Source organism: Semicossyphus pulcher, unplaced genomic scaffold (assembly GCF_022749685.1).
Source record: "Semicossyphus pulcher isolate SPU_LCO1_2020_fin unplaced genomic scaffold, fSemPul1.0.p SCAF_6, whole genome shotgun sequence".
Lineage (NCBI taxonomy): Eukaryota > Metazoa > Chordata > Actinopteri > Labriformes > Labridae > Semicossyphus > Semicossyphus pulcher.
Window position 1 is genome coordinate 24,191,055 of NW_027211737.1, and position 121,896 is coordinate 24,312,950.

A 121,896-nucleotide genomic window follows, 5' to 3' on the forward strand; every position below is an offset into this window, starting at 1 on the left:
CTACATCAGGTTACTTCAACAAACTTCCGACATCCATCTGAAAGCTGAAAACAGTGTGTTGTTCTAAAAGTTATTCAGCGTGCATCTCCTTTAGTCCAGCACTGTGCCACTCAGTGTGGCCTTTTTTTAAATCTGTGATCTCATACAGGACAGTTACTAAATTATAGATGTCCTTTCCACAAACAGTCTTTTGTTTTATTTTGTTCTGTATTGAAAAATGTCACTCTGAATTAGATGTTTTTTTCTGTGAAGAATCTACGGGTCAAATAGTCTCTGCCTTAGTCAGACAAAGTGTATCCTGTGATTAAAAATTTACTAGTTACACGTAAAACTTTGCTGGAAGAAAATATTCAAATATAAAATACAAAGTATTATCATGGTATTGAGTGTGTTATCATAGTTTATTATTTATAGGATAATATATCTAAAGTTGTTCCGATGACAGTATCAGGAATGCCTCCGATACAGATGCGCTGAGTATTGGCAAGTTCGCCAGTCAATGCACTTATCTTGTATGATTTATTAGCTTTCCCAAAAGTGTACTTGTTTCTGCTACTCCAAAACTGTAGCCTACACATGAATGATACATATTATAGCTGCCAAAAGCAACAACTGTTCGAGTGCGGGTGTAAGGCAAATTATCATGTGACGAGAGCAAACAACAACAGTGCGATGCTAGCTGAGAGTGTAGCGTTTGTCAAAGCTGTGGTGTTCTTTAATAGATAAGAGAAAATAGCAGTAACAAGACTGGGACATATTGACCAATATCTGTGCATACAAAGTGAGGCGTTATGGGTCAGAGTCAAGGCTAATAAACAAGCTCATGAACATCGTATGTTGATCCCCTGTTTTATGAGTTCACATTGTTTAAAAACACGACGCGCTGAAGTAGGTGTGCCGAGGTCTGACAGTAAAGGTCTACCTTAAAAAGAAGCAGAGGGTGAGAAACGGTGAAAATGAGTGAAAACGGAGACGAGCAGAGCGGAGAAGGAGCTAGCTAGCAGGATGGCTAACGCACCCGGCGCTACGTTTAGCATTCAGCCACCGGCGCTTTAGCTAGCTGAAGTGTTTATAAGTGTTTTCCTATCAAATATTTTAAGGCTGTGTTTTGAAAGAAATTAAGGTGAAGATCATTAAATCAGGTAAAAACACAAAATAAAGCAGTTTCATTTTAAAACTGTTACTTTGATGTCAGAGAGCGCCGCAAGCCAGGCTGCAGCTAATGTTAGCTTAGCTAGTTTCTAGGTGCATAGCTTGCTTTAGTTAGGATTTGTTCAGTCTTCTGGCCAGGCCATACAACAATGACAGCTCTCATACCACGTCCATACTGGCTTAGTAGTATACAGCTGTTGAAAATTAATAATAATTTACATTTTTATCCCACCCTGGTTTTGAAAGGGTCGTCAGTGTAAACCAATACTCGAGTCAGAGTCGAATCATACGTGGAATTGGTTCATAGCGTCTCTAAATACATCTACCTGTTTGCTTTCTGCTGTGTAGTGGAGAAAAATCATGTCAGTTTTTACGGTGAAGGCTGACACATGACTTATTCAGCCGCATCAAAATCCTTATTCTGTGTTTGAGCACCTGCATAAAGTTATTAGCAATAATCAGTCTTTGTCTTGAGAATATGAGCTGCACAATCATTAAAAACCACAAATAAATAAAACATTTATTTATAGAGGATTGTGTTTCTGGGCCAGAGAACCACAATTAGCTTTCCATGGTGCCTCTGAATGCACTCATCTTGATGACATGGACAAGAAGAGCACCGGACAGCTCATATTTACTGCCTCCTCCTCCTGCACATTTCATTTTGGGCATGTTTAAAGATAGGACATAATTTATGATGCATTTAAAAAGAGGGAATGTGGAGCACAGTTGTACGCTCTGTTAAATAAAACCACAGCAGCTCCGGGATATAGAAAAAGAATCCGTCAATGCCATTAGTTCATTTATATCACAGAGATTAATAATCTGAGGCCTGACTGTGATTCCTGAAACAGACAACACACACATGTGAGATAACCTCATTCTGACGTGCAAAGGCTTTCACGTTGACAGCACTCACCGCCCTGCACACGCTGGAGCTGGTTGGATCACTTACTGGGACTCTTGGTATTCATAGTGATGGGGACAGTATTCATGGGATATGGTCTCTACCTAGACCTGCACATCATCTGCTCCTCAGGGGATTGAGCGAGGGTCCTGCCTGTAAATAAGAATCCATGATAGAGGGGCAGCGGGCGTGAAGCATGAGATTGGAAACCAAAGGCATCACACTGGGCTGTTGGATCTTAGTGATGTTTAGCAACACATAACTCTGCACATAGACCCTGAATTTGGCGTGAGGCAGCACACGCCCGTGCACACAGGGAGCGGCCATGCATGTGAGCACTCTCTCACACACTACATTCTCCCTTTAACAAATATATAAAGCCTTTGAATTAGTTTGCAAAGCCTGTTGGTTCAGGCAGGATGAAAAGTGCACAAACACCGCAGCATACATCCACCCTCATTATTCCAACTGGGTACCATTTTAATTCCTCTCTAACATCCACGTTTGGTCCTCCCATGCCCGACGCTGCATCGCTGGCCAAGATGCCAGCTGTGTTTCAGGGCTAAAATGTGTTTTAAGAGCTGCTGCAGGATGGTAATGTGTTGTGCAACCTGCCAGCCCATGAGCATCCCGAGGCAAATGGGAGAAGCAGTGGTTAAAAAGCAGGCTTTTTTGGGCTGAAGCCAGGGAGTAATCTACCACATAAAGGCATGGCATAACCGCGGGCTATCATACGGGATATGCCTCCCACAAGACGCCATTTTTTAGTAGGAGACCTCCCATTATTTGGTGCCAGTGGAATCTGGCACTGAAAGCCTCTTTTAGTCAATTAACATTTAAAATTAAAAAGCACTTTACACGGCCGTGTTAAGTAAATTAGCAAACAATGGGTTCATTTGTCAGTGATGCAACCATCACATAAGCAGAGAAGACGCTCAGAGCGAGCAGGAAACGCAGACTGACCTCAAAGGCTTTAATCTTTACTACACATTTACCTATTGCTGTGAAAAATATACCAATTCCCCGCCTGAGAATCCTTCCATTTCACCAATTTGTTATGTCGAATAAGTTTGCTGGGCAAACTGGACTTGGGTTACAGAAGCCTGTGATAAATAGTGTCCATTAAGCAGGAATCTTGCAAACCTTAAAGTGAAAACATTCCTAAAACAAGAGCATCATTAGGAAAATGAGCAAAGACCTGAACCTGGAGTGTTTCTGAGCAGAGATGAATGATGGCATCACACCTCAGTCCATTATAGACTCTATTTATACACAGGGACACAGAGGAGCAACACTAGTTAGAGGCTTCTCTCCAATTAGGTTATTACTGGTCTGGGAGCCTTTTTACTCAAGGAAATTTCACAATAGAAATTGTGTCTTTAATCAAACAAGGAAATCTGTCACGGTGCGCTTTTCCTCCTGCTTCTTTCACTCTGAAATCAAAGTATGCACTTCCTTATGCTGCGTTTAAGTCACTATAATCAAATCAAAGTCAATATTAAACTGATAAATGTCACTATGATGCATTAAAAGCTCCCAGATATGTCACAACATGAGGAAAATGTACAGCAGCGATGTTCTTGGAGGAAACTCTGCTGTGGTCATTTCTCAGGTTGTGTCTGACGGTTATCTCCAGAGGTCAACTGTCAATAATGCTTCCAGTGGTGTCGTGACTTTTTCCAAAGCTCAGTGTCACAATAAGTTTAAAAATGGACAATTATGCCCTCACTATTTAAGTCGAGTGGAAACATTCAGTGCAAATACAGGAAGTAGTGTGATCTTTGTACAGCACAGCACAGATATAGTCCTGTTACTTTATGTAGTGTCGCTGTTTAACTCTTTAGCTGCCTAACTATAACCACCCCTATCACCCCAACCCCTCTCTAACTTTAACCACACCATATTACTGTGCAAATGTGTAATTTACAGAATAATATTTTTGAGCAGAACGAATGAACAGCTCCGGAAAAAATTAAGAGATGACTGCAAAAATGTGTTTTTCTTTTTATAGGTTTGTGTTAAATTAACTTTTGTTTTATTGTAAACAACATTTCTCCCAACTTCCAAATAAAATATTCTCTGTTCGGTCTTCAATTGGCAGAAAATGATGACTGGTTAAGATAATGCAAAGAAACAAGTTAATGTTTAAACAACAGAAAGTTTTAACTGAGGAAGAGTTCACAGATCAGTATTTGGTGGAATAACCTGGTTTTTAATCACAGCTTTCATGCATCTTGGCATGCTCTCCACCAGTCTGTCACATTGCTGTTGGGTGACGTTTGCTACCCTTAGTGCAAACATTCAAGCAGCTCAGCTTAGTTCGACGGCTTGTGACCACCCGTCTTCCTCTTGATCACATTTACCCCTCTTCGACCAATGCGAACCTGCTTCTAGTTCAGGGCTGTCGCTTGTGCTGGTTCGGAGATGGTTCAATTTGCGAACCAAGAGAGAGATGCTGATTTAGGGAACATTTGGAGTGGTGTCTTTATTTTTTCCAGAGCTGTATGCTGGAAATTATAGAAAAAGCCCAGTGATTTCCTAAAACCACTGGACAGCATGTTGTTTTTCAGAAATGGTACTCAAACAGAATAAAAAGTGCACTTGTAGGGACTATTTTCAGCTGCGGATTCATACACAAAAGGTTTTTTTTGTTATAGTTTGATGATTTATTTTTATCAGAGGAATATGAAATATGTGTTTTTAAATACAGACAATGCTTGTAAGCATCAGCTCATTATTGATTGTGATCTTTTTATGGTGTTTGATGACAATAAGCAGAATATAGACGATGCTTTTCCTCTAACACCTTAGGCTATACATGTCCTTGTACCTGGGGGTTAGGATAAGGGTTAAGAGCACCAATAAAAAAACAGGGGGGTTCACAGCCTGAGTGACAGGTCAGCGTGCTGCCCTGGAATTCCCCCGCTCTCCTCCTCCAGCAGGACACGGTGGCCTCACTTGAAGTGGAGCGAGGAATAAAGGATTGCCCTCTGTATTTTTTCATTAGACTTTTCTTTTGTTACTGAATACATAAATCCATTGTGGCAAGATGCAATATGTATCATGGCGCTCCACCTGCGGACGTCTCATAATGGCTGCCATGTCCCTCCAGTCAGGGATGATAAGTGAACCCCCCGTGAATGTTAATGATAGTGATCATTCTGAAGCAGCCCGCCTCTCCGTCTTCGCTCACGGCCCGGGTGTCACACGCAGGGTGGCAAGGTTCAAGGGACTAAAATGAAAACAAACACTCAGGGAGATATATAAAGAAATAAAGATGGAAATGAATGAATGAGGGGCTGAATGAATGAATGCATAAAGAAGCACCTGGAAGAAAATATAGACTTGAAAAAGTGGCCATATAGTTCTGCTGTACAGACTTTTTGGATTATTTTACTTAACAAATGTTGTGCTTCATAATGCTGATTAATTATCGTGCCGTATAATGTAAAGTCCATGCTGCTGTAATACGTCTCCTGCAGTAATAGCAACACGACAGACTTATTTCATTATTTACAGGGCCAGTAAACACCGGGGAGCAGGTGGGTTCAAACAGATGTGGCTGTTTACATGGGCGCAATAGTCTGGCCTTCATATCTGGTCATTGCTCGTAAACAGCTTTGACAACATGCACACTTGCAGGGCCAGACAAAGGCTCCAGTCAGCTAATCAAAACTGACAATACTGAAATCACAATGAGCCTTTTTCTATCAAGCACTATGAGGCAAATGGGAGATGAGTTTAAGTATCCCAATAATCCTGAACAGCACCCGAACAGCACAGATAACGTGTGTGAGTGGGAAGACTCTGCAGCTTGTTACCAAATTTAACAGCTCCGCAGTCTAACGTGCAGGGCTGTGTCGGGTCTTATATGACTGGGGTGGCCCAGCTCTGAAACAGCAGGGGGGGGGAGAAGTATGTGCACACATGAAGAGCTTTTATTAACCATTTCTGTCTGCACTAATCTTATCTTAACTACTAACATTAAAGTATCATACAGACGTTACATTCCTGTGTGTAGTTATTCTTTTTTAAAGACTTTTTGAAGATCAAACTGGTTTTTATAGAAAAAACAATTATATGTTACCTTTGAAATAAAATCACGCTTTCAATATCTTTAAGATTAAATTGTCACATTTAAATGAAATAAAATGCCTTTCAAAATTTTAATAAATCATTAACCATCAAAGTGAGGTCTATTTATAGAGCTGTCTTTAACAGCTGAATGACAGCTCTGGAAACGGGCAGACCTGCGTTCTGTTTTTTCAGTAACACACTCACACACTCTCCTGTCAGTCTCTTGAAAGCGACGCTTTGAGGACCACGGTATGATTTTCTCTGTTACAATCTGTTAGGTATGACTGTTTGCATTTTCAAGATTTGACATGACTAGCATAAGCGTGCTGAGAGCACAGGAGGACGGGGGATGGAGCTCAGTGGCTAGCCGCGGGGTTACATGATGCGACAGTGGCCCGTGATCTTTTTGGGCTCGCCATTTGCAGAAATTACACTCTGTGATAACATTTATCTTAAAACTGACATCATTACTCCACCTCAGTTGTTGCGTTAAGTTGGTTGGTTAACATTTGTTCTGGACGATCACCGTGTTTCTCCATCTTACACTCGCTTTACAAATAAGTGGTGCCGTCTATTGTTGCGAGCATATATTGGCATTAAAAACTTAAGACCGTGAATATAAGACGATCCCACTTTTTCAGATGTATGTCAAGGGAAAATAAATTTTGTATGTTCAGTGTTAGGTGTGGTGTCTTGACTGTGATTGTAGCTGCTTTAACAAGGTCATTTCCTATAAAGGATTTATAAACTACCAACCAGTGTAAAAACTACTAATACAATGTGCTATTTAAAGCAGGTTGCAGCCTCTTGCAACCATTGGATATAAAGATGGACGATATGATTGTACCTCCACCAAAATACTCCCCAGAGTGGGCTCTGCCATCTTGCGCATTCGGAGCCATAGGCTGCGCAGTAGGCATCGCTGTTCCTCCTCTGCTCTGCTGCGGGGGAACAGAAAGCTTAAGGAGCCATACTTTTCAAACGGAGCTGTCAATCATGGTGTTAGAGCCCTTTCTATAGCATGAAATTAAAACAAAAAACTGCTGCCAGTCAGCAGGGGGCGCTAGAGATGTTTTGGCTCCGCTTTTGGGAAGCTGTCATGTCGTTCATCTTTTTATACAGTCTATGCAACCCAGCCCAATAATCTGTTTAACTTAATCCTGCCTCGGACTGGGCAGATAGCTGATAATAGTTTATGAAGTGGTACTTCGGGTGGCCAATCAGATTTTAGGCAAAGGCCATGCCACCCCAGACACCCCCCCCCCCTGTAAACGCCCCTGCTGATGTGTAACAGGAATCTAATTTAATAACGTCTCTTTCTCCATATTCGTCTCCTTCAGAGGTTGTGGATTGTTGTGACCAACACTGCAGCCCCTCCAAGCAACACCCAGCTCAAGTAACCGGCCGGGGAGAAAGCAAACACTAAGTCCATGCCAGCTCATCCCCCTCTCTACATCTCACCGCTTCCTCCTTCACTAACTTTGCCAAAGTCCTTGGAACTTGCCAAATCCGGTCATGCCTGCTTAGCTTGCTGGACTGATTGTGCCAGAAAAGAAAATAAGACACAGATGTATACAAACTCTTGGTGGTGCCAGTGGAGAGACAGCTAATGGCTTCATCTCGACCCTCCCATTGTAGCCGGGCACAGGTGGGGATAATTAGAGATCTCTCTCTCTCCGCTCGAAGTCGATTCTTTTCCAGTTGTGACAACAGAAAGGAGGCTACGATTCTAGGCTACTCTGCTCCCATCATCAACCTCTTTACCCCGGTCACAGCCGGGGTAAGAACAACAAAACATCACCCATAATGCCTCTCCTTTATAGTCAGTGACACCACTGGGCCGGGCCTGCCCATGGTTTGTGTTGGCACCAAAGGAGGAAACTCTGAGTAGACACCAAGAAACATCCCATTGGAAAAAGCGGCTCCATCGCAGACCCCCTCCTGTCAGGCTGGGATGTGTCTCTGCAGTGGAGGACGCACACAAAACCACAAGCGAAGGGACTCAGGGAGGGTTTCATAGCCAAGACTAATCTACTGCTCAACACAGCTCAAGCTTTGTTCACACAGAAACTAAAGAAATGTCAGGAAACGTAATGTTTTTCAGCCTTTGGAAATCCAATACGGTAAAGTGCACCATGAAAAACAGTTAGGTGTCTCAATCCAGATTGCTGCCTCATTTGATAATTTATGTTCCTGAACTCCAGATGTTTGAATGAGCTCCACAGTGTGACCTCTGTCCTCTCTCCGGGAGACTCGTAATGAAATAATCCCGCATGAGCAATTCCTGATGCAAAGCGGAGCCGCTATCATATAGCCCGTGTGCTTCAAAAGGCTCGAAAAGCCCTTTTTCCCCCGTTAGCCTGAGTGACAGCAGAGAGACATGTGTCTCCAGATGAGAGGAGGCGAGTCTCATTACGCCGTATTTGGTTGACACTGAGTGATTCAAGTGTTCCTGGACAATTCAGACACACTGATATAAAACACATTAAATGTCTTTCACAGCACTTTACCTGACACTGTTCATCTGCGCTCATCTGTTATCCCTGACGAGCCGCCGTTTGTCGCTGCTTCAAGTCTGGGATCAGGACGCTGCCGAGCGCTGAGTGAGAAGGAGCTGCGAGGAAACACACACAGGCGAGAATATGTGAGTTTAAGATCTTAAGATGTGAAGTATCATAGCTGCCTTTGTGTTTGGGTTTCAAAGACAATTTGCAACTTTAATGTTCCTCAAAAGAAGGAGCTCGTGGGCACAATTGGTTGGTGCTGCTATGCCAAAATGGAAACATAGAATACACCAGCAGATTTTGTCAATCTGAGAGACCACATGCAGACAAAATCAAACACATACTGTAATCTTAGCTGAAACATACGGGCGTCTGCCAAGGTAAACCTTCCTAAAACTGATATTTCTTGTTGCGCAGTAATCAAACATGACAAACACTAATGTTTTTTTGACATCCTGCATTGCAAAGAAGAGAACAGCAGCAGTGCAGTGATGTCAAGTTCCTCTAGGAGTGACAGGCTAAGAGAGAAGATGACACCGAGTTACCTGAAAGACAATCGTTGTGATGAGGATGATTTGCAGCTCAGTCAGGATGAAGAGGAAGCTCCATCGTATTCAACAAAACTTCATGAATGAAAGTTTCCAAGTTTTACACAATTCCACGGCTATGTAATGCATGCAGTTATAAAGAAAGAACAAAGTTTTACTTCCACAGACTCTGCGTTCAGCTACAGGAAATAACCGGGTTGGTTACTTACGTTAAAAGTGAAGGTTTGTCACTTTGTCAGAGTTTTATCAAAAAACCAACAAAGCGAAGTCAGCACCCGGAGGAGATACTCGCAAGTCCGCAGTCAGAAATTGTTAGCCCACATCTCTCCTCTTTGACACCGAGACGTTGATCCTCGTTCTCGCTGCAGAGACTTTGAGGTGAGAGCGAGGCGAGGACGGAGATACTGTGGAGGCGGTGATAGGGCAGGTGAGCGGAGAGGATGCCAAGCCCAGTGGTCAGCGGGTAACAGAGAGAGGGCGGCTGTCACATCCTGCTGACTGAGCCAAGACAGATGAGACAATCAGCGAGCCGAGGCCCCGGACAGTTCTTCAACCCCTACCGCATCCTGTGTTTGAGGGCAGCTTTCCACAACATCTCAAACCTCGACTCACCTTTTCCCCTCCGCTGCCACGTGCAGGCCGGGCCGCAGCTCGAGGAGAGCTCTTGAAATGGTAAAAAACATGTCGGCAATGATAATTATGAAAGCTGAGTATCTTTTTTTAAAATGATGACACCTGTGTAATTTGAGGGTCCACAGAAAATCACCAACAGACTCTGAGTGCCTCTCAGCTCTGTGTAGTGTTAAAACATGTTCCTGTTTGGGCTGACTCTTACTGCTCTCATTCACGTTGTTTCTGTCAACATCATGCAGCTGTTTTAAGCAAAAAAATTATATGACTTGCACGTTGAACCAGCTGTTGTAATTGTAACTGATGTGCAAATCCATCCCTGGAAATGCTCTCAGAGAAATAACTTTATGGTAGAAGAAAAACCATGAAAGTAGTAGAGGGGGCAGGTGAGGGCCATGAACAGGCCATTTGTTTGTTTTTTGCCTCACTGGAATCAAACAGACCATTTCATGTTAACTATGTGTTGGACAGGAATAAAAGAGCTTTACCTTGTGCATTAGTGTGAGATGCATGAGGACACTTTGTGTGCGTCCGTATGAGACGCGAAAGGGTTGAAACGAAGTGTCAGTATTTGACGACCTTGGAATAAAAGCTGCTAAAGTGCCGAATATTTATATTATTATATAATATTTTTTCTGAGGGGTTGGTGGAGACCAAAACAAAGCTAAAAGTAGCAATAAAAAGACTCAAAGAAATCTGCTTGATGCTGTGTCGCTTGATGCTGTGTCGCGAAAGACTTCCTTGAAATTATCGATCCGACCTCATCAAAAAAGCATTTTAAAAGAAGTGAACTTTTTACGAATCCGCATCATGATGTTGTAACTTCAGCAAACTTGAGACCCTTTTATTGCAAGTAAAATCATAAGAAAAACTGCTTAGTTTTGGGTTCATACCATTGAAGTAAGCCAAAGTGCTTCTGTGTAACTCACTATTTACAGAGAAACTGAGACTCACCAGAAACAGATGATTTTGCGGGCACACATAGTCGCTTCTCAAGTTTCTAGTCGGACTGTAAACAATGCAGCACACGGAATAGGAAGTCTTGGCTGGAAGTCCTTTATCACTAAACACTGGCTAAACTGGAATGCTTGAAAACTTTGCTGTCCTTCCCCAGAGGCTGTATCGTCGTCGGATGATAGCTGATGGGTTCCGAGACTGTTGCTGATTTAAAAGCGAAGAAACATAAAATATAAATGAAAAATTAAGTTTCATTTGTCCTGTTCACAAATCTTACACCATCTGTCACTTACTTAAGTCTTTGTGTACTAAACACAAAACAATCTCAGAAATCTCTTCCTTTCAGTGCCCTCTGCAGCTGTAAACAGGAGGAGTTTGCTTTTCTTTCACAGAAAAAGCTGAACCGTCCACAACACGTGAACCTTGGACTAGAGAAGAAGTGTCATGAGCACAGGGGATTATGGGGAATGTGGTCTTAATTTGGCTAAACACTAACATCAATAAAGGCTGTGTGAGACAGGGGCAACCAATCAACTCGCCTGTTGTCTCATTTGTTTGTGGTAATTACACCGAGGTGTCACAATTAATTTGACAATGACATATTGATGTTTAGAGAGACAACACATTGCACCTTCGAACAATGCTCCAGTGTTTCCCTCGCTGGACATTCGGCCTCACTGCTGCTGCTAATGATGACCTCAGTGTGTCCCAAATAAATTGTACAAAGTTTTGGTGTGTGTGTGTGTGTGTGTGTGCTTGTGTGCGTCTGTGTCAAAAATTTGCTAAAGACCCCGCTGGACCCCAGGCCAGCTTCCAGCCTCTCTCCTAATTGCATTGATTTTTAGCACAGTAAATCTCGCTGTGTCACAATCTGCACTCCCCGGGCATGATGTAGAGCTGCGACGGCAGCCTGCACGTCTGCTCCCAAATCTGCCGCCTCAAAGTTTGAACAGTAATGGCGTGATTAATGGTTAAATTAATTAATTGCTAAATGTATGCTAATTGTTTAATTGGTTGCCTGATCTATATAAGATCATTTATAAATGAAATGAGTTGATTTACAAACTTTATTGATTGAATGTGACAATGAGTTATACGGCTGACTACCTGATTTGCAATTTTACCAATTAAATTCACAAAGTGTGCTTTTGCAAAGTGAGCCCCATCCCAGTGATCTACGGCAGGCCTGACACTGCTCGACTTATTTATGAAATCAGACAGCTGATAATGATGCATTAATATTAATGCCAACTGTAAATTTTCATATTGCACTGCAGAAGCCAATCCGAGAACATTTGTCACTGTAAATCCGTCCATATTTCACATTTTTTATGCAGATTAAAGTGGAAGTCCTCAGAAGGTCAAGTATCAGGGAGGAGTTCTGGCTTCTCTGAGCTACAGGTGAATTATTCCACAGAGACGTGTGAAGGACGACTTTCAGGAAACATTCAGAAATAAGCTGCAAATTTCTGTTTTGTTGTAAAGAGGGGCGAGAGGAGGGGGTACACTCACAAGTCTGACACATAGAGACAGACAACCTTTAACATTCACGCTCACATTCACACCTACTGCCAATTTCAGAGTCACCAGTGAACCTAACCAGCATGTCTTTGGACTGTGGGAGGAAGCCGGAGTACCCAGCGGGAACCCACGCATGCACGGGGAGAACATGCACACAGAAAGGCCTACTACATCCGAAGTGGGATTCGAACCAGGAACCTTCTAGCTGTGAGGCGACAGCGCTAACCACCACGCAGCCTCAAACTTCACCAACAAGCTTTAATATTTTTCTATTATTACACATTTTTTGTTGCACCGTCTTAAAGACCTAAATGCTTCCACATTTCCAGCACTTAAAGAGCGTTTGCTTGTCAGGCTCTACTTTATCAATGTTTGTTACAATGGTGGATATAAACTCACGTGGACGTCTCCTCAGCTCTGATTGATAAGAGCTGCTTTAAGATACAAAATCACCAAGCTCTCAAAGAGTTTTAAAGTTATAATCTTGAAGATTTTGATTTAAATAAATGTCTGTTAAGTCACTATCTATCGCCGAAAAAGGTAACACAATGGTGATTGAGCCGATGGCCCACTGATGAAAGCCTTTGCATTTGCAGTATATAGTGTTGTTATGGACTAGGTGTCTGTTTTCTTGGAGAAAATCCCAAGCGGCGCCCAGTTAGTGACGTGTTTTCCATCAGCCAGCAGTGGTTGGTCTGCGAGAGAGGGTAGGCGGAGCTAAGGTCTGTGTTCTGAGTTAACATTAATCTACTATGGCTGAACAAACAAAGAAAAGATCGATGACTACAGATACAACTTCAAAAATAAGTGAAAATCCAAAGAACAAGAAACAAATTCGACGCTCAGATGAAAGCAAACAGTCTAAGAAGGAAAGCGACCGTCAGGAAAATCAAGAGTTACAACCGGAGCCAACCGTGGACGTCACACATGCAACACTGTCTGGATATCTGAGATCTTCGAGATTACAACTTTAATCTCTCCAGTAGAAAAAGAGACATCATAAATATCACCTGATTTACAACACTATGGCACTGTGATACACACCACTTCCTGTCTGTGAATGACCATTTTAGTAGTTTCTCCCCGGGGGGCTGGAGGACATGCGGGGATGTTGGGAAACAAAGCATCATGACATCAAATGCACCTGCCCCTTTAGGCGTGATGGTGGGGGATTGTGTGTGCCTGTCTGTTCTGAACCAACACACTCCCGGTATTACAGGTCATATATATTTATTTTATTATTACAAAAATAATATAATAATAATAATATACAGCTCTGGAAAAAAATAAGAGACCACTGCAAGAAACCTGTTTTTCTTTGGTTCTTCTATTTATAGGTTTGTGTTTGTGTAAAATGAACTTTTGTTTTATTGTAAACAGCATTTCTTACTACTTCCAAATAAATTATTCTCATCTATTTCTAAGTTCATGTACTCATGGTTTAACGCTGATGAAATAACCTGGTTATTAAGCTTTGTTGCGTCCTGACATGCTCACCTTCTTTCACAAGTTGGGTGACGTCATGCCACAGTTCGTCTTTGTTCGACAGCTTGTGACCATCCATCTCCCTCTTGATCACGTTCAGGAGGTTTTCAGTGGGGTTCAGATCTCTGACATGCAGAGAGAGATGCTGATTTAAGGAACATTTGGAGCGGTCTCTTTTACTTTCCCGGAGCCGTATATGATGATATTTGACGGCACATAGATTAAAGTAGCTGATATAATTCATTGATTTAAATGTGTTTATCAGCAATCGGTAAAGTAGAAATAAGGTCGGTCAACATGAATTATCGTTAACTAACACATTTAATAATAAATGCATCAGTTGTGTTTTTTTATTTGAATAAAAATTTAAGTTTTTAAAGATTTTTATTTATTTATTTATTCTTCTGGAATAGGAATAATTAACCCTTGTGAAAATGACAATAACTGAGTTAAGTTTGTGTGTGTGTGCGTGTGTGTGTATTTGTACTTGAACCTCAGTGATTTGTACATGCATTTCATTTTGATCATGTAAATGTAATTATAGATCTATCATAATGTTATAAATCAATAATTGAGTCGTTATGAAAAAGGTATGGATGTTTTATCTTCAGACTTTTTTCACTGACAAATCAATACTAACACTAGCAGATGCTTTATGTATGCTAACAGTTGCATTATCTTTATTAGCGTTAATATCACTTTACTGCATGTTTATATACTGCAGCACAATGCTAAATAACACTGTGATTGATGTGCAGCAGTCAGTGCATTAATAAAAGAATGTTTGCACTCAGAAGCAACAGGACTCACTTATTGAAACTTTGTCCACGGTGCTGAAAATAAAAACCGTGTGATAAGATGAACAGCAGCTGTCACTCTTTCGGTCACGGCCGTCCTCGCTTGAAGTTTAGCTTAGCCATCACCACATGACTGACAGATGATACTTTCTGCTGATGTGCACTGATGTAAATATTTTACATAAATACTGCAGGTAATAAATAAATCTGAGGGCCAGCAGAGCCTGCTAAGCTCAGCAGTAGATTGACAGCGAGGGAGATTTACAGTATTGAGCTACAAGAAAACACTTTCAGATAAATACGTGGACGGTGTGTGTCTGCTGCGGCGCACGGGGCATTCACTGTCTGCCGCAGAGGGTCGGGATACGGAGGGGCTGCGTACGGCAATGAGATGCAGAGATGGAGGAAGTAGGAGCAGTGCGGAGGCCTCAAACATTTCATAGATTTTGGTACATTTGTGTGCTTTTCTTTTTATCTTCTTGTGCAGTTTGACCCTAAACACTGTTACTCCAACTTCACAATCAGCAGACTTCTTAGCACACAGAATGAAATAGTAATATTCATTAACATATTTGGACCGATGGGTGTTTTTTTTTTTAGCTCTATCCTTTATCTGTTTTATCTTCATGCTGACTCTGGCAGGAGAATCAAAGCGGATAAACTAAAACTCATGCTCAAAGAGAGAGAGAAAGACTCGGCCGGTCCACGACCAATTTGGCGAAGCCTGTTGTCGTCCACGGCCAAAAGTTGTTCGTACAAAGCGCATAAAAGTGCAAGTTTGTCTGGACGAACCGTGCAAGTCTTTTCATGCAGACAGATGAATTCCAAAAAAAAATGAAATCCAGGTTTTTCCCGCAGAATTTCGAACTGCCAAGAATCCTACCTTTCAGACACATTCATCTTCTTCTTTGTCTTGTCTCCCACCGTCTGTTTATTCTGGCATTCATCAGCGCCATTACTGCCATGCTCGTCACTTCTGTGCGAGGGAAATGAAAAACAGCAGTCATTTTAAAGCGCGGGCTAAAGGTTAGTTCATGTAGAGGGAGTCTGGCACATTATTCCTCGTGTGCGTCTCTCTGCCATGCTGCTATATTGTGTATTGCACTGTGCATACCAGAGCGATGAAAGTTCATAAAAAGCAGCTGAATTTAGTATCTGGGTGTTAAAAAAAGGGAGAGAAAAGTGCAGCAACAGCTCTGAAACTAACAGACGCACTGGGATCTGGTTTTACAGGCTGTCAGGATTAGTTCATAAAAGTTAAAAAGACCGAGAAGGTGAAAATAAAAACACATTTTCTTCCACAGAAAAACGCCCTCAACCTTGCTCTCAACACTCAAGGAAATGTTCTTTTTTCCATTTAGGAAAGTCGTATTTTCCATCTACAATGCCTCATTATATTTAATCCAGCCCTGCCAGTAAATGAAGAGTAATTAGCTTACAGTTAAATTGTCCAAAAGGCCACGTTGGCAGTAAAAAGGAATAACTGTACAGGTACAAACATTGCCTTTGAAGGAAAAATTCTCCCCTGGAAAAAGTCACTGTCAGTCAAAGCTGGTGTCCTCTGTAATCGATAGAAGCAGTAATATTTGAAAGTGGCGCCATAGCTGTGGAGAAAGTTGTACAAATAGCTCGTGGTTTTGCCCATTCTACATTCCTACAACACCCAGCGTGCATTGCGCCCCTCCCTCTGAAAGGAACGGCCCAGCTAGAGACACTGGAGTGAAATACTCCCGTTTTCTCTGCCGGCAACAGTCCGAAATACAACAAGAATATACCAGTGGATTGTCTAAAAAATCTTGTCTGCAGTCTACATTTCAAACCTGACGATTTTGAGCGAGACATGACATCGGAGGCGGGCGTCCTAGATTGAGGAAGTGTAGTTTAGCGAGCTCCCTGGCCTCCGCCAGATGACGTGTTTTACGTAGTCTGGTGGAGGTTTTCCAGGGCCCATTGGAGAAGCGGATAGCGTCCTCCAAAGGCACAGAGCGAAACTGCATTTCTTCTATCATAATGGCATTAGCTCCCCATAATAGCATGATAGGACTGAGGTTGAAAATCGGCGAACTGGCCCTTTAAGAAAGAAACGCACTGTGCTAATGTTGGGGCTGCAGGTCCGGAGGTTACACGGGAAGCTTGTGGTGAATTTCTTTTTATTCTAGCTCTTTGTACTTCCTCCGAGGTGATGAATGGCAATGGGTAGAGTGCCAGTAGCGATGTCTCTAGAAGTAGCTTATTCTGTGCTGCCAAGCATGATTTATGACGAGAAAGGGAGGGGGGACTCTCTGACTTCACCGTTTGCCCTCCTGCACTTTTCCATATCGTCCGAGAGGAGTTTTTTGGGGGGGGATCGGATTGACACACAAACTGCTCACATCTGGTTTGAAGATACAGCCGAGGCCCGTTTCAAGCCAACATCCATCCAAGGAAGTAGGTGGGAATGTGAAAATGGAAATATGATGTGGCGAAAGAGGGAAAAGTATCCACGACACAGATTGTAACGGCTTCTTTAAAGGTCCCACGTGGTCGTGTTTCAGCAATTTGTTGTCAAGTCTTCTCCGAGTCCGAACGAGAGTAATGTTGTGGTTACGTGGAGGATTTATCTTCTAAACATGTTCACACAGAAATATTAGATGCTGACTGGTGGTCGGAGTAACTCTGCTGAGTGCAGGTTTTCTGTAGAGTGTGTCATCTGAAATATTACAGCCACCTGACTGACTGAGAGATTTAAGTCTGTTTCTTTATTCCTCAGATGGAAATCACGTCAAAATGTGATGCATTTATGGGAGCTGGGGCTTTCCTAAATCAAACGGATTTTCACGCTGTTCTTTTTAATAGAAAAGCAGGAGTAGCGAGTCAGACCACCCCTGGCTTTTATCACCATATATTCTACTGAAAAGAGTTAAATACACTTTTCAATGATCTTCTTCATCATCGTCCTCGTGTGGTTTCCCTCTCGTCAATAACGGGAAAAAGGGAGAGCACTTTTTTAGACACATGACTTATTATCATTTTGTTAGTATAAAGTTTATAAGTACAATTTAAGCCAAACAACTTTATTGATCCATCTAAGTGCAATTAGTTTGGAGCAGCTTAAAAGGACAAAAAGAACACACAGCGACTTACAGACAACAATAAATTATACAGAAGAGCACAAATGAATACAGATATTGAGACTGATTAGACAAACTGGATGAAACAATAAAAAAGGATAAACAGTAAGAAATATGAAAACCTGAGGAGCATTCAGCAATTTAATTGCAGAGCAGACGAACGATGTTGAATAGCGACAGTGTAGTTTTCATTGTAACGTTGGTGAGATCGACAAATACACTCTCCCTGCCTTTTGAAGGAATTATGAATCCACAAAGAAATAAATACAATTAGGTGATAATTGTTTCAGCACTGCTTGAGACTGAAAAGAAGAAAATACTTTAGTGTTTCTTTCCCTCCACCTCAGTGACTGCTGTCTATGATGGGGCCTACCAAGTGACGCTTCTCACTGCAGGTTGTAACTTGTCTTACTGCTTTAATGATGAGGTGTTTCCATTTCAGAAGTCCCGCTGTAACCAAAGACGTTAGAGCAGCGATATTAATTAATATCATTATTTATAATATTTAAACAAACTGCGCTCACCCAGGGAGAGAGAGACACGGAGAAAGAGCAAGGGACAGCACAGATAATCATTTGATTGTGAGACATGTTGTTGAGCTGTTTCATTTGCAGTTTAGTGAAGTGTATGAACTGTAGACGGGAGTCTTTGTTTACAGTGACAGATAAAGTGACGACTGTGACTCCTCTGCAGGTTGAAACTGCAACAGTTTCGTGTATCATAGATTTATTTTTGGACCAAATGATTGGTAGGGACGATTCAGTAATGTCAGGATATTGGTAGGGACATGTCCCAACAGTCCCTTGCAAGCAGGTAAAACATAACGACCTCCTGATGGCAACAGGGAAAATTCACTTAAAAGAACACGCTAAAAAGAAGACCTGCAGCCTTTTGGAGGATCTGCTGATCACAAAAGGAATTTAGATCTCCTTGTTTCCCACTGATTATCTTACAACAGATTTTGACAACACTGGTCAGACTGTTCCTGGCCGTACGTTTGACTTCACAGGTATTTGAAGCAGTGGACAGCAAGAACATCTACTTACATATAAAGTTGCTACTTCATTCACACAACATTTAATTGCTGAATACGACAGTATTTAAAGCAGTTAAAGTAGGTCAAATATAAACCCTGCTTACAGCTAAAGTATCAATAATGATTTAGTAAAATTATGTTCAATAAAAAAACACCTTTTGATCTTTACTGTTTACTGATAATACATCCATACTTCTGTGTAAGTAAGGTTTTGAATGCAGGACATTTCCTTATAATAAAGTATGTTCACAGGCTATTTTTACATACTTGGTTATTAAACATTTTTTTAAAAAGAAGACAAAAAAACGTATTTCTGTTTTATTTGATGTTTCTCTATACACACAATATGGGACAGATGATAGAGATGTGTACCTTGGGTTAAGTGCTGTATTTAAACTCTATAAACACTATAACCTGTGATGCTAAAGAGCTCCTTATCTGCACCTTAAACTTTGCCCTGTAACAGATTTGTAGTATTAAAGGAGAAAACTGCGTCCTTGTGACGTCAGGACACGAGTCGGATCAAACTGATGTCAGAATGTTCTTTGTTTGTTTTTCTGCTCGACCCTAAAGCTCAGACATCAGCTGACAAACATCCTCTGTAACACACAGCAGTTATGATTAATTTAATGCAGATGATGCATCCTCAGTCTGGAGTAGTTCTGTTGCAGCATTTTATTGTTCAGAGCAGCTTTTAAGCACCTCTGTCCTCCTAAATAATATTCCTATAAAATCAATGCGGTTAAAATGTTCAAGGAGGACTTCAGCAGCATAAGGATGAATTAGACATTCAGAAAGTCGATTAATTCCCGCCGTACGTGGCGTCATATTTAGATTTAATAGAAAGTTTTTAATGAAGCAGATTGGAAAAGGGATCCTCGCCTCCATTACGGCGTGATGGATAACTGAGAAAGGTTAGCACCAACTCATTAACACTCTCTTAAATTACCAAAGTACTCGCCGCTTTTTTTCCCCCTCCACCTTTCATTTTTTCTCCCTTAAATGAGATAAAATAATATTGAGAGGATGAGCGTTGAATCAAGTCCAACCATAATTAAACACAGTGATGGGGTTAAAGTGCCTCTGGAGCCGCGGCTGTTTGAAAATGTTGCTGTGAGTTAAGATCACGAGAGGCTCTCATGTTTCAATCAGGCCGGCTGTCTGTGCCAGCGTGATGGAGAAGTGCACAGTATAGATGTATGATATATATATATAAGAGTGTGCACATGCATGTATAATTAACCCTTTATGATCCCAACCACAATAAAAAAACAGGGAGAACTTTTAATTTCTTAGATTCTTTGAGCAAAAACAACCTCCATTGTTATTTTTACATCAACCTACACGTGCAAATAAGTTGCATATTGTGCAACTTTCATCTTTCATTCTTTATCAACATCTGTCATGAGGTTAAATGTGGACGTTGTGCACACTCATTCTCACAATAAACTGGTTGATTGAGATCTGAAGGGCTTTTGGTTAAACTGGCAGGTCGTCTGCACTTACACCAGCCTCCTAATAAAAACAATAGAAGGTGAAAATTGATTTGCTTTTACAATGCTACAATTTTATTTTTGTCCAAGGAGACACACTGTACATCTGAGAGTTAGGACAACACAAGCAACGATCAAGACAGGAGGAGAACATTGTCAGTAAGAGCCAACCAACAGCTTCAAGCTTGACCGCACGTAGGTGAAGACAGGCAGAGCACAGGATGTAAAGAAGCAGATCATCATCATCATCAATATCATCATCAGGTTTTATCACATTGTGTCACTAACAATTTAGTTTTCATGGTGACTATTAGTGACAGAAACATCCTAACTGACTTAATGAAAGGTAACTTTGCAGTGAGATCTTCAGTTTCTTCTGGAATCAAGTAAAAAAGGACTCAACCAACTTACATGATGATTTCGACCACAACACACAAGGAGGCGTGACAAACAGGAAGTAACTTATTAGTGCTTATTCGGCTTATCATGTGCTTACTGGGTCCAGAGCTGTCGTTATATCAATTGACTGTTAAAACAAAATAAACCAAGTTATGCTCAAGCGTCAACAGAGGGCTTCTGGGTAGTGTAGTGTTTGAAGAGTTTACACTTTGGGAAGGAGTTGCATCACACTCGGTGATTACAGTGAGGTTTGTCCATATGCACAATAATTACACTAATTATTTATCACTTGAAAGTGACTGTAAATACATTAAAAAATATTAAAAGATATAATGTGCGACAGTTTAGCTCAGCAGGTAAATCAACTCCCAGCCTCGGCCCTTTGAGGCATCTAACATCTACACCAAATAGTTTACAGTTTACAATCTGAAAACTTTTTCTGCCATGGAAATATTCACTTGTATAAATGGTTGAAGCGACTAAAAAAGTCTTCCATGTTTTGCTATTTGTAGACTTTCTAAATATATACATTGCATCTTTTTGACCTGTCAGATTTTTTCTCTCTGTCTGTTAAGATCTCCAGTTGGTCCAGAAAAGAGGAACAGGGGTAACAGAGCATCTGATAAAAATAGAGGTCATAAGGAATTCTTCATTTCGCTGAGTGCTACACAATCGGAGCCACTTGGGATGTTGGTATATAGGACACCCGCTGCTAAAACAGCGCCATGCAGCACCATGATTACGACTTGATCCTTCCTCCTCTGAAAGCTCACGCTGGCGGAAATCAAGTACCCCGAGGCTTACAGCGCGCAGCCCAAGGCCTAAAAGGTAAGAGCATGAAATATAGATACGGAGGTGACAGATGTTTACAGTGAGATGGCATTGAGACACAACACGGTGGCTCCCTCCATTGGAGAGGAACCTGATGATGGCGAGGAGATGGAGTGATATAGGAGGTGCTGCGGCAGTGTTTGCAGGCGGATCATTAGGGCCCCTCTTTAACTCAACCCCCAGTGACAATCTATTGCTCTCCTCCCCTGTCAGCGAATCATTATGGGCTGATCATTAGTGACATCGCCACATGCCCATCATTCAGCCCGGTGCCATATTGGCAGATGAACAGCCTCTGCCCCGGGCCCACTAATCTGCAGCCTTCAGACAGCGAGGATGAAGGAATGTTCGCCCCGCGTCAAAAAGACCGGACTCAGTGCCATCAGTCAGATCAGAGCTGGACCTCTCTGCATGGACGTACTCAGAGGATGTAACAGTCACACATTAAACAAAGAGTGCATATTAAACTATTCTCTTAATTATTGTGACTGCTTCGATGATAGTCTGGCACCTTTTGCACCTTTGCAAAGACGAAATCTAACAGTAGTAGGTGAGGAATGGGAAAAAAATATCTATATCTATATATTTTTTGTGGCCTTTTATCCCTTTATTTAGAGAAAGAGGACAGTGGATAGTGTCGGAAAAACGGGAAGAGGGAGTGGGGACGACACGCGGCAAAGGGCCGAGGACTGGAGTCTAAACCGGTGTCGTCGCATCGATGACTGTCGCCTCTGTATGTGGACGTGTGAGCTAAACCAGCGCTCTGAAAAACATTATTTGATCAAAACAGAGTTTGTGATGTTTGCTAAAACCCTCAAACTAAACTTATCCCTCAGAACTTTAATTTTAAATTCTAGTGTCGATCCAAAGACACAAAGTTTGTCGGGTCTTAAATCTTTCAAATTGATGCACCAGACCTCTCCGAATGTTTCCATCTGACGGCACGCTGCGGCCATAAAACTTGTCGTGTTTCACTATATTTCACTCCGTGTAAACATCACTTGGCTTCAGTGAAGAGTTGATACATGCGATACTGTCGGACATTTTGGAAAAGGATGATCTTGTTCAACTTTACAACTACTTAAAGGGAACAGGTGTAAATGGAATCAGTTGTTTATCACTTTGGTTCGCAGCAGTTTGACTGTTTATCATTTTTAAATCATATGCAAGGCTGGAAATCATAAGAAGCAACGATGAACACCTGTCAGAAATGATTTTTAGTTTCACTAACTTTGGTTAGTCCCTAAACAGTTAGAGAGAGCGAGACAGGCAGACAGGAGAATGTGTTACTGCATGTCACAGAGCAGCACGTTTCTAAAATATGTTTTATTATTCTTATTTTTGTTGATTTCTTCTTCATTTTTAATTTATTTGTATTATTTACTGTTTATTCAATTGATTATATTTTGTACATGTGACTTTTTGCTTTGGCAACAAGTTGATCCAGAACGTCATGGCAATAAAGTGAATTAAATTAGATAGATAGATAGATAGATAGATAGATAGATAGATAGATGATCCCTTTACTGCACAAGAGTTGCTTTTAATGGCGCTTCATTAGTTTGACTTTTGCTGACTAATACATAAATGATCTTCATATAATCAGACACACTGACCGGTGCACCTACACAATGAACTGTACTAAAGACAACTTATCCATGTGTTTATCATCAGCTTCTTACATGAGCTTTTATAAACAATGTCATTATGAAAGCAAAAAAATAATTTAGCCCCAGTTAACAGTACTTTTACACTTTATCTTCATTTTAAATTGTATACCAGACAAATATCATCAACCTTACAAACTGAACTCACTGCATTGCAAAGCTTCATGAATCCCTCTGCTCGTTTCCAACTGAACACAGGCTCAAATTAAACAGCAACATGAGTAAAAACCAAACCATGCATCCAGTTCAACATGTACATCTCTCGCAGCACAAAAAGTAATTAGTTTTGAACATAATCTGCGTGTTATGATTGATTTCACAGGAGGATCTCAGAGACGCTCGCGCTGGCTGCTGTGTGTGTTTCCAGACGATGATGCAATGAGAACAGAAACGCACGGCCTCTGCTCTGTGACCTGTAAATAATTGATAAATCAATTTTCTCGACTAGAACACCAAATAATGAAGCAATGCAATTCTTATCAATTACATTTTCGTCTTAATTGTTGACTTCACTTAGCACAAAAGCAGCGCCGCGAAACACCACGCTATTTTTCAATTAAAAGCTCCAGATGTTTTCGGAGGCTTCAGCAGACACAGGCAGTTGTGAGGAATGCTTTATCTGCATTGTAATAATCACTAGAACATCAGCTCCAGGCTGCATTTACATACTCATGTTTTATTCCAGCCCTCTTTCTAATGCACCGCTTAATTATACCGAGCGCAGACAATGTCAGACCCCCATAGCCCCAAATTTATTATTGCACTGTGTGAAGCTGCAGCCATCAAACCCAGAGCCCCTCACCACAACACACCGCACTCATCACCGCTCCACACCAGGAAATACTTGTGATCTCAAACCTCCTCCTTATATGGACGTGGAATATACACAATGTTTATTAAATCAGCATTTAAGAGTAAAAATAATGTACATGTCGAGTCTCAATGTCTCATTTAGCTGAGATTTGGCTCATTAATGTCGACAGGACGTCTTTATGTTTCCAGCTATTGAGTGTTTGCGGAACGAAGAAAGATTTCATTGTTATTAGATTCAGAATATAAATTGCATTCAAGATGTATAATCATGAGATCTAATTACTTTCAAAAGCTAATTAGCGTTCGATCATAAGACACATTTCTGCCTCAAAACTGTTGTTTCATTTGTTTCACTCATTTCCTGCGTGATGGCGTTTCTGTCGTCACGTACGGCAACATGTGAAGCAGTCGCTCTCAGCTGGTCTAACCTCAGGACCCACCACCACCCAGGTAATGACAATCTGTGACCTTAATTTCTGAAATATTTTAACCACTCACAATTAATTTAATGTAAAATTGTGCAGTTGGAACCTGAGATGGAGCAAAACATCACAGTGTGTCAACATCACAAAACACAGTATAACGGTGACCAAAAAGACCAGTAAGGGCGCATAACAGGAAAATACATCCTCTTAAATGTATTAAATTAAAAGCATTTTTTCAACAGATATTAAACTAAAAAAATGCCACATAAATGCAGCTACTGTAGGGCTCATTAAGTTTCAATAATGTAAATGTAACTGTAGCAGGGATTACCCAATCAGTGGATACATGGAGCGTGAATAAACCACACTACTACTGCACGCACGTAAGAGGAAACCCATGTCCTTCAAAATAAAAGCGCAGCACACATCCGCGACCCACTGAAATCAGCTCCGCGACCCACTTTTGGGTCCCGACCCATCAGTTGAGAACCACAGATGTAAAGGTCATGTGTCATGAGCAGTGGACGTAGGAAAGATTCAGATCCTTTGCTAAAGTACAAGTAGCACTACCACACTGCGAAATGACTGCATTACTCGTGAAAGTGCTGCGTTGAAAAAATTATAAGTAAAATGTATTTTAAACATCGAAAGAAAAATCATCCATTATGCTAAGTAATTGTCTAACATGGAGCGCCGCCTGCGAGCTAGTTGAGGCAGGCGACTCGAGCTGATTCCACACTCGACATGCGTCACTCTGCCTCTTACTTTCAGCCCCGCCACCGCCCCAGCATCCACCTGCAGGCTCCGACTAGGGGGGTTTAAGATATTATCTCATCACTTATATATTCGTCATATTTTTGCATGTAAAATAAATCTGCGAGGAGTGATGAGGTCAGAGCCTAGACGCCAAACACAAGCTATGTTCTGCTGCTGCTGCGGTAAACATGTCAAACTGTCACAAACATCGTCTGACTGAAATATATTATTATCATTATTACTAATTAATTAAAATCTTTTAAAGTAGTAGGTGTTCAATGTAGCATAATTTTACTACTTAAAGTACTGTTGGCTAGTTTAACTTATAACATGGGTTCATAATTTATTATCTTGTGTCTTTCTAATATAGATTTTTCATGTGCAATGTGACTCTCAGGTCAATGTGGCCATCACACAGCAGTGGTTGGTCTGCCAGAGAGGGTAGGCGGAGCTAAGCGGCTGCTTCTCTGGTCTTTGCAAGTATTGCAAGTAAACAGTAATCTACTATGGCTGAACAAACAAAGAAAAGATCCATGACTACAGATACAACTTTGACGCTCAGATGAAGGCAAACAGTCTAAAAAGTGTGCTCCTGCAATTATCGTTTATCGCTAAAGGTGCCACAGACAACGAAACTGAGATCTTCGAGATTACAACTTTTAGTTATGTTGGCTAATTTAACCTATAACATTAGTTCATGATTTATTATCTTGTATCTTTCAAATATAGATTTTTCATGTGCAATGTGACAGGTACAAAAGTACAATATTTCCCTCTGTTGTTTAAGAATTATGTTGCATGTTATGGAAATACTCTCGCAAAGTTTATTTTCTCATTAACATCCTTTTATTTGTGGTTGCTAAAGGGGACATATTTTAGCTATGCAATCAATTTTCTATTACCCTACCATGTTTTTGAATCATGTTGGTAAAGTTTGTTTCATTTTAAAATGTGTTTACATAATTTAATGTAATTATTTTTCAGAGCCTCTCCTTCCTCTTGAAACCAACAAGCCGTTTTGCCATTCAAAGGTTAGACCTTAGCCATGAATGGCTGACAGTATTTGGAGAGACCGCGCAGCCACTACCCCACGTGTCGGCCACACTGCACTGTCACTCTAAAGTTGTAGAAAACATGGCTGCTCTAGGAATGGTTATTTGGCCTTATACGTACGAGCCAGAATCACCAGGAGGTATCGAAATGGTGAGTTGAAATCTTGACTACAAGCTCGTGCAAGAAGGCAGCCTGAGGGGAATGACGGTGAATGACGATTGGTCGATTTCAGCCAAAGCAAGGTTCTACGTAGAAACCTGCAGCTGTTCTGAACGATCCATTTCAGAGGCGACCTTTTTAGAGATGTAATTCTGGAAAAACACAGAATTACGCAGTTTCCACTTTTTCACTGTGCACAATAAACACCCAGAAATGTGAAACCCAAAATATGAGAATATCCATTTAAAAGATACGGCTTCTTTAAGGAGACACAAATCAAAAAGACCTAAGACACAAATAAGAAACTTAAAGTAAACCTCTGTAGGTGCTCAGTGCAGTCTGTGTATATATAAGGTTGATGTGTGGTTTGGTTCTATACGTGGATAAAACAGACATCCTAAGTGCACAGTTCATAAAAAAAACAGCTCTTATAGCAATACAAGCCGACATCTCCAGTTTGGTAAGGTCACATGTTCCAATACACTGAGCAGAGAGCGGACCCCCCCTCCCTTCTCTCTCTCCCTCCCTCATACGTCCAACAACTGAGCCCTGCTGCACACCAATCCCTCTGAGCACAGCCAAGCATGGAAGAAATATTCTTATTTAGATGAGGGCTCTGCGAGGGGCATCGTACGGGATAACAGAAGAAGAATACAATGTACTGTGGCAAGCATCGAGAGCGACTCCAACACGGCCCCGTTGTACAGAAGGCAATCAAATCTGGCAGTCATGTGTAAAGATACTTATCTGCCTGGAGAGGGTTTCAACAGCATCTTTCTGGGAGGAATGGAAATCAATGCTGACAGCGGCTTGTCAGTGTTATATATTCAGAACATCTGATCTCAATAGAGAAACTTCCTGGTGAAAAGAGGAATAATGAAAAGATGTTTGGTGGTGAAAGGTCACTCCTACAATGTGGATAAAGTTGAAAAAGAGCAGGATTTGCTCGTGCTGTATTTATCCATTTTGTTTGTGTTGGAAATTTGTCACTTTTTATTGAGATCTAACATTGAGATCTAAATCCATACACAAATACCTGCCTTCAAATAAGTTGTAGCGCAGAACCCCCTTGACAAAACTGTTAATTTAAGGGTCGAGACAAACCACAGTGTCCTGAAATACGACGATACTCCTGTAAAAAGCGACTCTGGCACGGACAAAGACACTTTACGAGCTTGTATTCCTGCAAATGTGGAATTATCGCCCAACCAGCCAAACGACTTCTCAATTCCAGCACGCCGGCGTTAATCAGATTTCCCCCACCAGAGCTGTAGTTCATTGTCATTGCTAATGGAGCCTCCTCTGCAGGTTGTTGCTCTTCACTAAATTAGTGTGAAGCCTTATCCCAAAAACATTGACTAATACCGCAGTTAATCTTAGAAACTCTCAACTCGCGTGAAAAATCTCATCTGGAGTGACACTGATGCATCGGAGCGTCGGGCCGCGTTGCATTCATCATGCTCCTGACTAAATTAATCTTGATAGACTGAAACCAAATTACACCTGAGTTTGCACCCATTGCTCACCACAAACACTGAATAAATATTTATTGATGATATGTGTAATTTCCTCCGCATGTGGTGAAGTTGTTAAGGAAAGTAAAGAGGAAATAAGAAACTTTCAAAATAAAATACTGGATATTTTTTGGCTGGGAGCAAAAGGATGCGTCTGGGTGAAGTGTAAAGAGCCGAGGGCATTTCCTCAGGGTGGAAAACTCCAAAGACTTTCCTGAAGGAAGGTTGAAAGAGAAAGCGTGCGTCGACCCTGGATGTTGGAGTTATGAATTATTTCAACATCCTCTTAAGACAGTATTTTCTCGCTCATGATGCAGCTCATTCTGGTGGCAGAAAACGCCAAAAACTGTGCATGTAGTTGCATCTTAAACACGTTAGCAAGTTTGCATTTTGTCACTGCAGAGAGACATCATTGGAAAACATCACGGCGCACATATGGCAATATTGTGAGCATGTTTCCAGTTAATCCCTTCTGCAAACTTAAGTGCTGTGTTTGCAGGCTTCTCTATGGTTTCACGTCTTTTATTTAAAGGATTCAAAGACCATCAGTGCTTCTCCTTAAGTATGCTAATTGTGTCTCTCTCCCTCTCTGTGCGAAAGGGGCTGAAAAACAGCCATCTTTAGCCCTGCCAGCCTAAAACAGACATGCACAGCTCACGTTATTTATCTTCCAAATGAACTCATTTTTCACCGCTAATTAAAACATGTTGAGATGAGGAGGAACATGGAGGAAGGGAGGCATTTGTTTGAGAACTGCACAGTCATTCATTCCGACACGTATGTTTGGCTTCTGTTTAAAGAAAGCAAAGTGATGTACGAACACAGAGCAAGTTGTTGTCACTAATAGCGAGCGCGGGTCGTTTGTATCGTAGCACTGATGCTAACGGATTGACAGGCCTTAAAAATATTCAGGGGTCTGCTAACCTTTTTCAGGCGCCATGTTTTAAAATAGATCACCCCGTCGCTTCTTTAATGTACCTTAATCTGTTAGCTACACAGCAAACCAACAAGAATATTTTTAGATGATGGCTTTTATGGCTTTGTGTTGGTGATTAATTGAATACAAAGATGGCGTTGCACAAATCATCCCTTTAATTAGCCTGGGAGCGTCAGAGTGACACCGCCGCCTCCATCTGAGAACACGGAGAGACGGGGCCGGAGGTACCAGGCAGGGCTCCTGCAGGGGCCGGGGGCCGTCACGGGGGCTTTGAAGGGGGGGATGTTTGGAAGTGGTGGTTGTTGGGGGGTTAGCGCAGCCCCCAGGCAGCCTGTGCCGCACACCCAGGTGCTGTTGTCAGCTGGAGTCCTGCTCCAGCTGCTCGCCAAAGATTGATTTAATTATTTCCATTCCCTCTGTCCCTGTGTTTCTTAAATTCTTTGTCTTCTCTGCCTTGTTGCCGTTTGGCTTTTCTCTCACTCGCCTCTCCACGCTGAAATGGAAACCTAGGAGTCTATTGTTGTGAAGTAATACATGATATATATTCAAATCTACACGTTTAATTTGTGAGGCTCTGTTCTCCTTATATTTCAAAGCAGAACTGAGAACGTTAAATTGAAAAACACGCCAAATTTTGACTCCGGTATCACTTAATCTACTTCCTTTCATTCGCTTCATTTTCACACATAATGAGACAGATCCATTCTATAATTACAGATGTACTGTATTGTTACAGTCCATAAGTGCTGAAGGAGATTGGGGCTCCGCTGGCTGACTTTGAGGTCGTAGGACTCGTGTTATCAATTCTCAGTGATTTAAATGACTAAAGTTCTTTTTCTCTTATCTGATCTTTTAAAGGGCAATGAAAAGGCCCATCTTTTCACTGGAACCCGTCCTCAATCACTGTTAATGTTAACTCCATGTACACATAAGAGGCCTGATAAAGAATCATTAGTCTCGTTAATGGAATCACAGGTCCAATCCCTCCATCCTTTTCTATTGAAGAGCGCTCTTCATTTCAAAGTTGTTCTGCTTTATTAAAGCTCATTACCATTTCTCTTTTAATAAGCACTCTTTAAAGTCATTACCTGCAGTGGAGTTAAAGGCTCCGCTATTAAAAGGTTACTTTAATGTGAATAATGGCCTCCCGATATACTCAAGTTAATTACTATTGGATACTGGATCTAGTTTAATCTAACACTTAAACCTTAATGAAAGATATGTCACAGCACAATGAAACGGCTAAAAATTGTTCCCGATCAACAGAACTATTTGTGCTATCTCTGCTCTCACACACGACCGTCCTCCATCTCCAGCTTCCAATACATTGAATCGCAGCGTGCACTATTTTCTCAGGATATCAATAGACACATGGTTAGCATGCTTAATTGCAATTGAAGTCAATCTTATTAACGTTGTCTTCATCAATCACTATTTTCCAGCTTTATGTTGCAGTCGGTTAACGCTCTTTCTGTTTTACTCCTCAGACAGAGATGTTATCACTTTACATTTTAATAGCAAACAAGCTAACAAATGCTAAACTGTAATGACGCGGCAGGTGTGGCTGAGGCTGCGTTCAAAGGCACAGTATGAGTACGTTTTTGTTTTTGACATTGAGCTACATTTGACATTTGCCACAGCAACGCAAAATATAATAATAAGCGTAGCGACAGCCCATCACTCCTCGTTTCCCATCATGCCTTGTGCTGGACGGAATGTCTAGCTGGTTGAGTTGTTTTATGTGGTTTGAACATGTTAATGTTACTTATTGTTATTGTTGGTAATGTGTGTATTCAGAGGATTTAGTTTTATGTAATTTGATATCATTTTCTGTAAGTAGTTTTGACCATAACTGGGGGCCATTTACATTTCATGACACCAGGTGGACTTCACAAATATGCTGTTGAGTCAGTGTCTCCTTCACTTAATGAAAATTGTTAAACTATTTACCCACATATTTAATTACCTTCTTCTAAGTTCTCAGTAATCATTATCGGCATTATCAAACATTAAAAGTCCGTACAGGCATAAACAGCACTCAGTTTAAGCAGCTGTAATCAATGTTGTAATATTTACAATAACTTACATGTCTACTTTAACTTGAAAGAGGTCGCTCATACAGATGGAACCTTTAGCCTTTATCTTTCAGCTCATTGTTTTGATATTCAGTTTGCAAATGGGCTCTGGTTCACTGCTTTAATAGTGTTATTTTTGGCCTCACCAGGAAGCTATTTTCAGCTAAATGGCCCCACTGTGCACTACTCAAGCACCAAACTGCACACAGACAATGTTAGCAACTAGCTAATGACCATGGCTAAAGGGCCAGATTCTTGTAACAGTTAGAGGAGAGCAAAACAGAGCTAAAAGTAAAGTTAATTTTATATTATGTTCACTGGAAAAACAACAAGGCCCAACTAAACATAATCTAGGGGCAATTACATTTTCCCTCCAAATGTTATGAAGAGCATAAATTTAGTGACAGGTGTAAGAACTGATATTTAGTATCAAAAGTACAGATGCTCCTATTGGTATTAAATGTGAACATTCTGTCTCATTTAATGTCATTTTAATTCAATAGTTTCCTTCTAACGTAGCTGGCATCTGTCCTCTAGTGATGACGAAGCCTCCATCGTCAGGCAACAACATTGCATTGTTGTGGTCCTCTGGAGAACGTCCAGTAGGTCTATATGGGGGACAGAGCAAAGCTTTCGATAGTTTCGATCTTTGTGTAAATTCATGTAAAAAGATAGCTGTGTCTAAAGTGGGTAGCAGTGCAGCGTGCTTGATTTGCTGTAGCAAAGCTGCTAATGCTAATGCCGTTGCTAGCATTACGGCGAATACGTCCTTGGTGCAGCCTCCTAGGCCCGGTGGTTCTGATAGCAATGCTGCAGATGAGATTAGCCAAACTCAAAATGCAGCTAAAACGCATCGTTCTTATAAATAAGCCTGTAGTTACTCAGTCACTGTTGTTAGCTAGCTTCAGTTATTAGCAATGCTAAGTTATGTTCCAGTTTAATCCATAGACAGCCTCAGTCAAGCAGCAGCCCCAGCTTCATCTGTGGGTAACGTTAGCGGAAGTCGGACACCCAACTTAAGCCCATCCTCCATCACTAAATGAGGGAAAATGCTGGTTAAGATATGCTAGTAACTGATAGCTCACTTAAGTGTGAATTTGAAGTTGCAATGACAGCCAGAAAACTATTTTTGTATTGCTTATGATTGTTTCTGTTACTACATTTACTGTTCATGTTAACTGTTGTTACTGTAGGGAGATGATCACAACCCCTAACCACAGTTACAATCCCCCTTTAGACATGTCTTGGCACCAAATAATGGAGTAGTATTGATAAGAGTATTGATAAGTATTGGTATCAATACCGATATCAATAAAATCCTAATGATACCCATCCTTACATATATAATTGTGTTATTTACTGAATTTCCAAAGGACAAGGCATCATGTTAGTGTATAATGAAAAGGTCCATTGAGCACACTCACTATGTGCACACATTTGCAAGAAAAACATTCAAAATCCAGAGTATGAGCATCAAATTATTCAGTGCTCAGACTTCAGTATAATCGCAGCCCTGTAATATGAAACCTTTGAACTGTGTGTTATGTTCCTCTCTGAGGGCACACGGTCAGATGATGAAAGCTGACCTCTTCCTTTCATACACTTTTAATTCACCAGTGAAAAGCCTAATTGCGGCGATCTGCACAGAAGGCCAGAGGTAAAGGCTCCTGAGAAGCATTAACCTTGAGATCTTAGTACAGAACACTTTCAGGAGAAATTGGTGCTGAAAGTCGGGGAGAAAATTCAGATAAAATGTGGAACAAATTCTACCAAAGTCATCAAGTCAAGTGGTGCTGATTTAAATCCACAACAGTGCTGCGAAAACAGCTTTCGAACTAACTTCCTGCTGCCCCTCGTGAGGACTCACATACACAGGATAATTACTGCATTTCAAGATGCTCTCATGACACACTGAAAACCTTTCAAATCAGCATTTCTCCCTAATTCACACACTATCACAAGAAAAATAATTACAGCCTAGATGATATCACCAGTTTACAAATTACATGTAGTCCTAATTGCTGAAGAGCAGAATCCCTTAATGTTTAAAATCGAGGAAAGAATGCATCACTCGAAAGCTCCACTTTTATTTTTCCTGGAGTGAAATATGTGTCGTATTCACGCCCAGAATTAATGTGCACCAAATGCACCACATTAGCATTTTCCAGTGATACGTTTCCCTCTTTCTTAAGGTCATGTGGCTTTAACGGGAGGCTTAAGTAAGACTCATGTGCATGTGTATGACCCATTTCATAAATCCCATCGCCTCCTCACTGAGATATCGGATACTAAATGTCACAAACCAGTGGGTCATCTAATCCCTGTTCCTCGACAAACCCGTATTAAAACAATGATAAGGAATACGCAGCCGTTGAGTTGGAGGGCTTCAATGTGCGAAAATACTCTGATGTCAACAAACATTTTCCATCATGTCGACAACAAACGCTGCCTTCATGAATAGGTTCGTTGAGATGTGCTGGACAGATGTTGTTGTAGTCATTGGTCTCATTGCTTGACAGATTATTTGCACAACTTCAATGTATCTTTGAAGCCCAGGGGTCGCCCACTGCCAGCCAAACAGAAATGGCACTGTCAGAGAACGGATGGACAAGCGACTTCCAGCAAAGAACGGCATGATGAAAAGACACAACATTGTTTCTTGATCAAGAGCACGAGGCTTCTGTTGAGCATTGGCTTTTAAGATCAAATATTTCAACTGAAAATGGGCTGTAGCAGAGGCTGCGTGGTGGTGTACTTCATAAATATTGTAGTGTATGTTTTCACATGAATGCCTTGCTAACAAGATGAGCGGGACACAGACAGACATACTCACCTGGAGATGTTTGAAGCATGCTGACAATAAAAAGTGTAATCTTGTGACTTCATAGAAGCTAAAAATAAAGAATTTTGCTTTTAGCATTTATTAAAATGCTCCTGATTACACAAACCGGGCTGACTGCTGAGAGACACATGATCTTTCTCTTGCTTTCTTTTTGTTTTCATTTTTCTCGTCTTTGAGCTCTCCATACAGGACACTTAAGAGGGAAAAAAAGACAGCTGTTGGTGAGTACGGTCACATTCGCACCACGGCTTGTCACAGTCCATCGTTAATGAACTCATTGTTGAGTTGTTAGGTAGCCTACAATAGGATTATGTTTTTATGAGAAATACAGGATGACAAATGTTTGGAAAGGGGAAAAACAACTGTCTTAACTACAGCTTGACATGCGTGTCAGCATGTCAGAATAAAACATTAAAGGGTAAATCTTGTTATTACTTTAGAAGAAAGAGTTTCTACTAAAGCAAAAGTTATTAAAGGGATGTTTTTTTAAGCTAGCTCACCTTGGATCATTAGATTGTTCTGCAGACTGTGTGCAAAATCTCTTAAAGTAAAAAACTGTTTGACATTTAGGTAAAATACACTCATCCATTTCATGCAGAGAGTTAATGAGACAAATATTCAGACAAATATCTTTAATATCATATTTACTTATAATGAAGCCTAGCTAAGTTTTGCACAATGCCTGCTTTGTCAAAATGTAACAAAATATGCCTACTAGTACTTCTTAACATGTTGTATCTTGTTTCTTAAACAAGATACATACTTTGGGCTTTTTTTCATACTTTGGGCTAAGCTAATTTGATATTACCAGCTGCTAGCAGTATCTTCATGTTCAACTAGCAATCTTCCAACTCGATAACTCTTACTCAGGCCATGAAAGCTTTCTTGAGTGACAAAATTCAGACAACTAGACGAGTTGTCAGTACCTCAATACCAGGTATTGTATTGTATTATACTTACTTAAAACCAACTCAGTTAGCATGAGACAATCTGATCCTGTTAACTATAAAAAGTGATGTCCTCCCACTACTGCCTTAATAGTCAACCTAAAGGCCTTTTCAAGTGTTTACAACTAGAAGGCATCAGACATTCAGTAAATTGTTACCTCTCTACACTCTCTAGATACCTTACTATAATGCAATAATAGGCCCATATCAAACCTCCATTTTTTAAGTTAAAAAATGAATAGCTCACTGATGTTTTCCATGAACTAGTGGCAGATTTTACACAAATAGATTCAGAACAGATGAGGCCCGAGAATGGAGCCAAGGGGAACTCCACATGAGATGATTGTGGGATCAGAAGTGCAGTTATTTGACAGAGTAGTCAGTGACCTTTCAGATGGTCTGGGACAGGTCCCTCAAAGTGCCCAGAGTCAAAACTAAACATGGAGAAGCATCATTCAGTTTTCTTGAACCACATATCTGAAACAAAATCCCCAAACCCTTAAGTCTTTATGCCTTGTTCTGTAATGATATTTGTATTGTCCTGTTTTATCATATTTTAGCTTCTTTTATCTGATTGTTATCCACTATTTTATTTTACATTTTTAATACCTATTGGAATCTATGAAGTCTTTCTTTATATTGCCTTGTGTTTGCTTCTTTAATGTATTTTATGTCTCACGTATAGGCCTTTGAATTACCTAGTTGTTGAATTATTTGTTGTACTTTGGCCTTACTCTTGGCAAGAAAAATGTCAAAACTTAAACTTGGTCAATGTTGAAAACATTGTAAAGTACATACAAATTGTCCATTATGCCTCCTTTTGCTATTGTTTTATTATTTTTCTTACTGCACTGCACTATTCTTCAGGCACCACGGATATTCAGTATAATGACATTGTTAGGTAAGACCGGCTATTTCTGAACAATGCACAATATACTGCTCATGCTACACGCTTTCTCTCAATTGAGAAAAAAGATAGCAACATTGCAGCTCCATAAGAGCCTCATAAAAATAATGAAACTGTGTTGCTAGCTGCTCGCTCTGCTTCCAACAACACTACATTTGAACTGCATGTCGACAAAGCAACAAAGTCATCACTATCTACAGCGAGCGCTTGCTTTTTGCTGATGAATGGAGAGCCCTGCCAGATTACTTGATTTGATAAGCAGTACAACCCATCGGTAACATAATACATCACAAATTGTTTTGTCAACAATTTATGATACCATTTATCAAATGACCATCGCAGTGGGCTGAGTTATGGTGTCATAGCTGGCATAATGTCAATACTCAAGCTGAGTTGAGGGCAGTCTGGCCGCAGTGATTTAGACACACTACAGCCTGACCTCTTCTGAGATTTTCTCTTCATTACCAGACAAATTGATGTTGAAGGGAGAAAAAAGTTGTAAAATTTAATGTTTAAATCTTTACAATTAAATATATGAAGGAGATAAAGCGCATGAGATAAAGTCTTAAGTCAATGTGCAGGCCTGCTGCAGTTCGATGAAGACTGAGGGTTCCCAGCGGGCCAGCAGCTGAGGTAAGATTTGAATGAAGCTGTTTACGCTGAAAAGAAATTAACTTTAAAGGAAAACTTGTGAACATTTCTGTTTTTTATTAAAAGCTTCAATTTTATGTGAATATTTTTTCAGTAAATCCGTTCAGTTTTTTTGCAGCTGATCAGCAGACCCTCCAGATGTCCTTTTCCTCAGCAGCTTTCTCCAGACTTTTGTCACATAAAATATCATATAATGAATATTAATTTAGCAATGAAATCACTGCTATCAAGATCTGATTGTATCCCACACTAGAGAATCAATTTGAGCTGCAGCCTGGATGACAATTAAAATGTAAGGCCTTAAAATGCCTCCTCAAGTCAATCCGTGTCTCTGGTATTGACCACAATATATGGCCCGTGTCCAAACCACCACCACCACCACCACCACCGCCAGCCCATCTTAAAGGTTACTGCAACCACTACATGTACCCACATTAGCAGGACACTCACCTCTCTGGGTTTATGGCCTGTGTAATAATTTTAAGCAAAGAGAGAAGTGCATTCAGTGGAGACAGTAACAGCGGCAGAGTCGAGGGAGGACAAGTATAGTATGATTGATCGTGGTGAGCGGTGTAGCTGTGTACCTCGCCCCCCCCTCCCTCACCCCCTCGATTACTGCCGGCTCCTGATCTCTCACATCTGTCTTGACTTCCTTAAGAAACAGATTCCTTAGATATGATACTTCTCACTCTTGGGATTAGAACTTCGTCAAAAGGTCAACTGTGTGAGGAACATCCTGATTTACATTTGTGCAGTTGGATGAAGTGCACGCTGGAGGAGCTGAGATTACAGGAGGTGTAGTGACTTGAAAAAGGGCATCTAGATGGGAGGAGTTCAAGGAGAGGAGGCTTCTCTGTTTGGATGTTTATCTTCTAACATTTTTTCCACCCAGTCCCGACCAACAAACCCAAAAAAAACCCTTCAAAGTCACCGGCTGCACTCACTCCTGTCCCACCAATGTGTTGGAGACGTTTCAACTCTCTAATTGTGCATTAAACACTCTTAACAGTTTATTAGTTTCCCTCCCACACTAACACTTGAAATGATTTAATCACCACAAGGGGAGTTAACACACTCATTAGTGGATGCAATATTTCCTACATAGTTATCCACCTTTCAAAAACACAACTGCGTGTGCAACCTGTGGCGGGATGCAACAACGTGCTTATTTAGTCAGATGCTGATATTTGAAGCACAATTTGAATTTACCTGTACCTCTGCTGCTTTGTATGTTTACTTCACCACGAGTCAGAGGAAATGTTTAGTCCACTAAATATTGTATTTAACATACAAAGCATATAATGAGCTAAAAAACATCATACAATACTTTAGATTACACTACTTAAAGTGATAATCTCAAAGATTTTCATGTAAATAAATGTCACTTTATATCGCTGAATGAGGTAACACAAGGGTGATGAGCCTATGGCCCACTGATGAAAGACTTTGCATTTGCAGTATATAGTATGATTATGCACTGGGTGTCTTTTATGGAAAAAATCACAAGCGGTGCCCAGTTAGTGAAGCGTTTTCCATCAGCCAGCAGTGTTTGTTCTGCCAGAGAGGGTAGGCGGAGCTAAGCAGCTGCTTTTCTGGTCTCTTCAAGTGTTGTGAGTAAACAGTAATCTACTATGGCTGAACCAACAAAGAAAAGATCGATGACTACAGATACAACTTCAAAAATAAGTGAAAATCCAAAGAAAAAGAAACAAATTTGACGCTCAGATGAAGGCAAACAGTCTAAGAAGGAAAGCGACCGTCAGCGACGAAAATCAAGAGTTACAACCGGAGGAACTGTGGACGTCACACATGCAGCACTGTCTGGATATCTGGGAAGTGTGCTCCCGCAATTACCGTTTATCACCATAGGTGCCGCCAAAGAGAACGAAACTGAGATCTTCGAGATTACAACTTTAACGAGTAAAAATTACATATAGAAAATAAGCTCTTTCTCCAGCAGCTAACAGTAAAATGCAGATAACAAGCTGATGCATTATCACTTTGATAGTTTAAGTACATTTTTGCAGATAATTTACCTAAATGCACGACTATAATGTGCTCTTTCAGCGTGGTACTGTAAGGTAAGGATCTGAATGCTTTTTCCATCACTGTCTGCAAAACAAAACACACACACATTAAATATAAGCTCTGAAGCACAGTCTGGACTTTTTAAAGGCCCCACTACTTGGATATTAGTGTACTGCAGAAAACAAAGCAGCAGATTCAACAAATATGTATGCTAACTCTTTCTGCTTCCTCATGTGCATCTGTAATGAAGACAAAGCGAATGCATGCCAGCGACAAATACCAGCAAATAAATATGAATAAAGCATCCAAACTAAATGAAAGACTGTTCATAATTGGGTTAGTAATGTCTCTGGCACCGTCTGCTCGGCCATTTCCTCCAATCTCCCCCGAGCACCAGGGGACCAGGCAGGCGACGCTCAAACCAGGAGCCGTCTCGCTGCCGTGTGACAAGCTGCCGTCACCGCCTTCAACACCGATTCTGATGTGAGGACGCTCGGAGGAAAGATGAGCAGCAGCTTCAGATGTAAAACACGCAGCGACTTCACAAATCTTTTAATGATTTGTGACCCTTTTGTGGACAGCGAAATTGTGAAATCATGCACCCATAACTTCTCACTTAATCTGTATTACTCTCATCACAACAGAGCAAGCCACTCTATCAGTAAATGCTAATCTGCTAATTAACAAGCTAATTAGGCAATTACAGCTTTGCAGAAGGATGCCTAAATGAAATATGACAACACAGTCACTTTCTACAGCACCTGTGGGTCTTTTCAGATGTCACAATGAGAAGCATGATGACAAAGTGTTGTCTCTGCGCTCGTAGGTGCTAATTCCTATGCCTGGCTCAGCTCATTTGTACAAATATTGTCATTTTATTTAACCTAATGTACAGTGCATGCAGAAACAACTTGTCAACTTACATGTAATTTATTTCCTCATCAAAGAAACTGACCTGCAGCGTGTTTCGGCCATTTTTACAGCAGGATGCTTTCAAAATTAAAAGCGCTGCAAACAGTGGGAAGCACATTTTCTCGGTGACGTAAACAAGGTTTCGTGAACTTGTAGCGCCACGGTGTCTGACTGTAAGGAGCTGTCACACGCGGAAATGAATTATGTTGACATATGGCTGAAAACAGCGGTGAATAGGCTCGGCTACGCAATGCAATGAAGAATCATGCACTGCAACAGAGGAGAGGAGCCCGAGCTGTACCTTTGAGCCCTGGCTGACAGGTATGTAGTGGGACTTGACAGCTCAGTATTTCAATGATAAATGCAGTCGTCCTGGGACTCCCAGTCGCCAAACTCAAATGTGTGTTGCTCCCATACTTCAAGGTCAAATGAACGAGCAGAACACACACAGGCCGATAAAGACGATCCGGTTTTTCACATTCTGGACACTTGTTACATTCAAATTTCTGACTTTAGATTTCAGCCGAGTAAACTTTAAGATGTTTCAACAGCAGAGTTTTTCGAGCACTTTAAAAACAGAACATGATGCTGGTGTTTTGATTCTTTCCCCTGTCAGACTATCTGAGTGTGATTTTGAGACATCTTTGACTCATCATGGTCGACTTCCTGGACTCAGAGAGGTTAGAGCGGTGTGGCGTTCTCTTCTGCGACAAGAAAGATGACCAGAAGTCAGATAGTTATATTTTTCTGAATAATGAGAATGGATCGTTCAATAAAGTTTCCTCATTTTTTAAAGTCAGATATAGTTCTGACCCACGAAGATGACTCACATCCTGAGACCAGGAAGTGGTCCATCTTTTCACAGGGTCACTGACTAATACCAGGACAATGTTTTAACGGCAACACAAATAACTTAGAAAATCAGATGTGTGTAAAAATGAATAGTAACATAACTTTATGAATATTCTTTGTCATATTTGTTCTTAACAGGGAAAAGTACAGCTATGTCTCATAACTATGTGCTGTCAAAACACTGTTTATATCGAGATAATTACCACAAAGATCAGACCAAGTGCTTCCAATTCAGACAGTATCTGGTGTTTATCTGATTTAAACCTGCATTTCCTATAAACCCATGTCCTCTCCGTCATTTAGATGATGCTCTGCTTGCACTTAATCCCAGCATCTCTGTAAACGCAGTGTTATTTTTTTTTAATTTCACTGTCCTATAAAGTGTGTGGCCCTGTTTGTGTTGTCCTCACTTTTATACTACAAATTATTCTCTCTTTTTTGGCCGTTAAACAGTCACATAGGATCCGAGCCAGATCTGACCCAAAGGCTCTCATTGTAAAACACAGAGCGCAGAGACAGGTATAGATTCCTCAGGATGAACTGCGGCCCGTGAGGATGAGGTCTGTGAGGATTCTGATCTCTGATTGGCCGTCAATGTACAAACTTAAAGTAGAGAGGAATGAAATTAAAAAGGGTTAAAAGAGAGGTGGGTTATATGCACACTTCTTCAACTGGAATTTGAGGCAAGCTCTCTTTCTTTCTTTCTTTCTTTCACTTGAGTGGCCATTAAGGTTCAGTTAAGTGTTGTAAATATACAAGGCTTCCAAGCTATTAGCCTTAGTTTTACAGTAGTATGCATTCTCTGATGTCTTATTTTTGGAGGAATTACATCCACAATGATTTCAGCCGCTGGATAAATAAATATATTTTAATTAAAGCAAACAGTGCTGTGGCTGCAGAAGACATACTTTATAATGTTGACTTTGTAAATATATTATAAGGCCATCAATTATCAAACCCACATCAAACAAACCCTTCCGGTCCAAAGAAACTTCAGCGTAAAGGCCTTGAGTCGCACGAGCCCTGCTCTAAAGACAAGCTGTTTCCATAAAGATCCACTGCAGGGAAAGTCAAACGTGTGTATTACTCCGCTCTGTTTTCTCCTCTTATCATGAAAGGCGCCCAAAGTGACCGAAAACACCCGTTTCTTTATTTTTCTTAATAAACCCATGCTCTGGATACTTAAAGTAGAGCTGCACAGTATATTTGCTGCCTCGCATCCAGCTCAACAACTTGTCTGCTGCCATAGCAACTGCGGAGGAGCACCGAGCAGCGCCGCCTGCTCGTGCAATGGATGTCACTCGAGGCAACGGCCAATCAGAAGTTCCCATCCTTTTGTACAAGCAGTGTGAAGATGGAGGGATGGAGTGGGTGGGCTCTCGGCATCATGCATCTGCCAGTAATAGGACACGCGGATCGTCAGTCTTCGTCACTCCGCGCTGTGATTGGTCGAGGAGCTTTACTTTCCAATAATATAAACATGTCTACTGCTCGCCTGGCTTGAACCAGGGCTTACAGGGGACTATGCAGTTCTACATCAAACTGTATAAAAACTCTCATTATGTATTTGCCTGTGTGCTTGCAGGGCTAAATCTTTATTACTGCTAGAGAATATGCACATAGCTGCACGTGCACGCGTGAGGAAACGAGGATACCGTGCTGCCGCCGCTGCGAGAAAGAGAGAGGGGACTGTGCCGTGCTTTCATCATTATAATCACCATCCTAAGTACTAGCTCTTAACATTTTGTTTTTCGGTGTTCAGGCGAGAAGTGACAAGAACATAGACCCCTCCTCTGCAGGGCGGAGCGTGCATTTTCATTCCGTATTTTGTATTTTTTATTTTTTTTCTACCCCTGTTCCCTGCTCTGACACGTCTGCACTGAGTGAGTGGCATTGGCACACTGTCAATCGCTCACTACCGCTGCCATCAAACAACATAAAACACACACAGGCAGAGGCTGGAGCTCATAAATTTCAGCAGGGCAAGATATTTTTTTGCGCATCGCCTTTATTCAGCGTTGTGTCCTCATTAATTTCTTCTTCTTTTTTTCTAAACAGAAATCTCACAACTTTTTTCTACATTTCATATTTTTATAGTCACATTTGGACACCTTACGCTGCAGATTGTGTATTTTTTTTTAATTCTGTCAGTTGTCGCGGGAATCATTTCTGCACATTTATAGTTGGCAACACCTGCAAGATTTTCTATTTGTTTACACGTTTCCACAGTGGATATTTTTTGTTGCCGGTGCTTCGCGAGGAGGATTTGGACATTTTTTTTTTGGAGAGGAAATGCGCCGGGAATCCCACGAAGAGCGCTAATAAATGAGAGATCACCAGGAGCGTTTGTGTCTCTAGCAGCCGTCAAATCCCAGAGAAAAGACAGATTGGCACGAGGATCCGCGCGGGGTACGATGGACCGGCAATTTTGACGAAGAAGTGCTAAAAGAAGAAACAAGATTTATGCGTTTTTCTACTAAAGCATCCCCGCGTATTGGCACTTTGGACCGCGCGTAAAAAAGCGAGAGGACAGCGAGAACTTGGACACAAGATTTACGCTAAAACATCACTGATAGGTATTTTTTCAAAATAAAAGAAACGTGTGTGCGCTTTACCGCTGAAGAAACACACATCCGTGCATCCCTCCTGTCTGCGGCACATGTTGTAGCCCATTTCGTATATGAGTTTTTCAATTTGTGTGGCTCAGTGCACAGACTCTTTAGCGGCTACTATGGACGATCAAGCCCGGATCATGCAGTCGATCGGCGGCGTCAGTCTGGCCGGCCACTCGGTACAAGGAGGCATGGCACTGCCGCCTCCACATGGACACGATGGGACGGACGGAGACGGAAGAAAACAAGACATTGGTGACATTCTGCATCAAATAATGACCATAACCGATCAGAGTCTGGACGAGGCGCAAGCAAAGTTGGTTGATTTATATGTTTTATTAACTTGGCCCCCCTCCCCGAAACGCTGAACGCATCATTATTGAGATGTGGCCCGCTTAACTAAACTCCCCCATGCATAACAATAGGCTGGAGTGGCTTTAATGATAATCTCACACTGAGGTGTGTTAACACGTGAGGAAGTTGTCAGTGAGGGAGCATTTTATAGAAAGTGCTTGTGTGCCAACGTGAAAGAGCTTGTTGAAAAAGTTTGTGCACACATGTCCTGAAGTAAACGCTCCTTTCTGCTATAAAACTAAAGCTGCTGCTGAAAACTCATGTCTCAATGCTCATGATATAAATTAGCTGTTATTGGGCATTATATACATAAAGCAGAAATACTATTAGAACAAAATAACACACATTTTCATTGTCAAATACTGTGCAGGAGAAAAAGATAACTTTTAAGAGACTGTTGGATCATTGCAAGACCTGACACAGTTAAAACTAAATACCTTGAATAATCTGTGACCTGTTAGTATGTAGCATGTGATGTTTCAGTGAATTTATCTCAGTATTTTATCTTGTCTTATACTGAAACAGGAAGCATGGACTGAACTGTCACAGAATGAAACCAGCACTCTTCAGCGTTCTCTGTGAAATCAAAGAAAAGACAGGTAAGACCTTTGTATAAAACATATTATTACTATGAGGAAAAGTGGAGCTTGAGCACAACAGCACACAGACATGTTAACCTCACAGTGCTTCCAGGTTACAGGTTACCTCTGCCCAAAGGAATCACTCACTTTCTTTACTGTGAACAGAAACAGCCCTGTCGTCAGCATGCAGGTTAGATATTTTAGTTTCACTTCAGACTCTTGTGCTCCTCGCAGGAGCTTCTTCTCCTCCAGCACTGGTTGCTTTGACACAGAAAGTGCGCTCCAGCGTTCAGCGCCTCTACCCTGGCACTGAGCAGGATGGGGAGATCCCGCAGCATATGTTCTACATGTCTGAGATCACAGTGAATTCATGCTTTAGAACCAGACTACAAATACCACGTTTTTCACCTACCAAGAAAACTACAGGCTTAATCTATAAATGTACTGCAATAAGAAGCAGACTCCTGTTCTCAGATCATCTGGTTAAAATGCAACTAATTGAATCAAATTGTAGAAAATTACTGAAAAAATTGTATTTAAAGGAGAAATTTGGGAAAAATATTTCTAATACATTTTGCACATTACTCTTAACAAGCATCAATTCTGCTAATTTATATGAGCAGGGCTGAAACTTTCAGTGTGCATGCACACATGTACAAACATACACGAGAGACGTCTGAAAATACAGCTCGTGTTTGGTGTCTTCTTACTTTTTAAAAGCTAAACTTTGCTGTAATATCTTTATAAAAAGTGACCTCCAGTGCAGAGAGAAATATGTTTGTTCACTTCTCAATGATGTGAATGAGACACATCATGAACTGAATCCCTTTAAATTCTTAAAGACAAAAATGTTTCCTACCTTTTAAAGTCCATTTTCATTCTTATATTTATGTTTTATTCTTAACATTAGAAGCAAAGTGTTATTTAACTCATGCTTTTCAGTGTGCTTTACGTCACATCAATTTTTCCAGCGTTTTGTCTTTGAGTCAAAGATAAATATCAGAGGACAAATAAAACAATGCTGCTGGTTTGGTGTAATTCAGCAAACCTGATGCCCGGTCAGATTTGTGACCTTTGTGCAGTTTATGAGGAAACTGGCTCGAGAGAGATCATAAAAGTTTATGAACTTCCCCAACACAGGTGGCGTCCACAGGGGCCGGCAGAGGGTCCAACGGTGTAGCCGAGGTCCTTTACTGTGTGTGTGTGTGTGTGTGTGTGTGTGTGTGTGTGTGTGTGTGTGTGTGTGTGTGTGTGTGGCTGGTGAGTGTAGACAATGAAAGAGGTAGATCACACATCAGACACACTTATATTCTGTATGCAGTCTGTATAATGTTTGGAGTGTTTCCTGTACAGAAGCATTGCTGCTTCTGACGATAGACGGAGGTGGAAAATTATTTGAGTGATTTTAAGTCAAAGTAAAATTTCCGCTCCATGTCGGGGTCTCTCTAGAACTTTCTTTAATCAGATGATTTATCAAATTAACATTTTGTACATCGAAAAACCTCGACTGGCGGCTCTGATTTGGGTGTTTCTCCTGCGTAAAGTGTAAATAAGTAGTAGAGTAAATTAAAACAACATAAATATATAAGTGCGAGTGTATGTGCTCGGGAAAATGTGTGTGTAAGAAGGAGATGAGACAAGGGACCAGAAGGGGAACAAGTGTGTGTGTGTGTGTGTGTTTTAGTGTGTGTGCATGGTTAACCTGTGGTTTAGAGTCACAGCCCCCCCCTCTCTCAGCCATTGACAGAGCTCAGCTGGTCTGGTGGCCTTGTTGACCGGCCTGTTCCTCCTGCACACAGTGAGCCTTTCACCGGCTCCTGCAGCCCCGTTCTCAGGGCATCCTTGGCCCTTTCATGTCCGTTCGGATGGCACAGGGGGGGCCGCTGTCTTTTTCATCCGTGGGATCCTCCGTTGGCTGAAAATGGCTTTTAATAATAAATCTGAAAGCGGTCCAAGAATCATGGGTGTAATTACTGCGCGCATGTATCATGTTATCGAGCCTTATTGTCTGGCGTGCGGATGAAAAGCGAGTCCAGGGTTCAGCTTCAAAGCTGCAGAAGTGTTTGTGTTAAATGTTTTATTCTGTGATCAGGGTGAGAGAAAATCAAAGTGGCGGGAACACTCTCTTGTTTCTTCATTTTTTTTTTTTGCAGATTGGAGTGGTAGAGGAGTGCTTTTTCTCGTACTAGCGGGACGTTTTGAAGACTTTTGCGGGTGTTTGGAAGTTTCTGGCACTCTTCTAAGTGTTATTGTAGAGCTGCAGCGTATTTCTGCATTGCTAATGCCCTGGAAGTATTAATTCACTTTGATATGCTAATTAGAGAGCATTATGCAAGAAATGAGATTAAGTGGCAGCATGAAGTCATTTGCCTGTCACTAAATTGAGTGTTTTTAGCAGGAGGGTTTTTTCCCCTAAATTTTCTTGGTTTTGCATTTAGATAAGCTGAGTGTGAGATCGGCTGGCATGTGCTGCTCTTTGTCCTTCACTGTGTGTTTTTTCTTACATGAAAAAATGGAAATTAAAATGTTTTATTCCCTCATGTTGAGGACAAAAGACGCATTCACGTTGTACCTTTGCTCCCTGAAGGCTGCATGAGAGGACAATGAATGCATTGAGGTAAAATCGCAGATGAGTTCTGCAGTTATTCCTCTGCTCTGGGTTTGTTTTATCCTGCTGCCCACTCCCTTGTCTTGCTCTCATGCTTGGCTTGGACGAGAGGCTCCCAGCAGCAGCAGCAGCGGGAGCGGCAAGAATAACAAAGGTGAAAGATTACCTCCATATGGTATTTCTGACCAGGAAAAGAGAGGTTCTGTAGCAGGACTCCTCTTTGATGTGAGGTTTAATCAATAGAAAGAGATTACAGAAAACTATTACAGGCTAAATCACGGAGTGCCACAGAGAGGCTTAGCCCCTCTCCACAGCTCTCTCAGCTGCGTGGCGCTTCTTTTGGCTGCGTATTGACTTGTTGTTTTGCTGACCTTTGACTCGTCAGGTTCAGAAACAGGGGGTCTGGAGAGGTAGGGGAGGGAGAGAGAGAGAGAGCGAGTGTGTGGCAGATTCAGGCTGATAAATGCTCCGACCCAGTGTGTACAGCAGCGGATTACAGGGAGGGAGTCGGAGCCAGTGTCGCTGTGTTTGTTGCACATGTCCTGAAGAGCGCAAAACATGCTTTCATGGGTTCGTCTGCGATATATGTGCAATGTTGGGCTCGGGAAGACTGTGTTAATTAAATAGAGTTCAGGATGAGCCTGTAATTAACCACATGCAAGGCTGACTAAAAGCATTACCTGCAGTAAATAGAGTTAGGACTGAGGAGGTAAGCATTTCTGAAATCTGCAGGGAACATTAATTTCAATGTTTCCTGACAAACTTAATGACCCCTCTAATTCCAATTGGGTTATAATTATTAATAGAAACGTATTACAAAAACAGACTTACAAGCCAGGGAGCAAAATCTGCTCTTTTTTCTATGTTTGTCCACCTTAGAGGGGTTTTTTTTTCCTGCTGCAAAATCTCCAGTAAATGCCTGACAGAGAACAGAAAGCCATTCAGCAGCAGAGACAATTGACTTTGGCTGCTTTTTGTCTCACAGAGCCCCAGTGATGCGGCTGCAGAGACTAGATAGTGTTGTGCCGAATAGCTCGCACACAGCTGGGTTCCTGACTGGCTCAATGGCAGGGCCACTCGTGCTTCCTCCTCTAAAGCACGAGGGGGACCGGGGAAGATGTGGCTATTATCTAAGTAGCTCCCAAATACCCTCCATTTCCCCATCAGCACAGATGAAAAGAAGGAGAGCCAGACAGAGAGGGAAAAAAAAACAGGAGTGTACATATCAGTTTCATTTGGAAGGGAAAATGCCTTTGTGCTGTGCAGATAGATGCCTCTGCGCCGGGGCTCTCTGGTATCTGCACGCACGGCTCCTCAGATCAGTGTGTCTGCGCGGTGATTCAGTGCCGTCCCTCCATCTGCACACACGAGCCCCCATCTTGCAAACGTCTCCCTCGCTCCCCCTCCGTCGCTCGGAGCGCTTTCCGCGGGCTCCTGCGCGATCAACAGCTCATAATTGTTTTTTGCACATACGTTATGCAAATGAGTCTTTATGGCAACTGGCATAACAATTAGCATCCTCCAACAATATTTTAGTAGGTTAATTGCGAAATTTCTGAATTGTACATCTGAGTTGTTAATTAGGCATGACAGAGGTGGTGAAATAGTTATCTTCAGGCGCTGGCAGCCAGCAGAGGCTGCTTGGGATGCAAAAAGGAAGGATTGATTGAAACGAGTTTACAGCAGGAGGAGCGAGGCTGTCGGAGGCTCTTTGAGTGCCACTTTTGTTTTTTGATGCGTCGCCTGTCGCTGAAGGTAAAAACATAAAGCTGAAGCTTCTTCAAACGACGACCTCCTGCAGAAACAGATTTCACTTTTATGTCCATCTGAAGAACAAATGTAAGCAGAGACGTGACGATACAACTTGTTGTTTTGTCAGTTTGAGTTAGCAAGATTTTTTTCCTGCATCGCTGCGGCTGCACTCCTGTCAAAACAGCCAGTGACCTTTGACCTGCCAGACCTAAAGTTCCCTTTTCACAAGTTCTAATACGCCATTTACTCTTTGAATGAAGTTAATGCTAAAATATACATTTGAAATACTTCCCCCACATCATCTTATGAGGCAGAAATTTAAAAAAAAATCTAATTTGTGCTTTTTTAAGAAAATTTTGTGCCCCAGATAAAAACATCAAAAAGCATCAAAGTGTTAATGAAGCACAGATTTGCACTAAAAACTTTGAAGTCTGATGTTTTTAATGAGCTCACCTTTATGAATCTGAATACTTAAATAAAAAATAAATTTTAAAAAAGTGAAAATTTTCTTTCTTTTTTTTATTTCCGCAGCAGAAAAAAACATGAAATAATCACCAACCTGTGTTAATGAAACACACAAAATGTTACGTTCTAATGTTTATGGTTACAATTAAATAAATTAGGACCAATTTTTTTATTGTCACCTTAATGAAGCTGAATATTTAAAAAAAACAAAAAAACAAAGAATACTTTTTTAGATTTCCACACCCAAAAATAAAAAACATAAAGAAGCTATCGACCTGTTACTAAAACACATAATTGGTGCTCTAATATACTAACGACCATAACCAAATTTGTATTTATTCACAGCTACAAACTAGACAAACCCCTGTGAGATATTTTTTACATGAACTTTTCCCTCCTGCGTCATCGCCTTCATCACTGTATCACTGCATGGCCGAGCGTACGTTCTGCCATAGAGCCGGTTATTAGTGTAAAAAGGGTTAGAGTGAAAGAGTCGACTCCTCTCTCAGTAATGACTCTGCTATTTATAGGTCCCTATTTCATTAGCTCTAGTGTTTCAGGGAAGAGTTTTCCTCCTGGGACAATAGACACCACCATGTTCATTTACTCTGTACACATTACACGTGGACGACTAAATGACCCGTCGTTTGTGCGCGCAAGAAACTACACGGCTCGTGTCACTATTTTTTGCTTTTGCTCTTGTGACCTCTCCTGTATTTAATCTTGCTGATAGATTTAGTTACTTACATGTTTGGAGTCAAATTCCTGCGTGTTTTAGGTGTGTGTGTGTGGAGGAGTTACTCCTACAGGTGAGGATTTCTGCAGATAAATTGAAGAAGAAATTAGAGGCAAAAGTTCACGTTTAAAATCTGATTTGTAATATTTCGACAGGGTGGACGTCCGCGTCTTGTTACTCGAAGAAAACCTGTATTTTCTTTCCTGTTTCTCAAAATAAGACCAAAAAAAATCAGCGCTTTCTTCTCCTCATTTACAGGCTTGGAGAAGAAGCCCCTCTCCCCATTGTTCCCCATGCCATTGTTCCACATGTTTCCTACATTAGAATGATATATCGAAGGCAGAAATGGGAAAAAGACTGCAATGCAATGAAATTTTAATCAGCGTCTTCTGCTGCTTTAATAAGGCAAATAATTCTTATTGGCTGCTGTGTTAAGATTTCTAATATTTAATTCATAACAAACCTTGCATTATTCTGCTGTAGCCCTGAGACAAGCTGCACTCTGCTGCCTGCCAGAGGGAAACTACAGGGACAGAGAGATATAAAGGGAACTGCACAGTGAGCATTTTTCTTACTGGCTGTGGCAAAAATACGATCACATTGTTCTGATTTTTTGGGGGGGAATTTAAATTTATCTCTGAAATAAGTTGAAATAATCGCAGAGTGGAGGGAAATTTACGGCTGCAGATCGGTGCAAAAAGACGGGAAATTCCTCCCTTTTTAATTTAGCCATCAGTCAGTGAAGCATATCTATCCGCTTTATAGCATCTTTTTGTTTTCTTAAGTCCTTGAAGTTGGTTTTGGTGCCTGAGGTAATGGAAAGATGGCGAGGGGCCAGCGGCTAGGTGCTGGCTCATGTTACAGTGAAACGGCGGGCCCTGTTTTCGTCTCTCGGTGAAACGGCTTAATTGGTGTCAGAGCCCCGGGGATAAAGGCCTCTTGCTCTGAAACGCAGCCACACAGGCCCCCTGTCTTCCCTCAAACCAGGAGGAACGGCCGGCGTCTGCTGCTGAATGAGGACTAAGCCGTGGACTAACAATACCAAATGATGTTTGGGATGACAGAAATTAATATGCGCTTGCTCCCAGAAAGCTATGATTAATGACGGTGAGCGGGGGAATGCTGTCCCTCCTTTTTTTGCTCCTCTTTGATGGGGATTGAAAAGCAAAGCAAAAAAAAAAAGCTGGTTTCTCCTCTCTTTAGAAAGTGGAGGTCATCCAGAGTACATTACTGCTATTCTTCTCCGGCTTTTTCCTCAAGCAGGAGGCAGGAGAGGAGCGCTGGGGACGGACTGTGAGGCAGTCAGAGAGACACAAACCTGAGTACCAACGCACAGAAATCCTCAAACTGACCTTTTTTTAATGTAATAATTAACAGCCGGAATATTTTACAGATAATTACGGTAAAAGTTAAAATTTGAGCTCAAAAAGAAGCATTTTCGTTCATCTCAAACGTGCAGGACGTTCCTGATGTTCCTCCTTTTCTGGAGTTTCCTGCACACACATTGATTGGGAGCCGAAACGTGTGAACAAAATGGCGTTGTGCTGTTGCCATGATAATGATCTGTATCTGTTGTGTCCTAGGAGGAGACGCATGAATATTTAATTGTGTCTGCTCCAGAGATCCCCAGACCCTTCTGTTCATTCCTTACTTTCTCTAATGCGTTTCCACCCTCCCAGGTACTTCCTCCCTAAGTAATGGAGAATTAAAGCACGCATTAAAATGATATAAATTGCAATGTAAGGGATTTCTGAGGACATTTGTCTAGCGCACAATACGGCTGCAAATTCAAACGGCAAGTTTTGACAACGGACATTCTGCTGACACGGCGTATTTGCTTCTCAAATAAGCATTTCCTCCGTCACGGTGATTGATATGTATTAAGCGTGTGTGTGTTTTTTTTTTCTTACACCACGCTGCTGTGGAAGATGATGTGGGTGCGAGGATATGAGTTTTAAACAGTGAGCCACTTCCCCCTCATATTGATCTATTTGTGTTGCCGGAGTGGCAGGTGCTATACGGAGACTGTGTCAGCTTTGATTGTTTGTGTCAGTGATCCGAGCCGACACTGAGCTCTCTTACTGTTCGTCACTGCTCCGGCTTCCTCTTGATGAATGGCAGCAGGCTGAACAGATCCTCAGAAAAACTCATGTCTGCGCTGTCTCACCCTGTGTGTGAATCAGCACTGGTCCTCGCAGGTTATTTATCAGGCGTGTAGTCAGACTTCTGTCTGCTAAATTGCGGGACACACCTGTATTCTTTTTCTTTCGGTCTTTTTGATGCAATTATGTAAAAGCTTTCGAGAGGCAGGAGGTGTGGCTCAAGATGAGTTCTTAACCTGTGTGTATGTGTGTGTGTGAAGGTGAGGTGCAGCCTGTGTAAGTATGCAGAGCACGGCGGGCCTCTCGCGGGTGCTGAAGGAGAGCATGGAGTGGCAGAGTTAATTTATTTAATGACTGAGCGTCTTATATCTCCCCAGCCCTGATTAGAATCCATGCTTGATGAGGGAAGCGATAGAGGGGTGTGCACTGCCCCTGGGCCCTCGCACGTACACTCACGGTTCTCATCCCCCCTGTGCCCTGAATCCACTGAAAGAAAAAATCAAATGAGATAATTTCCACGTCTGTATGTTGCAATATTTCGTGCCTATATCCGTACGTCTGACAGGAAATGCAAGCTCTGATTAAACGTGTGTGTTTGTGTGTGTGTGTGGCGAGCTCCGTGATAAAGACAAAGTGCCGTGGAGCTCCATGAACGTGGGAAAGCCAAACAGAGTGTGTCACTTTGGCAGCACGGCCCTGTCAGCATTGGGGGAGCTGCAGTTGTAAAAACCATGACCTTCCTCTTTGCCAGCATGTCTCTCGCAGAGCCAGAGCGCTGCCCCGTAGATCTGGGCCGGCTGTGGGAGGGAATACAAACACAGAGAGAGAGAGAGAGAGAGAGCGGGCAGACAGTGGAAAGAAACGGTAATAATTGTAAAGAAGAAGAAGAGGGAGAAGAGGGGGGGTTGGTTGAAGTAATGAAATACTTCTCGGAGCTATCATGACTGAGAAGGTGAGGGAGGGAAAAAATACTCCTCGGCTTCTAACACTTCCATGAGCCATCATCAGTAATGCCGCAGCAGCCTCACAAACCAGAAATTATTTCTTCAGGCGTCGCTGTCAAGTGTTATTCAAATAACACCAGCCTCACATTTGAATAACAGCCGACATTTTGAATTAATTAATCAGACAAGATAGTCTGGGCCTTTTCTCATTAGTCTACAGGTCAGGCTGGGGAAGATATATGCGCCGGTGATGATATACTTGTCTTTAATAGTGATTTATGGAGATTTTGGATTGTACTCGATTTGTCAAAGAGCCCGGCAGCAGAAAAATAGGACGGTGCATATTTCATTACCTAATCTTTGATACGTCCCGCGATGCTAAAAGATACAATCCTGCTGTTTAGATGCACAGGAAGCTCTTTTACGTTCACTCTTCTTGAGTGAAGAGGCACACGTGCACACACACACACACAGGCTTTCTGCATGCACGCACGCACACACACACACATTTAATCTCCTCTCATAGACCTCTCCCATTTTACTTTTCCTATGCAATTAAGCGAGGGCTGTAAATTATAACTGTGTCGTACTTTAATTATCATGGTGTAAAAATAGAGTTCCTGTCTTTGAGAGGATTTCATTAACTTACTCAATATTCCATGTCAGCTCGGAGGAGCACGAGATTGCAGAGAGGGTTGTGTTTAACATGCTTTGAATCATCTGTGTTTTTTTTAATAAGACGCTCCATTAAAAAAAAGAAAAAAAAACAAGTTTTAATGTAATTTTTTTTTCATAAATATAGCCTTTTTTTCCAGCTTGTGTGACATCATAATCCGGGGTCATAAAGGGCAGCGTGTGTGGTCATGCAGGTGTAAATGTAAATGTATATTTTAGAAGGTAACGAGTGCTAACGATGTAGCATCACCTGCTTTATTGGGTGTTAAATATTAATGAATAGATTCAGTTTACCAACACTCCCTATTTCTACCTTCTCTTTCTACATACGCAGGTTTTAATTATCCAAAGTAGCAGCTCATGCAGTGTGCATCTGTGATTTTGTGCAGGTCCAGGTGTGTGTGTGTGTGTGTGTGTGTTACAGAGTGTGTGTGTGTGTGTGTGCACATGTGTCAGGAAGCTACGAGCTGTTGCCATTCTGGTGAGCAGCCCACACAAAATGCACCAACACCAGTGTGACAAAACATTCAAATAAATTGCTGTCAGGCTGCCGAAACACCAAGTGCAGCGATTTTTATCTGACATGTGGAAGACCCAGACATGCAGTCCTGACAAGTAGCGCCCGAGCACCTGTGAGAGACGGGCGATAAAAATCAGGATGTGCCTGATCCTCGGCATAACAATACCCATCATTACGTGATATTATTACTGTGCTTTAAGAGAGAGCTCAAGATGGAGCGATAGCACGCATGTGTGTTTTTAAGTGCTGATAATAAATGATCTCAGGTTGTTTGCATAGATTAAAATTTACAGTTAAAGTGAATTATGCAGTTTGATGGCTTATCAACAAGTAGTGAGCTGGCTTTTATGTTCATGCATTATTGTTTATAACTCGGAGCCATGTTTTTTTTCTCTTGTCTGCATAGTAAACAAAGTCCAAGGTGAGAACGTTCATTATTCTGGTTCAGCATCTGTGTTCGCAGATGTGTTATGTAGAGCACTACATCACATTTATAAGCACGAAATTTAGCGCCAAATTATTTTTTTTCTTGCACATCAAGCCCAGAAAAAATACAGATTTTGTAATTCTTAAAATATAATTCAGTCATAACTCAAAGCAGCTGCTCAGACACTGATTGACTCTGTTTCACTGATAGAAACCAGCGTGGATGATCATATAAACACCACTACAGCTCGTGTTCCTCCACTTATTTTCATTGAGTCTCCAGAATTGACTCTGTAATTCTTAAATCCAGTTAAGGAGCGTAAGAAAAAAAAAAAAACGCCTTTAAAACTCAGAGACAAAGGACTCACTGTGGAACGCGCCATCCATTCTCCACTGTATTGTTATTTTCTCCCTTATAGGTTACTAATGAGGAATCGGCCCTCATTATGATTTTAAGGATGAGAGAGGAAAGCTTTTAATTAATGATATGTAAATGGTTCTGAATTGATTATGTTAGAATATCAAGAGAGATGGGTAGAAGCTGTGGTGTAATATATTTTAATTAAGAATTAATTAAAAATGATGGCAATTTTATAGCAGCTCGCAGAAAAGAGAAGAATTTATTCTCTGTCACAAGTAAATCAGGCCTTGATTAAATAAACAGACACATGCTGGATTCAGGGAGGACTTATATTTATACTTTGCCAGGGAGAATTATCCCCGAGCATTAAAAAAAAAACACCAGTGCGGTGTGTCAGTGGTCGACCACAAGCTGGGTTCTCGGGGGTTAATGGTGATTTATCTCATTCCTAATTCATGAGATCCTCCTGCTCTGTGTAAGGCGGATCAATAACGCTGTGTTTCCTTTTTGAATTCAGCGTCCACAATTAGATTTGCAACGTGGAACACAATTAGAAGTAAGACATGAATGCGTGTTTTTATCACTTGTGGCAAGCGAACGTGCATCCCCCCCCAAAAGATATCAATCTGTTTATGAGCTAAAAAGATTTGTGTGAAAAAGATGAGTAGTGACGAGACGTGCACCCTCGTTAACCCTTTTAATTGCTATCTGCTTTCTTTCATTCACTCTTCGGGGCAGAGGGAAACACCAGACGTTAGCTGCATTAACGGCGCGCGCCACTATTAAAGGGAGAGAGGTCTTTGTTTTCTGCTAACGGTGGCATGCATGCTCTGTGCTAAACTCCGCGATCAATGGCAGAGAGGCTGCTATCACAGCACTCGGAGCAGGCGTAGCTCAAGGGGGGGGAGGGGAGGCAAGGTGGAGGGGAGGGAGGGGGGTCCCTGGTGGTTCATTTTGATTGGAGCGCAGAGTTTTGTGTTGAAAGGCGAGGGAGAGACAGGCTGTTGGAAGCAAATCCCCCCGGATCAGTTAGAGCTTTGCAACAAAAACACCTTGATATTCCTGGGAACATTTGCTTAGGAAAAAAGAATGAATTTAAATAAACGGGCGACGAGAGAACGCAATGATCTAAAGCATTTCTGAAGGTTTGTGTGTTCAGAGAAAGCTTGTGTATTTCAGGGTTAGAATTAATTTAGAATCCACATTTCAATCACAGTAAATTGCTGCAGAATAAAGAGGAAGCATCGATGTTACTGTATTCTATCGACATGTTGTCCCAGCGTCCTAAAGAGCTTTGTTAAATGTATGAAAATATATGTTAAAAGATGTTGTGATTATACCACAGAGCGACTAGCAGACAGAGGCAGTGTGTGTGCGTGTGTGTGCTAGCATTGAGCCTTTATGAGCTAACCAATCTGTTATGGGCGGCAGGGAGGATGTGCTGCTTGAGATGGAGGGAGTGTTGAATGGATTATTAGTCCGAGTCCCCCCAAAGCAGGTCGCATGTAAAGGCTTAGAGGCATCATGAACGCTCACATGTGCACACACACGTCAAACATCTGCAGGCGCACACACGCATACACACATACATGATGTGCACACGGTAAAAAACATGCAGGGGCACAGACGTGTGCATGCATGCATATACACAGTGCATGCACGGCAACGGCTGGCAGAGCATCTTCTTCCTGACACCTGCAACTAGTTGCAATACATCACTGTCAGGATCGCTTTCTCCACCTATCCGCATTTGTGCGTTAGTTATCCGCGGAGGCCTTCGTCAAAAAGTTGAGCGGTCTTGACATCAGCTCCCCAGTGGGAACAGAAAAGGTGAAGTTGTGCTGGGAGGTGCCACGGCGGGTGTCTTCGGCGGCTGTAGTCTCTGCACCCAACGGCATCCTAATGACACCTGAAGAGAGATGATGGCTAAACATACAAATATGACGCCACGATTAATCCTGTTAGTGACACGTGAAGAAGAATCTAACAGGGAAAATCAAATGTTTCTCTTCCTGGTGTATTCATGAAATGAAGGCCTCAGGATGACGTGATAAGCATCCAGGTGGAGGTTTATTTTGTAGTATGTGCTTGTGGAATCGACAGTGAGCGCAGCAGCTGAGGAGGAAGTGAGGGCACGGCGCCTCCCGTGTGAGCTCACAGTGCAGACGAGGAGAGTCGGCCAGTGGCTCTGCTAGCCGTGAGCACCAACAGCTCCGGCCACGACAGAAGAGAGGAGGTGGAGAGTAAGAGGAGAGCGGAGAGGGGGGCGGGGGGGGTTGGGTCAGTGTCTGAACTGGCTGATGGGAGCCAGAACATGAAACAATGCCGGGGGAACGTCTGGTGGGTTCGCTGCACAGAATTACAAGCGAGGGAGCAGGCCTGCTGAGGCAATTACAGCTTAATGGGGTCATTTGGAAGGCAATTGCCAGGGGTTAATGTAGTATGGAGAGATGAGGTGAGATTGAAGTGAAATTTTTGGCTAGAAAATGTGTTCGAATGAAAAGGGGAGCAGGCAGACAAGTTGTGCGCTGATGGGGTGGGAGGTTGATTGGGGGGAAGTGGAATGCAGGATCGCACTGCCACACAGATCGACGTGAGGCCTGGCTGCCGCACCAGTGCAGGCCGATGCATGTTAGCATGTCCTCACAGGTGCTCCTCTCTATATCCTCGAGAGTACACACTTACAAGAGCTCCTCTTGAGTCTGTGTTACTCTCATGCCTATAGGTGGTTCTTTACCTGTGATATCACTTCCTGTTGTGGGCTCAGACACAGAATAAGAAGCTGTAAGAAGGTGTCAGAGAAACTACAAGAGACACCTTGGAGAGCGGGGATAAAAAGGATCATTATGTGTTGTTACGTTAGCCAGTTCATTACCTTAATTGCCCGACATAATCCGGTGTTGGAAGGGTGCACTGGAGCTTTGGGAAGGAGTCTTTGCCAGGACCTCCTCGCCCAGGTCTCATCCCCCCCTGATCCCCGGCTCTGTAGCAAGCGGAGCGATCGTGCTAAACTTTGATCAAAGCCAAACTTATTTAAGGTCAGCCATGTGAAATCCCCTGGGAGCCGCCGTGTTCGCCGAAGCGGACTGCAGTATAGGAAGTAGTACAGCACTCTTGCCTTGCTGCTGCTGCCTGTGACCGCGCTGGATCACTGGACAGCGAGAGCATTATCATCAGCCCTTTCAAGTCTTCAGCATTTTTTCACGATTATGCTCAACAGTGGAACTTAACATCATCCATGGGTGGAGATTCCTTCAGAGTTCTCTCTCTCTTTCTGTCTTTCTCTCCCTCTCTCCATGTCTGTCATCTCTGTGAAGTCTAACCCCCCCGTCCCTCTCCCCTCCCCTTCCCCTCTACACAGGGTTTTGGCCAAGAGCCGGCCACTTCACTGAGGCAGATTTTCCCAGGCTCCCCAAAGGCTATTTTAGCAGGATTCCCATTAGGTCTATACCCATTACCAATGTTCCAAATCATTTACAGAAGAATCTATTTACTTTATGTGGTAATGGATTCATTTGACATGGCTTCCTCTGAAAAAAAAAACCCTCAGCAGTTAACATGCACTTTCCCCTGATTGAATCTCTTACTGTATTTTCTACGTTTGGTTTATTTTATCTGTCAAAGCTGCACTTGTGCCTTTAAATCGTCCTCTCGCTCGGCTCTCTATCACACAGCAATATTGCACAATGTAGAGGTGGTGGAGCATTGTGTCAGCGCTGAAGGAAAAAACAAGTATGATGCAACTGTGTTGTCATTTAAGAGTGACAAATAGACAGTGGCAGACCATCAGAAAGGGGGAGAGAGTGGAATGGTGTCGCTGACAAACTGCTATGACCTTTGGGTGCTTTGGCCTCCAGAGTGCACGGCACATACAGTGTTTACCTCAGGTCAGCAGTAGCGTGAACATGCCGGCCCCCCCATGGAGGAAAAGCCCGGCCTGGTGCACTCATCACATTTGAATCATCAGGATCAATAATCAGTCAGATTAGGAAAAGGATACAGAGTGTGTGTGAGTCTTTTTGCATTTTAAAAAACTATTAGTTGCTAATGCTAAATCATACTTAATCCACAAACGGGCCATAAAGCAGAGCTGTTACAACAGCAGCAGAGAGGCAGGACGCCTGCAGCTATACAGCGCACTTCTCCTGCCTCTATTCCATGTCACCAAAGCATCCCATCAAAGCCTGCCTCCTTCCTGTTGTAAGGTAGGGGGAAGAAAATCAATGGCGCAATCTTTTCTTTTTGCCTCCTCCAATCCGTAATTGAAATGGAAAATCAAATGAACGGCAAGCAGATAATTGTTTTATCAATATTCCCTGCCTGCCCTACAAGGGTCAGTGCAGAATGATCATGAGTCGGGGATATGACGAGGACAAAATGTGAAATTGAACAGCTAGGAGGCAATAAATCAGCCCTGACAACTAAGAGTGACCAGCATGTAGCTGCAGCAGGCAGCTCTCCCTTCAGAATTTGTCCTGAAGCTGTCCGCACTAAATGGGGAATATTCATCTCATTATTGTTGCACTTAATATTGCTATCAAATATTATTCTTAGAGTCCAGACGGGAAGTCAAGGTCACCCGTGCTATTATTGTTGTCATTGTTAGTGTGTGATATTGAGGGTATAATAGAGGGCAAAGCCAGATGGTCTGCTGGCTTATGAAGAATAAATTCAGTCATTTGTTAGAGTTGAGGAAAGAAGTGGTTTGCTGTTTGGTTTGCTGCAGACGTGTTCAGGAGCGTTACCGCTGCTTAGAAACAGCTCGGAAACCAACTAAAAGGTTGTACAGAAACACTCAGCGACAACAGCAGCATCGATATTACCATTTTCTCACAGCTGCCCTGCGAGTTACTCACGTCAGCTCGTTGATACGCTGTTGGTGTTTGTGGTTGGTTGTGTTAGCTGGAGTCGTAAATAAGAATGAATGGATTCAGATAGAGTTAAATTAATAATGTGTAATAGAAAGCTAACTGTGATGATAATACAACGATGCTCAACCAATGCTCTTACATTTTTATGACTGTAGACTTTAGCAGATTATTATTCAGAGGTAGAATTTTTAAACAAGTAGGTCTTAAAATGTTTTTTTTTTTTTTCAGTTTATTCCGTTTCTTGTTGGGGGGAAAGTGAAGAATCCCAATCACAATAGTTTGTTTATACCACCAAACGTCCAAACATTAACACTTGACTAAAAGTCACCGTGTTTGGTTTTTATATGCAGTAAATCAACATTTAATAAACGGTTCAGAACACAGCGTAATGTAGGTATAAGCAGAGAAGTTTGTAGTAAATTGCGGTTGTAATAATACAGTTTATGTCTTTATATTAAAAGTCACGATTGTTGACAAATATTGTATGATAATAAACAGCTAAAATGTTCATATATATGCTTATAACTACAGTTTAGTATGTAATTAAACCATTATTATATTTTGAGTACTGCTAAAAAAAATCATCCAAACACCAACTATATTCACATTTTTCAGGTATAAGACAAAGAAATGTAGCTTGAGGATGTTATTAAAAAGCTTTATCAATTAGTAAAATAGTTGCCTTGTTATTTCCTGTCAATCAGCTAATGGAATGATGACTTATTGTTTCTTACACTGCAGTTTATTTCTGCTTCTCCTCCATTATGTGTCTTTAAATAAACCCGTCGTGCCAGCTCTCTAACTCTTGTAAAAACTGCAGATAAAACTGTTGCCAGAAAATCGACATCCTAAATCATGTGACGTCCCTTCCCATCTGGCTCATCCAGTTGCAAGGCATTGACAAAAATATGAAATTGATTTGGTTGAATGGTGTTAAAGAGCCGACAGGAGAATGTCACAAACAATGAATGGTCACAGCTTGGAGGAAAATCAATGACAGAGGTTGAAGCCAGTCTGGAGTGCTACTTGGCAGCGTTACACTCTTCCTGGAAAAGAGCTGTCTTCAGGCCGAGGTTGTCTGATCAAAAGGAAAACTTGATGGGTTTAATGAAGGGGGCTGCGATAACACTGACATGTGAAATATAGACATCGCAGGAAAGATTGTTTGACTTCAGCGTGGGAGGCGGCTATATGAGCTGTTTGAAATTCATTTTTAATATCTTCTTATATCCATAATTCATACATATATAAATTATATTAAAAAGACTTTTACATTGACTTCCTGGAAGGTTGTAGGCCAATAGTTGACTTACAAAAGTATGCACTGCATGTGCTATAATGTGCACTTGTAGTATTTAGAAATATGTTCAAATATGTTTGAAAATATGTAACAGCATGGGTCCAGAAATCCTACTGGTGTGGAGTCAACAGATGAGAAAAAATGTCTGTATTTTACACGACTCCTGTGAGTTTCACTGTGTAGATTATGATCCTTGGAAGGAGAAAAAAAAAAACAAATTGGCAGAGTGTCTTTCAAGTGGACAAAGTGATGAAAATCCCCCCTACTTTGTTGGGATTGCAGTTGTAAGCTTTGCACCATATGCTACTTTCCTCTTTAGCTGGGATTATGCCATCATTATTGCTGATAAAAGCTGTTTACTGCCTTGGCTCCAAATCGATGCTCGGGGCGCTCTGAAACTGGCATTCCCTCTCCAGAAGAGTTCATTCCATGCCAGCTGCTCAGGATTCAACCCCCTTTGTTTAAGATTTCACAGTTTTTGTAATGTTTATTTTCTATTTAGATTCAACCCCCCCTTCCCTCACACATGAGGGCTTTCCTTTCATTAACATATGTTTGCAACAATTTGACATTTACATTTGATGTGCTTACAGCAGATTGAAGGTGTCTGAGACATGGTTAGACAATCCTCTTGGAGCTACGGTGCTAGTTAGCACAGCAGAGACTGGAAAATACAAATAATAAGGCCCGTTTACAGGAGGTTTTCTGTATCAAAATGCAATTGTGGCACCGAAAAGACTAGCAGCATCCAGGGCTCCCTTCTCACAGTGTTACCAATCAATGCTATAATCAGTCAATGCAGATTCAGCCCGACAGCTGTGTTAAGATAACAACTGGTTCTCAGGACTATAGCGGCCCCAATGACCTTGTGCGCCTCAAATTAATAATGTAAAATCAACACAAGACAACCACCCCCCTGGTTCCCATGCAGACAATGATGAACTACCTTTTTCGCCTAAGCATCAAAGGCCACTCAGACTAAGTCATGTTTCAAGGCATGGACCATAATGTCACGTTTCCACCCATTCCCCCCTCCTTTTTTTCAACTTAGCCTCCATGTCCCTTAAATAATGTCTCTCACTCTTCCTCTACAGCTCCCCAGTACCCAGGGAAATCACACTGATCAATATTTCCCATTTTAGAGGAACTGCAGCAAACATTCGCACAGGATTTACTGTAGCTCTCTGTTAGGCTTTAATCAAGCTATAATTTAGGTCCAACAAACAAAAGCTCGTGTTGAAAATAAATGGAAAGTCTATTTGCAATTTTACGGATTATCTTGTATATCGGGTTTATGACCACAATCCTTTTTAGCCTAACAGACTATCTATCTATCTATCTATCTATCTATCTATCTATCTATCTTATTTTCACTTGCTTATTTTCAGCAACTGTGTGTTGTTGTTCATGCACCAGCACATGTGCTTGCATGCATTCATAATGTCTTCACAGGGCATAAATCAGAACATGCTATCTCAGTACTTCTTTATATTGGTCAAGGGCCATTGAGCAAAACAGCTTAATGCGCCCTTAACCATTTCAGTCGTGGCAGGAAGTGGAAAGACTGCTGACTTGCTGACACTGGGGCTGACACCCTCTGCAGTCTGTTTAGTGTAAAAAAAAAAGTGTCTTATTTTCAGAAAAAAAAATGCTGAATAAATATTGTTGAATTGGTTAAATAAAGTGGATGGAAAAGACAGGAATAAGAGAGTGTTATTTAAGTAAGCTAGCTGTTTTAGTAAGCTGTTTAACTAAGCTAACTATTTTAGTAAACTAGTTGTTCTAGTAAGCTAGTGGTTTTAAGTAAGCTAGCTGTTTTAGTAAGCTAACTGTTTTTTCGTAAACTAGTTGTTCTAGTAAGCTAGTGGTTTTAAGTAAGCTAGCTGTGTTTTTTTAGCTAACTGTTTTAGTAAGCGGTTTGTAGTAAGCTAGTTGTTTTAAGTAAGCTAGCTGTTTCCATAAGCTGTTTATAGTTAGCTTGCTGTATTTAGTAAGATAACTGTTTTAATAAGCCATTTTTCATAAGCTAGCTATTTACATGAAAACAGATTTTGGGAACGTTTTAGGCTTTTTTAAAACTGGCTAACCTTACAGTAATAGCAAAGGTTGGCTAACAATGTATGACGACAATAAACTACTTCACTCTCAGCTTTTCACCATGTCGCATGCTAATGTTAATGTCAAAACTTTCAATAGCACAAGGCTGGTCTTTTACTCCCCAACCATCTCTTTTTTTTGCGTTACATGTTGATACAGTGTGTTTTGACCCGCAAAAAAAAAAAAAGATTACGACATAACACATTGATCAATCACTCATTTATCTAATGCCTTAATGCCAAGGTTCCGGCAGTTGATGTTCCTGTCATACCTCTTGGGTATTGCGTAGCAGCTCCTCGTTCATGCATGACTGTCGGCACACAAACTCAAGCTTAACCCTATCAAGGGAGCGTGTCCCAGAGCTCCCAAAGGTCTGGCAAGCTCAGACAGGATGTGCAGGACTGTGTGGAGCTGAGGCTAATCCATAATGAACAGACACATGATATGTATTCAGATGTAAGGAGAAATTGGAGATATAGGTGCAATATGTGCAACTTTTAACCAAGAGGTTATTCTTGGGTGCATCAATAAATTCATGTTGGTGGTGCATGTTGTTTAACAGATTTTATGACTGGAATCGAGTACAAGACAGTACAAGGCTAACCTATGATTCCTATTTGAACTTGATGACAACTGGATGACCAGAGTGCACGCTGTTGTTGACTGTTCTCCATGGCAGGTGGTGACGGAGCATGTGTGGTCCCCATCACAGGTGTGTGCAATTAGCCTGACAGCTAGTCCTGGATTGCCGTGAAATAAGACCCTCAACTGTTTATGTGACTCTGTGTGTGTGCGTGCTTGTGTGTGTGTGTGTGTGTGTGTCAGCTCTTGTGTGAAATGTGTGCATACTGGTGACCAGCAGATATAAACTGCTGTACCTCTACAAGATCTTTTTAAAAAGCTCTGTGAAGCAGCAGTGTTGTATGATGATATACAGTACACGGTGTAGATGTGTGGTTGTTGTAGCCAGCTAGGAGAATCTGTGTGTCATTTATTCATCCTCCTGTAATGGGGAATGGACTTGGAAGAGAAGAGAGGGTAATGTATTGGAAAATATCCCTTTCAGCACCTCAGCATTACTTGTCATAGGTCAGGCTTAAAACGTAGCTTGATACAGTTATTAACTCTAATCCGGGCATAAACACAAATCCTCAAGCACCAGCCCAATTAATAATTTGCATAATTAACATGCATTTTAAATAGAGGCTGCTCTTGTCGTTGCCAAAGCGGGGATGGGGGTAATTAGGGCTAACGGAGCAGCGCCTAGGGCCCTCGCCCGCGGACGTGCTGCAGTCGTTTCCAGCCAAAGGGATTGACAACTGCAAGACAAGCTCTCTCGGCTTAGAGCGAAACCCCCTTTGACAGAATTAATAGTTGACAAACTGCTCCTAAAGCCCTGGCATTGTTTCTGTCAGTTGTTTGGTTTGATGTCACTGTTAGACATTATAAATCAATAGTGTCAGGATTTAGTAATGTTTATCGCCATCCATGGTTTATTATTTCATGTGACTGTCATGGACAAATAGTATTTATCATAGCTGTCTATAAATTACTGCAGACAGACTGTTGGTTTTCCCAAACACACTCTGCTCTTACAGCGCCCATTCCAACGTCCACTTACATATTTTAGAGTTATTTATTTTCTCAGCCGTGGGCCCACATTAACCCTCTGCTTTCTCACACTCCTCTGAGACTTATTGTGGCTTGATTGCCGCGCCTCCATGACACATTAACACATCAAAAAAGCTGATCAAAGCACGTTCAAAGCAGCTTGTCGCATCTATTCTGAGAGCATATTTTATCCGGGAATTTGTTTACAGACGGTTTTAAATTCTGATTAACAAAATTGATGGCGAGTTAATTCATATTTTTACAGTATCTATTGTCTGAGGCAGAAAATGGAGATTATATTGTTGGCTTTATCAGAAATAAGTCATTCTTAAGTGTTAAATCTCGTCCTGCTTCGTCATTAATGTAACAAATTTATTACGCATTCATTCAGCCAGCCGGCTTTCAATGTAACAAAATGGTCTTAACCTTTGCATCAGTGCCACACTCATCAAAAACAATTAGAATCATCAGTTTTAATGGGATGATTGATTAGTCGGCTCTCGCAGCACTTTGTCAACGCAGAGCAAGAACACAATCGCTGCGTTGGGTGATGGATGCTATCAGGTAACATTACTTACATTAACACATGGATTTGTCTTGTTTACATTCTCCATCATAATGAATACGTAACAATGAGACGTTATTGACCAACATGCTTTGTGTTCAGGAGTCACCACTCAGGTGTATTGACGAGTTACAACCTTGTTTTTTCACTTTAGCATTAGCACATTTGACTCTCAAGGAAATCTCGTTTAATTTTTTACTGTCTTTTCTATGTTTTTAAGGCTGTAAGTATTTCAGTGACCGAGTAAAGAGCGGCAAAGCTGAGCTGAGGCGATGATATTGATCAGCTGTGCCATGGATTATAAGGTCCACTTTCAGCAGGGAGGTCATTAGTTACTCCTGTGTGCTAATTCATCCCCGGGTTGAGGCGTATCCGTTAGAATGCTAATTCACTACTATGATCTGACAGCTGGGGTAAAGAAAGGGCCAAGCAGGCTGCCGCAGAGCGAGGAGAGGAGGGGGCTGCAGCGGCCTACTGGTCTGCTCTTGTATTTGGGTAAAGAGGAGGATCTGTACATGGGATGTGGCACGAAAAAAAAAGGGGTGCAGAACTGACCCCTGCTGTCTTTGCCCCCCAGCACTAATGATGTAAAAGAAAGATGACATTTGGTGTCCACATTTAACTTGCATTTTCAGTCCACTTGAGAGGTCCAGTATGCGTGACCTACCTTGATTAAGCCCGGGGCTTCCCAGGACTGTACCCTTTAGACTGAAACAAAAAGTGGAAGCTCACAGGAGAAAGCTGAGCCTGTATAATTGGGCCAAGTAGAGCTGCGGGAGGCAGCCAGTCTCCGCTTTGCCTTTTGTATATTCATGACCCCCTCGACTTGATTGATGGAAGGATAGCATTTGGTGACACTGTCATTTGCAAGTTGAAAAGGTAGTGCAGTGGCTGGAGCGGCGCTGTGGCTGTGCCTTAGAAGGGGCATGGAGAGGAGGCTCATTTCTATGCTGATGATATCCAGCCCCCTCTCATTTTCTTTGTCTCCGTCAGAAGGACATCTGCTGACAACACCGAGTTTAAAAAGAACCAAGTTGGAAATGAAAAGGAGGGAAGGGAAACATACATCTGTGTGTTTGCATGTGAAAAGCACATGGCTGAAGCGCCGTTTTAATCAGTGCTAAAGTTTGCTGTCTCATATCTGCATAATTGTGTCTCACATTTCAGTGAAACTGAGCGTTTTGAAGCAGATGGTTTCAGAAACATGTTATATAGTAGTGTGACGACTCAGACAGGCTGTTTTTGATGTTTTCATTTTGAACTCATAATTTTAGCCGTCAGAGGATCTAATCACCAAACATTAAGAACACGTTCTTTTGCTTTTTGACACATTAAAATCATCTGACTGCTATTTGTGTCCTAATCAGCCACTGTACTCCACATGTACTTTATTATAAAGCCCTGTGAAGCTCTTTCTATTGTCTTGCTGTTAAGACTATTATACCTTTAAGATGATTAATGGCTGTTGAACTAATCTACTGTTTACATTTACATTTGCCTTTTGTGAAAATATATACATATAGCTTTGTACTAATCATCGATGACTTGGAGAACATATATTTTTGCCCTTGTTCCTCCTATCCAGAGTGACCAAGTGGTTTTAGGTCAGTATGTATGATCACAACCATCTTGCACAACAATCATGCAAAATTTTAAATAACAACATGCTTTTGCACAAGTGATTCCTTTGTTATTTTTGGCAGAAATGTAAAATGTATGTCAGTCATCTTTAGGTCCCTCTTGTTTGGGTCTTAGTGTATCTACAAAACAAAGGCATCATTAATTAGGGATGAGTCATGATATTCCAATATTCATTAATTTATGAAAACAAAAATTGAGAAGTTAATGCGACTATTATCTCATCTTAAAATATATATTTTCCCTTTGTTTTTACCGGTAACTGTGGGAGCACACTTCCCAATTTAACCAGACGTCCACGGTTGGCTCCAGTTGTCACTCTTGACTTTCCTCGCTGACGGTCGCTTTCCTTTTCAGACTGTTTGCCTTCACCTGAGCGTTGAGTTAGTTTCTTTTTCTTTGGATTTTCACATATTTTTGAAGTTGTATCTGTAGTCATCGATCTTTTCTTTGTTTGTTCAGCCATAGTAGATAACTGTTTACTCACAACACTTGCAGAGAGCGGAAAAGCAGCCGCTTAGCTCCGCCTACCCTCTCTGGCAGACCAATCACAGCCGGGTGATGGAAAACGCGTCACTAACTGGGCACCGCTTGTGATTTTTGCACGAATGTCGCCACAGACACCCAGTCTGTAATAATACTATATACTGCAAATGCAAAGGCTTTCATCAGTGGGCCATAGGCTCAGTCACCATTGTGTTACCTCATTCGGTGATAGATAGAGACTTAACAGACATTTATTTAAATGAAAATCTTTAAGATTCTATCTTTAAGTGCAAACTTTGAAAGGTAAAAGTAGCATGTCATAAGTCTACAACAACTATGCAGTCATTTGAGTGCAAAATAAATCATGTTCATATCCCAATGGAAGTAAAGAATCACTAAAACTCTCTGAAACACACATATTAATAATAGAACCAGTGGCCACATTGCTGCTGCTACGATCGAGGCTACAGGCTTCTACAAGTAATGGCATACTATGAATTTCTGAGTCTATATAAAGTGTGTTGGATTAAATATGACCCTGTTTGAATAAATACCTACAGATCTGATAGAAATTCAGAAGCTACTTTCTCAACTTGTTCTTTACATAGTATCTGTGACATTTGACATCTAACCGTAAATGAGACTTTGAGAGCCAGACCATGCAAAGATGTCTTAAGCTGTCCAAATATTATTCAAGCCGCACTGTGCTCTGAATGTGTAAAGAAGGAACGAGGGCTGGTGGCAGAAAAATCAGTTTCCTAGAGACACTCCTGCTACCCCCTCAGCACTACAACCCACACTTATCAGAGCCACAATTTATAGCCGCCGTGTGAAGTGTTCGCCTGCAACTCCCATCTTTGTATTTACACCAATTAGCACATAAACTCTAATTACCGAGATCAAGGCAGCCGGGAGTCCATAAATGCAAAGCGACACGGAGAACCGAGTCAGCTGACAGCGAGGGAAGGTGACAATAAATAGGGAAGTATCAATTAGGCATCAATGACGCGATGATGCATGTGCGTGCCGGGAGGTGTCACACGGAGGGAGGTGGGAGTGTGAAATGTGTGGGGGCAGCGGGGTCCACGCAAAGTTGCACCGGCTGTGGGGTCTTGTAACTCACATGCTGACACGGTGACACGTCGAATGCACAACACGTTTCAGAATTAACACCACGGAACAATCAGGCAATTCTCTTGTGTCGCGGTGAAAAGTAGCATTTATCACAGCGCTAAGGTAACAATTAACATGAGCTAATTTAAGGGCACGAGTCAGAAGGTATAAAAGTTTGTGCAAAATCAGAAGAAATTAATACGTTAGAGGAAAAAGAACCGTCAAAGTCGGAAGACAGATTTGACAGTTGAAACTTTAATTACAACGACTGTAAACTCGCACAGCAGGAGGAAATAGAGGCTTCTTATAATGACTTGAAATGGATCATAGACCACGCGTGAACCTCAGGTTAATCCCAATAAATTGAACTTGATCAAAGACTATAGCCGTAAAAAAGTATGGCTCTGCACATTAATCTAACAAACACATAAAACGGGAGCGGCTCAGCTCTATAAATTAAACTCCGGCTGCAATAATGCTGATCAGGAGAAATTCTGCCGGCGTTGGCTCAAGCCGACTCTCAGTACGTCTGAAGTCTTGTTATCCCCTTGTCTTGATGTGGGATGGTGTTATCTGTTCCCCTCTCCTTGTGCAGCGGGGATTTTATTTTGCAGGATGGCCCAGTGATGGATTTGCAAAGAGGCTGTTTACAAGAGAGTGTAGAGCATTAAAGAGCTGCCAGAAGGCCCATTTACATAAATGTTTAAATCAGACACACAGACTTATGCGCCCAAAATGAAGATGTTTCCTGCATTAATCTGCCACCGCCAACAATTAGTCCCCTCCCGTCCCAGCCACCTCGCGCTCAGTGACCAGTGTTTATGGGAAAGAAGACACAGAGGGGCAGATATGTGGTCACAGCTGAGGCAGCGGGTTTCAGAGACCCCACCAGGATTCACAACATAATTGTCAGTCTTGTATATGATGATAGAGTTTGTGTTACCCGACCTGGTGTGAACCAGCAGACAGTTTACTTCTTCTTTTTCTCTCTCTGTCAACACAGGGCTCCGCTGCTGATTTACAGGCTTGTAAAAATGTCGCATTTTTAAATACTGTTTGCACGCAGGCCCCTGAAGACGTTTCATCGTCAGCAGATTTACATTATGACCATTATTATGAGTTTATGATGCTGAAGCCTTCACAAGTTTTTCCACTGAAATGCGTGGGAATCCAATTGGCAAGTGTAAATATTTGCAGACGCTGTGTTTGTCTCAGTTTTTCTCCCACCAGAAGCAGGAAGAACCCAAACTCAGACATCACCGTGACTTTTTATCAGAGACATAAAAGATTTTCCCAGAGGATGAGGTTTAAAGACATGTTGAATTGGACCTCCAGAATTTAGAGAAACCATGCAAAATGAAGTGCTGTGTTTTTAGGGAATGCCAAATATTACTTCCATAAAATATAAATATAGCCTTGATAGCCTTATCCCTTTCTTTATCTTGTGTTTCAAGACATGACAACATATTTTTCCAAACTTTGCAACATATTCCTTGAAGGGGCCAGATCTATTGAATGGATATTCTCATATTTAGCACGGGTTTCACATTTTTGGGTGTTTATTGTTAAAAAAAAAAAAGCTAAATTCTGTGTTTTTCCATAATTACATGTTTAAAAAGGTCGCCTCTGAAATAGGCCGTTCAGAACAGCTGCAGGTTTCTGCGTAGAACCTTGCTTCCGCTAAGATTGACCAATCGTCATTCACCTCAGGCTGCCGGCTTACCATTACCTCTTTAAAACTCCTGGGTTGCTTCACTTGTGTATCATCCCCCCACTCAGGGTCCGATTCTGGCTCGTACATATAAGGCCGACTAACTGAACCTAGAGCAGCCATGTTTTCTACAACTTTGGAGTGACAGTGCAGTGCGGCCGCTCCCCCACATGGGATCGCACACGTGGGGGAGGGGCTACATGGTATCTCCAAATACAGTCAGCCAATTGTGGCTAAGGTCTGAGGTCTGGCAAAACGGCTTGTTCATTTCAGGATGAAGTAGAGGCTCCAAAAAAATAAAAATAAAAATATGTATCCAATTTTTAAAGCGAAACAAACGTTACCAACGTGATTCAAAAACACGTTCGAATAATAGAAAATTGATTGCGTAGCTAAAATATGTCCCCTTTAAAAATCGTCTCCGTCTGCTTCCTGTCTAAAGAGCAGCACTACTAGAAACAACCGAATGTCTCTGAGAGGAATAAAGCACATGAATTGATTCCTCCATCACCTGGGTAGGCTGTTGATTTTGGGGAGAGTTATCGCTGTTTTCCTAAGTGTGGCGTGGAGATTTGCTGGAGGGCTGAGTGATCGATTCAGCAGCCTGGAGCATCCTAGTGTGTTTATACATGGCTTGTATGGCAGCTTTCATAAGACATTTACCCCATGATTTGCGATGAGCTTATGTGTGAATAATTAATGGCAATTAATCCTTAATTACAGTAATTAGGCAAGTCACAGGAAATTAGGCTGCAGCTGGAGAAGCCCGTGCCGAGGAAAGGGAGGACTGGGGCTGAGAGAACGTGCCATTTAGTGACAGCGGAGCCGTGCTACGGTGATTGTGTGGCGGGCCTGCACCGGCGCGCTCGCTTGCCAGGAGAGATAAGAGTGCGGGAAGACACAGATGCTGCTGGCCAGTGAGCCTTTCAGTGCTAAACCAGGTCTGGAACGCAATCACAAGCTCAGAGCAGCAACACACCCAATAAAAAGCACCTATAAAAGCCCCACCAAGGCGACCTCTGACCTCTAACTCGCTTAAATTTCTTAGTTTGCTCAGAATTACACGCTAAGAGGTGGGGAAGCACTTCAACAGGTTGTGAGTGATGAGCTAACAGTAATTGGTTACACATCGAGCTCCTTTTTTCGCACTTTTATACAACTAGATTTACCACTTATTGGGGCCCCGAGGCGGCTCGCTTTAGCACCCAACGTGCTGTTAACACCAAGTTTATGAATCCGCCGTGGCTGCGAGGAGAGGACAGTCCAAGAAATATTTATTTGCACCTCTAATAAAACAATTAGCCTTGCTTAGAATTATTAAAGGAAACTACGGCGGGCAGAGTTGTTTGCTGGCTGAGTTCATTGTTTGGTAATGGACAGAGAGACGATCTGTTCTGGGCAGAGAGGGAGCAGAAGAATGGGGGACGAGGCGCTCTGTGTCTGGCTAGGAACTCATTTGTGCTTTTCCATGCTTGCCTTGATGAATTTCCGCTTCTTTCTGCTCCTGTTGCTTTCAATTACACTCTTATTCACAATCCTAATTGATATGCCAGTCTCAGTAGATGAACCATGGACTTTTTACAGTCCATTTTTCTATTCTTAGACCAACGTGTCCCCATGACAAAACGGGACTATGCAGATCGCAGATGTGGATTTTTTAGCCTTTTGTTTTTTACTTCTTATAATCACATCCGGATGATTGAAAACACTTAAACGTGATTTGCTTTTAATCCATCAGACTTACTCTTTGAAAGATGCAGTATTTTACTCGGACTTTTCGCGGGCCGTCTGCCGATCTGCGCTCCCACAATCGTCCCCTCCTTTCATGCGTTGCAGACTTTTCCCTTTTTTTTTCTCCCCCCTCACAGAAGGACTTTTAAGCTAACAGGGAATGTAAGTGAGTTGAGGAGGCATCCAACTGTGATATTACATTAACCCATAGTGCTTGGCCATGTCTGTCAGTGAGTGCAGAATAAAGAGAACATGCTCTGCTCTACTCTTTAGCCTTCACAAGTGCTATTAGAAATAATGAGGATTTATAGTAAGATAAAAGACGCTCTCTTTGCTCCTGCATTCTGAATAGTCGCTCATATCCCAGCACTGAAAGCTAAATAAAGCTCATTGGTGATGCATACACAGCTGTAGTAACGAGATTAGTGTTTGCATTATATTAAATATTGCACTGCCTCTTATTATTAGATTCAATAACAAGCGCCGTATATGTTCAAAAGCAGATATTGCTTTTGCTCTGGTGTAATAAAATCTTTTAATCAGAGCTCAGTGGGCATGTTATGTTGCCTCGTTCAACAAGGCCTCAGTTCTCCTTTATGCAGAACACGAGCAGGAAGCACAGCCACTGCAGGGTAACAGTACCTGAACGCCAGCGAGGCTCCTCACCAGCACGGGGAGATGCTGCTAACAGTGACAAGGTCAGCATGTTCTACACATACATTCCTCACTATAAGTAATATAAATGAGGCGGTGTTAGCCGTAAACTCGCAGCATGTTGCCTGTAAGCTAAAGGGTAACTGCGCCACAGCAACGCCTCCAAATCTCCTCCTGAGCAGGTCTGAGGGTCTGCAGGATGAAGGATGGAGGCACCTGCTTCAATCCCACTCCCGTGTGAGCATTTGTGAAATAATTTCAGGAAAACTTTGCACAAACATGGTTCTGTTGCAAAGCTGGAATACGCACAGAATTCCCGCTTAATACATGTGACAGACTTGGGTCTGTGCGCGACATTAGCATGTATCTAGAAACTCATCCACATTTGTGGAGCGTGCAGCTTTAAGTGGGAGCAGCAGAGTGTGTGTTGTTAGGGGCATTCTTGTATCTACACTGGTGTTTACTCACATTGGCAATTAATTATTAATGCAGAAGCACTGAGAGGTTACAGCGATATGGCGCTCCGGCTTTCCAAGCACTGTCTATATATGAAGAGTCAACACAGTGAGAGCTTCAAAGCAGCCCTCTGAAACGTTTCAGACTCTCATGGAGAAAGCTTATTACAGTTGAAATGTTTTTCTAGGAGCCCCAGATATTCTTTGTGAATGCTGGAAAATATGGGGTATTTTTTTTTTTGTTTGTCTATATCAAGAGACATGTGAACAAAGAGGCAGTCAGCATTTGCAGCTTACTTGGCGTGAGTGCTGCGGTTCACAAGCGAGAACTTGTTTGTGCAAAAAAAATTGTTTTGCAAAAAAAAAGTGTGAAGATTTTTTTTTTTACGGAGCAAATATGTTGGATTCAATTTAGCAGTCGGAGAATACGTGACACGTGCACAGTGCCAGGCTAATCAATTTTTCCCATTAATTTCAGAGCTCCTATGTCCAAGCAGACGCAGCCTGCGAGGGCTTTCATAATGAGTCCACTGATAAGCATCAATCGGCAATTTGCTCTTTTTTTGAGGCGTCTTTGTTGCCCGCAGAGCGCTCCTCATGACACCTCTGTGGATCCGCTAATGGAGGAGGACCTGTAAGGCTATCCCCTGGCCTTTGTCTGACCCCTTTGTGGAGCTGAATTCTTCAGATGTTTGCAGGATCAAGTCACTTAATCTGTAGCTCAGACGAGGGCCAGAAAAAAGGAGGAGAGGGGGAGAGAGGTAGGACAGGGGGGGGGTGAAGGGAGGGAGGGAGGCAGACAAGCGCTTCACTCTGTCTGAGGGCAGAGCGTTCACTCGCAGGGTAAAGAACTGCACATGTCTGCCTGTTCTGTTATGCTCCATTGTTTCATACAGAAACAGACAGAAAGAGTGCAGCAGGCGGAGCGTTTTATTACCACAGACTTAGACATTAGTGAGTATGGCTCATTAAATGGCATGGAATGTTACCATTTTACATAATTCCTCCTGTATCGTTGTTGTAAATGAAACCCCGTTTCTGTCTCTGACTGCACTCCAGTCACTCCGCAGCCGTTACAGCTTTCCCATCATGCCCCAGCCCCCCCATTTGAAAGCAGCTATCTATAATTTCAGGTCTGTGTCACACACAAGAAGCATGCCCTACAAGCCTTAATGGTTTGGCGTGGCTGATGTGGAAAGGATATAGCGCAAATCTGAAGAAATATTTGAGAATTAGGCGATGATGTATTCAGATGACTGGGGAGACGAGGGTGGGCAACAAATATAAATAATGTATGTGCCAGGGCTCCCAAACATAAGCTGGAATTTGCAGCCGCACTTTTTTGTTCTCAATCACCTTGATGAAACAATCCTGAAGCGATGGCTGCATGAATGAGACCACTGACAAGCTGATTTTCCACCCCCGGCATGAGGCTGCTTTCTCCACTTAATGTTCTGCGATAAAGTGTTGCACAGAAGTAAACCAGAAGAGCCTCCACTCCTGACACATGTGACAGTATTTGCATCAATTATGCAGTCTGCGGCTGCGGCGGGAGGGAGGGAGAGGAGGGGAGGAGATAGGAGAGAAAAAGGGTTTGTGACAAGATGCAGAGGCAGAAATGAGGACTTCTCTTTAAAATGCATTCTTTAGAAAAAATAACATTCAGGATCATTTACATGAAAGCGGCTGCAGCGGTGAACCTCGACAAAGCAGCGGCAAAGTCTGCAGAGCGTTTTGACACTAAAGACTTTGGCAAACAGAGTACAGTAGAATGGAGTGTTCTTTGTCTCCTCTGTATTCAGTGAACGCTGAATATCTACCCTGAAGAGTAGCGGAGGAGGCAGGGAAATGAGGAGAGAGACGCGGCTGGAGCTGAGAGGGAGGCTTGAGTCCCTTATTGCCAAATTCAAGCGAAGGAGTTTACGAGGCCGAATAAGCCGAATAAAGAGCGCTGTGCGAGGGCAGGGCTGGGAGAACACACTCTGTGTGTAGAGCTGCGACGATTAATCGATTAAGACTCAAAAGAAAATGAAGTGCAAGATATTTTAATAAGAAATAAATTGTTTGGGTCATTTGTCAAGCAGAAATCAAACATTTGCAGATTCCAGCTGCTTTCATGTGAGAACTTGCTGCTCTTCTTTGTTATTTATGGCTGTAAATGAAGAGTTTGAACAAAAGAAGAGATTTTAAGACATCATTCCAGGCTGTAATAATTCCTGATAAGCATTTTTATCCACAATATTTGACATTTTATAGGCTAAAAGATTGAAAATTAATCATGAAAATAGTCTAAAGATGAATCAACGAGGAATGGTCCGAATATAAGACGGCTTTTTTCCTTTGAAATACAAATGAAAAAGTAGGGTTTGTCTCATTTTTGACGGCGCTACTCATCTGTAAAGCGAGTGTACCCCTCATAACTGAGGCCAGCGGTCACTCACAGCTACAGTACCACGGGGGTGAAAGGTGAAGAGACACGGTGATCGCCCAGAACAAAGTGACTTAAAAGTCGGCCAAGTTAACCAACAACTGAGGCGGAGTTACGATGCTAATTTCAAGATAATTGTTATCAATGCTGCAGAGTCGGTAAACAACTGTCAACCAGCCAAGACATACTGTGTGGTGTCACAGAGTAGCCCTTTTTACACTGCCAGTTCAAGGCCGGATTATTACGCTTCTGTTACGTCCCGTCTTCTATGTAGAATGCACGGAGGAGGAAAGGTGTGGCGAAGTCGTTCCGCCTCTGAGCCGGCATCGTAGGTAGTAACAGAGGCAAAACAGAGGCGAAACAGCGTCTGTGTAAATGGCAGAGCTGGCAGGTCTTAACAGCGCTGTGTGTGTGTATTTGAAGCATGCGCTGTTTGTTTTCACCTCGCGCACATTTTGCATTTTGGTACGCTATTTAAAAACACACACTGGGGCGGCTTTTACGCCGGTGTTGCTTGGTCCAATGTAAAATGGCAAAGGCTGCATGACGGCGGAGCTTCGTTACAGCGCTGAGGTGGAACCGCAGTGTAAAAAGGGCTAGTGTAATGTCCGATCACTGGCCGCCATAGCGCCGCCTAGCCCTGCGCACTCAGCGGGCTTACCCAAGCCCTCCGCTGGGCCTCCCCAGCCCGGAAACACAGCAATAGGGCGCTGTACTGCCGCGTCTTAAAAATGCTAACAGTCTTATCATACGATGGTAACAGAAAATAACATACCGTGGTCCTTAAAGTGACCACCTCCAAGAGACTGACAGGAGAGTGTGTGAGTGTGTTTCCAGAGCTGTCATCCAGCTGTTTGAAGACTGCTCTATAAATAGACCTCACTTCACTTCGATGGTTAATGATTTATTGAGAATTTGAAAGGCATTTTATTTAATTTAAATGTGACAATTTAATGTTAAAGATATTGAGAACAAGATTTCATTTCAAAGGTAAAATAAAATAGTTTCAAATCAAATTTGATCTTTGAAAAAATTGCTCTTGAAAGGGGGGGGGTCGTCTTATAATCAGTCTTATATTTGGACCAATACAGTCATTAAGACTGACAGCCTTAAACGTTGTAACAACCTTTAAATGAAGAATCTACAAATCTAAAACAAAGTATTTGGATATGCAGCAAATAAAGACTGGCCTTCAAACAGGAATGTGCTGGTGTTGTGAAGATTTCCTATGTTGCTGGCTATAAGTGTGTGTGACGAACATTATAAGCAAATCCATGAGGTCGTGATTCCCTTAAAGGCGCACTAGCAGAGGGAGACGCGCGCTTATTGGCAGAGGGAATAACTTTTAAAAGCGTGTCCCACTTTCAGCAGACTCCTGCACAGCATTTTATGTCACTGTGTCCAACCCTATTTCCCATCCTAGTTAAGTACACTTACAAATCTGCTGTGCCATGGTTTCTAACCTCACACACACACACACTCGAGAATCCACACTAACACACACACAGAGTCACATCACTAGGCCTGTCACTGCCTTTTATCCATCGTCAACCTTCAGCTGTGTGCTTTATCCGGAGTGACACTATAGCAAAGTGCTTGACTGCTTTTTGCCAACAGACTGCAACACTTTAACTGTACTTAGTCATGCATCATTATGGCAGACTCAGAGCGGTGTGTCTGGGAACGCCTGCAGATGGTGGAGGCTGAACCGTTTGGAGAGGAAGCCTCTGTGACAATGATGCTTATTGCATGAGTAAGTGTGTATGGACACCGCGGTGTGTCTGCGCTGATCGGGAAAACAGCGTTAATAAAACAGGGAATGCTGCTAATTCAACAGGCTGGAGGAAACAGGAAGTGCTTGCGAGATATGATATATGAAATCTACATGCAGGTCTTTGTTAGAAGGCTCCTTTTATGTGCGTATTGATCAGTCATTGTTTACTCCAATCGATGCTGACTTTGTGAAACGCTCCCTCCTCTCTCTCTCTCTCGTCTTCATAGAGATTTAACCCTCCTCGCATCACATCTCGCCGCTTTGTTCTCGTCTTCAAACCGTCCTCCAGCTCAAAATGTGATAGCATTACTGTCACTTGTCACTTTCTCTTTATTTCAACACATGACAAAGCTTTTACATTCAGTATTCCGCTCCACGCATGGGTGTTTCCAACAGATCTCTGCTCCGGCTATTGAAAGATAAATGTTAACTTCATTCATTGGGAACCTCATTCAAGGTTCATTCAGAGCGGACTTCTTTATTCTTTAAGGGAAATGAAGAAACCATTAGCCAAATATTCACTCACGGAGAAAGAGAATCTTATCTTTATTCCGCATGACCATGCAGAGCCATATTCCTTTTGACATCATTATGTAAAACCAATTTCTCTTTCAGATCATTTCCGCTGTGCTGCATTACCACATCTATACACTCACTGTTCTTTATTACAATGTAGGTGGCCTGGAGGAAAATATATGCGTTCCTTCCCTATGGCATAAAATATGCATATAGGTGCCTCATTTCATCTCCAATCTGTGTTATTCCTTTAAAAATTCACCGCCGCCCGCAGTCCCTCTTTAATATTTAATCCGACAACTTTTTAATCTGTCTTTATGCGAAGATGAAGTAATCGTCAGCTGTCACAGGAATGATTGAATTATACAATGGGACTGGAGTGACTCGTAGGTTGTAGGCTGCTGTATTTGTTTTTGCCTCAGACGTAACGTGAGCTTCAGGGGAGAATATCCGAACACACTAATTTATCTTCCATCTTTATTCTTCTTTTCTCCCAGCCCCCCCCCCCACACACACACACAAATCAGAGCCATGTATAACATTCATACATCATTCATACTTTGTTTACCCGCTTTTATTTTGAAGGAGATCAAAATACAAGAGCCGTGGTGGTGAGGTATGACAAAGAAAGAGCTTTTAATTATGCATCAATGCTACTTCCTGCTTTTCCAGAGCTCCTCGCATATTAGTGAGCGATGATAATTACTCTGCATGTTTTTCTAGCTGGTCGGATTTTTAATAATCAAAAATAACTACCGTAAAATTTGACACACTTTTCATCTTAAAATGGGCCTGCCTCCTATATACTGGTGCAACTAATATACCAGTATAAAATGCAGAGAGAGGTATGTTATTGTGCTACAGTATTTTACCCAGACGATGTTAAGTGATGACATCTAAGCATTGAACTCTTAACTAACTAACAGTTAGCTCACATTCTCGTCATTTTACCAGACTTAACAACATCAAACACGTCGAAAATACACTTGCGGCCAAAGCCGACGCTAACACAGTGTAACATAAACATCAGTGCAAAACTAACATACATATTCATGCTCTCAGAAACGTGAGTGATCAGACACGTGACCTTTTGTACAACGCCTCTTCCATCAAGCGTGAGGAAGGGTGCAAGATGTCTGCTTTATGGCAGTTTTAGGCCACTACAATAAGAGTAGGCATGATATCAATTCCTCTAGAGGGGAGGCTTTATGTTCTCTGCAGTTAGGCGCAAAAAAACATGTGGCTTATATATCGGTATCTAAATCGGCAATCAGCAAAAAGGGTTGGAAAATATCGTGCATCCCTAACAAATAGCTAAATGATTAGCCAAAATGCTTGTACAAAACAAACAGATAACGGAGCAACTCAAACTAACGTAGCAGCAGATGAATGATCCTGCTGGAACTCTGTAGCACCTCCTCTGCCGGCCTCTCTGGCAATCTGGCCATGTTGGGCCCCCACTGTGGAGCAGCATGGCACTGGGAGTTGTGGTAGCCAGTCCCCCCATAGCCCCAGGCTGCCTCTACCTTTGGTTTGCTACTCAAGGTTAAAGGATCCCAGTTGGGTGTTTAACAGTGTTGTGCACTGACTGAATGGCTTTTTCTCCCTTTTCTGACACTATCTGAGCAGTGGAGAGAGAACCTGGAGGACTGTTCATCTTCGGAGCCTGTTTTACATCCACAATGCAGCTCCTAGGTCACTACTCCAGCTGTAATATTCCTATAGCGGACCTTTAAATCCCCACACTGCTGTAATGCTCTTATAAAGTAGCAGGGGTAAGTGATTTGAACCGTTTTACTGTGAGGATCTGCTGTTTGCCGAACACGTGCAGCTTTTGCTGACATTCATTTTGAAAGCACTCGGAGCACTTGCGACTCGGGGTAACAATGCTGAGGGAAAAGTGCCTGCTGAGCTCTACAGTGAATATACCTCTGACCCAGACCGAGGAGAGGGAGATTTATGAAATCCACATGTTTAATACATTTCATTTTGTCCAAGGGATTTGTATTGCTTACCACAGTATTTTAGGGGCTGAAACATTCTGTATAGTCACAGCTTGTATTGTCTGAGGAGAATAAACCCTGTCCGCTTCTGGCTGCCGAAGATTTGTTTTATAGCACCTCCCCTCTGCCTCACACACGTCTGAGCTATTGCATTTTGTTGTGCTGAGGTGTTAGGTATACACACCCTTAATCTTTCATGCATAATCCCCTGAAAATCCGGTACGTAAATGAAAAAGATAACCCTCATATCAGTGCGGTGACAGAAAAGAAGATAGCTAGGTAATTTAATAAAGGATTGACGCTGGCCCCGCTGTGATATTGTGTGTGACCTCTGTGTATTCATTGTGTGGCGAGGAGCAGGTGAGCCACCTCTTGCAGAGGAACGGGTCTTCCTTTTTTGTGAAAGTGCAACATCTGCGGTGACAAACAGAACGCAGCATATGGATTAAAGCGCAAGGAGGGGAGTCACTGAAATATTTGCTTTCCCAAAGTGTTGACACAGTATGAAAAAAAAAAGGAGAAGCACGGCTGCACCTTCCCGCTGTAATCAGGTAGCAGTTATCGCAGTGAAGTGTTTGCCTACATAATGGTGTTTCCATTTTGTGTGAGTCCGTGTCAACGGCTTCCCATTTGCAGGCCCGGGCAGCTGGAAGGATCTGCCTTCTCAGAGAGTAAGTGCCGGCCTACGGAGGCTTTGTTTGTTCTGTAAGCGAGGATCAACAAAAAAAGAGAAGTCCTTTTAAAACATCATAGCTGTGGTCAGTGTGGGAAACATTTAGTTTATTTAGCATCAAAACACAGAAAGTCATAAATCCTCCTCCCAGGGAGGGCTTGTTTTACATGTAAAACACACCTGAGTGTATTATTGACAGATATAGCCTGTGACGAGTGATAGTCAGAATGTATGAGCGCCCATTATGCCGCCTGTCAACCTCTGGTGCCAGACTGAAAACAAGCAGTTCACCTCTGTTTTCATTCAGCCGAGTGCGGCAGACAGCAGCGGCTTCTCCTCTGTATTTATTGACTTGTTTTACTAGCCTGAAACAGGGTGCTTTTATACGGAGGCCTGCTCAGTCTTAAGACTCTCCAGACATTTACATTATTCCTGACTGAGTTACACACACGTATAAAGCAGCACGTCCGCGGGCTAGCTTAGATATATGCTCTCTTTCCATCTCGCTCACATTCATACACACTCATGCACCATTTTATTACCCACCATTTTAGATAATGTACCACTGTAGTTCTTTTCCATTACGGCTTCATATTTCCAGCATGTTTTTTGGTTCATAATTAGGCTAATTAATTGTTTTTCTCTGTTTTAAATTTGCATAAAAACCAGCACACATCTTTTTAAGCTTAATAAATAAATTCTGTTTGAGTACTGCAAGAAAAAAAAACATTTTTCCTGTTTATGCCGGAGTTGATTCAGTGGTATAAAAGCACAGATTTCACGAGGCTCTAAAAATCATCTTTCGCTGACTAATCTGCACAACTGCAGCGGCAGATAATGAATGCAACACCCGAGTCACAGCCGACGCTATGATCCCCCCCACCCAGCCTAAACCTCCAGCAGTATTTAGATGATATTTCATTTTAGAATAAACCTCTTTTCTCTCCCACTGTGAAGATATTGAACTCTTTCACACAGATGTCATCTTAACCAAAGCTTATTAAAAAGATGGACATCAAAGTTGTGGGTGCCCATTTATCTTATAGCGCTCTAATTGGCCACCACAGGCAAGAGAACAACTAACTCCAAAATAGGAGGCGTCGAGTGGTTGGGCTAAAGAAGAGGATGTCTAAAGACCTCTCAGTGGATTCATTGCCAATAAATCCCCGGGAATGAAAGCAGGGCTTTTCTGGGAGGGTATGGAATTTCACAAATACATTATGAAAGCTGATACGCTGAATTAAGTGAACACTTATGGCCACGGGGTTTGGTTTCTTTGTTCTGCTGTGTTTTTGTGGCAACATTGTCCTGCGCATGACCTGAAACTTCAATGTTTGCCTGACATCCACCATGAGGCAATACACTGTGAAAAGGTCACACGATGCAGCAGCCATGAGTGAACTGAGATTTTGCTAACTCCACATAGCACGCTGCATTGTTTTGTTTTAACCATCCACAGCGATGAATGGATCTGATTCTTTAGCCAGAGTCGCCGCTACTCCATCAAACGCCACACACAGGCCCGAGGTGAATAATGTATTATGTTTTCCACTCAAGTGGGCAATAAAAACACAAAAACAAAGTCATTAATTGCCCACATACAGTAACCAAATGCCATCAAGAGCCTGTGCTCTCATTAACCTGGCACCTAATTATCTGCCTCCAGTCTGAGTCCTGACAAGCCCCTCCGTCTGAACCCTCAGCTCGGTCGCGTTGTGTTGTGTCAGCACTCGCCAACCGCAGCCAAGGCACCATTAGGTACGGAGGAGACAAAAGCTTCTCGCAGCAAAGGTTCCCTCTGCACGCGCCGCCACAATGTTCCTCCTGTTAATGCCTTCCCTTCCAATTAAATCTGCAACTGTTAATTATTGTAATTATGAGACTCAGCTCCCAGCTCTAACCCCTCCCTCGCCGGTGTGTGGAGACGCTACGGGAGCTGTTGTGTTGCTTCAGCGGCGCCTCGTCTCTGCTCCAGTGAAGCTCTAGCAGGGAATTGGATGTGGAGGGGGACTTGGTGCACATGACAGGGGTGACGTGAGGGAGATTGCACGGTTCGTCTTGGATAACTGGGCGAGCGAGTCACAGCCAATGGCCATGCCTCCAGTTTAACTCATTAAATGGTGTGTAAAGTACATGCTGGGAATAATTAGCACCAAATAACCTTTTTTGCTACCTTGTTCGCGGGGTATCGCACAACAAAAAGAAAAGGTGGATTATCATCTGAAGGTGAACAATGAAACGATTCACCTGGTCAAATGAAATGAAGGAGGTGGCAGTTTTCCACTTCTTTCTTTGGGTGATGTGAGAGTATCTTTTGCCGTGTTCTTTGAGAGACACTTGCGATGGATCCGAAGTGATGTGTTGAGTATAAGGAGAGCTGAAAAAGAGTGGATGGCAGGCCGGCTGCCTGTTAAGTCTCTGCGTGTCTCAACATCCTCTTTGGCCTGCTTCTGTCACAAGCTGTTGTTTGGCCTGGACCTGATCTGCCCAGCCACTCCTTGCACTGCACTCTGCAGACCTAGCAGTAACCTGCAACATCAGGCGCAGGGTGCTTGCAGAGGCAGCACTCTCGTTCAGGTGCGTGCAAACCTTAGACACTAGAGGTGGTTGTGTTTTTTTCCCGAGCTTTATCAGTCCTCACCCAGAGATGCTCGGAGAATCAGCACGTCAAGCGCAGTCTTATTCCGGTCTCGTAACCTCAGTTGCCTCGTAGCAGAGTCCTTACACGCTAGCACGGCTAGCAAAGGATTCTGGCTCTACGATTTGGAGCTGAATTCTCTTCTATAAAAGACACTGAAGGAAAGAGCAGCTCCTTCTGCTCCAGGCAATGCAGCCTTTTCGTGGATACACTGCAAAATCTAAATGATGGACTGTCAACTCTCTTGCAGAAATGCCACTGCAAAGAATAATCTCTCTGGCAGTGGATCATGGTTGGCTGTATGCTACCAATGCCGTTTCTTTGTTTATGCGAGCGTGTAGCCTTCACACGCACACATGCAGACATGAGCGTATGCACATGCACACACACAGGCGCAGAGAAACATGCAAATACAGAGCACATACACAAAATGCTCCAAGCCTAAATCCTTTCTTTGTGAGCATACAGAGAAATATATGGGATTAATAACCTGAATAGCATTATATATTTTCACCTCTAGCCTTTAAAATAATGCATGCTTGGCTTGGTGTCTGGATGAAGTTTTTGCCTGTGTGTTTGCCTGGTTATCGGTGTGTACAGGACCTGCTGTGTGACCTGGTTTCATGCAATCTCCATCTTCTAATTAGGAGGCTGCAGAAAGGCTGGAACGAGAGGAGGAGTGATTAGTTGCCTTTGGGTATTTCATAAGTGGCTTTCAGTGCCACATTTGCATTATTTGCTTGGGGTCTGAATAACAAATCAGCCTACCTTTGCAGCAAATTGAGGCTAGCAGCAAGACCATCAATACATGAAATATAAAATGAAAGTGAAGAAAAGGAATAAGCACAACATGCTAACACAATACGGGGGGGATGAAATGAAATATTGAAACACAAGTCACAATAAATGTCTCAGGCAGTCTGAACTCCGAGTCTACCTACAGCACAGAGATTTAAATATACTTTGATCTTATTGAGCGCATTTTCATTTACGTTCATCTTACATTTGGGTTGTCAGCCTCAATAACACGCGAGTGTCTCAGCGATGGCGGCTCATTCTGTGACTAGCAGACCATGTGAACCATGTGAGCCCTAACGTCGGAGCCCCATGCTGTATGTGTCCTGTAGGGTCAGTCAGTGTGCTGATCTGTAGCGGAGGTCCTGTCCACTCATTTGGCCGGTCTCCCCCAACCGCTGCGTGCGGCCGCCACCGCCAGGCCTGGTCAGCCATCACTACACCACTTGGCCGTTTGCCCACATCGAGTCTTAGAGGGCAGGAAACAAAGCGGGCGCTCAAACATCCACATATAAACACACACACACACACATGATCACAGCGAGTGACAGTGGCTCTTGTTTACCCAGCCCCCCCCCTCACTCTCCTTTCATCCTCTCCCTCTAGTCTGTCATGTTGTGTGTCACTTCCCACAAATGTCAGTGCCACCATGGGACAGTGATTAATTTTGGTGTGCTTGGCAAAATGTCTTCAAGATGTTTGTTTGGGTTGTCTTTTCCCACCCCCTTTGCACACCCCCGCATGTCTTGGAGTCGTGGGTCGAGAGTGGCAAGCCCTCCTCCTCCTCCCATCACGCCCCTCACCCCCGCTTGTCACAGCCTCCTCCTTTGAGAGTGGGGGGAGGTGGAGGCTCATCATCATCGAGGGACAAAGGCTACCTGAACTGACAGAGATCTTCTTTTCTGACCAGAGCCACTTTTTGTCACCCCCCACCACTACCACCACCACCTCCATGCACTGTCTGTTTAGTGTGTGCTGGTGGTGTATGATGGGAGAAGTCTTGACCCAGCACTGAGGGGCTGTAACACTTCACTGTCAGCGCGGCTGATTAGCTTATCACTCACCGCACTGGGAGGAAATACATCATCGTTCTAGACAGGGATTCCCCGGTTTAGGTCCCATTCCCTGCATCCTTTAACGCCGCATTTAATCACCAGACTCTCTAAAGACACCCTTTGGTGCTTTACAATGAAAACTTTATTCCTTTCATGACAATTTGAACAGCTACATTATGTGTATGTGGACCTAAACTCCAATGCCACAGTGCCTTAAACCTGCGCCTTTTCTAATTGCCAACATTGGGTGACTCCATTGGTGGCAAAAGAGGTTTCAGATGGGAAAAACTGAGCTCTCTGGTGATGTTTGTATTTTCATCCAAATTTGGTAACTTCCGGTTCCACAAAAAGTCTTCAAAAAGGCGGTAAACAAACCAGTGGGTGACATCTTGTTGGCTCTTTTCCCCACACACGGTATAAGTACTTGTAGAAACATGCACAGACACTGATTTCTTCTGTGTTGAGGAAAGCAACATGAGCCATCTTCCCAAATTCCTCTCTTCATCTCACTCAACAAAGAAAGTGAAACACAAAGTGGCAAATGTGCTTTGGCTTCCCCACAGTGCGGTATCAGGTATGGTAATTACTCTGCCATTAACATTGGGAATAGTTAATGTGTATTAATGTGTTAATGGCATGTTAATTACTGTACATGCAAGAGAGAGCCCGCAGGCATTCTCTCAGATTCTTTGTGCCATGTGGATGTAGGCCAAGCTTAAAAAAGCCTTTAAGAACGTCGATGAAAGAGGATCCTTATGTTTCATTTGTCAGAACAAAAGATTTTCAATGGTAATTTGATCCCGCTTTCCCTGCCTCTGCAGCTGAAAGTCACTGATCCAGGCGCCACGACAAAGGAGATGATATGAAGTCAAAGGAGACGTGGAACGCGGCTGTAGTGACACTGGCCTCTTTGTGAAATGGATACTCTAAGCCCTCTGTAGTCTCTAGTGTGTTGCTTTGGCAGCGGGTTTTAATAACACGGTGGATTAGAAGCCTTGGATCCTGAGTGCCAAGCCAGAGTTAAAGCTCACCTTGGACGAGCCTCAGTAACAGGCTAGATGCCACAGTCCTCCTCCTCCATCTCCTCCTCCTCCTCCTCCTCCTCTCTGCTCACACCGTCTACACCACCGCTTTAAGAGAGATGACCTTTGCAAATATTGACAGAAAATAAATTCTGTTTCGATTGGTTAGCTTTGGGAGACCTTTGTGGATCAATGCAATTAGATGAACAGAGTGTCGATATGTGGCCAGGGCTGTTCACCGGAGGCACTGGGTAGGAGAGGAGCTGCAGGAGGTCAGGGTTACTTGTAATGAACAGGGTGTTTTGGAAACAGAGGTGGAAGTAACAGAGTCATAGTATGTGGTGTCAAACAGTTAAACACACACGCAAGACCAATATACTGTGATGTAGATTTGTTCTGATTCCGAAACAAAAAGTATTGGCCGATATCAGTACTGGTATCAGTTTTGGCTGATATCGATACTGATATCGGCTGATATCAGTAGTGGTATCAGAACTGGCCAAGATTGATATGGGTATGAGTATCGGCTGATATCGATAGTGTTACTAGTATTGGTTGATATCGATAGTGTTATCAGTATCGGCCAATATCAGTAATGTTATTAGTATCAGCTGATATCGATAATGTTATTAGTAGCAGCCAATATTGATAGCGTTACCAGTATCGGCCTATATGGATAGTGTTTCCAGTATCGACCTATATTGATAGTGTTTCCAGTATCGACCTATATTAATAGTTTTATCTAAGTATCGGCTGATATAGATACTGGTATCAGTATTGTCCAATATTGTAACTGACATCAGTATTGACCAATATCGAGACTGGTATCGGTATTGGCAGATATATACTGGTATCAGCGATATGGGTATCAGGGTTTGCCTCCAATACAGCCTAACATTTGGTACTAGAATGCTTGTTAATGCCCCTATCCGATACCATAATAACATTTTTTCCACCAATAATATGTTTATGATATGATTGCACTGATATCTGCAATATTGAAGTCTATGTATTGAAATCAGTAATGGGAAGGAAAACTGGTTCTTGCACATCTTTACTGCAAAGCATTAAAGTGAATGCAAAAAAGCATTACATGAAAATAAAACACTGGTGCTTTTCTGCAAACAGCACAACTCTTCCAGTGTATTGTCTGGCTTCTGACAGTGCAGTCAGTGCAGCAGAATGAGCTGGAGAAGCCCAGAGCCAGCCCTTCCCTCTTCAGCAGGCCACATTAACCCAGCAGGGCTCTGCCTTTATGGCTCTCCTGCTCACACTTCAGTGATGAGAGTAAACAAGCAGCGGGCCAAAGGTCAGCTAAGCCCACAGAATAAAAGAGGGCACAGGGGGAAAAAGAGGTGGGAGGAAAAAGGAGAGCGGCCCGAGGCGGTGCTCAGATCACTGTCAGGGCTTCAAGCAGGGAATGATGTACGAGACAACAGCCCAGAACCGGAAATGATTATAAACAGAGAACAGGGGAGAGTATATGAGAGAAAAGGGGCCGCATTGTCTTTATCTGTCAAATTTGTTACTTCCGCGGATCTGATAGCGACGGTGAAACCTGTAAAAAATGAAAAGAAGAACCACCCTTGACTGATAGGGATGGATTAATCACAGCGTCTCCTTTTGTCTCAGTCACACAGGAGAAATGAGGAACAATCATATAGGCAAGTGCTTTCTCCCCGGCTCCTCCACCTGTATTGTTGAGTGACAAATGAGGCTGATTAAGGACATGTTACATTATTATTTCAATTTCACTTTTTTTCCCCTTTTACATCATTAAATTCTGGTAATTAAGTGAGCCAGCATCATCAGAGCTTTGTGCAATAACTACACCACGTATGGATTTTTCATTCTTAAGTTCCTTTTGCTCGCAGGCTTTGCCAAGGTGACACGACTCCCGCACTCTCCCTTAGCACTGAGATTAATCCCACTTTGACTGTGGAGGTGGATTAGAGCTAAACTCGGGTGCCCAAACTTGTTTTAATACCCATATCATCAGACAAAAACAGGATAAGGATTTGAGCAGGCGAGCAGCATGGCAGTGCTAGAATGTGACTGTGGCTTTGCAAGTTACTATACAGATTTGTCAACCACACAGCAAATTAAAGATATTATCTGGCTCCAGCCTATTTTGTGGAAGTTGTATGATGATGCTGAGCTTAGACAGTGAATCCGCAATCTTTAGCTGCTCTAACAAAGGTGCAGGGGAACAGACAGCCACACAGAGATACACTGAGCCTCTTTTTTTATGTTCTGTGGGCTGTTTTCTTATTTTTTTTAAATTTTTAGTATTTATCCGCCTGAGACAGACACGCCATCCCTCCCAACATGTGTGTTATGAATGGCCAGCTGCAGCTGCTGTGGCACAAATACACCCTGGTGGACTCCTGCAGGGCCGCCTGCTTCTCGGGGCAGCACAGTAATCATTTTTATCCCGCTGATTTCCCAAATAGAAATGGACACGTATGATAAAAATGTCACGGCCACTCCACATGTCACCGGACTAACAGGATTACATGTCGCTTTCTAATGTCTCGCTCTGCTTTCCTTCTGCCGTGAATGGACACATTATGGCACACAGGAACTTTGTGGTAATATATGGTAAGAGACTAGTAGCTGTTTATGGCCTGTGATTATTTAGTTTGAATGAAACCAGTGATTTATGCCCATTTAGCTGAAAAGCCCTGTAAATTCCCCCAGCTGCATTTCCCCTGGATGCAGAGTGAGTGGAGTGAAAGTGACAACTGGGTTTGGTGTGGAAATGTACGCTGCGTCCCAGAGTTATATTTAATATACCTGACATGAAAAACATGCCTTCCTACTTACCGCCACCCGCAGCACAAAGGAAAGTGCAGCCTGCTGAGCCTGCGTTGAATCAGAGTGGGAGTAAATACTGAATTAGGAAAAAATGAACTGTAGTGGCAGACAAACCACCAGCTATTAGAGCACGTTGAGATATGTAGCCAGGCGTCTGGGCAGCCAACATTTGAATCATGTGCCATTTTGTTTCCCGCTGCACAAACTGGAGGCGAAACGGTCGAGCCGGTCCAGAACGAGAGCTTAGGGTGGAGTTGTGCAGATGCAGCGTGATGTGGATGAGGGTTAGTGGAGCAGTGGCATATTGTCCACATGGATGGCTTGGCTCTGCAAGCCTGATGGAGCCTTGTCCAGCATCTCAATGTCTCCAACACAAATAGCCACATTCATCCACTCCTCTCACACCATTACACCTAAAAGACTCAAAGCCAGCCCATCCAGAAATAGAGGCAAATTTGTTTTTCAGCCGCTCTGCAGCCGAACAAAAACACCAACAGGGGAGAAAACATCGGAGGGGCGGCTACAGTACGATGTGCTTCCTCATTTGTTTTTATTCAGGAGTATTTTCTCCCTGGTGTTTACTCCTGTGGATGGTGCGCGGGGTCAGTCGGTCAAAGCGTGCTAAAAGGGCTCCTCTGATTGCATGCCTACTGGCTGACACAATAGAGCCACTAATCTTCTTATTTAGAATCCAGAGGCTGGCCATATCTTAATGAAGCTGTAATGAGCTGTTGAAAATCCCTGAATTGCGGGAGGGATTATTGAATTGAAACAACTCTGGTAATCATAATGTTCGAGTAGCCACTCAGTATTTACTGCCCATTGAGCCACATTTATATCCACTTATTAGAGTGGATTGCTCCGGCTTGTTTTTGTTGTAATTCTGACCCGCAGTGTGTTTTTGTGCTTGTGCATTCTTTGTGCTCGCATTGCCAGTGCATCAAGGTGTGCTCGTACGCTATCTGCTGGGTGATTACGACCCGCTGACAGACTGGCGAGACAGAAAAACAGCAGGGTGTGAGAGCAAAAACTGATTTCATGAATGAGCACTTTACATAAAATCGACTCTGCTCTCATTTTGCCGTTTTATTTCACCGGCACATTTTTATTGCTCCTTAGAACATTACAAAACCAGGATTTATAAAATAATAAGATTCAAACCTCCTAAGCCAATAGAATTGAGGGAAGCAGTTGTAACTTTCTGGAGCTCCCAGCATTCACTGTGTCAAAGACAGAGACACTCACTCGAGGTATAGTTTTCTGTTTAGCATCCTCTCACAGAGTAGAAGTGCCACTTCACCATTGAGCATTTGTCAGTTTATGGATGTTGCTGTCATGTCAGCCTTCCCGTACACACAGTGTGCAGCGCAGTGTGTAAATAAAAGAGAACAGGCATAGACACGGGCGACAGGAACACAGACAGGAGGCACCCGGTTCATACCTGCAGGGGAAACATGACACTATAGCAGACTATGCAGACGTAATGCTTTTAACGGCACCGAACAATTCATGTCTGGAGCTCTTTGATCTGTGTGATTCTTTATATCATTTCTTATTCAGAGTAACGTCTGGCTTTAGCTAACCCTTTGTCTCCGTTTTTGTGTTGCTGCAGGTCTCAGCATCCGCGGTGCCCAGGAGGAGGACCCCCCAGACCCCCAGCTCATGCGTTTAGACAACATGCTGCTGGCAGAGGGCGTGGCAGGACCAGAGAAAGGTGGCGGATCTGCCGCCGCCGCAGCTGCAGCCGCGGCCTCCGGCGGGGCGGGCGACAACTCCATCGAACATTCCGACTACAGAGCCAAACTCACCCAGATCAGACAGATCTACCACACGGAGCTGGAGAAGTACGAGCAGGTAAACGGAGCTATTTAATTTACAAGTTTAAGATGTTTGGGATTCTGTTTATTGCTTGAAATACGTCAATATTTTATGCACTTTTCTTTCTTTACGATTAAAAGGTTAAACGTACGCACGTCATACTTCACACTGCTTCCAAACACCCAAGAACAGCTCATTCAGTGCATTAGCAGGGAAATTGCAGAGAGTGTTAGCAGCTTGGAGAAATATTGCAGTATTATTCACCGTGTTGTAGCTGATTATAGAGATCCAAGGCAGCGCCTTAGTCATCTGTGTTAAATGAAAGTATGATCAGCTCCTTCACCTAGCACTTTGAGCCTGCCATTAAACACAGAGGCATTATGGGTGAAAATAGAAGGTGTAACAGTGATGCCTCAGCAAGCCGCTGAGGTAAATTAGTCTAATTTACTCGCTGCTCTCTGAGAGAGGAGGTGGGGACGCGGGGGCACACAACACTTCGCCGGGAGTAAATGCATCTTTCTTAAGGGTGTTTCCAGGTTTTAATTATCTAAATGTAAATACTTAACGAATTTTACTCAGAGTAATGAGCTAAAGTGTGCACTACGTAAATGAGTTATTCTAATTAATCATGTATGAACTACCGGTTTAACGAAAAAGCTGTTTAAATTCGCTCTGCATTAGAGCCCGGCCAAACTGCAATTCTGCATTTATATTCAGAGATGACTTCACCGATTATGTCATCACAGCCATATATTAACAGCACACTATGTCAGAACCTGGACTTACTTCCTAAATGTACAGAACTTTGGAATATCAGTCACAGAGCTGATGCCTCTGCGGTGATTTGGGACATCTTTAATACTCACGTTTTTCCTCTGCTATTGCCTCTCTGTCACTTTGCAGGCATGTAACGAATTCACTACCCACGTGATGAACCTGCTGAGGGAACAGTCTCGCACGCGGCCCATCTCCCCCAAAGAGATCGAGCGTATGGTGGGAATCATCCACCGTAAGTTCAGCTCCATCCAGATGCAGCTGAAACAGAGCACCTGTGAGGCTGTCATGATCCTGCGCTCCAGATTCCTTGATGCCAGGTCAGTGGATCGTGTGTGTAATGTGTGTGTGTGTGTTTGGTATCGAGAAACTTTTATTGTGTCCGTGTGACCCGTATCAGCAAATCCAGTGGGCGAGGTCATTTTTAGACTGTTTGCAGGTCTGAACTTTGTTTTTTCTCCCACTTTTTCTGGCACAGCTCACAGTTTGAGCTCTGCAGGGATGCATGATTTGAACTGTGTGCATGCTCCCTACATGATCCATTTTCAAGACAATCATGTCCCCACACCTGAGAGCAGTTAAGACCAAATGAAAGGGGGGGGGGGGGGGGGGGGGGGTGCAGAGTCGTGTGTAATGGATGGAGGGGAGGTCATCAGCAGGTGTTTGGGATTAATCTAATCACTAACAGCGTGGTGCGGTGAGGAGCTCTGCGGAGAGCGCGGCACAAGTTGGGGCCAAACAAGCCAAGTGGAAGCACATTTGCTGCCCACTGCCTGTGTGAAGCGCGGTAAACAAGGCAAAATAAGCAAATGCTCAACAACATGATAAGTAGTGCCCTTGGGAGGGAACGGGGACCCAGATCTAGTTAGAGTTTGCTTGTTTCTGCTGGAGATCCCTGGGGCTGTGGCACTTCAGGAACAATGCTCAACTGTGCATGCCGTGATTTCTATAATGTACCGAGATGCACTCCGACTGGGCTTTGCGCTCCATCACAAAGCCCACCCATCCGCTGCACTAAACTCCGCACATTACACGCTTGGACTGGAGATTGCAGACCAACAGACCAAATTAAACATTGTATGTGTTTTGTGACTGTGCGTTTGTTTGTGTGGATGTGTGTGTGTGCGTGTGCTTGTTATTGGTCGGAGTCTGGTTGGTCTTCCGTGTGTTGACGAGACTCTTGGAGCAGGACACGATATCCTGCTCCTGAGGGCCCTTAGAGCCCATTCCTCATTATTTTCACCATTTATGTGTGAGATTGATTGTGCAATTTGTGCGATCCAAATGGATGAGTTAATGCTGGTCCGCGCTAATAGGCTCGCTCGGCCTCTCTCTCGTTTTTTCTTTCCCCACTCAGGCGGAAAAGGAGAAACTTCAGCAAGCAGGCGACGGAAATTTTGAACGAATATTTCTACTCGCACCTCAGCAACCCGTACCCGAGCGAGGAGGCGAAAGAGGAGCTGGCGAAGAAGTGCAGCATCACAGTTTCCCAGGTGGGTAGTTGCTCCTCTCACAGTAGCTGGTGGGTAATCAGGGTGGGAAAGCCTAGAGGGATAGTTACCGTAGGTCGCACCACAGACAAGACACAATGTCCTTAGCTAACCTTGACATTGTGGCTGCCTAATGATCCTTCAGTCAAGGCTGGTCCCAGTCAGTCAGAGCAGGGCCACAGGGAGGGGAGGCCTATATCATCTTGGCCTCAATCAAAGCACTATGCTGTCCTTCCTTACGCGGGGTCCCCTGCCATTTCCCCCCCTCATTCCCATCCACCATGTGTGCTCTCTCTGGTGCCTGGTCAGCCGCGCAGGTCATAAGCTGGGAAGAAAAATGGCACCATCCATTACTTTAAGAAAAGCAGTTAAAGTCTGCAGCTTGGAAAACACTGGATGATATTTATTAGTATGTTTTCTGCTCAAGTGACCTTGCGGGACTCTGCTAATTCACAGTTATATTTTAGAGTTAAAGACGCCACATTCCCACTTTATTTATATATAGAACAGCCTCCTCGTTTGGTAAACCTGAAGGCAGTATCTCTCACAGCTAACCCCCACATCCGAAGCATTATTATCCTGTGCTCTCTTTTTCTTGCTGTGATTGTGACTAGACTTTTTTTCATACTCTATTGTTCTATGGTTTTCCTCATGAGACACAGTATGAGAGAAACATGAATCTTTACAATAATCTGCAGTGTTTTTTGTTCTGTGTGGGGAGGGGGTGTTGAGGGGTATATTGAGTGTAGTCATGAAGAGTCAGATACTGTAAAAGCCCATTCTTTTTTGCCTTCAGGGGGTGGGAAGCACCATCACAGTATCACAGGTATGTCATGACTTCCTCTGATCCACTGTTTTCATTTTTTTGTACTTCCTTTTGTTTATGTATGATGTAATAGCCTCACAGTTTTTTGCACTGCACAGAACCTCCCTCCCTCACACTACTGGAACAATGCTAATGCTATTATAAATGCTAATTTATATTTAAAGTTTGAATCTTCATTTTTAAAAAGAGCGGATGAGATTTTCCAGCATTTGTATTCCACCTTAAAGTCACACAGACTGTTGTTGACTGACTCATATGTTTAACCTACACTCATGTTATCACCATATTATGTGTGTACAAATGTGTACTTTCTGGCTATTGTTCACATGATTATTTCTTTGTTTGTTGTACAGCTTTAACTTACTGTGTGGTCTTTTGAATCTGCTTATTTATCCGGCCCCCCCGTGATCACCCTGTGCTTTATATCTGTGAGAGAAATGGCCAGCGACGCTCACAAATGGAGCTCCACTCTGTTTTCCGAGTGCCACTGTACCCGCTCCTACGAGAACGAATCAGTGTGTGCAGAAATTAGAGGGCTTTTAAAAATTCACTTGAACTCATCTCAGGCCCCATTAGAGGCGTGCTCCTCGACGAGCCGAGGCCGCCGCAGACATTCTTATTGACTTATTCTTAGTGCTTTGGCTCATTTTAAGTGAGTAACAAAGTCGGGGGCTCGACATGATGCTGTAAGTGCGTTATCCCTCATCGTGCCGCAGAACTCTGAAGGCTCGGCTAAGTAATTTTTCAAACACACCCCAAAATACTTATTGCGGGGCTTTGTTGATTGCACAAACAGTTCATTAAGTAAAAACAATCAGTCGTGAATGGTCTGCCAATATTTATCCACAGCTACTCTCAATACATCATCAGTGAAGAAAGCCCCTGCATCATTTAGGCAGGGGTCGTTAAACATGGGAGATGCACATTCGAGAAAATCTTCTTTACTTTAGGAGATTCCTGCAACTTAAATACAGTGTTTTTTATATTTAAAAGCAGAAGTTATGCACAAACTGTAGACATTATCAAGCTACGTCAATAAGAGGTGTAAATAACCAGAGGCCCCACAATACCACTATATTCACGATACTTAAAGCTCCTGTGAGGAACTTCAGTTTGTGTTGATTTTGGCGCCCCCTGTGGACAAAGCTGCACCTCTCATCTCTTTGTAGATTTAGTCCTGTACATACTTAAGTGGTGGTTTTTCACCAAACATCTCATCCTGCTTTCTTTAACAGTCATATGTATCACTCATTATAAATCTCTGCCCTGGACAATATAAACAAAGGCAGCGTGCAGTTAACTGTTCGTCTGACTCCGCCAGCAGTTTCAGGCATTAAAAATAACTATATAGAAATATTTCAATCTTGTCGCTGATGGTCTGGTTTGCTTTTGTAGGTCATATAGAGACATCAGAATTTATTTCAGTCTGTTTCATAACCAGCAAAAAACTCCTCACAGGAGCTTTAAGTCACAACACTATTATTGCGATTTTTACAAATTGTGCGATATACTGAGTATTTTCGATAACATAAATTTAAATATTTTGATAATTCTTTAACAAAAGGGGGGAAAAAAGTTTTTTATTGTAGCAATACGAGAAATCAATAGGGATGCATCAGCTGATCATCTGAATCGGCTGATATCGGCCATGTTTATCAGCCCATCGGCAAATAAGGTGGTACGCACTGATGGCAGTAGCCGATGTTTTTATTTTTTAAGTGCTTTAATTGAGCAGTAAATTTAATTGTGACATAAAAGTATGTTTTCAGAAAGATTTTTGTTAGGCTATGTAAGCACTGAAAAATGTTTGTACTATGACCAGGTGATTGTAAAACAGGCTAAAGAGGCTTTTCAGGCTGTTATTGTTTAAATAAAAAGATGTATCGGGAATTTGAAAGATTGAATTCATGCTTTCGCAAAGAGCGTGATGAAGGCCTGAATACATTTTTTTTTTTTTAAATTAAAGTTAATTTTGGCCCCTTATCCAGACGAGGGCATTCATAATTACAAAAATTACAGTTATTGAAAAAAACATCAGTATCAGCATCGGCAAAATTGTTGTTTTTAACATCGCATCTGAATCGGCCCTGATTTTCTCAATTGGTGCATCCCTAGAAATCAAGCAAACAGACGAACTTACACTGTCATGAAAAGGTGCCATAAATGTTGCATTCACCTGACCAACTTATTCTAGCTACAGAAAGTTTTATTGATATTTAAAATATCAGGATGATAAAAGATTGATACTTGGCATCAGAGTTTTTTTACAATATTGCAGAGCAAAATATGGCGATAATACGCTGCACTAACATGTTCTCCACTCCTAATGCCAGTGTGTCTGATCTGATTAAAACTGAATCCTGCTTCTTCATAGACAACAGCTTAAGTACAATGAGCTGCTGAAAGTGTTAGTATTATGTAAGTGGCTCTCGCCTTCTTGCCTTTGTCACTCTGCATGCACCGTGCTGGGCTCCTGAATGAAGGCATGTGATTGGCTGGTTTGTGTCTGGGCTTACAGAGGCCATTTTTGTTATCATCTGTGTGAATGGTTCAACATTTAAGGGGCAGATTCCAGCGCAAAGAGCCCCGACATTTTTCTCCTGAGTGACACTTTTCAATATTTCAGAACATAGTGAATTTAGAGAAGCTAAGACTTGAGTTCTTATTCATTATTAATGCGGCCTGTATAATTGATGGTATCACAGCCAGCGAGACCACCTTTGTATGTGTATTTAAAGCTAAGGGCATTGTAACCTCGGATATATTGCGATCATACACAGATCATGCATTGCCTTACATTGAACAGCGAGGAATATTGACCTGAAATAGGGTGAAATAGTTTGAATTATTAACAACAGCTCGGCGGCCTCTCTAGTGGGCAGCAGCAGTGTAGGCAGCGCATATCGTGTTCGTGCAAGGAGTCTGCATGGTCATTATACGAGCGCTGCCTCTGAGGCTGCTGATGTCAGGTAATTCAATCTCACAACCTGGTTCTCACCACACATAGGAGTCAATTGAATGCATGGCCTGCCACAAGATAAAAGGGAATTAGTTCTGTAGATTGGGTTGTGCTCCACACCTTCCAGAGCAGTGCATTTGTTCAATATTTAGCTGAACCCCAGAATCACTAAAGCCAGAGTTCAGTGGGCAGGAGAGGAATGTGCGTGTAGAGCGGGGAAGGGTGGTGGAACGTCCAGAGTCTGATGCCAACACTGCTCAGGGTGTCCAGGCTTGTAACACCATGTAGTGGTAGAATACAGTCATAGCACACTTTATTAGAAAGGATTAATCTGTTAAACAAGCATACTTTAATATAAAACAGTAGCATCACTGCCTTATTGTGGACGGTAAAAGTTAACTTATCAGACTCACTGATAAAAATACGTCTGAATGTGCAAACACCAAATCTGACACTTTAATAAATGTAGTTGTGTTTAATTCACTGTTTGCACAAACATTTCCTTAAATCAAACAGACTGATGAGCTTTGGAAAACACTTTCTATGAGGGCTTCGTGCAGCACTTTGTGAGCTGTCTGAAAGAGGGACAATATTGCCTGGTCTTCGGCTCCACAATCCACTATAAGCAGGTTAAGTAAAAAGGATGATGGCCAGGGCTTTCATTGCTTCCAATTAAACCTTGCTTGTTAGTTTAACCTCTAGGTAAACCCATCAAACAATTGATGTCAAGGAAACCCTGCCAACAGTGGGCCTCGCCTGAATGGTCATTAATTTTAATTGCCTAGATATTAAAGATTTAGAGCACAGAGACGTGCAGGATAGAAATGATCTGATGTCCTGCAAATCCAGTCAGTTTTCACGCCACGGCGTCGGCGGGCTGCCGGGGATATTAAAATTTAAGCACATGGGTGGAAATTAAATAAAGCGTCATTAGGGGCAGCTGCTCTTTGGCTGGTCCAGCCGTGGGCTGCAGGGCCTGAGCGGGGGGCAGCGGCACAGCGACAAGACACTCTAATTTATAGAACCATTAAAAACAAGCATCACCTCATTATTATTCCACAGTTATTGCAGAGCCAGCATTCACACATAAGGTTCAGCCCTCTACAACTTTTCAGCGTGTGACTGATGCCGGGTGTCATCGTTTCAATTCAACACAATTAGCATTTGCAGCCGCTCGGAATCTGAATAAACACACACCAGACTTTTATTTGAACTCAGTACTTCCTGGTGTCTAGAGTTTAATTTTACTTTGAAAATCTTGCTTTTTGTAACACATCAATTAACAGTGACTGTCCCGATTATCTGTGTTTACCTCTTTACATGCCTGCAGGTCTTTACCCTCTAAGTCGTGTTCTCTTTCAAACCTTGCTCGGTATCTCACTATGGGAAGATACCTTACTTGGTATTCAGAGAACCGGGGTTACCCTGGTAACCTTACGTTTTTAATTATTAAAAACAAAAGTTCTTCCTAAATCAGTGAGCATGAATTTGCACCCAGACACACACTCACACAAATGTTTCATTGCTGTATAAATGTTTTGTTTTTTTCAAAATAAAAGCACCTAAGTTCAGCTGCCCGGACCAGCTAATTTAGGTTATAAGAGCTTTAGTGAAATATTAAACATTAAACACAGGTGACATGCAGCTGTAAATTCAATACTGTATTTGCTACTTTTCTCTGTAATTTTTCATATCAAACATTTACATAAGGTGTCAATCACCTAGAGCCACTGATCTGGAATCAGTGAGAATTCCTCCGAGGGTAAAATATGAACGTTCACATATTTCACTGAGGGATTTGCATCTTTAACAATCAGCCTGATATGAGAACTATTCTTACATTGACTGTAGTGTCTGTGCAGCAGGAGCCCCTTGTGTTTTAGTTTTGTCAGGAGACACATCTGAGAGCATGTCATGCTCCCATCCATGAGAAGACACAAGTGGCTCCTGATTACGGCTTAATTAGCTCGTGTACCCGGCGGACATTACTGCAGGGGCTGGGAATTGGGTACTTGATGGACCCAAACATGACATCTTGAAACAATCACACTGCTCAGTGCACGGTGCTGTGGCTGCTTGACGTCTGACTCCTCTGCTCCTCCTCCCCTCTGCTCTCGCACACAGGTATCCAACTGGTTTGGCAACAAAAGGATCCGGTACAAGAAAAATATCGGCAAGTTTCAGGAAGAAGCCAACCTGTATGCCGCCAAGACTGCTGTAAACGCGGCACACGCTGCAGCCGCTGCAGTGCAGAACAGCCAGGCCAACTCCCCTACCACACCCAACTCCGGTAGGCCTCTCTGCATATAGACTAAAAAGATGTGCCCTCTACCTCAGCTGTTAACCTGCTGCCTACCTGCCTCACTCTCTCATGCACCATTCACACAGAAAAGAGTGACAGGCTCTGCTCCCAGCTCGGGGATCACAGCGTCTCCTGTCTATAAGACAGTTGATGCCAAGCAAACTCATGCATAAAGAGAGCGTTCCTGACTTGTGAACCGAGAACATATGTATTTTTGGCAAAGTAAAAAAAATCAGAAGGATGTCATGGGATTTGTTTTCCCTTGACTTTCTGTCAACTTCCTGTCATTTGTAACGTAATGCTATGTAGCCCCACTGAATGTAGTTTTTAATTTCTGCAAAACAAACTGCTGGGAGCATTTTTACCTACAGTCATACAAGTGTAACAAAGTGGCATTTATGTAGTTTATACTGAATAAGAGTGATATAGACATAGGGAGCCTATAAAGGCATGTTTATCCCGCTTTAATGAGAAATGTAATGCTGAGTTTGGACTTGGTTGACCTGCGTCGGGATGTGGTAAGCTTATGAAGTGGTCCCTTTTTCTTGCACCCAGGCTTCCAGATGAAAGATGAAGAGTTTCAGCTGGATTCTGCCGAGAGCAAAAACACTCTTTTAACCAACATGTTTACTGGTACTGGTCTTTTCATAAGCTTCTTATTGTCCTTGTCATTTGCCATGTGATACCTCCCTGCCAACCTTAGATTGGAAGTAGGTGATGTGGAACAATTGGGAGCTTAAGCGACCAAACCGCATATAGAACCGGTCCCCCTTGTGTCATGTGACTTTCATTTCATTTGTGTCCAACGCATTCGTAAAAAAAAGAAAAAATCCTCGAGTCCTTTTTGCATTCTGTCCTCTTCTGTTTGTTCCGTTGCTTCCCTCCTTTCACCCCTGTAGTTGCTTGCTTTATGGGAGTCTTTCTTTAGTGTGTTTCTCTGTGTGCGTGGTGTGTGTGTCTGTGCTTTCCCTTTATAGCCTTCTCATGTATTCAGCTACTTACATCCTCCCTTTCCAGGTTCTTCAGGTTCTTTTAACCTCCCAAACTCTGGGGACATGTTCTTGAGCATGCAGAGTCTGAATGGGGATTCTTACCAAGGGGCACAAGTCGGAGCCAATGTACAGTCACAGGTAGGATCCGCAATCGGGGACAGTTCCTGACTCTAGCAGTGCAGAGAGCTGTCCTTGTCTTGCCTGTGTACTGAGCCATCCACAGTGCAGTCTGAAGCACGACCCAAAAAAAAGAGAGAATGAGAAATAAACACGCTGCTTCATGCGAGGGCAGTTCAAATTACCACAAAACGTCCGATTGACTAAAGTGTTTACCGACTCTTTCGCTTTGGATGGAATATTTTGGCAGCCAAAATATAATCCCACCCCACAAAGCAATTCACTGGTTTCTATTCCAAACATGTTAAATAAACATTTAGTGAATGCATTTGGCTTTGACTTGAACTCTTGGGTTGGTATTGGGTTTTTGGTACTGTGTTTTCCCCCCTTTTTCTGTATTTTATATTGCTATCTTCCTGTCTCATCCTGTTATTGTGTGTTGATGTCTTCCATTCTGTTAGTTTAATGCAGCTGCACAACTGACACACACTCACTACCATGCACTTAGAAGGAAAATCTACACTTAGCCATGATGAGGGTAAAAATAAAAGCTAATGTCAAACAGCCACAGAGTATTTTTTACATTATAGTCACTTAGGCTTTTTCCTTTTAATTCCATAGCGACAATATAAAGTTAACAGATTAGAGCATGCTAAAGTCAGTTAGCCTTTTATACTACACAATCTATTAACTGTGTTTGCTGCAGGACTCCCCTTGTGATCTCACACTAGTCAGTCTCTGTTGCTTCACCGAGCATGTGCACAGTTAGTGTCGGCCGGCGTCGGAGACTCTGAGTTGACCGGCTTGTCCACCTTGTCTGTCCCCTCAGGTGGATACCCTGCGCCATGTTATCAGTCAGACGGCAGGATACAATGATGCTCTGGGGGGAAACTCCATGTACAGTCCACATGGCTTAAATGTGAGTATTGATTACACGTGAATAAAAGCAGCGTGAAATTAAGTCTCTACTGTTTTTCCACCATCAAAATGTGCTGCGCTTTTATTTTGGTTGTACTCAGCGAGGGTGTTTTAGCTTCCTAAAGCATGTGCCGTATTAGACCTACAATATCTCGTCGCTCTGTTACCTGATATGAATAAAAGTTGCAGCTTCTAATAAACATATTTTAATACTTTATTTGACTCAAACCTTTAAATTAGATGAAATAATAAACGGTCTTTTCCCTGCTCTGTATCTGTTGCATTTCGCTGTTTTGAAATGCTTCACAGAATTCTCCGTAGCCTTATCTCCATGATAAAATATGAACACGTGATCGCCTGCAGCCCTTTCCAGACATGAATTCCATCTTCCTTGATGAGGTTTGATATGGCGCCTTTTTGTAACGCAGCACATAATCTGCAGCTATCAGGGTAAAGATTAATTTGGTTGATGAGAGAGGATGAAGAGAGAGAGAGAGGGAGGAATAATATCAGACAGCTTTCTCTCCGCACTGTATCACATCCTCAGTGTTTGCTGGCTTTATATTGTCATGCCTGTTGGGTGTAACGCACGCATATTCACACTAATATTATTTAAAGCTTAAGCATCAAAAATAAGGCATTAGATTCACAGCAGTGTTACTGGGAACGAAAGAGAAAGTGATTTCTGCAGAGAGAAATTAACACATTTCACGTAAACAAAACGTGGAGGCTGATGCCAGCGCTCGCTACTTTTGGTGTCATTTTGGCTTTGCTGCAGCCGCGTTGCTATAAGCTCTTTAGACATGTCAGCTCCTACCAGGATCAAGTGTTTTTCACTTTCTCACAAGGTTTCTCACTTCCATGCGCAGTGTAGACCTGTGCCCACTGGCTCAGCACAGCTCAGTATGATCTCTACTAAAACAGCAACTGACGGCAGTGAACAGCCTCGACACATGAAAGGAGAGAAAGAGAACAGAAGAGGGATACAGTCATAAAATATAGTGAATCAGTCTATTGCTCCTGTTTGGTTGCAACAAGCCTGAAAGAGCCTTATAGATTTATTAGCATAGCCTAACCTTTAGCTTTGTTGGCGGTGACGTAGAAGGATCCAGTAAAGGCTAGGTCACGCCTGGAGCGAGGCAAAGTCAGGCTGGCTAAGACTGGCTCTCTGGGAGAGGCCCTGCCCTGTCACTTCCACTCAGCTCTCCCCACCTCACCCGGCCCGAGCCCTCCCTCCTCCTGACTGACAGCAGAATATGTAGCGACAAGCTGTCGGCCGCTGCTGAAATCTGCTTAGACGCTGATTTCAGGGAGCGCTCCCATTGGTCGGGACACGAGACAAATTTGTTTCCGAGAGTGTCTCTGCTGATGCTACTGTAACGCAAAGGACTAATCACACAGCGTCAGCGTGTGTAAAACAGCGTTATATCAGCTGACACGACCAGCATCTATGTCTCGCTTCCATCTTTGGAGCGTTGTGTTACGTTTTGGGAGGGAAAATGTGCAAAGCTCATATTGCAAAGAGCGTGATTGTAATCGCAACCTTCTTCCTATTTGTGTCTCAGGCTAATGGAGGGTGGCAAGATGCAACGACTCCGTCTTCTGTAATATCTCCCACAGAAGGACCAGGAAGTGTGCACTCCGATACCTCGAATTGATCCGCTATTAATGCATCTTCGCCTCCAGCTGGGGAAATGGACTCTTTTAACAGCAGAGGATATACAAAAACAAACTTTTCACGACAGATTGGTTTTCCTGTACCTTCAAATTCCCCACAAACACACAAATTGACATCGTGCGTCATTAAGTGTCTCCTGATTGTTCGGTGGTTTCTTTCTGTCTCCATGAATCAACATGCTCTTATTTGTTCGTCGGAGGGGTAAGCACACACATGTACAAACAGAAAACAGACGATTCTCAGCAAAACTTTCAGGATCTGGACTTTCCATACCGGATGATGCTCTTTTTAACGTTTTCTATGGCATTTTAATTCCTTTGATTCTCCATTTAATTACAGCTTTCCACTTCCATAATTGGCTTCTCTTTCAGTTCACATGTACATAGATTAAAGCAGCTGTTTCTTTGACTGTAATGTGCTCGCAATCTTGTCCAGCAAGTCAACAATGCTCCGGCTGACAGCTCAATGGCAGCTTTGTAGTTCCTTTCAAGATTTATTTTTGCCTTACAGCTGTATACATTAGTCGAAGGAAATCACTATTCAAAGTCTGGAACATAAAGGAGTGTAATTGATTGCTTGACTTTAACATGACACCATTCCATATTTTATAATTTGATGTTTAGTATGTACATATGTAAACATTTTTTTTGTACTGCTTATCAAACAAACCCCCCACCCAACAGTAGATCATCTCGTCACGGCGTGCGGGAGCCGGCCCCGTTACACAGGAAAAGTTGTACATAATATAGCTTAAGAGTAATTATACATCCCACCAATCAATACACAGCTTTATTACCTCATTCAAATTCATCCACACCAATAATTTCAGACATTTCTGTAGCTTAGAGTGCTCACTTACTACCTCTAAACCATGCTTTCTTTGGCCCTTATTTCATGTATGAGTTCCTTTGACTCCATCTTGTAACACTGTAAACTCTTCATTCTCTATGTAATCTAATGTATATTTTAATCTTTTAATAAAACGCTGTCGCCGCACAGCAACTTAAAACGACAAAAATAAAACAATGAAAATGATAACAATATTAATACCATGGAAAAATGGACGGGGGAGGCGGGGGAGGGGAAGGGGAGGGCTGGTTGGAAAAGTTGTCGGTGTGTGGCTTTTACGCCGGGGTGCGATGAACATTGTTGATAAATTAACACCAAACAGTGAAACTGTTGTAAATACTGAAGAAGAAAAAAAAACATTTTGAATGTTGCTCATCTTGTTACTAAATCATGCAAAAAAAGAAAAGAAAAAACGAGTATAAAAAGTGTAATGCATAGAGGTTTCAGTATTCAGAACTGTACATTTTCAGCTCTGTTCAACAGGGTGCAGAACTTCTTTTCTCTCTTTTCTATTGTATGTGATTCTGAAACTGAAAAGTCATGACAAATGATTTGTGGCAGTGATTCTAATGTATTAAAGATGTTTAGTGTTACTTTCTAACCAGACTACACCCTGGACTGAAAAGTCTTCCTTGTGGTAGTTGTGTAATTTCAAACATGAATAAAACTTTTGCTTTCATGACAGCAGGTCGTGCTTTCTTTCATGTGTGTGGAAGATTTCAACCTTTATTTAAACCTCGAGTATTTGCCAGTTCATTTCTGGAAGTCTTTTACTTCTAACTTTTCTGTTTTGCATGTTTTAGGCAATTTTACTAAATTAATTTACACAATTACACACAAATATACACTTCAATTTAAAGTGTTTAGTTAAAGGTAGAATAAGTAGGATCTTTCCTTGCATTTTGTCAACAACACATTCAAACAGGGCCCCTCCTCCTGGGCTCTTCGTCACCAGAAGCTCACTCTCTCGTGCGAGAACACGCCCACCCCGCCAAGCTAACACCGACAGCATCACGGTTACCTTTGCGCTAGCATGCTAACTGCTGGTTACCGTTGCGCTAGCATGCTAACCGCTGGTTACCTTTGTTCTACCCGGTTTGAAGCACCAACCTGTCCAACAGAAAGAAGGCCAACTCTGCATCGCTCTTTCGCCATGTTCGCCGCTCTGAATGGGGCCCAGTTGCTAATTTGAACCACTCCCACACTCAACTATACGCCGTGATTGGCTCAGGGAACCACATCGGCGCCTCTCCTGAAAACGTCCCGTGCAAAGCAAAACAACAGAATAGATGCAGAGGGAAGGGTCTCACAAGGGTCTGCACACACACTCACCAACACACGTGTATAGAGGCCCATAAGTGATGATTTATATTATATTATATTTGTAAATGTCTATATTTTATTTTAAAGCCTACTTATTAAACCTTTAATCATTTTTATGCAGAGATCCCTGCACAGATCCTGCATAAGCTCCTGTTTTCACACTGCATAGAAGGTACAGACTTAACCTGGTTTGCAGCTACTGTCGGGCTGACATGGTTAGTGCAATTAACTGAAATGTCAGGCACTTCTAATTCAGGCTATTTGGTCTGTCTGTTGTGGAAAGGCTGCCTTAATGGATCATTGGTTACCAATTCCACATGGAGATTGACATCCATTTATCCTCATTTTCTCTGCAGAGTTCTTCATTCCTGTCTTCCTCCTGAGCTCACGTCCGCTCTCTGTGTCTCTCACTCATGCAGCCTCCTGGACTTTTGTAAATACCACAGGAAACACCGCAGCAAACAGAGAACATACCCACGCAGCTAATTTGTGTGAGTGCATGCATGCCAGTGTGCACGTGTAGATGGGTATTTGTTCAGATTTCAACATGAGTGAAGATAGAGAGGTGTAACAGGGTAGCATGAGTTTAATTCAAGCGCAAAGCACAGACGGTGTCTCAGGAGAGCAGATTTGTCCACTCAACCAGTGCAGAACTTCATTGAACACCTTTCTGTGGAAATCATATCTTTATCCTGATATTACACAACCATGACAAAGACTTACAAACGCATGGAGGAGTTTATATCAACAGCATTTTAGATTAAAAAAGAGTATAATAGCTAATTACCCCTACTAATTTTTCTGCTAATTTATAATGATTAAACTAAGGGAGATTTTGCAACATGTTTAACATTTTTTTCCTGTAACATTTAATGCATCAGCACCAGTGTATTTACTCCATGCTGACTGTTTAAGGCCATTCTTCTCTAATAAAAATGGAGTGTGCACAAGCATACATATTTCCTCTTACAGGGCCATAGAAAGCAGTCCAGCACTGCAGCTCCCTGCCATTTGGATTACAATCTACTTGCTCACTCTACCTTTACAAATAGATACATTTGCTTCCTCAAGAGTTCAACTATTGGATTTTAAGCACTGCACTCAGCAAAATTGGCCTCCGAACCTTTTAAATAAAGAAGTTACATTTTCCCAGATTATGCCTATTAGAGATTTTTCTAAGCTTCATTAAGGACGACATTTTCTAAGTAAAATTCACCATGAAAAGCATGCATCATTAAATATGGAAATCCAGAGTTATATTAGCAATACGCACATAGCTAGTGCCAATTAAATTAGAGAAAGATATCATTTATATTATTAAGGTAGAGTTCATATTGAATTAAATAGAAAATGTAATTTTTTCACAGTTTGATTTATAGCTTACAGAGCATTGTTCACAGACCCATGTTATTCTGGATTTCAATACAGAGACTGTTTGTATTAAAATGTGAAAAGCTGTAATTGCATCACACTGCTGCTAAATTCAATTGGTGGGAGGTTCAAACAGAAACTCATAAGCTTGCACATGTGTGTTTTTCAGTCTTAAATGTGACTTTATATGCACAATAATGTAAACAACAAACCCCTTAAAACATATTTAGTGTCTGCAACCAGCTTGTTCTTTACTTTTGATTTGATCTGAACAACTGTTTCTTTATGAGAGCCTTAGGAATGTGGTTTCAGAGTAAAAGTAATTAGTATGAATGGAGTCCAAGACAACATGCAACATGTTTTTGCTTTGATGCTTGATCAAAGATTTGGACTTGCAGGATGAGGAAACAGAGAAACCTAATAGATCTTAATTCATTAGAGAGCAATGTTTTTGAGATATTCCAGGAAGCAGGCCAATGTGAAAGCTGATATGAGTTCATCAGCAGCAGCTCAATATTTTAAGTATTTTCCGAAAAATAGCACTAACATGATCAGGAAACATATTGTATGTCAAATGCTGAGCACAAATCACACCTGTTTCTATGATCAAGAGAGAGAAATGTCTGGAGCCACAGAGACCCAAATAGAGTTAGAGAATAAAAAGCAGAAACTGACGCTTCTGAACCAACATGACTAAGTAGGTTTCAGATAGTTGTATAATATAAACACACAGTCTCGACAAAATGCAACAGAACTCAGACATGGGCTAATGCTGACAAAGTTATAAAAGGTATAATGTTTGGCTTTATCCCAAATTTTGTTCCAAGCATGTGTGTGGGTGTGTTGTAAAAGACCTTAAAAGTACTTTTTCTAGTCTATTTTTCTTTTAAAATGGGCAAAAACAGAAGACCCCACTTGGTCAGTCTATCATGATAGTCCCCTGTTGCTAATAAAGACGTGTATGTGTGTGTTTGCGTGTGTGTGTATGTACATTGGAAATCACAAGTTTTAGCTTAAAGTTGTTGCTTTATTTCCCATTATGTATTTATAAACACAGTTTAAAGCTTGTATACAGTTATATTATAATGTAGGTGTATGCAGGTAAAAGGACACTTACCGTAAGGTGGTTATGATTTCCTGGGACAAGTTGTTTATTATTGCAGCTTTATTTTACTATATGATCCTTAATTATGTTTTGCTGTTTGTGTGCCCACAGGAGGAGGAGTTACATATTTGACATATAGAGTAATAAACATCTATATATTGCCGAAAACTATATGGTGCCTTAAAAAAGTGGAAATTATATAAGTTTATATACTTTTTATAAATGCATGTAGCATATGAGTGCTTTATGATTTATGTGAACCACCAATGACAGAAGAGTTTAAATGAGTTAAATAAACCTTCTTGTTTTGGGTCTGTCACTTTAAATTTCTGGTTTCAGTCCAATGTTTAACATACTTATTGACCTATTTGATGTGACACAGTGCATCATGGGAGTTTATGAGGAGAATTCTACTGTCAAAATGTGATGCTGATTTACTTCATATGCTTACAATTTTAACTGTAAATCAAAAATGGCACTTTAGCTGACTAATCTGCTTCGTCAAGGCTTTTACACAGAGCAGCATTACACAGTGCATTATACCAGATCTGGTTAACTCACTTTCATTTCTTCTGTAATATCCCATTTAGATAATGATTTTTGCTTTGTTAGAGCTTCTTAAATGAGATGCTCATAAAGGCAGAGACATAAGCCTGAGAGTGGAGTACAGTAGTGTGATTTAGTGAGCAGGAGTATAATGGACCAGAGACTTCCTGCACTGATCTCTGCAGCAGCTTCTATTAAGAGATGAGTCCTGAGTGGCCTTTGAGCTTAAAACAGTGGAGTTAATTAACATTTGATCCTCCCTCTCCTTACATCTTTAGAAGTTCATTTTATATTTCTTTTCAGACCATTTTGGCGCTCGGATATTGCTTTACGATCACATTGTAGCCTCCTCTCTGAACTGATGCTGGCTTATCATTGCTTGTTGGGCAGAAGCAGGCATGTGAAGGCTTGTGACAGGAGACAGATGTTTGCCTTACCTCTTAGCAGACGCGTGTCAGCAAGCAGGGGCTGCCTTTGTGCTGCTCAAATATACTGACACCAAGCCTGAAAAAAAGGAAACAGCCAAATAAAACAGCAGCTGTAAATGTATTTCTTCTTTTTTACACACCCTTCAAAATAAAACTATCAATATTGATATCAGACTTTATTAAATTAATTAGTGTATTTATTCAAGACTTTTCTAATCTGGCTTCATACAGACTTCATTCCAGAGCCAACTCAAATTGTCCAACTTACAAAGCAGGTGTAAGACACCAAAGCAGATGATGTATTTTACCTACAATATAATAATAATAATAATAACTTTATTTATATAGCACCTTTAAAAACAAGTGTTTACAAGGTGCTTTGACAGCCAAGCAAACAAAGTAAAGCAGAGAACAAGCAGATCATAAAACCAGCAAATCACAAAACAAGCAAAGCACAAAACCCAATACCCAATAGGCAACAGGAGAACCCACACAGCCAAGACCAAGGGGATGAAGCAGGAAGAAGTACAAAGAGTAAATAAAATAAAATAAAATAAAATACCTAAAAGAGATAAAAGAAAGAAAATAATGCAAAAAGAAATAAAAGCTGTAAAAGCAATAGGAGAGATAGAAACCAGTAAAGGCAATAAAAACAATAAAAGAGCTAAAGCAATATAAGCAATAAGGAGCACAGTTTCATATAAAAGTCCCACAAGGTTCAAGTTTTTTTATACAAAACTGATTGTGGTGACGTGCTGCATCTGCTTTTGATTGTATTTGGTAATTGTGGACTCATTTATACTACATTTTCACTGTTTGCTTTGAAACAAATGTGTTAAAACATGTGTCAGTTGTATTAATAAACCAATAATGAAAGGTGTGTTTTAGAGGCGGTGTCATCATACAATGACACAATGCAAACATGACACCTGACACCCTGAAAAAGTGCCACAGGGCTGGTAAGTGGATCGTGTGGGGCGATTAGACTGAACACTAATGTTTCATCCTGCTGTGCCTGAATAACAGGAAAGTTCACCACATGAAGAGGTTTTCCTTTTACAGCAGAGTTCAATGTTTTTTTATTAAAGGTGAATAACTAAGTATAACATATAAAACATTAACACTATAACTTCTCGTAAAGGTTTGAACAACAAAAGGGTGGTTATTATTATAGCATTGATAAAATGGTAATAAGTAACACCTCTAAAACACTAATCCAAAAGTTTATTGTCATATTAACTTTTTACAAGGAAACAATACTTAAATTGTTGTTATTGTTTAAGTGCTGTTACTTAAAGGTGCCATATAGAGGTCATGTTATGAAGCGATGTTTGTATAGAATGTTCCCATTTTGTCTCGCCATGCATGAGGAGTCACATGTACACCCAGGTGGAAATAATGCACCAACAAATGTAGCAATGTGCTAACACAGGCAAAGAAGAAGAAAACAGTAAGTTAGCGAAGACGAATGTTACTAACACTCAATGTAAAGTATTGTTAAAGTGGCTTGTAAACTGCATTTGCACAGACTTCAAGGGTACACATGATGCATTTTTTGTGGGGAATTATTGCAGTGTTACATAAATTGTGTAACCTGCCTAGCCATTATTAATTTCATGCATCACAATTTCTAATATATATGCATTCACTGTGCTTTTTATTAAGTGTTTTCTGTACAGGCTCTGGTTTAACTGTTAGTTATTTGTATTAAAGTGATTAATATGTCAGTGAGGAGCTGGCAGACATGCCCGGGACGATTGTATAACTGTTAATGCTTTTGGAAAATGTCTATTAGACTGGCAGGGCATGGTAAATTAGGGTACCTCTTAAAGTTGTGGCATGAAAAATTCCTTTGATAACATGAGAATGTGGCACACCAATATCTGCTGATTGAGGCTGCTTATACAGGTAACATAAGTACCACTGGTGACAGTTATCTTGGAATGTAGATCCATCTGTCTTGATTCCTGGAGACTTTCTTTCCCCCTCATGACTAATAAAAAAATTGTCAGGACAATCATTGGAATTAATTAATTTATCCATTCATTATTTAAAAAATACTGTAACTCCTTGCATACAGTGATAACATGTTACTCTCCAAGTAGCTTAAAGATCTAAAGTGAAACATGTAAATTAAATGTCCTGTGTTCAAACGCCACCCAGGCCTCCTTCCTCTCTCCCCCACTGCGTCTCGTCCGTCTCCCTGTCTCCTCTTGGATATATATCCTGACACCCAAAAAACAAATGATCCTGTTGTCAACTTCTGGAAAAAAGATAAAGCGGCTGAACCAATTTGTTATCCAAGATTAGGCAAGTGGGTCATTGAATAAGTATCTGAGACAACAGTCGAAATTCATTTACAGGCTTTAGAAAAGGTAGAAAGTGACAGGTCTACCTAAAGTGACAACATGTTTGTGCCCGGATGCCTCTGATGTTTTTTTTCTTACTAAACATAAAGTGGTTTGTTAAATATTGTTTGCTACATTCGCTCATGAAGGAGGTGGATGATTCAAAGAGGGACGACAGCATGCTGAGAAAGATTATCAAAAGCTTCAGCAAGAACTCAGAGTAGTTAAAGCTACAGTCAGAGTTATAGCTGAGCTTTAGAACCTGCATTCACTTTATTGTTAGCTTTACATCTCAAAGAGCCTATGGAGAGGTTGGAACTGTTATTTGTTGGTGTTAGTGCCTTTTTTCCAGCTGCATAAATACAGAACAATGCTCGCAGTGTAGTGAGGGGCTTCTGTATATGTTCTCCTGTCTCTTTGTCTGTATGAGCCATGTTCTGGTTGTGTCTCGTTCTTTGTGTAGCAGTATGTCATCGGTGGAGGCATCGTGATTTTATATTTACAGTCAAATTAGTTTAATGTAAAGAGTTAGATGTTGTATGTTGTTTGGTCGTTTATAAAAGACCCAACAACTTAAAAACGGTGTCTCATGTCCTGAGGTGGTACAATTGCATAAAGGGAGTTCCCAATCTATCAATCACTAATCATTTTTAACAGATTAAAGCAACAAGAAAACATAGAAATGTATTAATCACAAAGGTAATTTCGGAGCCAGATGGCTCCAAAGTTACAGTACAAAATACAAGTAATACAAAATAACTTCTAAATTAACTTATACAATAAATTATATAGGGTATATGGGTTAAATGCAAAAGAGAAAGTGCCTCATATAATAACAATAGTACAAGAAGTTATGAACGGTGCTAACAAGAGGTGATAAAAAAAAAACTAATACTGCACGAGATGATGATAAATACATTGTAAATGATAATTTAAGTTATATTGCACAAGATAGTGAAAAGTAAAGGCATTAGCACATGGTACTAATACATAACAGTGGTATTGCACATGATAACACATAAATAAAGCCCCTGATATGGAAATGTAATATAGCACATTAAGGCTGTCAACAAATATTCTAAATACAAATATATAACCCAATTCTAAAAAAAACAGATATTCGATTATTAAAGTTAATATTCGATGTGAAAAATATCTGCACTACTGCGGCTGTCTCACAACGAACCTGTCTGTTTTTTTACAAGGAATAATCAAACGTTATTTTGGGACATTTTTGAATGAGCACATGATTAAAGAATTTGTATTAAAGCCGTGCATGCACAAGACCCTTCATGCACCATTTTTCCTCCTGCTGAATGGGGAGGAGTTATACAGTAAGATGGCCAAAGGTGAAAAAGACCTCCTGTGGTGCTCCTCAGTGGTCTCCATCTACCGCTGTAGGTGCTCTGGTAGAACTCCAGTGAGTTAAATGTGAGCGAGTGAGCTAAAAATGTGCTCATATGGTGAATCATTTCCTTTTTCCAGAGCCAAACTAGTGGTTTCGACAGTTTCTGGGGTTTTTTTTTAATCTCACCTTTATGAGGACAGAGAATCTCATCGAGACCTTTATGCTAAGCTAACTATGCTAAGCTAATCTCTTCTGGCTGTATTTTTCTACTTAAAGGACAGATATCAGGTGGTAACGATATATAAACTTGTCTTAGTAAGACAACTGTTTTTAACTGTTGCTCTCTTTTCATGTTCATTACACAAGTCATTGTTTAAGATAAGAATAATAGAACTGGTTTACTAACGTCCTTCTGCTGTATTTCATAAGAGTAACAATAATATCACTGAAATATCTCCAAACCTAAAATCCAGCATCACGCCGCTTTGATTCTGGTAATAACTTCACTAATTTTTGCAGCACATCCTCCCTCCTCCTCCGTGCACCGTCTCGTGCAGTGTGGCTATAGGCTACAGTGTGTAATGGGAAGTCATTAGCTTTTGGTCTGATGCAGTTTGTTCTCAGTCCCTCGCTGCTGCATTTATATTTCATATCTTATGTTTCACACTGTATTAACAGCTGTGGCTTGTTTTTGCCATCTGCAGACAATTACTTTAGTTTACTCGGCTTTGTAATAATAACATGTTTTCTCCTTGCTGCTCTCTCAATAGACAACATACTGCAAATTCTTGACAGGTGCTGAGGCGTTTGCTCGGGAGACACGGCGAGGAGGATTATTACTGCATTATTTAGTTCTCCTGAAATAAACAAACACATTCCCTTTCTGGCATCATGTGCGACGGTACCACGTCAGCATTGTGTTGTGTTGCATCGCTCCGGCTCCGAGCAGCCAATTATGATTTGCGTCGACTACCGAGAAGAACCTCAGTGCCCCGTTTCACTACCAACAAGACCCACTTAGTGTCGCATATTTTCCCTCCCTCGCCCTCTCATTTGCTCAGTGTCTCCTCCTTTTATGACCTTTTTACATTCACCTTGCCTTGTTTCACCTACTTGCTATCACCGCAGTGGCTCAGGTTCCGCTCCACAGTCTAGTTTCAGTATAATAACTTGACACTTCACATTGCATTAGTCTTAGTCCCGACAACAAGGTTATGTGACCTATAGTGTCAGGGAGCATACACCATACTTGCCTGGAGTAGCTATTTATCAAGACAGCTTTGGGCCACCTATGATTCAGAGCAGAACAAATACAGATGTGAGGCAGTCTCACCGAGGACATACTCGTCCAGCAACCTCAGTATTAGCTAGAAAAGCATCACCGTTTTCTCTTACAGGGACCTGATTGGACGGTTAATCCCAACAGGATGCATTTTAATACATAGTTAACAAAATAAAAGCATACATATCATTTTTATTTACTCAAATGTGGTGTAAAGTAAAGAGAAAATTCTATTAGCTCATAATTGTGTAGATCTTTTTTATTCTATTGATTACAGTAGTATTGATTATGCACACTGAGCAGAGAGGCTATAGCTAAGTGTTGACAGCCATGCACAGGGAGAACAGGGAGTCTCCAGGCTGCAGAGAAAAGAGGCCGGCTCCGGACCCCGAGGAAGTCATTAGGAGACCAGTGACCTCACTGGTGCAGCGCTCAAAAAAGCTGCCCACTGGCATGATGTCATATTTAACATGCCATCAGTCATTCTAGCACCTCTGGCCATCAAACCTGACGAGCATAAAGATATTGACCACTTGAGATCACAAAGAGGAAACGTGTTAAAGCGAGCTCGCGTTTATTGTTTCATTACAGCAGATTTACGATCACGACTTTTGGGCTTCTTGTCACGGTTAATGCAGCGATGTGCAAAAATCAACCCTTGGGCAACTTCCTCCTCCACACTCTGCAGTGCACATCTGGCCCTCATAACAATCCCTCACACACATCAGTGGAGTAACAGGCGTGTAAACTCATGTTAGACATGACGTTTCAAAATAAAGAGCTTGTTTATTTTCAAAACCGTTGACCAGGCCTGAACCATGTGTTTGCTCTTACTTTACAAAGTGATTGAATTTAACCTGAGCCATTTTGCATTATACTTCCCAGTGCATTATACAGTATGTGATCAGAAGCTGTGCCCCATTTAAGGCAAGCATATATATTTTTGATGCCACATTACAGGATAGAGATGGATTGAATTTCTTATTATTTATTAAGATTTAAACGCTTTATAAATGTGTATCGTAGTCTGTATATAACTGGTGGGCAGTGGTTTTGTAGAGACTGTAGTCCTCTTAAAGGGGCACACCGGCTGTCTGAAGATGACATCATCAGGATTATTTTCTCTTGTACTTGGAAGACAAAATGTTTAACCAAAAGCCTGCGCTATAAACTGTTGCTTGGAATTTAAAGATGTGGACCTTATCAGAAGAAACCATAGACTGTATAAAAAGATGGACGACATGACAGCTCCCTAAAAGTGAAGCCAAGACATCTCTATCGCCCCCTGCTGACTGGCTGCAGTATAGGTCATAAAGCCCGCCTCCTCCATGTTAACAGATGGGACATGAGTCAAACTATAAAATAAAAATACACGGTAAATCATTTTTTCTCAAACATGGTTTCTGTCGTTGTAGTTAGTTCTTATAATGCTGATTTATGTCCAAGTGTTTATTTTTCTGACACGTTTACTTTTGATTAGTTGATTTGATGCTGTCAAAAGGATGATTGACAGCTCTGTTGACCAATACGGCTCCTGATTAGCAGAGTAGAGGAGGAACAGCGAGAGGAGACGTAACTAAAACAATCACTACAGTCATTGAAGTTTCCAGCCACCAACACAAAGAAGCTGTTCTGCTGTTAAACATGACGACATGCGGCATCTTTGCTGTTTTTTTCAGTAGGTTAAGAGTGTGCTTTGGTTTGGCGGAAGTGGCTACGGCGGCTCCACCCTGCGCACACTCTGGCTCCTAATGACTTCACCATCACAAGATGCCAGCACCTGTTACGGGGGGTATTTTGGCTTCAGTTGGATACAATGAGAGCAGATGGACACGAGTCGTCCATCTGTATATACAGTCATTGGGAGAAACATTATATATTACTGAATTGCATCATGGGAAATGTAGGTTATGATAAGACAAAGGGTTTCCATGCTTTAAATGCATTGTGTTGGTTTAAAGCAGACAACATCCTGCACACTACATGTTTGGAACAATTCATTTATCTTCTAGAACAGACGCATCATCAACATTATCTATAAGTAGAGTTATTTTATGCGTTATTTGTTTATATTTCGTTATAGATTTAACTTATTACACAGCCACAGCAGCTGCCGACAGTGAACAGCAGTACATAGAAACACAGCAGCCCTTTGATTGACTGTTATTGGCTTCTCATGATTAAACCAGAGAAAGAATAAATGTGAGCTTAACAGCAAACCAGGAAGTAGCACTCAAACAACACCGTGCACATTTACATTCATCAAAAGCCCTCGAGACTTTCACATTTCTCTGCATAAAGCCTCAAAGTGCTTTAAGAATCACCTCAGAAGGCATTTTAACCAGAGTGGCCACTATGTTGATCTGTGCTACAATCTGCACCACTGTGCTGCATAATTTAGTTTATTGCACAAGAAGTAAACCGCTATCACTCTTCCACACAATCGCAGCCTTAGTAAATGTGTTTATCTTGTTTATTTCCCTCTCTCCCTCCCGCTCTCCTCACTCTCTCTCTCCCGGGGTCTCTGGGGTCCGTGTGGCCCCTGTCTGCTTCCTGGTGGTGTCTGGGAGCCCAGGTTTGCGAGGCACCAGGATCATTTTCCCTCTGTAGCTGTTGTCACTAGCATGGACCCAGCTAATTCATCTTGCTAATGGCAGGTGGGTCAGTTGAGCGCTATAATTGTGATTTCCGCTTTTTTTCTCTCGCTCTTTTTTTTGTGGCTGTAGTAAAAATAGCAGACGCAGCTTTGAAAGACATGTTAACGCTGTTCATTTAGAGGATATGCTAATTAAATTATGATTTCAGTTAAAGCAAAGAATCACAAACTGTCAACATTCAGGGTTCAATGTTTTAAAATGACAAACCTTTGGCCAAACTGGTTGTTTGATTAACTATAAAGGCTTTTATTTTGAAGTTAAATTCAGATTGTAGGTGATTTAAGCCCCTGATTCTTACCTAGATTGTATCTGTACACTGCGTCTCATAAGCTAAATAATATAATATGTTTTTCTTCTAGAATGGATATAATGAAGTCTCTGCTTTCTAAAGAGTGAACACATTTTTTCCCCCCTCAGAATGAAGTCAGCAGTCAGTCGGAGTCGCTGGGGCATGAATCTCCAGAGAGCGGTGGACATGGAATGAGCTCGGGCTGATTTCAGTCAGCAGGAAGGTCGTCACCACACAAATGAAAAACATGAGAAGTGGTTCAAGGTCTAATCAAGTCCTCAGACTGCACTCACTGGGAGCAATTAAGTTCCTCCCTCGGCCTCAACATAGGTAACCAGATCCTCCTATTGACATTCTCAATAAAAGGTCATTTACTGTATGGATAAAATGATCACCCTCCATTGCCTTGGACCCTTAGCGCTGAAAATGGACGATGGAGCTATGACCGAATATAGCACCATATGTGCAAAACTGAGATAAAATCAACAGGATGATGCCTACAAAGAACAAGAGGCGTACATCTAATACAATAAATGCATCAGCTGTGTATTAGGAATCTACACGTAGGATCTCCACTGTATAAATTTCAGGACCTTGGCTCAGAGTCCAAACCAAACCGCAGGAATTCATTACCATCATTGCAAGTCTGACACAAATGAAGTCCTGCTACTTCCTGTCTTCCCTCTCAGACCACAATACTTCATCATAAGTCAGCCTTAATTTGTATGGTTGTCGCAGGCACTTGTTGTCAAGTCTGTTAGCTCGCAGCTCGCTTTGTCAGAGCCTGTCAGGGCGGCGCAGACTGGCAGGGAGAGAGCAGCGTGGTTTTCACACTCTGATCCCACCTAGAACTCAGACTAAATAAAATACAGTTCTTGCAAAGGTTTTACCAAATATTCATGAACATGTTCCACTCTGTCCAATGAGCTGTTTTGTTTGTACGACTCTGTTTCAAATCCAGATTTTGCTGATGGTGAGAACATATTTCCTTTCTCCATTTTTCTCCCCCCTGGAGGAACCAACCTGTCTCTGTTTCTTCTCCGAGCATCTGGCTTTTACAACGCATCGCTTTTCAAATTAAAAGCAACTTTGATGCTCACCAAGTGAAACTGAATAAAGGGTGAAAATGCTCAAAGACAATAAAAGAGTTGTGATTAAGCTGTAAGCCACAGAAAACACACAGAGCTAGGTGTGACTTACGAGCACTTTATTTTTTACGGCCAATTTGGACGTTAATATTCCAGAATTTCCGGCCGTGTAGAAAAACTATCAGACGTGTGCTTTGAATAGCAACATGTGCCTAATTAATTAATCTTTCGACATGAATGAATTCATTAGACATCATCCTTAATGTGTGTCTTTGCATTTCATTAACGTTGAATATATTTACTTTAAAATTAGCTCGGTCCAAATTCGCATTTGTCAAATTGCTGTTTAGGTCAGTCTGCAGCGGGGCTTCATTGAACAGAACTGCTCTGCTGATTTTGCAAAGTTGAAGCCACCCAACCCACTGGGACAACAACCTTTTTCCTCTTTGCCAGCTTTGCCCGTCAGAGTAAATTTCCCCGAAATCCCGGATGATAGTTTTACAGGCCGTGTGGAATTTTAGCCGCCCGTAGCCAGGCAGCGCTGTCATCATCGGCACTGCATCTTGCCGAGAACCGAGATTCAAATGATGGGTCACACTGTGCCGTCGTCCGTCTCCACCTGTCCCTCTCACGATGTTTTAACAGTGGACGCAAAGGCTCTGTAAGTTTATATTCAAAGGTCTAATCCCGAAGATAACGATTCGCTAATTGGCTCCCTTTGTTACGGTTGTAACTCTTGATTTTCCTCGCTGACGGCCGCTTTCCTTTTTAGACTGTTTGCCTTCATCTGAGCGTCAAATTTGTTTCTTTTTCTTTGGATTTTCACTTATTTTGGAAGTTGTATCTGTAGTCATCCATCTTTTCTTTGCTTGTTCAGCCATAGTAGATTACTGTTTACTCGCAACACTTGCAGAGACCGGAAAAACAGCCGCTTAGCTCCGCCTACCCTCTCTGGCAGACCAACCACTGCTGGCTGATGGAAAACGCGTCAGTTTCTTTCCGCCAATGTCGCCACAGACACCCAGTCCACAATAATACTATATACTGCAAATGCAAAGGCTTTCATCAGTGGGCCATAGGCTCAAACACCATTGTGTTACCTCATTCAGCGATAGATAGTGACTTATCAGACATTTATTTACATGAAAATCTTTGAGGTTATATCGTTAAGTTCTCCTGACAACACTTCTTTTAATTAACACAATAGTTATTTAGCATATTTACTTACTGGCCATTGATATCTTTATCTGCCAGACACCTGCATGTGATACCGGTGAAAAGCTGGTAGATACCGGCTAACACAAACCCTGCTTATGAGTAAGACTGTCTCTTACCATTGTAGTAATAAGCAGATCTAAATTCTAAACGTGTCTAGATCATTTTAAGCTGTAACACAGTGAAACGCATATAATGGGCTTTCTTATGGGCAGCTCTAAGGGTTAACATCCTTGTGTCCCCAGTCAAGCACACATAATGGATATGGAACGAGAGGGACTGGAAATCATCCCCCTCATTCATGCCAAAGGTCTGACACAGTCCGAGCTTATATGAGAATATTAACAGCAGAGTCGTCTGGGATCTAAAAATACTCTAAATTAAGAGGAAACACACAAAATAGCAGCAGAGAAGAAAAATGTAAATGTCTGATGGTGGGGAGTCAGCCGTCATTTTGCTGCCACCCCTCCATCCATGTTAATTACTTCCACAACAACACACACATTCCCCCGGGCTCTTCACCAAACAGCAATAAACTGTGTATCACACTGGTTCACCAATTGGCAAAAGACACAAGAGTAGAAATGAACAATTAAACAGAAAAGACATTTGCCCTGATTGGTAACACTTTAACTTTTCAGAATCAGAATCAAAATCAGATTTATGGTCATGATTCTCACATGCAACCATTTCTTTATTCTGACTTCTATTTACCACAAAGAAAGGGAAAGGAAAACGTGTACATTTCAAGAGTCAACTATAACATTCAAATTGGCAAAAGAATCATGTTAAATAATAAATATATATTTATTCTAATTTGGATAGCTGTACAGAATTTAAAATAAATAAGATGGGATGTGCAAATGTTTATAGTATAAGGTACCAAAGCATATGTGCAATTTCAGACGGTTTCTGAGTAGCCTGCGCGATATGAGGAAAATATGCAATGTGCGACAACAATGTTCAATCTAGTGATGATGATATGACATGGGATAACAATAAAATGAGCATATTAGCTATAACTTACAGTATGTCTGTAAGCACCTGCTGTGTTTAACACATAGCCAGTGCTTGTACCAAGTTGTCCCATTTTAATTTAAATTATTTCTAAATAGCTGAAATTATTTATATTTTTCAGACCTCGTGCTAGTCAACCTCGAAGTTGCCACCAAATCAACACCAGTTTTTCTGAGCGAAACTGCCTGCTAGCTGGTGCTACCATGGTGTCAGTGCATGGTCCATGTATCCAGGCCTCTCTCTGATTGATCAAATGTTGGCATGTGGATGTGAAGGCACAGTGCGTGTACATGAAATTGTTTTTCTTATTCAATGTGATGCAGTCTTTTGCAACATGTTTATTGCGCATATTGTTCATATCGTGTTGACAATAACATTGCGATTTATCGTGCAGCCCTATTTCTGAGCTCAAGACACATAAAAATGCTGTACTTGCCCTCATTTCAATATTACAGAAAACAGTATGAAAATAACTTAAAGACAGCCTGTTTAGAAGTATCCACATAGTAAAAATCTGATCGAAAAAACACCTGCTTACTTATGATGTACTTTATTATATGTCTAAATAAACTCTGCTCCTATTAGTGCACTTATAACACCCACTTATATACAAAATTACACTTTCTTTAATGCCAGAGTTAGGTAAAAAGAATGATACTACTCTCATATTTGTAGGCTACATGAAGCTACTACCAGCTGCTAATTAGCTTAGCTTATTACAGACAGGTGGAACAGCTAGCTTGGCCCTGGCCTACCAACACCTGCAATGTTAAAAAACAAATAAATAAATATGTGCACAACAAGTAGTTTGTTACTTTCATACGGAGCCAGATTAGCTCCGTTGTGCTAAGCTAGGCTAAGTAGCTGTTGGCTGTAGCCTTGCATTCAAGAAAACTCATTTAAGGTATGAACATGTATCATCTGAATTGTATTTTCATTATAACATGGCAGTGTAACAGGATAAGCCTGTTGACTCTTTATGACAACTCTGCAGTTTACTCTCAAAATAATGTCTGTTTCTTGATTTGCAACGACTGTGCTTGCCTTTAGCAACATATTAGCAATCTGACATATTCGGCATGTAACCCTGTATTAAGTCTATAGAGGACAATTGTGTTTTTTAAGTTCTTCAACTGCTAGTTTTATATTATTCAGATTCCTCACATTGCACTGTTTCTGGTGTCTTAGATGAAGGTAATTTGATAAAGAAGCAACAGAGAAAACATGAGATTTAGTGTTTACAGAGCACCACACACGTTGGCTCTCTGGCACAGTGCGTAAAATCTCACAAAGCATTTATTACATTTTAGGGATAATGGTTTCCAGAGTAATAAAACAAATTCAGTGTTGCATGTATCTGCCTTCCATTGTTGAATTATTGTTTTATGTTTGTAAATAGTTCACGATTTGCTAATTTTCAACAACAAATGAACAATGAAACCGGAGCACAAAGACCTGGAATGTGGCAGCGAATAAACTGTCTATTGTCTTCATTGTTTTCTATCATTTCCAAACACAACCAGCTGCCCAGCAGGCAGTGTTGGGACTAATACAGAGAATATTGTGTGCTTTTGGTCTCTAAGTGAATTTGGTCCAACACGTCGTGCTCTGGCTGGGTTTTCTGTGGTAGCACTGTAGCAGAGAAATGAAGGCCAAGTTGTCTGTTTGATAGTTAGCACTTCTGTGTTCCTCACAGTCGCAGTCGTTCCAGTTTAATCACTATTTAAAAACATGACCATTGTGTGTTGGGGGGGTTGTGGAAGACGGGTTATAAAGGAGTCATGGAGGGTCATAATGTCCGGTAACAGTTTTGTAATGATAATGAAACACTTTGAGAAAAGGGTGTTTAGTTATTTTAAGCTTTAGCAAGATTTCTTCTAAATAATTGTCCCACACATATTTTTTAAAAAGCTACTACATCATCAACACATTTAGGAAATTCTCTCTTTCTTGCTCAGATTTTAACAAGGGGATTGATATCACACTCAAAGCTATGCTGTACATAATTAGCTGCAGCTAGTAGCCGGATAGTTTGGCCTAGCACAAAGCTTAACAGGGTGAAACAGTTAGCCTGACTCTGTCAGAAAGGTAACAATAATATACTCCTGCTAGCAGCTCTAAAGCCCACTAGTAAACATATTATGTCTTCTTTGTTTAATTTTTATAAAAACTAAAATGCTAAAATGTTGTAGCTTCTTGGGGGTATGGACTATTTCTTGGCTGGGAGCAATGATTCTTGGGAGTTGTTGCTGTTTTCCACAAAACCTCATTCTTATATTCTAGGAAATACTCTGAACCCTAGAGAGGTGCTAGTAGGCTAATTATGTTACCTTCCAACATAGCCACGCTAGCTGTTTCCCCCTGCGTCCCACAGTTATGTTAAGTTAAGCCAAGTTAAACTGGCACCTAGCTTAACCTAGCTTGGCTCAAGGCTACATTGTGTAGCTAACATCTAACACTCAACAGGAACACGAATAAGCATGTTTCCTGCTTCATTCAACATGGTTAACATGTAGGCTATAGATATTAGCCTATGTCTGCTTTTTTCAGTTGAGAATATACAATACAGCTGAGCCTTTTGAATAAGTAAAGAGACACTCTTGCTAACACATTCATGTTGGTGCTATTAGCAATGAATCATGGATGTGGTGACGGGCTGTAGAAAAGGGAAATTAACAGTTTTACACATCCAGAGATTCTCTTTTTAAGTGAGACGCACCACAAAGACGTAAGAACGGGAACAAAAATTAGCAAGAAATATTGACAAATATTTATGGACTAAAGCATTTAAAGTAATTACTGAGGTGTTTCAACAAAACAAGACTGTGAGGTTTTATAAATTTATCGCCCACGTCGACTGGTTTGTTTTGAAGGGCCTCAATAGAAATGCACATTTCAGCAGAAGGTGTCACCTCATACATCTTGTTATGCGGTCATAGTGCTTAGTTGCAAAGTGCCATTCTTATTCATGTCTGGGTGGGCATATGCCACACAAAGGACACCTCACACAGAGTGGGTTCTAGTTGCTGTAAGTACAAGTAAAGAAGTCGTACTGATGCATTGACGTGACATCAAAGCAAAC

The 121,896-nt window shown here is 41.8% G+C and overlaps 1 protein-coding gene across 6 annotated transcripts; it reads left to right on the plus strand.

The window, feature by feature from the left end:
- The first annotated feature begins 41,815 nt into the window (after positions 1 to 41,815).
- On the plus strand, positions 41,816 to 103,037 carry pbx3b (pre-B-cell leukemia homeobox 3b). 6 transcript variants are annotated; one of them, XM_069683137.1, is made up of 11 exons: positions 41,816 to 42,913; positions 43,477 to 43,550; positions 89,687 to 89,928; positions 90,796 to 90,986; positions 92,024 to 92,159; positions 92,953 to 92,982; positions 98,066 to 98,231; positions 98,799 to 98,876; positions 99,261 to 99,373; positions 100,182 to 100,271; positions 101,836 to 103,037. In XM_069683137.1, exons 1-11 carry the CDS (start codon positions 42,666 to 42,668, stop codon positions 101,926 to 101,928), a joined length of 1,461 nt encoding a protein of 486 aa, XP_069539238.1. In that variant the 5' UTR covers positions 41,816 to 42,665; the 3' UTR covers positions 101,929 to 103,037. The 6 variants fall into 6 exon arrangements, with proteins under 6 accessions (XP_069539238.1, XP_069539239.1, XP_069539240.1 ...); XM_069683138.1 differs by lacking the exon at positions 92,953 to 92,982; XM_069683139.1 differs by lacking the exon at positions 99,261 to 99,373 and having other exon boundaries at positions 101,836 to 101,926.
- The last annotated feature ends 18,859 nt before the right edge of the window (positions 103,038 to 121,896 follow it).

Bases quoted from the DNA above. Each gene is read 5' to 3' on its own strand.
- pbx3b (XM_069683137.1), top strand. From the start codon at position 42,666: ATGAGTTTTTCAATTTGTGTGGCTCAGTGCACAGACTCTTTAGCGGCT. The intron at 43,551-89,686 runs GTAAGACCTTTG...GTGTTGCTGCAG, and splicing joins TGAAATCAAAGAAAAGACAG to GTCTCAGCATCCGCGGTGCC. The intron at 90,987-92,023 runs GTCAGTGGATCG...TTCCCCACTCAG, and splicing joins TCCAGATTCCTTGATGCCAG to GCGGAAAAGGAGAAACTTCA.